Source organism: Lotus japonicus, chromosome 3, assembly GCF_012489685.1.
Source record: "Lotus japonicus ecotype B-129 chromosome 3, LjGifu_v1.2".
In the NCBI taxonomy this organism is placed as follows: domain Eukaryota; kingdom Viridiplantae; phylum Streptophyta; class Magnoliopsida; order Fabales; family Fabaceae; genus Lotus; species Lotus japonicus.
Window position 1 is genome coordinate 5455497 of NC_080043.1, and position 125961 is coordinate 5581457.

The following is a 125961-nucleotide window of genomic DNA, read 5'->3' on the forward strand; positions in this document are numbered from 1 at the left end:
GATGTGTACATTAAAAGTAATAAATTCCTTTTTTACACTTGAAGCTCTTATTTGAAGAGAAAATGATCAACCCATTGTATATGAATACTTCGTCAAATATCACCAAAACATTGACAAAAAGAAACATAAATCCAAATACATATAATAGCATGGCAAAGCAGACAACCAGCCCTGTCCACACGTAGCCCACCTAAAACCAGGCCGGTGCAGGCTAGCTCGCATGAAACGCGGTTTGGAAAAGTCTAACCCGCCCCGCACAATGGCATCTCCTCCTTCAATCACTTCCACCTTCTCCTTCAATGACATCCATTCATCCAAGAGCAGCAGCGCAGTCTCTATTGAAGAAGAGGGGAGTGAAAAAATGAGACTGTGTAAAGAAGAAACAATACGACTAACTCAAGTCACCCTAACTCTCTTTGAGACTTTGACATTGGGTTAGTATTTCTTTGTGCTGGGAAATTTTTGGAGTAGGAAATTCTTTTTTATTGTTCTGAAGCCTGCGTTTTTGGACCACTGGAGTGGCAGCCTTAACTACATGTTTCTTTTTTAAATGGAAAGCGGCGAGTTGGCCCGCCATGTTTGCAGACGGGCAGGGCAGGTTGGTGGCCCGCCCCGCTTGCAGGTTGGCGGGTTGAACCTGCCGCTTTGACACTATAACTATTCAAACTCACTTCCATGGAACTTTTGTACCTGGTTCTTTATCTAATTTTAACACTAACTGAAATCACAACATCAGCCTCCAAACTTTTCACAGTAACGTGGGGACGTGGTAGTGCTGTTAGAACTAAATCCACCAATTACCATGACCCAAATTAGAATTTTGCAAAACAGCAAGAAGACAATTTTTATATTACAAACAAAACTCGTTTTAATCACAGACATCAATTTGACAATTGAATGCAAAATATTCATTTGAAACATCATACATTTATTTACAGGAAGAATACCAATGACAAAGTCACAGGAAAATACATAGAATACACCCCCCCACCCCCCCACCCCCCATGGATTGTGAAGAGAGAAGAGAAGATCATTGAACAGGACAAAAACAATAATCACTATTGAGAGTGCAGAACTGAATAAGAAACTGAAGCAATCTTCTTCTCCAGCTCTGGCTTGTTGGCTCCTATTAATTTGTCAATCTCTTGTCCATCTCTAAGAAAGAAGAACGTTGGTGTAGCTTTGATGTTCCAGGAAGTGCTGAAGTCCTGCAATAGATAAAACCATGTTTAATTGTGTTATAGGACAGTTTTCATTTGAAGTACAATCAATAGATAGACAGTTGGAGTAGCTCCTATTTTTTAAAAATAAGGTAAAGTCTTTTCTTAGATGGTTTGAATTTGTGCAGAGAGAACTCTTGGAAACACGGTTAACGAGGGATTCCCAGATGGAGATGGACAATAACAAAAAGGCTTGGAGATTGAGGAATTCTAAGGAAAATTATAAGCCAAACCATTAGAAGAGATATAAAGGTAACTGGTCAATCTTTAAAATTAAAACATTACAAAGCATTATGGCGTCGTATGATCCATTTAGTCGACCCTACCCAACGGGAAAAAAGCTTGGTTGTTGTTCGTAGTTAAGGGAAACACTAGATTAATTAAATTAATATATTTTGACTAAGCTTTATTACAAAAAAAATGAAGCAAAACAACAATAATAATAATATCTGTAGCTTCACTACTTACAGTTAATTCGTCCACATCCACTACTAAGAACATAATAGATGGGTATTTCTCTGATAACTCGCAATAACAAGGTGCAATCGTCTTGCAAGGACCACACCATGTTGCACTGAAATTTGCAACAACCTGTTGAAATGAAGCTTTATAATTAATATTGCATCTAAGAAGAAGATGTATATTCATCAAAAGAAAAAAAGAAATGTAACAAGGGATACAGTGGAAAATCTACAAGCAATTAAATAATCATATATTTATCAGAAAGAATGGAAAAGGCCAACGTCAAAAGTGTCTCCATATGCATTTGCTCATTAGGTTTTTAGGAGGCATATGATGACATAGAATCCATGGGTTCAGACATCAAAACCATGCCCTTGAGTGGACTACACTAAGAAAATATCTTCACAAATTATACACCACTACTAGATTAGTCATAGGACAATCAAGTTTAAAAATAGATGAACCATAAGTTCTACACATGCCAATTTTGAGAATGTCCGGTTATTTCCTTTAACAAAGTCGAGACTAAACAATAGGATCTTACCAATTTTGAGAATATCAGGCCAATTCCTTTAACAAAGTTTAAAAAGTATATCAAAGGATTTATGCATGTCAACTATGAAAATATCAGGTTACAGCATAAGCCTTCCTATTAACATGAAATGTCCTTCGAAATATTTTGTCAAACTGAATAGTTGGAAGTCAATAATAACACCTGATTCTGAACCACAGCACGCATATTGTTAATCATCTATAACCATCATGGATTGAAGAGAAACTAGGTTGAAGCTACAGTTTGTCTATTTAATATGGACTCTTGAATGTAGATTTCTTTCTAAAGTTATATGCAGGAAATTCCTAATAGCATTTGTGAGCTTTGTTGTCATTTGTCAAGGACTGGGAATACAGATTTATTCATCCTACTAATAACAGATGCATGGTAAAAACATAGCAACTTAATAAGGGTTCAGTCAACCAGCAGAACAAAATGGTAATAGGCCTTCAGCGAGCATTTAATAATTTTGTGCTACAAATTTTTCTTTGTGCTACAAATTATAAAAGAAAACTTACAACTTTTCCATCTCTCCTTGCTTGTTCCAACTTTTGGTCCCAAGATTCTTTGGTAGTAATAACTTCCACATTCGCAGAAGCAAACTCCACTTCTTGATCAGAATCATCATCATCTTTAGTCATAGGGTGCTAGAAATATTAGAGACATGAAACTTCTCAGTCATTTGACTTTATTGAATTTTTTAACAGAAGATGTGAACTGATAAATTACAACTTTGTTTCAATAATTCCATTCAAAATAAATTTTGACAGGCACTAATCCAAACATGCACTAAGATAAAAGGTTTCTCACAACCACTGTGACAACACAGAAAAATAGAGTGGGCAAGGAAAAAGGAAAAAAAAAAATATAAGCATTCACAAATATAGTAAGTCAAAAGATGACCCCTTGTGCACCTCTAAAAACTTAAGGAATTTAAGGAAAAAAAAAGATAATACTGAGAGGAAAAAGAGGAATAAAAGAAAGAGAGAAGAGGAAAATAGAGAAAGAAAAAAGTCAAAATTCAATGGATAAGTTATCAATATAAACAACTAAATGGACCAAGACTGGAGTAATTGGAAAATTGCTGTAAGCTTGAAATGATTGATGATCTTCCATTACTAGTAAACTATAGATTGTGTTAGAACTACAAAACCATTCAAGAGCTTCTACCTAAAAGACGTAACAGCTTAAGCTCTAACCAAGGTTGGTCTTTGACATAGTATCATAGCTTCATTAACCAAGTGGCAAAAACTTTGAACCTTGCCACCCCCGCTGAATTCCAAAGGGTTCTTATATAAAAATGTGTGCTAGAAATCTGAAACATTTACAGATTTCGACCTAATAGTTTACATTAGGAGAGTTGATGTTGGTCTAAGACAGAATGTAACAAAAAATCATCTCTTAATCTGGAAAATTATACTTAATCTAGTCGTTACCTTCTGTTAATGTGGTTTTTTACTCTTGCATTTATCCGTATTCACAAGTTATGACCAATTTTACATAGAATGTACAAATAAATCATAGGTTCACCATGAGGAGCTTCGGTCAAATTACACCCTATACAGGAGTTGCATTTTAATTTTTGTGATAACAATGCACATCTCGCTGATATAGTTTCAGATAGCATCAAATTACTTATGACTTCTAGTTCTTATATGTTTGCCTCTCTACCAATAACATCATCTGCCAGGCCTGACTTACGACTAGATTAGTTGCTCGCGTCTATGGGGAAGAATTTGAAATACAGATCACTCGTCACTGTTTGATAATAAGATATTTTATTACAGTTGAGCATGCTTAAATAGTTACCATTTCTAATTCCTTCACATTTAATCAGTTCTCCACTCTAGTTTTCGTGCTATTCCTTCCCAATCTATCTGTTATGTTCAAGTGTAGATGTGGCTAGCAAATAATTTCATTTTGCCAGAAAGGAAAAGGCATGTTAGAACACTATCAATTCAAGTTAAAATAGCATGGCTTCCTTACACTATCATCGCAACCTCTATTATGCTATAACATACATAGACCCGCGCACACAGTAATGTAATCTGTTGAATATAAAAGCTCATCAAGTGTGCAGGATAAGTACCTTAATCTTTGAGTTTTTTGGCCTCAATAAGCATCCCAGTAACCTCACCTTTACCACACAATTCCCCATGTAATTATTTTGAAGCCACAAAAAATTGTAAACTTCAATCAGAAGGCCTGCAAGCAGAACAACCAATATCAGCACTACACATTTCTCAGTCCATGAAAATCAATGAGAAAGAGCAGCAAACAACAGGTAAGTAAGTCACAGATTAAACAAAAGAAACAACACCCTTCATTCATAAGCTATTGGCAAGCATGAAAGAAGAGATAGATGTGGTTGGTGGAAGTGAAAATGGAACAAGTGAAGGGAGACAATATGAAAATCAAAATGCATATTCTCAAAACTGCTCCAAGTATTTCCAAAATGCAAAGTAAGCAAATTAAATGGCCAATGATGATGATGATAATAACAATGCAGAAAAAAAAAATACAAAATGCTTGTCTCTAATAACACAATTTCTAAATCCTGAGATTTAAAGTTGCAAACTCTCCATCATTAACATGCAAGAAAAAGAAACCCATGAAAAACTAAAGTTGCCAACTTTCCATCAATTAACATGAAAGAAAACAAACCCATTAAAAATTAAACAAATTGAAAGGATAATTATTGGAATTAGATTAGAACAGGTAACAAATTGAAAGAAATGTGAGAAAAATTAAACCCACCGTTGAGAAAACAGTTAACCCTAATTTGGTGATTTGGGGGTGAAATGAACGATGGTTGTTGGTTGTTGCAATTGGTGAAATGGGAAAACTAAGGTGTACTCTGTAACCAGGAAGATGAAGAGTTCTTTTGATTGAAAACACACAACAATTTCCAGACAATGCTGCTATGAACAATGTTGTAAATTTTCCAGACATGTTTGTTTATTTATAGTAATTGAATGACAATGATGATTATTTAGTGAAATAAAAAAAATTGTTATTTAGTTATTAAAAATTGTTTTGAAAATAAGGTGAAAACCTTAAACTTAAAGCGTAGGTCATGCGTGTGAACAAGGAAACAAACATAGTATGAACGCCAACATTGAATTTGACCATGTCACATGTGGGGTTGTACACAGTTGACGGTTCAGAAGTAACAGCTTTGATTAATATTGTCTTTTAAATTTGTTTTCAAAAGGAAAATTGTTTTGTAATATAACTCATTTCTCATCAAATTTGTTTTGAATAGGAGAATGTTTATCCAAGGTCGTAGTAGTTAAAAATAATTGTTAGAAACCATGGTAGTCCATTTCATTCGGAGCTTATGACCATGGAATTGGGGTTAAATTATGATGTCGAGCTTGGGCATAGGAGCCATGTGTGCCAATCCGATTGCCTCCAACTTATTCAGCTCCTGCGGGGCCATATATGGATGCTTCTCACTATTGGGATGGGGATATAATTGATCGTTGGCGCTTTGTATCAAGGCTCTTCAGAGCTGTCATCTGATTCATATCAACCGAGATAGAAATAGGACGACGGACCAACTGGCCTAAGAAGCGGGTAGAACTCGTTCTCAGCTTCAAACTTGGAGGAACCCCCTTCATTTGTGTATGCATCCTTGTATTTGGATGTCATTAGTTAGTATTTTCTACGTTTGTTGTTAAACTTCCTACTATAACCAAAAAAAAGAAAAATTGAGGGTTCGATTTTTATGAGTGAAGGCTGTGAAGAGCAAACTTGTATAATAAAAAACTAAGTGTTATGCGTAACATAAATTAATTTTTTCAATTTTGTGAATGTAAAAATAACGAATATTTTATTTACTTATTTTTTTTGGAAAATATAAATTTGCTAATAAAAAATATTACAACTAATAACTACCAAAAGTTGCATTTCTTTCTCACATTACATTTCCTATGTTGCCATTAATATTACCTAATTTTTCATTGTTTTATTAGCTCTTTTAAGTCTCAGTAGTATATCTTAAACTTACTAACTTTTTTGGGGCCTAAATATTTTTGGAGGCCTAGGCATGTATACGACTCTATCCTTACATTGAGATTCTTATGGCCTGTTTGATTGCAGTTTTAGTTTTCAGTTTTTAAAACAATTTTTAAAAATAATTTTTAGAAGAAGAAAACAGTTTGAATGACATGTTTTCTAACATTTAATTAAGAGACTCAAGTCATTTCTAGTCGGACCAACACTTTGTTGGTATAGCAAATTCTCTCAATTTTTTATTAGCAAACTAGCATGAGTTGCGCCTTGTGGAAGAGACAAACCACCAACTTAATAAAAACATTTTTTTTGGTACATCAGAAAGATAAACAGCACCTTTCAGAGTTTGATCCCTGGATCTCCCACACCCCACTCCTTGACTTTTTTTTTTCTACACTTATTGGTTGTATGTTTACCATTGAGTATTTGACAAAGCAAGCTCCAATATTCGTAGTGAAGGAAAAACAGTTTGATGAAAATCACACATCATCTCTTCCCTTTCAAAAGCAAACAATTTCAACAGAAATTCAACGTTTTAATTACCTGTCAAAGAAAACAAAAAATATATTTGACATTTTTATTACCTGATATATATAATTCTCTGTTATTTTGTTAAGCAGTCAATTAGCTACAATTTGTTCGAGGGGTCATTATCTGTTAGTTACTGATAGTTGCAGGGACCATGTATTATACAAGTCATGTATCTGATTATTTTAGTTGTATGGTTTCTTACATTTTTTCATTCCCTCAAATATGTTTTCTCTCAAATTCTCGTTTTAGGGTATCAGAACAATGTTTTGCTTTGCATGCCCAATCATTTTTCATTTCTATGAAGAAAAATCATCTTATTTCTTTATTTGATCTCTTGCAACAATAGAAAATACTTCCTCTTTGCTGATTAGAAGTAATTTTACGTAGATTTTCTTTTTTTTTTTTAGTTTGGCCCTCCAAAAAATTTGTAGATTATTTATAATTTTATTTTGGCCCTCAAACGAAGACTTAAGCGTTGAAGCAAATGTTTGTTGAAGAAACAACCAATGGTTCTTGCAACCATTGTACAAAATCTTGCAAACAAAACAATAAAACAACCAATGCTTGTGATCTGATTAGTGTTAGGTACCCATGTGCTGATTTTGTCAAGGATATTTCTGAATTGGCTCGCCTAGATTGGCAAGTTTCATTTTCTTTTAGCCCATGTGTTTCAAGAGGCAAATAAGTGTGTTGACCAAGAGCTCTCTTTTGATTAATTGTAGACATTTGCCTCCTTCTCTTGTTTCCTTTGTGAGGGAGAACGTTGTAGGAGTTTCTTTCCCTAGACTTTCTTTCTTCGTGTGATTGTAAGGCGACCAAAAAAAGAAGTTGAAACATATATAACTATTTTTTGCGTATATTTTCTTGTGAAATATTGAATTCATGTAGTTTTAATTAGGGTTGTCCAACTGGCGGATTTCAGCCCAAAAATTAGTTTTGGTCGGGTGGAAAAACACCAAACAGCTAGGTCTGCCACCGTACGCCATTGGGCAATGGGTTGCTCGGATTCGAATTGAACAGATCGCGATTATCTCGGAGAGGATAAGTGATGGTGGTGGCGGTGGCTCGTGGGGTCTGTCGAGGATAAGAGAGGAGAAGTGGTGGTGATGGTGGCTTCGGCTCGTTCCGTCAAGGAGAAGAAAGAGAAGTGGTGGTGGTGGCTTCAGATCGCTCGTCGACGACAAGTAAGGAGAAGTGGTGGTGCTGGTGGATCGTGATGTGTCGAGGAGAAGTGGTGGTGGTGGTGGATCGTGATCTCTCGAGGAGAAGTGGTGGATTGGTGATGTGGGGCGGCGACTAGGGTTTAGGTTTAAGAGGGTGACGACTGAAAGCTAGGGTTAAAGGATAGTGAGAGTATATATATTGCTACTGGGCTAGGGTTGGATTGGACCTGGGCTGATGCTTTTTTTTTTCTAAGAGCTAGTTCGATCGAGCTAGAGCCCACACCGAAACCGATCGGTCTAAACCACAAAAAACAGATTTCTTCACCTGGATGAACCGTAGTCCGAACTTGCCCAGCCGGTTCAACATAAAAAAGTCCTGATTTTGGTGGGTTCCTGTCGGACCAAATTTTTTTGGACAGCCCTAGTTTTAATCCTTTCACATGAGTTTTACTTTATATTTTAGAAATATAAAATGAAATTTAGACATGAACTAAAATTAAAATATATCAATTTTGATCACATTATGTGGGTATGCCTCTTCAAACAATGAAACAAATGCTTCTCGTCAAGCACCGCATAGGAATTGAGTCGGACTAGATAATTAAGGAGTCTAACTATCAACATGTTGTACTACACCTTATTGGTAAAAATATATCAAATTTACATAGACGTAAACACATGTTTAACCTAATAAATAACATATTATCTTTCCGAAACATAAAAAAATAAAATACATATTACAAAGAGTAATTAGGTGACCCCTAATGTGGACCACTTTCAAAGTGGTTTAATTTTAGACCACTTTTTTTAACATGCTATAACAGGTCAACACATTTTTTTTAAATAAATTTAATATATGATAAATTTTTAATGATATTTTTTCTTAAAAAAAATAATGTATTGACCTGCTATACCCAGTCAAAGTAGGTGGTGCAAAATTACACCACCTAAAAAGTGGTGCATATTAGGTTCTCCCGAGTAATTAATGATAGACCCACATACAAAATCGGGCAAAATACTTTCGCGCTTCAACATATCATTTAGCGGTTAACACCATTAGATGAAATATCGAAAATATGTCCATGATTTTGTAAGTACATCAATCATTTCCTTATTACAAATTTGTCTAGGACAAGGAGCATCCCAGGAATTATGCTATGAGAGGGCAAAAGGCTCAAGCACTGACTCAAATCCCTTATCAAATATGTGCCCTTGATCACACTTCTCATCACCACTATGCAGCCAGTTTGTGTTGCTCCAGTCTTCTTTACGCAATAGTGCATCATAATGATGAGAACTCTAGTACACATCCACTTCCCTTAGTTTTGCAAAGTGTTGTCTTTCATGATCTATCTCTCTTCCTCTTCCAATAATCCTATTGATTCTGGTTTGCAGGCTCCTCAAGGCCTTGGGAGTTGAAGTTCGAATACTCTGAGGAAACAGTGTGGGACTTGGAAGTGAACGAACAGTTCCTGAGCTGTTCCTTGTATCCTAAATTGATTAATAAATAAAAGGTTAGGTAAATTTGACAGAACCAACTAGCTTCAACCTTCTTATTCAATAGCAGCCAAGTATAAACCAAGAGATATTTTGGTTGCCACCTTGTTTCCCAGCTTTAAAGGTTGTCACATTGTTTTCAAGTTTGTATCCTGATTTTAAAATTGGAAAATTTTGGGTATGCACCTAATGGGTGTAAACACTCACGGGGCGAAAGGAGAAAGGAAAAAAAGAAAGAGAAGTAATGAATGTAATATGACGTGATGAGATAAGAAGTGAGTGTTAGAGAAAAAAAATGAGGTGTGTGTGCAGTGTCACTCATAAAATTTTGTACAAGAAACAGTCCACTTTTATTTATTTTCATTATATCCTATAAAAAAAATTGAAAATTGAAAAGAAAGTGAAGATAAAGTGATAGTTTTGTGACTAAATTAAAAGGGAATATAAATATTATGGTCTTTGTTCTCTTGCTAAGAATGTTATGCTACAAGACAGGCAGGTATCATGAAATGATCAAAATATGATGATAGAGGTATAATTCAGATTATACAGGATCATTAAGAGAATGATAAATCAAAACATAACTTTTAGTCCATGCATTATTTTTAATTCAAAGTACTAGATAATAACTTGATGTTGTGGCATAGTATAACTGTGAACATTGAATTCTGAACTTTGATTGCTAGTTATACAGTAGTGGAGAAGTATATAATTCTCACTAACCATTTGTCTAGGAGCCATATCCAATGATTTCTTTGAGATTGCCCTCCCAAATCCATTGTTGTCTGTGACAGAAATTGGAGCCTGAACAGATTTCCGTGTAACTACCTCAGTGCCTTGTGGGACTCTTCCATTTCTCCTTGACATAGATGTAACTGAGGCTTGTGTATCAGGATTTGGCTTCAAAGTAGCAGAATTAGCACCGGGACGAGACCTCCCTGCAGAGACAGGTCTATTAGGCAATGTTGTTCTGAGGTTTGGTGGTGTTTCAAGGGGAAAATCAGGTGGAACAACAAGTAGCTGGGGTCGCGAATTGCGCCCATTTAATGGTCCAGTTGATAAGGAAGCTGTTGTGGGAGATGGAGATGGCAATAAATGGCGGCGAGTGGGAGTAGAAGGCCAAGAAGGTGACCGAGAAGATGAGGGATGTGAGTTTGCAGGCCTGCAAGTAGGATTGGATTGTCTGCTTTTGTCAGCAGGAGAGGGTGCTCTGGAGGGTATGGAGGGTCGCAATGGAGTGGAAGATCTTATTGCAGACGGAGAGCCGATTATGGGGGAAGATGGCCTATTCTTGAGGATGGATGAGGATCTGTTTGAAGAATTGGTGTTGCGCATTGAACTAGAGATGGTAGGCCGGCTCACTGAACTGCTTCTTGTTGCTGGTCTAGATTGATTGTTTGAGGCTGAAACCTGAAAGATATGTGATTATCAATTAAGACAGCATCTAGCTCACATTTTCCAACAAGTCCTCTTTCAGGTTCACTAATTCTAGACAATATTTTCTCCTGGTACATGATTCTTTTTGGTTTCATATTGATTTCCCCCATGCAGGTAATCTGAGGAATTACAACAAATGTTGCACCATTTTGTTCTTTTGAGTATAGTATGCTTAGTTTAATATCTGAGAGTTGTAAACAGATATTCTTAGAACTCGGGTTAGGTCTAACTCTCCCTAAAAAATTTAGCGTAGGGGTGAGGGTTGTTATACTCTTTATAAGTACTCTTTTGGTCATATCTGTAATCAATGTGAGACTTCTCAACACACCCCATCATGCCCAGAGTCGAACATTTGAAGGGTGGAATCTGCATCTGCGAGTGGCTTATATGCAGGTGGTTTCGAATAAACAGATTTAGGATAGACTCTGATACCATCTTAATTAGAAGTTGTGTTATGCCTAGTTCTAAGAATATTAGAATTCGGACTAGTCCTAACTCTACTCCAAAAGCTAGCTTAGAGGTTAGGGTTGCTAAGACTTCTCAACAGATATTTAAAACTGCAGTTGAATTTGTCAAAATTACTGGTGGATTGTCATATACAGAAGTGGCTTGACTCCCCAAACTGTTAATTCTTCCGCACTCAGAACTGATAACTAATAGCTCATCAAACAAATCACTAGTAAACATTCAGTAGAGGTTGAAGATCATATTAATTCAAGCATTAAAAAAGTGTGGGCAACAGTACTAGGCTTATAACTTGAACTTGTATGAGGGAAATGAGAAATTGTTAGATGAACATACCTTAGAAATATTTGTGTTCGAAGTTGATCTACCCAAACTGCTTCTTGGAGTTGGAGGTACCAAAGTTTGCTGGGATTTACCTTTTGATGATGGGAAATCAAGGGTCCTCGGGGGAGTGAGAAGCCTATGACACAGGGTAGCAATATTTACAAATAGAGTAGAGATGATAGTTTATTCATGTGACAAAATTTGTCATCTGGGACCATATTTTATTTTCTGGTGATAATTTATAAGTAAAACAATTAGAAGTTGTACTATATCACTTCAAAAGGCGAGGAAATATGAAGCCAACCACTAAGAGTGTATTTGTATTTCTGTCAGCGCATATGCCAAATGAAGTTTGAATTTGTTTTTTGCCAATTCATGTGTCTTGTGTCATTGGAGTGAATGTGTTTTTTATCAACTTAGTAAACACACTAAAACGATGTAATCTAAAATAGTTCATATGAATCTTTAGTGAAGCGTCTGTTTTCAATTAGTTTCATTTACTTATACATGATGGAATCAAGCATTGTGGAAAATGAGATTAAAAATTCTGCATTTGGTAGAATAAACAGTACAAGAATATGATTCTACCCCCTCCAAGCAACTAAGAATGCACACCCTTCCCAATTTCTCTAATAGGTGTAATACTAGTCTTCTTAATATGTTATTCTTTATTTTTCAGGGCAAATTTAAGAAAGAGATTCAACTCAACCGTATTGGTACAACAATTGCCCAATTAAACCTTCTTAACTGATACACAAATGAACATTATCTAGTGGAGTAATAACTAATAACATCAAAAGATATGATAAACTAGAAGTGAGTGAGAATTATACCAATCATAATCATGTTTTCCTCCTTCCGTGGATAACAATAGATCATCAATCCCAAAGGTCAGTTTTGCTGATTCTGCATCCATAAAAACACACTAGTGAAGCTAAATTACACATTGAAAACACATCACTGATTTGATCACCTCCAAAACAAAACAGAAAGTTGCAGATTCCATGGCCTAATTTAATTAATAAAGGGCAGATATGACTGAAACTAAAAATTTCAAGGGTACACTTGGGTAACAGCTAATAAGTGCTTATTTATAAACTAAATTGAAAAGCCTATTGAAATAAGCTTGAAATAGTTTGTACGTAATGAAAAAACTCAAATAAGCCCTTCCATACGCGATTCAAAACCCATAACCATAACTTAATGACAATGCAATAAGGTATTGAAGGGAGTGATCATAAGAAAATGTTAGAAGTTAGGAGCATATAGAAGGTGTGACCTTGGCGGTGATAGTGCTCATTCACATTCCTTCTGTTCATGATGCCAATTCACACACCAATTCACACACACGTATTGTATTGTATTATAGTGAAGGATACTGCAAATTATGCTGCAGCTTGGAATGGATTGGGAGAATGAGAGTACAGTACAGTAGATGGAAAGCTAAGCAAAATCATTCTATTATTTGTACTTCAATCACAAAACACGACCCGAGTGTGTCGGGGGATTCAACTGTAACTTAACTCCTGCATTCATGCCATTCCTACTTCTTGTCTCTATATTCCTTCCTTTCTATTGTGATATGCTCAATTATGGCAGCTAACAAGTGTTTTATGTTCACTGGATACGGAAATAGATATAAAAAGTGTTTGATGTTTGCAAAAAGAAAAATATATACGACATACACATACACAAAATTACTCACGACACTCACTTTTGTAGATTTTTTTTACCACTATAAAGTGAAAAGTTAATATTTTTTACTCACTTAATGAAGTAAAAAACCGCGACAAAAGTAGATATCAAGATTGGTTATCGCTCAAATTGGTTCCCCCACAACATGATTTGTCTACATTTTCCTTTACTTCCCCATATTTTCCCTTCATTTTCCTTTACTCCCCCATCCCACAAGGGAAAAGTATTGGTATAATTGGGTTTAGCCTATGTGGTAATTGATTTGTGAAGAAGAAACATCTTCAACTGTCCCTTCCTTCCCTGCCAATGCAATTTTACAATCCTTGTTGTGACCTCATTGTACATGATTTCCGCTGGCACCTGTGATCATAGTCATGGATTACATTCTTTTCCCACGAAACTTGGGGAACGGACTCTTGAAGCCTAGTCTTCGGTTATGTAAAGGTAAATCAAGTATCAAGTATGGGGTGAGGATACTTCTAAGTTTTAACCATTTGCAATGGGCCCTACTTCCAATATTACTATTATTTAGGGTTAAAACAATTGGCTATTAGTAGTAATGATTTTATGATCTTTAACTCTATAAACCACACAATTTTTTTCTTTGGGGATGTCACATTCGCATAAATTATAAGAGAAAAAAAAAAATCAATAGGACTAAAGATTAATTGACTGAATGTGTTTTTACACTTTTCCAACGGAAATCTAAACACTCATTCTAAAATTTTATTATATGTATTTTGAAAAAGATATAAGAGGTAGAAAAGTTGAGAATAGAAGAGACAAAAATTACATTGATATACATTTCATTAATTTCTAATTCTTATAACAATTACATAGAAGGGTTATTTATGAACCAAGGAGGGGTGAATTAATAACAAATACAAATTTTCTTTATTTATCTAAGAACCTAAGTGCCTTGCATGTACACAGTTACGAGAACTGTTGACATTTCTTATTATCCTAAATTAAGTGACATTAATCATAATTAATTATTATAATTATGAATTTGTGATGAGCCTCTCTTTTTAGGTCGTGATTCGGCAGAGTGCCTTCCAAATTCCCGACTGGTGAAGGAGACAACTAGGATGAAGTCATGAAAGAGAAGAAGTCAAAAGTCAAAATTAACATTCAGGTTCAATATTTTATACACGAACTTCCCACGCACTAACAACGAGATGGATGGTTCACCCTCACTCTCATTTTCTTAGGTTTTTCGACTCAGCCTCCGTATCAAACCCGAATCGGCGGCGAACTCACCAACCCAGGTAATAATACCGCATCTTCCATTCGTTGAGAGTTGAGGTAGCAAAATGATCCACATTTTTTGTTTTCCCACTGTAAGCTTTCATGAAGTCAGATTTTGTAGTTTTTATTTTGTATCAGTTTTTGTAATTTGTAGTGAAAAGGGGTCAAGCTTGATTACCTTTGCAATTTGCAATGCTAAGCTAGATAGTGATATACTGCTAGTGTAGAAGAATGAGTATAGAAAAATCAAACTCAAAACTTTAAAAGCTTTTATTATCAAAACATTGGGATTGCCCCGATTATTGGCAACTCGGCTTGTCTTGTTTTCCTGGAAAAAGTTGAATTTTTGGACATGAACCATCTTAGGGTGAGACAGTGGGATTGGTTGGTCACAGGGTGAAGCTGATGAGAGAGTTTTAATCAGGTCATAGAAATGAATTGTAAAGAAAAGGATTAGTATGACGTACCGCCACTGAATTATTTGCCGGTAAATTGACCTACGGTTAACATTACAAGTCCACTTATTGTTGTTCCCAGAGATTTTAGGCTAGACAAATACTCACGAGCTATTGTCGACTGTTGCTGTGCTACCCCCTAAAATACTCCCGGATCACATATTCTGCTCCTACCTCATTTTGGTAAAACCTTGGAGATAGAGTTGTCTCCCCCTTACCCAGTTAATCTGGAAAGTCCACTTACTGGCTATCATAAGCAAATCCAGCATCTGCTCTATTGAATATGACTTCCTTCTTTACATAAGGAAGGTCTCCCAAATCTCTGTATCCGGCTTCTAATGGCACACTACCATGATATGTCCTATTTTCCTGCCATAGGTTCATTGTTTATGACTGAAATTATCTCTACATCTGCCATATGATCTTCTTCCCTCAGCTGCATTAATCACTGCTTGAAGATCTCTTTTATGCACGAGTCCATATTGTTTTTCATGTTGTAGATTATAGAAAAGGAATATTCAAGGAGGGCAAGGGATCCAGTCGTAATACTTGAGATCTAACAACACCAAATTGGTCATTTAATTCCTTTAAGAACCAAAGGTACATAATAGTGGAGGGCAAGGAATGCCTAGATTCTGTTTTCCACATGATGAAGGAGAAAGAAGCTGATCCTGAAGTTCACCCCCTCATGTTCACGACCAAGCAGCCACACCCCATAACATGTAGGAGTTGTCTAACTAACCATCAAGCTCCATAATGCACGTCGCTTTTTCCTATTTGTGTGTGTCGTAGGCTGTCACGAATTCCTCGATCCTTAGGGTTTTCCTTGTTTTGCTTGTTAGAGTTTCAAATGTGATTTGCCTGTCTTGAGAGTTTTAGTTATTCGGCTCTGAAACAACACTTGCCAAAAGCTCTTACTGCAAATTTAGGTCAAGCTATCAAGTATAAGTTCTGATTTTATTTCAGGTTTTGGATGCATGTAATGTGTTGCCTGCTTGAGAAACTATTCTTATTCTCCTACTGAACTGATTTTGGGTAGTCGGGGTTTATGAGGGATTATGAAATTCTAGTTTAATTTCTGATTTCTGGATTAAAAAGTGTTGGTTGATTGTGATTGAAATATTGGGTACTTTAGGAAAAGAAGAGATTCATGCTTTCAAGAGGATAATTCATGCTTGCAGGACTATGGTGATGCTGTACTGTTTCTTCTAACTAAATCACTGTGGTTCAAGGGTTTCCTCACTTATGGACTATGCGACTTAGAATAGGTTTATCCGTTTAGGCCTTAGGGTCTCATGGTTTACTGTTGTTTTCGTTATAGAATTTTGTTTGTAAATATATTTCTTCACACCCCTTCTTCCCTGTGTTTGTCTCTGGTTTTTATGATTTAAAATGAGTTGTATGTTAGGATGTACTCTTTCTGTCTTTTGTTGCTCTGGTTTAGGACTGTTGGCAGCGAACTTTAAGCTTAAAAAGTTTTGAGATTCTTCTGGAACTAATGGTTATATGATTGTTTAATTGGTTATTTAATTTGATAAGCAAAAATGATGTTTTGACCATGATAAAGTGGAGGTGTCGATTATAATATTGATGGTTCTTCTAGGATTTTCTTGATGATTTCTGTATTGAAATAATAATGTAACTGTAGCTGCATATGATCTTTGGTTAACAATTTGGGATGTTAGTTAATGCGCTATGAACTGATATCGTTAGTTTTTGTTGAATTTGACAGAAGAGTATGTTGGAATATATAAGCACGTGGGTATCCTTTATTGCATTACATTTGATGTAAGCTTCATTTATGTTATTGAGAAAAGTATTTACACTTTCAGTTTTTAAAATTTGTCGCTGGTTAGCCCATGCTTCTAAAAGGTGTCAAACAAAATTAAGTTAATAGGTACAATAACATGCTGGGATAAACTGAAAAGGGTGTGACTGTGAACTTTGGAAACTTTGATCAATTATGTTAAGGAATTCCTTGTTGGATCCATGCTAAAGGTCAATTCCCCAGTCGTGGAGATGTAGATGGTGTTGCTATTATTGTTAATACCCTCTGTAGATTTAAAGTCATCTTCGAAGATGGCCCGCCCTGTATTCCGCTAAACCCTTGTGACTTGTAAATACATGCTACTAATGAGTGTATCTGTATTTGAATATATGGTTTGGTATGGCATTTAATCCTGTGACTAATTTTGGAAGCTCTTCTGATGAGTTAAAAAATTTATGTTCTGAAGATTTTTTTCTTTACTTTCGTCAAGAAGAAAAGATAAGATTACATAAATAGAAATATGTTTATTTGTAGTGGGTATTGCACTGGGTGCTGAATTTTGGCTATGTTGTGCACATATATGTTGCCTATTATATTTGTATGCTCAAATAATGATTGCAATCTGCATTGCTTTGAATCTTGCTTTCTTGTAATCCTAGTTTCCAATGAATAGATTACATTTGAAATATTTATACAAAATTTTCCTCAGAGGAAATTCTACATTGGTGCCTTAAGGCGAGCTGTGCATGAGAAATGATATTTTCTAATTAGTGCAGAGAGAAATGGGATTCATAGGAGCCCTGAGGAACATTATTCGCCCTTTGTCTCTCTCAACATCTAGAACCTTAACTTCACAAATCTCCACCAATCCTACGATTGCATTGTTTTCTACTTCTTTGGCATCTCCTTGCAAACAGCCCCAATGGCTTTTCCCCCTTCGGAATCACTTCCATAGCTTGACGGACACACGCTTCCCTAAGAGACGACCCTCTGATAAACCCCGTCGAAAGAGGGCTAGCTTGAGACCCCCTGGTGAGTTGGATTTTCATTTTTCATGCTTCTGTTTTCAAATTTGATCACAAACTTCTAACTTTTTATGTTGTTCAGGGCCTTATGCTTGGGTTCAATACACACCTGGTGAACCCATACTTCCAAATAAACCAAACGAAGGGAGTGTCAAGAGAAGGAATGAGAAGAAACGCATGAGGCAGCACCGTGCCTTTATATTGGTGAGCTCTAGCCCTTTACCTGTTAGGCAATGAGTATTGGAGGGTTTATGAGTATTAAGAGTGTTTTTTGCTGGTGATTAAACAAAATAATAACCATTTTTTTAAATGTAATGCTTCTGTTGGAAATTTCGTTGTGCTTGTTGATCTTGTGAGAAATGGATGGCGGTTTCCAAAGGAATATTCATTCTTAAATAGTTTCATGTTATGAGAGTCATGTTATTTAATATTGGAGAAGACCATTTGATTGGAAAAACCATGCCATGATTTAGTCTTAATGATTCAATAACATGGTGGGTGGGATATCTGATGATGTAATACGGGAGTGTTAGGAGTTTTTGAATATTGTCCATTAGGGAACTGTATCATCTATCTGGTTGTTTAATAAGGCGAATGGGTTTGGAAGAATAGTGTTATCTTTTGGTTTTTAGAGTGGTTTATAATGAAAGATCACATGCTGTATTATCATTCACTTGTTTAGCATTTGCACTTTTGCTTTTTTAGATTGATAATAATAATATTAGAGCATGAACTAAACTGGGTCTCGAGATGCTTTCCCTGGAGTTAACTTACATGAATTTTGCCTCATGTTTGCTTTGAGTGACTTGTAGCATAAATGAAAGAAAATAATTACGAATGATAGATGGGTCTAATAGTCATTCACAAAGACTTGTAGCATCAATGAAGTGAATAATTATGAATGATAGGGTCTAATGATCCTTCACAAAAGCTCTAGTCTAGGAGTGAATGCATGGACTCTTACCCTTGAAAGCATCAACCTCTGTTTGTTTTTCATTGACAGAACATTTTATAACTACATCTCTGCTTCTTTTGACTGCATTTGTCTTGTACTTCCATAACATTCATAACATCACTTCTAAAAAATGCAACTAACTCCATTTAGCCAGACCAGGTGGTGCAAGCTTCAAATGCAACTATTTTACTTCAGTGGCAAGTTAATTTCCTATTGTATGTCAAAACTCAAAATTATTCCATGTTCATGCCTATAGCCAGAATGACCACAGCTTAGAAATTTGAATTCAATAACTGGTGGAGTTTATCGATATGTATTTTTTTACGGTATCATATCATCATGTGGTCAATATATTGGCATTATTTGACAAGTAATTGACTGTCAAGTGAAAATTAATTAAAATGGTTTGTTTTATACAACTTCACAATTTGCTGAGGCTAAATGGTGTTGGTTATGTCCATTTTTTATGAATTGGGAGCTGCTTATGAATTAGGGTGGGGTAGTTTTCTGAAAACTTATCAAGATACCTGTGCTATTTTAAATTGTGACTTTTTTAGTTAAGTTTCTCTCTAGTATTGGTTCAAAATTGGTAGAACTTGGTGGACCTTAGTTTCATATCGATCATATAGGCTTTGGACAGAAATTATGTTTATTAGTTTCACTCCTAAGATAAACATATGTTCAATGTGGACTCTTTTTTGCGTACAGGCTGAAAGGAAGAAAAGGAAAGCTCAGATGCAAGAGGCTAACCGGAAGAAAAGCATTAAGAGAGTAGAGCGTAAAATGGCTGCAGTTGCAAGGGAAAGAGCGTGGGCAGAGAGGCTGGCTGAATTGCAGCGACTTGAGAAAGAGAAGAAAAATTCTATGGCTTAATTTTGCTTATGACCTCTTCTACAATTGATAATAATGGTCAACTTGTTAGTACTTTGAACTCTCTTCACACTTCTCATATTTTCAATATGTTCAATGATGTCTGCTATTTGGGCAACTCTACTTATTTTAAGCAGTTTTTCCTTCTGACAAATGGACGTGTGAAGCTCCTCCTTACTTTCTCAATCCTTTCCTGTCCCTAGAGATATATAAATATATATATATATATACATATATATATATATATATATTATATGCTCACTCATTTTTGTGGAAAATTATTTATAAAAAAACATTTGTCTCTGCTGCTAGCTACATATTACAAAATCTTGCAGTTCAAATTGACGGGTGTGAGACGTTTGTAGTCTCACTTATCGTGGGTTTTGATCTATACATATGTATGGTGATTGGTGAGCTTGTATCTTTCCTTTTCATTACCCAAGGTATAGTTAGTATCAACTATCAACCATCAATTCGACAAACATGTTTTTAAGAATGTTTTTAACTACCACAAACTATCGTTTAAAAAAGAGACAAAAACAAAACAATGTTTAACGAGGGTTTTAAACCTTCGTAAAACAAATTCTTTTTCACTCAAATTTTATTGTGAAAATATTTTTCCCTGTGGTAAACTTTGAAAGAAAATTTACAGGTAAAATTTGTTAGTAAATTCGCAGAAATTTTTGATGCTAAATTTGCAAGCAACCATTTGTCGCTTGTAAGTTCTATGGCACATATATTTGAATATTGGAACCGTAATTAAAATACTTTAAAAATGAGGGGCCAAAATAAATCATTTTATTAATGAGGATTAAAAACCAATTTTTATAAATATTTTTCCCCGCAGCATTAGATAAAGGGGTTATTTAGATTACCCAAGAGCCAAGATTAAGGTCAAGTTACTCTTGCTTATACAAAAAAATAGTAAAATTACTATCGGTGACCCAATAATATTTGAACATAGGCTATCTAAACTAGAATGATTTTATCCAATATTTTTTTTAGGTAAGACTGGCAAGTCGATCCTTACAAATTTAAAAGCCAAACAAGTTCTAGAAATAAAATTAATAACCCATTGCAACCAAATTAAAAAAACTAAAAAAAAATCAAAATGAAATGTCAATCATGTAAAACAAGAGTCTTATATTTTTTTACAAATTCTAAAATTTGTGCTCATCATATAATAATTTTCAAAGTTTATGAAGATGGGGAGAGAGGCGTGAGGAAAAGAAAAGTTATTTTCCTTTAAATTTCTATGAAGTTTCCAACATGGGCCCCAAAAGTGCAAGAGAGATTATAAGTGACTCTGTCCCTCGTCATTCTCTTCCATCATCCCAATTATGCCAACCAACCACCATACACATTTTCTTGTTCATCTTCCATATTCTCTCATCATTATTAATTCTCTTTAATGCTCCAAATTAAAAGATGATGCTGAAAATAAAGATGGTGCAAAAAGTAGTGCAGGGTTTAACTTTTTTTTTGGAGTTATTGAGCAATTTTCTGCAGAAGAAGCAGCCTGGCCTGCAGAATAATAAGCAGCAGGTTATGGCGAAGGCGGTGGCGGTGGCGGAGGAGGCTGATGATGAGAGGTATGGGCTGAGCTGGAGGTTGGCGGTGGAGATGAACAATGTGCGGCCGTGGCGGACGGTCCCAGACCGGTGCTACAACCATGTGAAAAACTACATGACTGGTGGGCAGTATGAGAGGGACCTTCAACTTGTTACAGAACAGATTTTGCTGTATGCATCTGAGATAACACGCGCTGGTGATGGCTTTGATGCTTGGATTTTGGACGTTGATGACACTTGCATCTCTAACATGACTTACTACAGAGCAAGGAAATTTGGGTATGTTTGTTCCTGTCTCTCCATGAAAATATGTTGTTAGTTTTTCTTATCACAAAAACAGGTTTCCGGCCCCTGCATCCTGTTTGAGTCAGGCAGAATCATAATGAGCTCATCACTGTATTCACAGGACTCGAACCCAAAAGTTCTGTTTAAACTAAAATAATCTAGACTAGATATCTCAGAGTTTAATCTCCAACAATGTGTTGGTGTTCGTATAGGTCTCAGATCTCTTAAGTATGTGTGACATATATTTATGTATATGAAAAAAATATGGTTGGAAGGGTCTCAATTTTTGTGTCTGATAGTAACTTGGGAAATTTAATCTACTCTCACCTGACCTGTATGTGGGATGTGGGAGAATAGTTATTCTTTTTATAAACATCCGGTATCAGTCACCCTTTGGATGCTGAAAGATTTGAGATTTAGTCACAATTAAGGCTCGTCATCCCTCCCTCAGAATGTATTGTGTGGGTATCGAACTCGAAAGCTCTTCCAACACACTTATAGCTTGCGTTGCCAACTGAGCTACCCCTTTTAAGTATGTGGAAGAATAGTTTGAATTTGGGAAAAGGTAAATTCAAGTAAAACAAGAACATTATTGTAAAAAATATTACATTATTACATCACTATTTCATTAATTAAAATAAAATAAAGCATTAAGTAACTGAAACATATATATTTAGTTTTATGTTTAAACCTTTAGTTAATGGCTTTTCTCCCTGCTCACAAGAATACCCTAAAATATCTATGGGGGCGTTTGTTTCAAGGTTTGAGATCACATTCCCGGGAATGTTATTCCCAGGAATATGATTACCGGGTATGTTATTCCTGGGTAAATTTTATAAATGTGTTTGGTAAGTATTTTGTATTCCTGTGAACATTTTAAATTTTTCTTAATTTAAAAATTAAAAAAAACTTAAAAATAGAGGTAATAATGATAAATTGTGGGAGAAGTGGGAAGTTACATTCATCTTTCCCATGGGAATGTAAGATTCCCAACCTTTTTCATGGGAATCAATATGAAGGAAATCATGGGAATTGTGGAAGTTATTTTATTCCCGGGAATGATTGATACCCAGGAATCATAGTTTCTAATCTTGTAACAAACACAGGAATGTTCATTCCCAACCTTCATATTCCCGGGAATCTCTTTCCAAATCTTGAAACAAACGCCTCCTATTTGAATAGGAAAAAGATGTTTGAACCACGTATTTCTTATGGCATTAATGACATCTACAATTTGTTATGGTTTTAAACCACCACAAAATATTGTACTCCCTCCGGTCCTATTTATAAGCAACAAAAAAAAAATTCACATAGTTTAAGAAATGTAGTTAAAGTAGATAAAATGCATTAAATTTGTCTTAAATCAAAATAAACTTCCAAAATTACCCTTTGCTATTAGTGTTGGAAAGTGGGAAAGAGAGAGAATAATTAATGAAACACATTTTACAAGTTAGAATTAATAAGGGTATCATTGGAAAAAATTAATTAATATAGCTCAAACTTTCATTTGGTTCTTATAAAAAGGACCAAGGTTTTTCTTCTCTTTCATGCTTATAAATAGGACCGGAGGGAGTATCAATTTAAACTATCATAAAGTGTTGGTGTCGGCATGAATGAGCACTAATTTGAATACATTGGGCATGCAGGTGTAAGCCATTTGATTCAGCGATATTCAAGGCATGGATCATGAAGGGAATCTGCCCAGCAAATCAGGCCATATTAGGATTGTTTAAGACATTGAAAGAGAGAGGATTCAAAGTGTTCTTGCTAACTGGTAGATACGAAGCAACACTCGGAAAAATCACCACTGACAACTTGCATAACCAAGGATTCATCGGCTATGAACGTCTTATTTTGAGGTAATTACTTAATACTGATATATAATATAACAATTGACCAATTAACAAGCTTTAATTTTACATACATATATTTTCATTCATGCTATTATTATGCTTATTTGATAGCTTTTTTTATTTGATAGCTAGCGACCTATATATTTATAGTACATTTTAATTTGCCACACCAAACCTGCTTGATAGGGAGTCCCTACATTTGAAATTATAAATAAAAGCCTAGCTAAGACAAAAATTATAGCATCATTGGAAATGCATAGAAACAACTCAAATAAGTTCAAATTTCTCGGCGCCAACATATATACAGGAAAAATGAACTAGAAAACTGTTCTATATATGACATAAAATTTACTTTATTAGAAGATTTTTTTGTGCACATGATGTGTACCAAATTATAAATACCTATCACATGTATTTGATGAAGTTTTAAGTTTTTATAATTGAAAAGGTTGCACTATAAGTTACCGACCAATATTGTGAGTTGTGACGTTGGGTAATCACTTAAGACATAGGACAAAACTGGTGGCGTAATTGATGGTGTGAAGTGGATTCCAAATTTCTGTTGACCTCACGGAATTTCCTAGAAGCACTGCTCCAATGGTCTCTATCCCCTCATTATTAACTATAAAGATCGTTGGACATGTACCATAGATATGCCAATCAATATATATATACGCACTTTGTGGCAGTGGCGATGGTGATGGGGTGTTAGATAGTCACAAACTACTTTTTTTTTTTTTCGATACAAGTCACAAACTTCTAGTACAAAGTTTTAAAGATATGGATATTAATGGTTTAAAATTACCAAAAAATGGATGTAGAAAAATTAATCTGTTAATTTTGTGACGACTTCACACGGTTAATATCAAATCGTCACAAAGTACTTATGTCAATTGGGCAACCGAAATTCTTAGTTTCTATCTACCTGGATTCCATTATTAAATTAAACATATCCATTAGTCAATCCTTCAACAAGTAGATAGACAACATAACATGCATGGCATATTGGCATTCCTAATTAAGAACACAAGTCAAAGAAAAAAAAAGTCCAAAATGATAAAGAGAAAAGATATAGTAGTAAAAATATAACGGAATATTGTAAATTTTTAAGTTATTTACTATAAGAAAAATAATATCAAAATGTGAAAAAAAGAAAGAAACTACTTTTTCTTTCATTTATGCTTTATTTGTGGAGTAGAGAAAGATGTGATATTAAGTAGATTTTTTAATTTCTTATAAATAAAAAATTGTAAGTTGTTTGCTATGATTAGAAATATAAGAAAAGAGAAGAGAAAGAATAAAATGAAATTTCTTTCATTATGTTTTGGTTGAATAAATAGTGAAAATAGCTCTTTTCTCTCCAACCTCTTGCCAAAATAGAAAGAGCTTAAAAAACTAATGAATTATGCATCTTTCTCTTCGGTATTTCATCTATAACAAATAGAGTGCTTGTTTGTTTTAGAATTGAATTTCGTGTGTAATTATTTCAAAAAATCAGTACGAATTTACTTATTTTTTATTTCAATTATATTAAAATATTTCGTAATATTAATTTTAATAATATTTATAAATAAACACATCTATATTATTATTAACTTAAAACAAAACTCAATTTAGTCACCAAAAGATATTAAGACTCAACTTAGAATATTTTTTTGTTGTTGATATTTTAGAGGGTTACAGCCCACAATTTAGAATATTTTTTTTTGGTGCTTCGAAAAGCTTAGAATATTTTTTTTGAAAGTCAATTTAGAATAATTTTTTCTAAAAGGAAAAAGGGTTCATGTAATTGAATGCACGCATATTAGTTAATTAATTACTTTAAGAAAAGAATATGTATGCTTATATGATAAGTACCGAAATTCATTTCACAGCATGACAAGGATTAGAGACTTGCCTTGTTGTAAGTTGACACCATATAGGATCGCATTACAAGGTAGGACAAAAAACGTCGTCCAAATTAAAGCCTTGCATTTTCGTGCCGGCATTTTCTATATATTTAAACAGTTAGTGGATCCAGGAAAGTTCCTCCAATAATGCTATATTCTCATAGAAAGATAGACGACATGGAAAATATGTGTAGATTTGCATTTGCCTGTGCAACTTTTCTACTGAGATCCTTCCTATATTGGATTACTTGAATGTGACTAGCTGGCCTAGTCATTCATTTTAATTGGTATTGCCAAGAAAAATCTAGTTGATAAGTTAATAGTTCAAGCATGATTATCCCTAAATTCAATGTCAATTTTTAATTTTAATATCGTGGTGAAATGAGAATTGATAATAAATAAAGGCTTGTGGGATTGATCGGAGGCGGGGGGGAAGGGTTATATTTCTTTCTCTGTAAATGAATGTAATCACACAAGAAGCATATTTAGGACTGATAATTTCTATCTGAGCCTGACCTTAGGGAGTATTTTCTTGTGAGGATGGAGACGAGATGAAAATCTCCGATAAAAATTTGGGGACGGAAAAGATGATCATTTCCTTGTCTTGTAAGGTCATATATAAGTAAATATACAATAATATTCTTATAAATATTAAATTGATTTTATATTTTAGATGGTTAAATTCTTAAGTGAATATTTTAAGTGTTAGACTTCACATTTTAATTAAGTTGAATATTTATTTTACACTTCACCCATCTGCGAGTGCCACCCCTAAACATATCATAAATAATATATACTGAATATTAATATAAAAACATGGTTTATGGTGTACCAAATTTTAACATGTGAACTTTCCTTATAGTTAATCCAAATAAAACATAAGTATATAGTGAATTGCAAAATCATATTATATTACCTTAGACTTGGTCAAGGAGGACCAAAATTAGTTCCCCCCATGAATGAAAAAGCAACAGACTTGGTCAACTATCAATCTTTTTGTTCTACCTCTTTAAACAAAGCGAAAATGCCAAAATTGGCAATTTTCCGCATGTTGTCCAAGTCAGCGTGCATGCAAGTAAAATCCAATAAGGTAAGATTTGGAATGCTTCCTCTATATCTTAATCTACTTTTCGTCTTGGTGTCTCGTGGCAGACAACCTAAGAGAGATAACAAAGACTAACTAAAAGGACAATTATCACTTCTGGAAAAGTCTCATTTAAACAGCTCTTAATATTTAATCATAAATGTGTTTAATTAGTTAGTCAAGTCTACTAATAAAAAATTCATAATGTATGCTTGATTCCTATTGAATAAAGTTTCGAGTTTTCATTTTGTGTATAAAACATAACCCGATCCAACCCCACTAGAATGTGTGTTTCAATTCTAACATGATTATCTACCCTGACTTGAGTTAATGCTAATTCCTTTGTTTTGGTAGGACTGAGCAGTATATAGGGCAAAGGGCAGTGAGATACAAGTCAGCGATTCGGAAGGAGATAGAAGGACAAGGATACAGGATATGGGGAAATGTGGGAGACCAATGGAGTGATCTTCAAGGAGAGTGTTTGGGTAATCGCACTTTCAAGATCCCCAATCCCATGTATCACATTTCTTGAACTAGTTTTAAGATCAATGATCCATCCATTTTCCTTCAGCTAGCTTGCTACTACTCCTAACTTCAATGGTTGAGTAGGTTAATTAGCAAGTGAAGCTAGATTTGTCTTCGACTTTTGCTCAACAAATTAAACCAAATGCTTTGGACATGAATTTATCTCGCGTGATTTGAATTTTTGGCTATTTATAGAGTCAATCAATGAATTATTTCAAATATTTGACTTTTATAATTAAAAGGTATTTATATTGTACATGGGCTGCTGGGCCAAACACGCGGCCCATATAACACAAACTCACCCACACATCACGAAGGTCAATCGTCTGATTAAAGCTTCATGGATTTGAATTTGGGAGCTCTCTCTCTCTCTCTCTCTCTCTCTCTCTCTCTCTCTGTACGCGGTGGTGTGAAACTGTAATGGTGGTGTGACTCGGCGGAGCAGTGAAGGCACAACATGGTGAGTACCTGCAGAAGACACCCCGACACTCAAGTCAGTTACAGAGCAAAGAGATGACCGCACAGTCTTAGAAGAACTCAAATTGTTTGAACTAATAGCGTGTTAAGTAAAAGAATGATCACACTGCATTTATAGGCTTGGAATATGTCATTGTTTGTTACCCGTGATGGTCTGGAGGAAGCCTTTATGAAGGGTCTTCCGAGCGCAATATTAATTGTAGGCAATCTTGCTTTTAGGTTATAGTTTTCGACGTTGCATGCCCGCTCAGCCTTTAGCTGGGACAGATTGTTCCTTTGCTAAGTCACTAAATCCGTTGTTATGATATTTTCTTCGTTGCAGGTCCTTTGGATCGGCTTAGATGTTATCGAGTCTTTTGGCTATATGAGCCGATCGGAACAAAAGTGATCAAACATTGGGGGAAAGCACTCAAACTTCAACAAGATAAGTGATAGCGACGAAGCCTCTAACAACCTTAAAGATATGTCAAAATATCTTGGTTTTCACCTAGGATCTTGTATCTATAACAACCATAACAACATGGTTCTATCACTCACAACTTTTTGGTCATTACTAACTATAAATAAAAGGACGCCCTTCACCAAAATGGTATTCATGTACAGACTCTCTACTTGGTCATCTAGTGACTCGAGCGTTGAAGTCCCTTTCAAAGGGAACCACTACGTCATTCCAGCTATTAGAGAACGAAGACCCCCAACCTCAATCGTGGTTCGAAGCTCTTAACCAGATCGACCCAAACAATAACAGAGCATGCTAGAACATTGGTGTTGTATGTGGAGAACGTCAAACTGTTATTCTCACCATTAAGTTCACCACCGTGGTTAGCTCAGTCGTCGTGGCCATCAACTAAAAGAGTACAACTTGCACCTTTAAAAGACACTAGAAATTGTCGTCAAGCATCACCAATCTGGAAATCCCCAAGGAGATTGCCAACAACCTCACGTCGTTCAACCCCCTCCGAGGGACCCGAAGGACGTTGCCAAAAGCACAAACGATGAACTACCTAGTTAGATGGACAACTAGCTTTAAATGAGAAACTCTTGGAATGAGAATCCCTAACAAGTTGAGATGGGAAAGTAGAAATCTTATCGTCTTCCTATATTATATTATATTATATTATGTTATACTATATTAAAGTATATTATATAATATTATCATACTATATTATTATATTCAGGGACGGATGCATGTTAATACTCATGGGGTCAAATGCCCCCACATGATTTTGACAAAAATATACAAATGGTATAGTAGAGTTTCAAGATAATAAGTATTATGTTGCCTACACATAGAAAATGCCCCCACAGAGTAGAAAATGTATTCATACAATGATGTAATTTCAAATTTGTAATAGTAATATATTACTTATTTTATGTTACAAATTTATATGTGAATATTGCCCCCACAACAATAAGTTTCTGGATTCGTCACTGATTATATTAGTTGGTGTTTTATACTTTTGAACTTTTGGTGAAGTTCTCTTCTTTATCTTAATCTTATTTGAGATAGATGACAAATTCCACCGGTGATAGAGATCCCAGTGGGGATTGCACCATTTAGAGCCTCCTTGAGAAGTTTCGCTTGATCGTGAGATAAGATAAGATAACATACGATAAGATATGATAAGCTGGATAAAATAAGATAATATTATAGTAGAAAAGATAAGATAATATATGATAATGATTAATTTGTTTTGTTCATTTTTTCTCACTTTTTACTCCAATTTACAATTTGTATGAAAAAAATATCATATTTATCAATCATATTAAACATGAAGTTTAATTTCTTCAATATGTGGGCCAACCAGAAATATCAATGAGACCATATGACTTTTTGGATAATTACACAAAACACATTAGACATGGACCTTTGAGATCAACATTAAGCCTCATTGGGTCCAATATACCTCTTAGATCAGTATCAAGTCTTATTAGACCTGATAAGTCTTTGAGAATAACATGAAACCTTAGTGGGACCAGATGAGTTTTTGAGATCAATCTGAAATCTCACTAGGAGCCTATCAGCCTCTACCTGAACAAAAAGTATTATGCGGACCAAATGGGTCTCTAAGATCAACATGAAATCTAATTCGACCCGATGAGAATCTGAAATCCAAATCAAAGCTAATTCGGTCTGATTCGCCTTTGAGATCAACATGAAACCTCACAAGGACCATATGAGCATGTGATATGAGGAGCCCATAGCACCTATGAGCCTCTATGACCAACATAAAACCTTATTAGACTTGATTGATTGTAGGGATCAACATGAATCTTATATGGCCTAGCAAGGCTCTGAAACAAACATGAAGCCTAATTAAGCCTATTGTGCCTCTTTTTTTGTCCAAAATCCGATGTATCTTGGAGATCAACATCAAGGCTTATTGGGCCTCATAGACTTGTGAAATTGACATGAAGTTCATTGGGCATAATGAGCCTTTGAATTTGAAATCAACATGAACTCGGAATGGGTCCTATGAGCTTCTAAAATCAACATGAAGAATAATTGAGCTTCATGCGTCTTTGACAAATATAACTACTATACACATATTCATATGAAAATATTTATTTAAAATTTATGATAATATTTAAAATATATGAAAACAATTAAAAAGATAACAAAGAAAGTTTGAGGATTTGCACATAAATAGGTTACACCAATATTATCAGAAAACTTTTGAGTATGGTGTGCTAGTTCATTAAGAAGTTGATGAAGCCTTTGAGGTTCAATCTCAGTTATAGTAGGCCGTGACATAATATTCTGCTTCAGTAGAGGAATGAGGCTCGTTTACTATTTTCTAGCATGCCCAAGAAATAGTTTTGGAGTTCAAATACTCTGCTTCAACAGTTTTGAAGAATTGCCCTTCTGAACTTTGCGGTGAATCTTTGTTTACCATCAGCACGTTGTTGAAAGCCTCAACATTGTCTTCTGTAACTGAGAATTGCGATACAATACAACATGTTAACAGTTACATTGGAGTATCTTTAAGGGCAGCTCTTGGCTTATGTATATTTAGGTGACTTTAGCCTGATGCAAGTGAGGTATAATATGTTATGTGATTTCGACATTTGGTTCTATGTTTATTAACTTTGTAGAAACTTATTCCTTTTGCATTGATAAACAACACTAACTTTTAGTTGAGTGATGATTGTTTGACTGGTTCCTAGCTTCATCCTATCTGAAAGACTAATCTGTTCTAGAATTATCAGTTAAGCCATATGAAATATTTGCTAGGAAATATCTTGAAATTCCCAATGTTCTTGTGTGTTATGAAATCACATCCTTTATAAAATTGTTATGTCATGCAGTCAAGTTACTTTATGCTTGATAGTTGATATTCATTAAGTTGGTTTGCTTGCATACACCTTACTGCAATTCTGCACCAGATGCTGTCAGATAAGACGATTGGGCTGCATTTCTGCATCCTCCATTGTTATGTGCTCACAACTAAAGTATGCATTTCTATGGTTTGACCTCCCAAAACATGCTGCACAAATCTGTTATCCGTGGATAGTGGCTGCTATCTTAAATAATATTTCAACTTTGACGTCCTCCAAGACTAGCTTGTGAAAAATGCAGGTCCATATCAGGATAAGTCCCACAAACATTTATTGCAGAAAGAGTTTCGGACAGTCTAAGAAGTTGGTAATCTCACACAAACAAAATGATTTAGTAATGGAGGAGGGAGTAATGTGGTAATCTCACACAAATAAATCATTAGTTGCATCTCAGGAACATTGCTCATCTAAAGACTTAACTCACTTTAAGGAGTGAAGTAAGTCATCGCAGTCGTTGATTGAAAAATCGGTTGTGAATGTGATCATATACTTGAACATATATTACACATTACAGTGTTCTTTAAATCTACCCATTGATTTCTTACTAATCATAACAATTCAAAACCAAAAACAAAAGCATATGATAAAGTAGGCATGTTATTTCTCTCTTCAGTATAATTTCCAAAACTGAACATGCATATGGAAAATTTTGGTCAGCATTCAAGCTATGAACAATAGGAAAACCAAACCTAGAAAACCAAAAGAGCCTCTGTCCTCTACAACAAACCAAATTGAAGATCAAAAAAGGATCCTCTAATCTATCACCTCACTTGAGAAAATCCTCTTTGGTATCCTTCTCCCTAGGATCCTCATCCCCATCCCCAACACTCTTTTGTGACCCTGTAAACTTAGCCAACATGACAAAAGTCATCCCTCCAAGCACATTGTTCAAAAGCCTAATACCAAAAACAGAGGACTTAAACACCAAAGGAGAAAGACTCTTCTCCAACACAAACTCAGCACCATTCAGAGTCTGATACCTAAGATTGCTACTAACACCCATATGAGCAGCCCAAGTAAGCGCATTCAGCAGCGGCGGTGGCGGCTTATTCGGTGTCTCAAACCCAGGATCCATCTTCTTCCTCAACAAAATCAACCCATTGGAAATTGCAGTTCCAACAAGACCAGTAGCAAAACCAACACCAGCAAACACAGCACCCTTATACACAAACGTTCCAAATCGTTCCACAATGGAGTAAGCACCCGGTTCAAACATGTGGCTATTGGGGCAAGATGAGAAAATCGCAGGCATGGTTGAAGCAGAGGAAATGGTTGGTGCCAAGAGATACATGAGAGTGAAATTGAGAATTGACCCAACAACCAGAGTTGAGAAAACGAAATCCAGCTCGTTGAGACCGAAATTGGGCCGTGTCGCCATGTCGCCGACGACGCAGGCGGTGACTCCGACGAGCTCCTCCATCAAAAGCTTGAATGGGAATTGGGGATCTGCAGAAACCCTAGATCTCCAACCGTTCACCAAAACCCCTAAAACCCCAAATCCAGCTCCACCATCATGATTACCATCACTGAATTTTCCATCCCCGGAATCTCCTCTGCCTCCGCCTCCGCCTCCGATTCCGGGTCCTTCTCCGCCGCCTCCGCCGGCGGAGAAGCAAAGGTGAGATGGTTTGGGTTTGATGAGGGAGAGAGGGTGAGGTGGCTTCGCCGCAACGTGGGAATGGCAGTGGCCGGAGAGAGGAGAGAAAGGGAGATGAAGGTGAGGCAGAGGCAGAGCCATGCAATGTGATGCCATTGCCATTGACATTGCCATTGTTGTAAACAGAGTACTCTGTTTCTGTGTATGAATGTGAACTCTAAAACCCTGTTTTTAGAGACAATGGACACACATGTTAGTGTTCATTGAGGGAAATTAAATTAGGGTTGAAATTGAGACAAAATATCTTATTTTTGTTTTGGTTTGCTAGGGGATTTGGAGAAATGAGGAAAATGATTTACATGGAAGATAATACAAGAGGAAATAAGTGGTTGGTGAGTGATGTTGGATGGAAAAGAGGGAGTAGGAAGAAGAAGCTAAAACCTCAAGAAGTTTGAGAGTGAGTGTTGAGGGTATTCATCAGCTGACACGTGGACTAAGCAAACTTTGACTACATGAGTGAGATCCACCTCAAAGAGAAATATTCCTTTTTTATTTTTCCTTTTTTATTGATGTAGAATATGCCATATGGATTGAAAGATGCATGGGACTTGGGACATTAAGGCTATGCTTGGCATGTTTAGCTCATAAGCTAGCTGAAAGCTTATAAGCTAGCTGATAGCTGAAAGCTGATAAGCTAGCTCAAAAGCTACATGATTAAAACAAAAGTGTTTGGAAAAACTAGCTGTTAAACAAGCTGAAATTGTAAAATGACATAAAATGACATACTTGTATAATTATTTTTATATTTAACATTACTTTATTTTCACATTAATATCTATATGATATTAATATTAAAATTAATATCACTTTGAGCACGGGTCATTAACTCAAGTTATTTATCATCTTAATATAATATTTTTAATACTTGTGGTGCGCAGCGGTGTGGCGGGAACTGCATACGTAAGTGTGATGAAAAATAGGTTTAGTGTTTTTATAAATATATAAGGGTAATAGTAGAATTTTAATAAATTAATAAGGATAAAAATGAGAATAAATTTAATAAGCTATAAACTTTAAGCTATAAGCTACCTGAGATAGCTTATAGAGGTAGCTTATAGCTTAAAGCTTTAAGCTACTGAAATAAGCTCCTTCACCAAACACTTTTGAAGAGCTTTTAAGCTAGTTAAATAAGTTATAAGCTAGCTGAAATGACATGTCAAACATAGCCTAAGATGTGGATCGTTATTCAGATTGTATAGATATTGTTAATCTTTGTCCGTGATGGATGTCTAGAATGGTGAAGTGATTATTTGGATTAGAGCAATGATAAATTGGGATTTGAGACTTTGTTTGATGCACATCTTGAGAGAGAAGAACTTGGCAGCGGATGCATTGGCGAGAGCAACGCATGAAGGCTCTTCTATTTGGATTTAGAGGTTGCTTCTAGTTGATGTCGTTGCATTCCTGTATCAAGAAGCTTTTGAGTAGTTTGTTCTTTTGTTTCTTTTGATATTTATCATTCCAAGTGTAATAAAAAAAACAAACCAAATTGCATTACTTGAAAAGAACAAACATGCTTAGAGGCTAATACATCTTGTTCGATAAGAGGCTCGAGTTCCAAAGGGACCTCCTCAATCCAAAGCATGTTTTGAAAAGAAAATGTTTTTTTAGCCAAAAAAATCAGCATGAGGGTCAACAAACACTAAACAATGATTTTGAACTTCCAATCATCAAACAATTGAAAAAATTTAATTTTGAAAATGATCAAGAACCTTAAACCCTAAATCGAGTCACACAACCCAACCCAGTTTGTTCACAACAAGATACTCGCATAAACATAAACGATTCCTTAATTTGATGAATCGGGGTAGAGAGTGTAAGTCATAAAACTCAAAATAAATCCTAGAAACACCATTTTGACAACAATATATGTAAGATGCATAAAAATGAGAAAGAACTCAACATTGGGCTTATAATAACCACACTATTGATATGGGCATTGCACTTTTCACCTAAAATATTAAGACAAAAGGTGTATGGATCTTTTTCAATATATTGCTCGACACTTTCTTTTCCATCCATTGTGAAACTTATTTATCACATTTGATATACCGACAATTTCCCCCTCAAATTTAGGTGCATCTCTAGAAGCCTTTCATCCACATGTTTGTACACATCATCTATGATACTATGAATTTGAATTAGACATAACTCTACCCTAGCACAATAATGATAAGGGTTGCTCTGCCTTTTAAAATGACTATTCTGAAATTCATTAGTAGTTTGTACTTTACCCGCCAAACCCCATGGCTTAGCAATCAAGTAGGTTCAATACTTAAAATGCCTTATTCATGGGATTGATCACTAAAGTTGCACCAGGTAGACGTTTTACAATACGGCCATAACCTTGATTCCAAAAAAAATCAACATAAACAAATAGGAGTCTAACCTATATCCATTTGGTATGGCATCAATCTAAACTTTTTTCTCTACTGATGTATGGTAGGATATCTTTATGACATTCATTGTTCCCACCGCAGCATATAGCTGTGAGAAAATGAATACCAATGCCTGTGACAACAACTAAAAGAATTCAGCATATGCTAACTTTAAAATATTTCAATACCAATTAAAATGCCAAGGCCCACAAAACTTGATCTGACTTAGACCTAAAACTCCATCCATCACCTTGTATATACCACAATTCTCATAAGTTACAGACACAAGAATAAATCCAATAAATGTATTAAGTTTACATGAAAAAGACTGATCTCAATAATCCTATTCTCAATACCAAACTTTATATATATTTTTTCGATCACTTTTTTTTTCTAAAACTTTTTCTACCATTACCTGCTGCTGTTTAAGAAGAAAGATGTAGGACTATAGAGGGAGCAAAAACCACCAAAACACTAGCCTTCAATAATTGTTAGCCTAATCTTTTCATAACTGCATTGATTGAGATGTACGGGAAGATATTTCCAGCAACGGATTGCTGGAAAACGATAATAGGGATCTACAACAAGTAAAACTTTCATCTGCCAGTTTTTGCTCTTTTCATTCCACCAGAATTAAATGGAGATACACTACCACTTGGCCCAGGACTCTCTTCTCTTAAATTTGAATTCAGCAATGCTAATTCCCGCAACTGCTGCTTCTTGACATAGTCCTGTGACTCATCCTGCATATCAGAAGTTGGCATCCATGAGAAAGCAAATATAAAAATAATCATTTCACAACTAAGATGAACCCACAAAATAATTACAATGAGGAAGTGTCAGATTATATAACAAAATGTCATAAATTATCATTATCTTATCCTAGAGTATCTTACATTATATCTTAGGATTGCAATAACAACCAAGCCTGTCAGTTATTTCTTTATATCTTATGATTTGTTTCTTTATTTAATTAGGATTAGTAGTCTAGCAATTATCATAATTACATTCCATTCTTTATTTAATTAGTATTAGTATAGATAAATATTGGTGCTTTGCCTTTTGTATCACATCATATATCATCATATCATAACAAGCCTTTGTTCTTCCCCTCCTCTCTTTCTCTAAAACCTTGTGTCTTCAACATAGTATCAAAACCCATCTTTGATCCAATATCAAGCCACGCACAAATGGGTCAGAATCAGTCAGGCCCTGTAGTTATCCCAATGAAAGCAGCTTAACACTCCTGAAAAATTAGTCTCACAAACATATGTACACACCAGTCCAATCTCCTAGGCGTGAGTGGGTGTTTTAAGATCCCACATATATAAAGGTTTAGAAAATCTACATCTCTTAAGTTAGTTTGAAGTGGTACCATCCCCCCTGTGAGGTCTCAGAGACAGTAACCTGGCCCCACTAGTCTACTGTCTCAAACTAAATTGATTATAGCTTGAGAGGAAGTGTTATTGGATTATATCAAAAATATCTCCAAACAGAATGTGACACTTCCTCATGATCTTAGGATTAGTTTCTATTCTTTATATTTTATGATCTTTTTCCTTATCTAATTGGGATTAGAAGTCTAATAATTATCATAATTAGTCTCCTCACTTAATTAGGATCAGGAATCCAGTATCAGTATACGAAAGGGTTAGTGGTGTCTTTACTATCACATTATATATCATATCAAGATAAAGCCTTTTTTATTTCTCTCATATCCTTCTTTATCTAAAACCCTATAACTCCAATAATAAGTTTACATATTCTTGGCTTGCAATGGCAGTGTCAAGGATGATAGAGCTCGAACAAACTGCTTGAACTGCAAAAGGTTTCAAATTGCACCATATTTGAAGATATTCTCCACCAATTTAATCTGCTAGTTTAACGTGATCCCAACAGAATATTTCTAGAAAAAGGGATAGGCAAAAGGTATATTATCTATTCTCCAACTGAATATTAAGAAGTCAACTTTGACTTCTTTGAAGTTCAGGAAAACTTTAGAGAGTTAAATGTAAAGTGGAAAACCTTAGAGCTATCAAGTCATTTAAAATCTAAACTGGAAACTTTTTTTCTTTTTGACTTCAAAGAATCAAATGATATCACTCATCCACGAAATTAATTATTCAACTTGAAAACCTAAGAACATTGAAAATAAGTGATTTCATTACATTTACTTGGGAGTTATAAAGTTTTCAATGTGTGTACACTTTCCAGGATCACTACCTCAACATTGGTCTTAGACAATAGTGAAGCAGAATAGCATCCAGCTCTTCCAGAAGAACACAGAGAATATTAAGACAAAGTGAAGGAACTTACGACAGGTTTGAGCAGTTCTTCTATGATTTCCTGAGCCTGCCTAAGCCTGATGTCAACAATATTAGCAGGTAAATCAGCCTCGATCAATATGTGGAGCGGCTCATAGAGATGCTCATAGCCTGGTTTTCCTCTTAACTTCTCTTCCTTAAGATTGAAAGGATAAAAATGATTATTAAACAAAAACATACACATACAGATTAATAAAATGAAGCATAAATTGCTTTACACATTTTGCAATATTAAACCTGAAAAATCATATATATCTGCATTACCTTGTCTGGATCCTTTATAGATCCTGTTCCTCTAATAAACACCCTGCAACCTGTTGTTGCTTCTACCCGTTTCAGAGAATTGCCTCTAGGTCCCAGAAGTCTTCCAACAAAATTGAACTAATGCAATAAAGACCAATATATTTAAATTAGTTCTAGATGATAGAACCTTTAATTTCAGTGAAGATAATGATAGTGGTTAGATTCAGTGATTAATTTTCCATTATTAAACTGTAATTCATATAACAGCTTACATTGGGGAATGTATCAACAGGAATTTCCAAGCGTAATATCCTTCTAACAGTGTATGAAGTAGGACTTGCAGGGGCAACTTGCCAGTCCATTGTCATTCCAGGAGTTCCACATAATCTCTGCTTTGCAAAAAAAAAAAAAGAATGTCATCTTATATACAAAAACTTATACATTGAAGAAAAAGGACACGGAAAAGAATAGAACAAATGATAAAGCCTTTTGCTATAGAAAAAGAAAGACAAGAACTAGCATTCTCCATCCAGGTAACCAACAAACCAGGAATGCTTACGGCCACCAGTTCAATATTGAACAATGTCTTCTGCATTGTATGGATAGTAAAATGATCAGTCAGAATTTCTATTAGATATATCCACCAATGCATTTACAGTCCACACCACCTGATTATTCAAAGAGCAGTTTCTACTTTCTCCACGCCTCTTACATTTCTTGGAATTATGATTTTTCTCAAATTGAACGATTGGGTGAAGCTTTTCAATGGAATCTCTTCTAGGTTTTCTTGAGTCTTATTTCTCCTCCTCTTCAGCAGACAGAGAGTCAGACTCCAAATTCCACAAGGGGTTTTAAGTGAATCCTACTTATAATGTCTCGCATCGCATTTTTCTTGATAACTTCCTTGGGAAGCCCAAGGTCCCCTATAAGGTGAAACTTTTGATGGCAATGCCGTATAGGATAAGTAGAAATGATTTGCCATAAATTCACATAGAACAGAACCTCCTCTCTCCTATGGTTAGCAGTATACAATTCCCTGATTAAGGACAAGAGATCATTTAATCTTTATTAGAATTTGGGAGGCCTAACTCTACCCCAATAGCTAGCTCAAGAGGTGAGGATTTTCTTCCTATATGTAAGGGCCACCACCCCTCACGCCCAGGAATGAACATCTGCATACCATATACAGGTGGCAATGCTCTATGGTATCAAAGCCAATCCTATATCCTCGTGCAATGCAGGAATAAACATCTACGGATGGCCCATATACGGGTGGTCTCCACTAAATGGATCTAAGATGGGCTTTGATACCATATTAGAATTTGGGAGGCTTTTCAGAAATCTTAAATGCTTTTTTTTCTCTTTTCTAGACTCTAGAGTACTAACCTTTTTCTCTAATCAAGGATAGGCTCCACTGCCATTATGCTATCCCAAATATTTATATTTTAATAATTACTTTCTTTGTGCTGTGTTATTTGATCAAGCTACACCATCAACAGCATCCTGGTCATATACTAATTCTTTCATTATTATTAGAGAATGAATGAAAGAAAGAAATTAGCACACTAAATAATGAGTTGAAACTTTTATATCATTATCCAGACCATTGAGTCAACTGTAGGTGACACACTCTTTAACATTGTCATGAACATAAAGTAGAAAAAATAAGTTTTGTCTGCATGAACAAATGATACTCAAACTATGATAGTGAGACAATCATAAGTTGAGGGTATCAAATTAAGATGTAAAGATAAATAATTTGAGCAGCAGTCACCTCCTGCTGAAGACCATTCCATCCACCCAATCCTGTCCCAGGGACATTAGACATGAGGTTCGAAGGAGCCATAGGACTAGGGCTTCTATGCCGCAGTCTATCAAAGTCACCAAAACCTTGATTGGACAACATTCCAGAGACTCTTAATATTTCTGCACATAGAGAACAATAGAAATGAGAAACATATATGTGTGATTTAAAAAATGAACATAGCTCGTGAAATGAACAAGATGAGATCATATATTATTTACATGAGGACATCATTTGAAACGATTTGTCAAAGACCTTCTCTTCTAAAAGTATAAGTTACTAGGTGAAGGCACTTGGTTTTACATCTCTGACGAAACTATATCAGCCAAAGTCAAATACTGACAGAAACAGTACAGGATAGCCTAATTCAAGGCCTAAATTCCGCATGCAATGTCTACTACAGTCAACTGTCCCTAAATTGAAGGTACTGGTCCAACAGATAACATCGACTCTTTATTAAAGCAATTTTTGGGAACTTTTGCATGGATGAGAAGGAAATACATTATGCCCCTAATTTGGGGGTTGAAGCAGAGGAGCCAGGAATCTTAGCTCAATTGACACAAGGGGCCTCTAAGAACTGATTGATCAAAGGATCAAATCCCACTGAAGCCACCTTAGTCTGCCCATCCTCTCCCTGTAACAAGTATCACATTTTCTTCCCCATACGAATTTTCCCACTTTCCCCCAATTTGAGGGGCAAGAATCTTGCTGCTTGTAGAAAAAAACAAAAAGTGGGACAGGGAGTAAGGAACACATCAACCCCCTTGCCCCATAAGGTTCGGGTCATTTTTCTCCTCCCTCTGTACCACTCATTGAAGCACATTGCAAGGCCCAAACCGCAAGTAAGAAGTTATTTTGCCAACTTCATAGACGAAAAAATCAAGTGAAATTCTCCACCCCTAACATTTTCAATCAGAATATGACCGAGGTCCCAGTCTAAGGATTTTCTTTTAGTGGTCAAAAGATAATGCAGGATATCTGCTTCAAGTTCAAACAAACCCCAGGAACACATACAACTCAAATTTTAAAACTCATCAAGGAAGAGCAAGATTATCAACAGTAAAAATTTCCATTGCTTGCTTTCCATTTGATTTAACCAATGAATTTCAAAATGACCCCAAAACATAGAACAGAAGCTCTGCAAAATGGACTTAGTTTACAAAGACACAACAATGAAGGTACATTCTGCAAAAGGCACAGATGCCATTGAACACACACACATGGTAATTCAGGGTTTTAACCCACCACTCAATACAGTCAACTGAAGTAAGAACAAAATGATGCCACCACAATGAAAACTCAACAAAATTATGACAACAAAGGCGATCTGGGCACAATCAAGCATGCAACTTTGGAGAAACACACTAAGAAATACAGAAAAAAACAGATCCAAAATCAAGAAAGTTGGCAACTTTGAAGTAAAAGAAGAAGAACCCTAAACCTTGATTCAAGAGGCGATTGCATGTAGGAAGCACTTGCATGAAAGGTCCAAGCTTTTGACGCTCTGCCAGCAACTCTGACAGATACTGACTGCAAAACACCAAAAAACAACAAAAAAAAGTTAAAAATCAAAACTTTAACATCCTCCATAACTATTCATGAATCAAAGAAGATGCTGATGATGATAAAAACAGATGTAAAACACAAACCTATCCATTTCTGAAGATGGGGTGCCTCTAATCTGAGCAGAAGCTGCAGCAGCTCTCACAGGTGAAGGTGAGAAGTTGGGATTGTACAAACCTGACATGGCTTGAAAAGAGCCACCAGACCAGACTAGGTAAAAAGAAATAAAAAAAGAAAAGCAAAAAGAGAGAAATCAAAAAGAGGTTTTAGGTTTTAATTGGTGTGGTCTACCAGGAGTAGAAAGAAAAAGAAACAAGAAACGTTGCAGTCTGCACCATCAAGAAAAGGGGAAGCAATAAATTCTTATATATTTTCTTACTCTTTTCTTCATGTTTTCCTTTTTTTTTCTACACAAAAAATATTTATATAATTATAAGTTTTGTGAAATTCAGATCTCCAAGATTTTTGTAAGGATAGTATCTTTGAAAAACAGGAAGATTCAATGCCTTTCAATTCATTGTTTTTAGATTATAAAGAATTGAGTAACAAATTAAAAAAAATTATTTTAAAAGAAATTATGATAAATTAAAGCAAAACGTGCATGAAACTCTTCCGTTTTGAATGAGTACGAAAGAAATTATTTAGATTCCTAAGGTATTTCACAACCGACATTCATCATACTAAATCCAGAGACTCTAAATTAAATGTTTAACGAGTTCAAGTATCTATCATATGTTACACGTGTTGGTAGCGAAAAAGAAATTATTTAGTTCTTTAAATTTTACTTTTAAATCGATTTACACTCGCATTAATAAATAATAATATTATACCATCAAATAATACATACATATTATACATCCATATTTTGCCTTCTATCGATCTTCGGATCTATCACATATTAAATTTATCATTTATTTTCTTTCTTTTCATATCTGTTCGGCAGTCGGCTTTCATTAGGCATACTTTTTTTTGAAAGTGGGAAATGTCATTAATAAAATCATAGCGCCACAGAAGCTAATCCGTCAGCAGTTACCAACAAGTCTAACTTCGGCGGAACCTCTTCAGTCCGAAAAACGTTGGAAAAATCATCAGCATATATTAATCTTTATTCAATTGAGAAAAAATGTTTTTATCACTACCTTTAGTACTTTATCCACACAAAAATTGAAAGAATATACAACTATCAGATTTGAATTTTAATTGGTAAATGATGGATTTATTTTGTGGTAGGAAAAAAATATGACAGTGTAGAAGAAGATTTGACCAAAGCAGTGGGTAGAAAGGCAAAGATTTTTATTTATTTACAGTTGTATGGTGAGCGGTGTGACTGTTAGTGAAGTCAGAGAGACTGTGGAAGAAAGTGAAGACACGTGTCGAGCATGCAGACAATCAGAGGTTTTGAGCTAACTAATGATTAAGAAGGTAAAGGGTTTTGTGTCTTAAGAATCAAGAGAGAGAAACAGAAACGGGGTTGATGAGACAAAGCAAGGAGGGGCCCATGTTGAAACGTTATGATGTTTGCCAACACTCACTTAGCTGGACCCACGCTCTTCTTGCTGTTTTTTTTTTAACTTTTTTATAACAAATATATGAATGGTGTTTTTTGGAATATATGATGAGGAGATTCAACTTCAATGAGAGGTGGGTGTCATGGGTGATGGGCTGTTTGAAGTCTTCTTATGTATCTGTGCTTGTGAATGGTAGCCCCACAGGCAAATTCAAAATGGAAAAAGGGATTAGACAAGGAGATCCATTAGCTCCTTTCCTATTTCTAATGGTAGCAGAAGGGCTTAATGGGATCATGAGGAGGGCGATGTTCACAGATCACTTTGCTCCCCTGAAGGTGGGCTCTAGAGATAAGGTGGATGTTGCTCTATTACAATTCGCAGACGATGCTCTATTTTTTGGAGAGGCAACTTTGCAGAATATTTTAACATTGAAATGCATACTGAGGTGTTTTGAGTTGACTTCCGGGTTAAAGGTTAATTTTGCAAAGAGTAAATTGGCAGGAGTTTCGATTACAGCTACGGAGACCAATCGTTTTGCTGCTCTATTACATTGTAGGGTCATGGAATTGCCGTTTGTTTATTTGGGTCTCCCAATTGGTGGGAGTTCTAGGCGGCTTACCTTCTGGGAGCCTGTCATTCAAAAGTTAAGGAAAAGACTCTCCTCTTGGAAAAGCAAGAATTTATCTTTTGGAGGGAGAGTGTGCCTGGTGAAGAGTGTGCTATCTGCCTTACCATTATACTTTATCTCTTGTTACAGGATGCCCAAAGGGGTGATCAAGAAGTGCAACCAAATAATGATGCGATTTCTCTGGGGAGGTTCGGAGGAAGATAGGAAGATAGCTTGGGTTAGTTGGGCACAATTGTGTAAATCAAAGGCGGAAGGTGGCCTTGGCATTAAGGACCTTGACAGCTTTAATATTGCACTGCTTGGAAAATGGCGATGGAGATTACTGCAGAACCAGAACCTTCTCTGGTGTCGGGTTTTACTCGCTAAGTATGGGCCAGGATCGAAGTCAAAGAAATCTAGCTGGTGGGTGGATTTATATGCTTGCTGTGGAGAAAATTCTTTGGGAAACTGGTTTGATAATGGCATCTGCAGGAGAATAGGGGAAGGGGATGACACTTCCTTCTGGGAAGATAATTGGCATGGAACTGGAAAATTTCAGGAACAATTTGTGGATCTGTACGGAGTGTCATGTCAACAGAACAAGAAAATAGCTGAGATGGGGCAATGGATTAATGGAAGCTGGACCTGGTCTTTTCAATGGAATGGATCTGTGGATGGGGAACTGCAGGTACAATTGAATGAAGTTATGAGAATTGTTTCTTCATTCTCTCTAATCCAAGGTAAGAAAGATTGCTGGTTCTGGACTCGGGAAAGAGAAGGTATATTCACAGTAAAATCTGCCTATGAAGCGATTTTCTTTAAAGAAATTGGAGACACAGAAGAGTGCTTTTCTCTTCTTTGGAAACTGTTGGCTCCGTCTAATTGTTTAGCCTTTGGCTGGAGGGTTCTTCTGAACAGAGTACAGACGAAAGACAACTTGATTCGCAGACATGTTCAACTTAGTGACTGTTTATGCCCCCTTTGCAGTTCACACGAAGAAACGGTGATGCATCTACTTTTCTTTTGTCAGCATGCTTGGCTGGTTTGGTCCCATATGTTTAAGTGGCTGGGAATCAATTTTGTTCAACCCAGTTCTTGCAAGGAGCATTTTGTACAATTTGGTGGCTTGCTCGTAGGTATCAAGAAGGTGGGAATTATGTCTATTTGGGTATCTGTGATCTGGCATATTTGGCAGAGTAGGAATGAAGCAGTTTTCAGAGGGGGGTCGCTCACTCCAGAAGAAATATTTGACAACTGCAGAATGAGGTCGTGGGAATGGCTGAGGGCGAAGTGTAAAACGTTCTCCTATTCTATTTATGAATGGTTTAACGAGCCTGTATCTTGCCTTAGCTCTTTCTGAGGAATTCTGTTTTATATCCAATTGTATTTTTTGTAATTAACAACCTGAGTTTGTTATCTGGTTGTGCTATCTTTTAGTTTTCAAACTTTGTATCGGTTATGGGTTTGTGGTACCCCTTGTACCCCTTTAATACAACATTGCTTATCGAAAAAAAATGAAAAAAAATGAATTTGATACATTTGAAAAAACAAAATAGTTAATTTAATGGTTAATGATGAAATTAGTCACAATTTTGTAAGCGAGTTGGATTATCTTTTGTTCTTTAACAGAAAAATGACGTGTGGTGACGGTAAAAAACAGCCAGTAATTGTAAAAATGACTGTCACTAAACGTCATTTATCTACCAAGAGATTAAAATTGTTCCGGTAATGAATACTAAAGTGGGGTATAAGCCTCAAACCCTAGCAGAGCAAGGGAATGATAATAGTCTAATCCTCTTATGATAATTGCGCAAAAAGCCCTTTACAATGAACATTAAGTCCCCTTTTATAGAGGTTACATGAACCCTTAATTTCGCTACTAATGGGGCTTGTTGGTTCGTACTTCGCTCAACCCAACTCTCTTACACTTGTTGACTACTCCTGACGTTTGCCCTAAAGGGGATCCCTACTTTCCTAAGTCTTTTCTCTCGCCGCTAGCGAGCTTCATTCTCCAGGGCTTTATCCGTCCATGGGCGAGTCCTTATAGGGTTGGAGGGCTCGCCCAGTCCACAAGTCCACAAGACGTCGAGCTTGAAGCATGAAAGTGCATTGTGTCTTTAAAATGCCTCAATCACCAATTCCTAGTCGCTCACCATTGGGTGAACACCATTCACTCAATCAACAAGACACCAAGCTTGAAGCATGAAAGCGCGGTATGTCTTAGAAAAACTTGTCCGCCACAATTTTCTCTTCCACAACCCTCTTAGCAAATCACCCTTTGCTACTTTCAACCTAGTGCAACGTCCCTCGGTTTGTGGTTTCGACCAACGCGCAAGAACTATACCCAAGTCTAAAATTACAATAGCTTCTCTGCCAAAAGAGTTTTGTGACGCCCATTGAGCGAGCTTGCTCGCCTTTGTTGTTCGCTTACTTCACCCATCATTTTCATCTTTGTCTTTTATGTCACACAACAATTCATGTATAAAATATGGGCCAGATTTTATGCAAACTTTGGTTTACCAAATTAGACATTCACTAATTAGTTTTTTTTTCAAGTCTTCAAGTAAAAAACCAAAATAAAAAAGGGTGAGACAGGCCCATTAAGAAAAGAACATGTTGGGCTTCAATGGAAGAGTAAGACTCAGTTTGTGATGATGATATGATATAACCACATTACCATCATCCTATGCAGAATGAAAGTTCATGCTTGAAAATTGAAAGAGCAAAGAAGAGCACAGAAGAGCAAGAAGAACACGATGGGTTTGATGGTGTTGGAAGCTATGCTCCCTCTGGGAATCATTGCAGGAATGCTCTGTGTCGCGGGAAACGTTCAGTATTACATTCACAAAGCTGCTCATGGCCGAGTCTGTATTCACAAAGATTCAATTTTTCCCAATTTTTCGTTGCAAGATTCGATTTTGATTTGTGGGTATTTTTTGTTTCTATTATTTGTTCTGAAAAATTGGATCTTTTTTCAGCCTAAGCACATCGGGAATGATATGTGGGATGTCGCCATGGAACGAAGGGACAAGAAGATCGTGGACCAAGCTTTTGCTCCTTCTCCTTCGAATTAACAAGGTACCCACTTTCCTCAGATTTACCTTTTTTGATGCTCAATTGCTCTAACAGATTTACTCATAGATCTCTTTGTTACAAGTATTTTGTTTTGTTTTTGACAATTGCATTTTTTTTCTGGTGAGTTTGTTGGAAATTGATTCTGTGAATTTTTAGATTCATAACTTGGATGATTATATGAGCTACAATCACTAGTACCTAGAAGTAAGGCACCATACTAGTTAGATATTGCTCTCTTGAAATAAGGCACTATATATTTTGTGGTTCGAGTATTTTACATTCTTTAATTTATCTAGGACTCTTGTATATAGATGATGTATATGAGCTACAAAGTAAAATTCTTAGAATTATCCTCAAGCTCCTATGATCTTATAAGTCATATGTCATACCTGTTTCACCTAGTCTTTTAGAATCTGTTATTTTCGAACAGCGCTATCCGGAGCTGGTTATTTCATCCACTTTTGTTTTGAACCCTATGGCTTCACCATTTAATCTCAATACCCTCTTTCAATATTTCCCAAGCCAGTTCCCATCTTTGATGGTGAATACACACTGACTTCTTCACAAAGCCTATATCTCAAGACAAGCTTTTTCAGTTTTCACTTTCCAGATAAACGGAGTTCAAGAATTTTTAAAATTAGGTGGTAGTGTTGAAATTAGTTCTAAAAATTTCCAGAGTTACAGTGATGTTCCCGAACTAGATCATAGAAAACAAGCCCTATACTATTTAGATATTACTTCCTTCAAATAAGGCACTATGTATTTATGGTTCAAGCATGGTGCTCTTGAATATTTCTTAGATTCCTATAAGGTGATGATGTATGAGTTTTTAAGTATGACAAGAAAAGAAATCGAAGAATTTTCATCTCATCCCACCTTTTTGTTTTAGAATACAATATTTTCTAACAGAATCATATATGAACATGAAAATTGCTTGTTTTGTCTGTTCCATAAAGATTATGGATCATATGCGCCCTTGATGCTCTACATCATCAGTTGACTGGCAAATCTACTCTTTTTATTATTATTGACTATGGCACTACTTGTGTGTTTGGATGAGCATTTGCAAATTGCAATTTGTTGAATTAGATTTTGCAAAATTGTTCTAGTTCAAAGTGATTAATTGAGTTTGAAGTGAATTGATTTTATATGTGGAAACTTTTGTCTCAAAAGTCAATCTGTAGTAAAATTTAATATGAAATTTTCAACTTAACTCAAAAGTAAACATAATGTTTGGTTGAGGGGATCAGGGGAATGGAGGGGAGGGGAGAGTATGGAATTTTTTTTAAGTTCTCTTGTTTGGTTCAAACTTTTGGAGAGGAGGGAAATGGAGGAGACCAAAATCCCTCCTGACTCAATTTTGGTCCCCTCCAAAATTGGGGGTTTGGAGGGGAGGGATTTTTTTAAAGATGTCTTGTTTGGTTCAAACCTTTGGAGCGGAGGGGAATGGAGGGGACCGAAATCTCTCGAGACTTAATTTAAGTACCCTTCAATTTCAAAAAAAAAAAAAAACTACCCTTCAAAGTTGGGGGATATGGAGGGGGATAAATCATGTGACTAAAATATCCTTATATTTTGTAAAACCCTAACATGATAAGAAGAGGGTTATTTCCCATCCCCCGCCCTTAATGAAACATGGTAAGAATTAAAATCAATCCTGTCCCATCCTTTCATATGAACCAAACACAACCTAAATGTTTCCACTTGTAGTCTAACATGTGTTTGGATACTTGGAAGTGAACCAAAATCACATTTTGTCAGAAGTACCCTTACAAAATCACAGTTGAGAGCCGCAAATAGAGGATAGGAGCTTGCAAAAGTCAATCCAAACTTACCCTAAATCACAATAAAAAATTCATAGCACGTCCACTGTGTACAGCTAAGCTTCTAAAGAATAGTAAAGTTGAAAATTTTCTAGATTTTGTGACGATTATTGATGGAAGCTAGACCAATAGTATTGTGGAGTGTGTTCATTTTTGTGCTAGTGTTGTCCCTATCCTGCTGATGGGGCTTAAAAAATGCACTATTCGTTTAGTATTCAGCTGTCAAATTGAGAAATTACTTTCTATAGAAAAACGCAGGAAAGGAAATCAAGAAATAAGACGAGAACTAAAAGAGGAAAAGGAATGCAAGGGATTAAAATGAGAAATTACTTTTCAGGAAATTGAACTCTAAGATTGGTTATTGTAATGTTTGTGCATGTGTTTTTCTAAGGACTAGTGGTCGTTTATTGTTACAGTATCCTGGAGTTAGATGATTGCGTTAAAGACTTGTCAATTGTCATTATCTTTGGGGGGAAACTGGATTTGTCTTCTGAGAGTCTGAGGTTGGATAAATTTCTCATGTGCCAATTTATTGGTTCTTGGAAAGGAGTAAAGAAGGCAATGTCCTTTGGTTGTGTGCAATTTAAGCAGTGATCTGGAGCCTATGGTTACAAAAATTGTAGAATTAAGAATGATTTCTTGCCATTGCCCATTCTATCAGATAAGGTGGTCTTGTTAGCTTCTTTATGGTGCAGGGTGCTTGATTAGTGGCTTTCAGAGGGTTTTCTTTATTGGATATTCAGAGTGTTTGGCCATTATTCTCTTGGTTATCGTTTTCTTTTAGTTTCTTTCTTTTGGTTGGTGATTTCCTTAAGAGGATATCCTTTCCTTTTCTCCTGCCTAGTCTTTCTTTAATGTGATTTAATTTTATTGGGAAAAAAGGGGAACTTGTCTGAGATAACTACGACATTGTTAACAGAAATTGTGCTCATGGAAACACGTTTATGAGCTTAATTTTGAGGATTTGAGCTAGAAGAGTTTTGATTTTTCTGTGAGTATATATTAGAAATGATAATTTTATGTTGCAAAATGCAGGTTGTTTTATCAATGTGCTTGTGAAGGGAATAAATTGCTTATCCGGTGCTCTTCAGCTGTTCCAAGGAAGCAGAGTGGATCACTACAATTAAATTTGCACTCTTGTATGAAATTTAACATAATATACATATCAATTGCCTTCTCTTAGTTGAGCATGGTGAAATAGATTTGTGATTACTTTGTGGGGCTTTGAAATATTTGTTGCCTTTTAAGTGGAGCATTTTCTTAGTTCAATATAAATCTTGATGTTGCTGGTTGATGATATAAAACAGCTCACGCTCCCAGTTCACATCTCTACAAGGCACTGAAATTAGATCAAAGGGATTGTCATATCATGGCAATTAATAGTATATATGTAGGCTTGGGGTCATTAGGAAGTTGAAGTAAAAGTACACAACAAGAGTTAGGCTTGTGCGTTAATAGATTTTCTGGTTCATCTTTAAGGGGACACTAAACAGGGATAGAAGATTTCAATTCCTTTAGGGGCGGGATAGTGAGTTGGTAAGTTTTTATCAGTGATAGTAATTGATCAAGTGAGGTTTCTCAGAAATGATTTTGGTTCTTGATTTTCTTCTCTTGGTTCTTGGTTTCTTGTTGTTATCAACTAAAAGTCTAAAACAATGTAGATGAAAGAAAGTATTATTGTTTGTGTCAGCATGATCGACCAGGCTGTCCCTTTAAACATAGGGGCAGTAACGGATACTGATTTAAGTTATAGCTTACAAAATATTCATTCAAACTGATGATTGAATATGATGATAATTGCAAGGATGATAATAATAATTCACCACACTTTGGACTCTTTCTAAATATCTTTTCAACAAATCCTTGCTGCTACTCGGTTGTTTGTACTTGTGGAAAGAAAAGTAAACCTCTTCTGTATATTCCAGCTTCTCAAACTCTTGTCCTAGTAAGCATGATTTGTTTGCTTCGATATTAGGAAAAGTTATGCAATATAATGACTATTTTGTTTGTGACTTGAAGTTAGCTTTGGTAGGCAAGTTAAATATCGTAAGATTGGGGTCACAACATTAAACCATGAGAAAGTCATTTATTGGGAGAGATCGCAATTGTATTTTGAATAGGTGAACACTTGTCAAAGACCAAAAAGAAGTTAGCTTGGTTATTTTAGCGGAAAAGCTTATCAACCAATTGGTTCACAAGCAATGCCAAAATAGATAGTGCTCCCTGCAGTGAAAGGATCAAATTAAAGCAATGCATACATATGCAAAGAATTCAGGTTTGCTTGATGCTCAATCACCGGTACTACATCCTATAGTGACTATCACATTGTGTGAGAAAAAGAAATGAGTGTTCAAAACTATCTCAGTACTAAAGTTTTGTTTGATTTTTGTGTGTGTTTTGCTCTCACAATCCTAACTCGAGTGTGGTGAAGACTAAATGTCTCATCATGAGCGCCGCGTTTAAGAATTGAACTCTCGACCTAGGAATTTAAATAATCACTTTTTACCATACTACGAGCTTCCATTGGGTGTATATACTAAAGTTTAGTTTGAAGTCAACATATATTAAATGTTTGAAAATCTTTGTATTATTAATTCTATAATTAAAATCAATTTAAGTTAACAAGCTTTTGTGAGTATTTTATGAAACTTAGAATTGATTATGATGAAAAAATAATTTGATCTGAGTATGCAAATATGCCACCACTTCCACCAAATAAATAATTGCATAGAAAAATAGGAGAAAGAATATAATTAGGTAGAAAGAAACAATGCATGAGATAAGCAGAGTTCTAAAACTATCAAAGCTTTGGTACACAATAGTTTCAAAATTAATACCTAGCTTGTTGGAAGTGTTATCGGTATCTGTAGCACACATTTTAAAGCGAAAAAGCTTACCTTCCTTTACATTCTTAATAATAAGTTTAATTGTCTTCAGAACAATAATAATAATAATAATACAGTGGTGGTGATTGGGGAGATGCATGTGACATTTGTGGCATGTGATTGTTTCTTATCGCTACAAGCGGCAGAGTTTAGGTGGTCAAAACCATATATAAATTGTAAGTGTTCTTAAAATATTGTGTTTAGCAATATTTTATAATAATAATAATAATAATAATAATAATATATCTAGATTGTGAAATTTTATTATTTCATTAGAAGGATAAAACGAGATAAGTTATTTTAATCCTCAAATAAAATATATCTTAATAAAATTAGGAGTATTCTTCATGTGACTAATATAATGCCCCTTAAATATAAAAATGAGAAAAAAAGATGAGAGATATTTCTTCTGTGTTGTTCCATCAAATGCTTTGGAGAACAGTCAACTCTTCAATTTGAGTAGCTGTGTTGCTTAAAAAACACCAACAAATCTAAATAAGGAGAGAATATTGGAATAGCAAGTATGCATGCCAAATCCCTAGGGGTAGTTGGCTTAGCGCACGAAGACAGAAATTAAAAAATAATAATTGAGTAAAGGCTTGAACTGATTGTTTGGTGCTGAGCTGTGGATGTGATCCCTAGCTTCCTAGTTTCTACACCACTCCCCAATCTCATATTCTCATAGAATAATGTTGTGTAGACATCTCATTTTTACCTCCACATTATACAAATAGGAAGAGAAAACAGAGAAATGAGTGATATGATTTGTGATTTGACAAGAACTACAGAGAGATATGAAGAAAAATAAAAAATGTGTGAAAATGAAATAAGAGAAGAAGTAAGATGTGAATATATCATTGCTCTAATATGATATCATCTCATTATTGCATCTATATATTGGCATTGAGTTATGATCCGTAGAACACTGATTAGTGGCTAATATCGACACTCATATAAACCCTCATTTTTCTCTCTAGAGTTTACACCTTTTGAGTGTACACCAAACATTTTGATAAGCCTTTCTCATCTTTATTTCCTTTGGTTCTTTTTTATAGAGATTGAGACATTGAGTTATTGACGGGAACACAAAATTAACATGTAATATTGGTGTTGTTTTAAATTTTAAAATAGTTTACAATTTTTTTATATAGCTATTGATGAATATATCTTTTTGAAAAACCTTAAGTTATGCAATATTATAAATAATTTTAAATTTTAAATTTTTTTTAGGTTTTTTAAAAAATAAAATGTAGGAGTTGTGAACCCACGAGAAATAACTCAGTTGACAATGCAAATTGAGTGTGTATGAAGAATTATCGCTTCCAATCTCCACATAATACACCCAAGAATGAGATGAAAAAATTAATTGATTAACTTTGATTAGATCTCGAACCCGAAATAGCCAACATTTAAATGGTGACAGGATACCCGGGTGGTTTGTAAGTAAAAGAATGTTGGAGTCAAGACGGCTTCTAAGCTTAAAGTCATAGCAAATTAGTTGGATCGTTGGCTTGAAGTGATCTTTACATTTCTAAGCAGTTTTTTTTCTTTTTCTTTTCATACACATAATTAAATCCTTGAGATTGATCTAGTTTGACATGTGTAGGTTTGACATATGATCTTGAAAATTAAAATCCAGCCCGTGATATATTCAAACATTCACACATTAGGGACCAAGGAAGGGAGATCACTGTTATAGATGAATTATTTGACTTTCATTCAGTGTATTATTAATTTATAGTTTCTTTTTGAAAGTATTAATTTATTATAATTAATACAACATACAAATGAAAGGATTAGGAAAAAAATAAGGAAAAATGTGGACGGCAAATATTTTATTTATTACACGAATATTAATGTTATCTGAATGATTGGATAGGAAAAATTATAGTGGTATAATTTATAATTTAGCAGGACGTTGTTTCAGTACCTATTGAAAGTAGAAGGATGTACAATGTGCTACCCTTTAATTTATTTTTTAACATTCAAAGGATAAGATTGTAAATTTTAAAAAGTTAATTATGAAGAAAACATGATGGCTTAATTGCAACTTTGGTCCCCGACGTTTACCAATGCCACGATTTTGGTCCCCCACCTAATTTAATTACATGGATGGTCCTCGACGTTGTAGGCCGTGTGCAACGTTAGTCCTACCGTTTATTTCTTAATGGAGGAGGCTTACATGGACGTCCAGTTGGAGAGAGAAAGGAGGTATGAGGAGAGAGGGAAACACGTGAGTATCACGTGACCCTTATCTGAACCCATTATACCCAAACCCCTGACCTCCCTGGAACGAAGAAGGTAACGCGATTTAGATCCCTAGGGTTTCAGATTTGGGTATAATGGGTTCATATAAGGTTCACGTGATACTCACGTGCTCCCCTCTCTCCTCAGATCTCCTTTTTCTCTCCAACTAGACGTCCACGTAAGCCTCCTCCATTAAGAAATAAACGGTAGGACTAACGTTGCACGCAGCCTACAACGTCGGGGACCATCTATGTAATTAAATTAGGTGGGGGAGCAAAATCGTGGCATTGGTAAACGTCGGGGACCAAAGTTGTAATTAAGCCAAACATGATTAAAGCCAACATGTACGAAATTCCTTCACTTCTAGAGGGTATCAAGGAAATTATTTTTAAGGGCTCAGAAGTTAATCTTGATATATTAAATATATGCGGTCAATTAATAAGAACGTTGTTGTTGCTCCGGTACCCTTTTAAAATAGAAGAGTTCAGAACCCTCAATTTAAATTATTTAGAATGTAAAGGATTAAATTGCAAATTATGAAAATTGTTATGGAAAAAATCATGGTAAATTAAGCTTATATGGTATGAAACTCCTTATTTTTAGAAATTATTATTAAATCTTTATTGAATATTCTAAATTGGACTTGCCGTTTAGATACGTGAATTAATTATGGATGGTTACAGTTAATCAATTGACTTTTGACTTTTTATAAGGGCAATCAGATCATAACATTCAATGGCCACAATAAAATTAATCCAATTGCAAATAAAACCACCATAGCCCTGTTTGTGATGTAACTATCCAATGCCAATAAAACCAAAATTCACAAAAACTTTCAGAAATAAGAGTCAGAAGGATAAAACTTTGTAAAATGGCAGAAATGAAATTAAACTAAGCTATTTGCCATCCTCATGATCAATTTCTAAGCTTCCATTTCACTTTTCCTACCTAAAATCTATAAACAAGACAATGCCAACAAACGCCAGGCATAAAGTACACACTGAATTTCCAAGATGGCTTTTTTCAGGAGCAATATTATATAATCAAAATCTTGGGTCACATAAAAGAATGCACATGGTGATAAGTACTGGTGGTGACGAAGGGAAGAAGCATTGGTGTGCCCACAAACATTCTTTACAGGTTATGAAAACTTTCAAGTTTCAACTACATCAAAGGTGTCACATTTTTATTCCTTGTCAATGAGAAAAACCTGAATTCATCACATATAGAATCACTTTTGGCTGCAACATTCACACCACAACGAATCATAGTAAAGGAGATAAACAGATTTACACAAAAAAATTATATTACCACAGGTATAAACTAACCAAGAGCCTAAGCAAATAAGGAGAAGCAGCGAGTCGGCGACACCAAAAAAAGGTGTGTTTTGGAAGAGTTTTTCTGAACACGGTTATTGAGCTTTGCATATGACTGGATTGAGGAAGGACAGCAACTGGAAGATTATACACAAAGAATATGTCAGGGTGCATATTCATGTTCAAGGGTAGGTTGTGTTCGAGTAACTGTTGCGGCCGGTGCTTTTGTATCCCCGACAGAGGCCATGTGAAGAGCTTCACCCATATCTGCAGATCTTTCCATCTGCTGTATTTTCTTGTTTCTCATGTACTTGACCACCCACACAATTAGTAAATACAATAGCACCAGCAATAGCAATCCACCAAGGACAGAGCCTACAATAATCCAAACTTTCTTGTTACTCTTGCTCTCCTTTTTAGCACTCGGTACCGGAGTCGGAGCAGGAACCGGAGAGGGAGCAGTGGACTCAACCACTATAGAGTAATGACCCTGTCTTGAGGTAGAGCATGTGTCGCCTCCTGTTACATTGCTGAAATTGGAAGAACCCTGTAAATCAAACCAGACACATTTCGCAACGGCACCGTGAGGAGCAGCTTTCACATCCTGGAACTTGACTTTTACAGGGTCACGGGAAGCAGTTATATGCAGTTCCGGTAAACCGGTAGCTGACAAATCCGAAGCATCATATGCGAGCAATCCCAGGACAGGAGCCAGGTAAGTATAATTAGGCAAAGGGTAGTACCTAGTGGACAATTTACCCAAATTCTGGTAGACCAAAACAATCCTTTTCACATAAGGACTCACAATGATTCCCTCGGGAATTTGAAACTCATTGTACACTGCAACACCATATCTCCTTAAACTGCCACTCCTTAACCTCAATGCAGCAACCTTAACACCAGTCAAATTCGAAGGAAGAAGCTGAGTTCCATCATAAACAGTACCGGTTTTCGGCTTGCCCAAACCTCTGTAGGCATATTCTTGAAGAATTACATCAAGGGACTTGGCTTGGCTGCTAGACTGAGCCCTAACATGGGGGAATGAATGACACCATAGAAGAACAAGAACAAGCACCGCGAGACTCCGAACGAGAAGCCCCATCGATGCTTGTTAGAGATATATATTTTACTCAACAACAACCCCTCAATCAAAAGGAACAATGGCTGATGAAATTCAGAGTGGATGATTAAAAAATTGAAATCACCTGAAAAGGGGTTTAAGTAGTAGCAGCCACGTTTCTAGGTCTTGTTTGCAAAATCAACGGGTAGGGTACTATATATAAAGAACAATATTCCTTCTTTCTTTCTTTCCCAAAGGGTGTGTTGATTGAAAAAGCAGCAAACTTTGAAGGTTTTAACCGTTGCAACGATTCCCCTCACTCACAGAAAAGGCAACAATTTAGGAATCTTAATTGGTTCTAATTGTGGGCATTTAATTTGCATTTCACTACCCTAATTCTTCTCAATTATGATGAACTAGCACAATGACAAAGGGAATTGCATTTGGGTTTTGATTGGCAATTTGGCAGCTAAAACACTTGAAAGCTGAAAGCCCTAAAATATACACACATGTTCATGGATTTCAGAACCAGAAATTTCTAGAAGATGGAGCTGAATTGAAGAACAAAACAGCATTAAATTAACAGTTAACACTCACTGTGAGCTTCAAACTTCACTTCACTCACAATCTAGGTTCCTGGTAGCTGAAGATGAATCTGCAGAGTCATACCCCATTACATGAATGAATCAATGAATGATGATGCTCAGCTGGATTCCATTGATTTCTTCTTCTTCTTCTTCTTCTTCTTCTTCAACTTGTTGTTCTTGTTTTGCAATTTGGCTCCACACAGTGCAGAAGAGGAATGCAAGAACCAATCAAGAGAGTGGAAGATAAGGTGGAAGAAGGAACAACCTCAAACTCTCTCTCTCTCTCTCTCTGGTGAGATGAGAATGAGAAGCAGAAGAAAACACAAACACAACACACAAAAAGCAGAAAGCAGTGTATGTCACTGTTGGTTGTGGCCCTGGGCAAAAACACTCACCCAGATTGTAAATAGTGCTGTAATAATACAATTAAATAAACCACCGACATTTATGAGACTAATCTCTCGATAATCTAAGATTACATTTAGCGAATAGGTATTTCCCAACGAATATTTTCATGCGCGTCACTCATGAATCAAACCCCAAACTAAATGTTTAAAGAACTCAACTATCTACCAGTTGTGTTGTAACATTTTTCTCTTTCTGTTCTTAAATAAGAATATATACGATAGGTTGGTACCAAGAAATATATAAAATAACAACTTTGCTTATTTTGTACGAGATGAGTGATACACAGTAGTATTAATGTGTTTTTCCCATTTTAAAATTTGAATGATATTTTTTTTTCATATCAAGACTTTCTATTTATATCATTTTGTAAATATCAATGATTTACATAATGTTCCACCAATTTAACGCTTCCAAACAAACAATGAATTCTCCTATTTTTGTTTAAAAAAAAGAATTCTATTATTTTCAAAATTTCAAATGATTTTTCCAAAACAAGTCTTTCTATTTTCTTAGTGCATAAATATCAACAAATTGCATAATGATCCACCGATTTAATACATACAAACAAAAAGAGGGATATGGTTAATTTTAATATGAAAAAGTTGATGCTCGTCACTACAAATATGTTAGTTGAAAGAATATACACGATGAACATTAGTTGATACGAGTGGTATATGTTTGATATTTTTTTAAAAAGTCTTAAGTTTAAATTTTATAAATGAATAAAACTCATTAACAGGGCTAGTTCAACTATGATGTAAATATGCTAAATTCAAACAACATTGCATCACATGTAAAAGTTATACAAATTACTTAAATTTGAAGGATTTGGAGTACTAGTTGGGTTCTTGGATTCTCATCATATGTATGTTTAGTGTGTCGTCTCTCACCGGTTGGGTTTGTGTTCTCGGCAAGCCTTTGTGTAGAATATTTTTATTTCAGAGCATTATTTAATAAATTTTAATGTATTATAGATATAATTTTTTTTTAATCTAAGTTTAAACTTTTTTATTAATATTATTCGAATATTCTTTTATCCTCAATTCTGATAAATAGCAAATAAAAATATTGATATTTGTTTTATATAGTTTCTGTCTTATCCTATAATCTCTTTACAGAAGGTCTCCCTTAATTATTATAGGCTTAGAAAGCATTAGAAAGAAGAAGGGAGGATGGAGACTGAAATAAACATGTGTGAAAATCAAATCATAATGCTCTGATTACATGCTTCTAAGTTCTAACTAGTAATTAACTATTTGTTTTGGACAGCTAAAATTGTAAAAGCCTCACATGACTCATTGCCAAAAGAGTTTCTAGTAATGATATGTTCACATTCCGATTCTTTTACATATCATTTCAACTTAATATTTTTTCCTATCTCTTTCTTATGTTTTAATCACATCACTTATTATATTATTCATATCTCTTTTATTTCTATCTCGGTCTTAGGTGTAAATGCGTTAACCTAAAATTATTTTGTCAAAATAGAAGCCCACATGGCTCTCGAGTCTTTTTACAACGATGACCCTACTTGTTTTGCATATCTTCCAAGTTGTCCTATCCTGAGCGTAAGTCACGTGGCTCCAAATTGTATGACTTGGTGGTGGGTCTATTTAGGAGTGCAGGGCAGAGGAACTTGTGAAACAATAATGGGGATGAATCAATATCAACCTGCCAAAAATAGAAGCTAATAATTTCATCATTGATCAATTTTCTTGCAGAATAATTTCTAACATGCAACAATGATGAAAAGATAATGTGCTGTATCCATTTAGGATTGAATACATGAGACAAATTTAAAGCTGCCCATTAAAGTCCATTAAAATAAGGTTTTTAACCTCAGTTAGTTTGAAAATATCCCAATACCTAAAGAAACACTTCTACATGAACAACCGCTTCCAAGCACGAATGTGGGTAGTTTAGCATAATCAATGAATGATAATGAAGAAGTTGTAAAATAATAATTAACCGTAGCAAACTAAACATGATTGTATCATAGGAATGATACATAACACGGAAACATGTTATGCGAAACTACTCACAAAAGCTAATCGATAAAACCGTGCTTGGAAGCGGTCATGTCATATAGGCTATAGCATGATTGTTATTTTACAACCCCTTTTTATTCCACTTTTTAATCAAGCGTTTTCAATTTTGATATTGGAACCAAAATCAATCAACTCCTAAGTTGTATATATAAAGTTCGAAAAGTGGGGACTAGGCCTAATAAATAATCCTTACATTAAAGGGAAAGTAATTTTACCCAAAGCATTAGCAACAGTATTACCAGAGGTACAAATAAAGGCAAAATAAATAAAACATCAAAATTAGAAAGTAAAATACAAATATACAATAATTTCGGACCTTAGAAGCAAGGTAAAAAGTTCTATTCACAATGACGTTTCCAAGCTTCAAATAAGACTAGACAATCATATTCAAAACAAGTCTGACGAAAACAAATTAAGTTTAGGTGCTATGGATAGAGCTCATCGGAAGCAAAAAGCCTACACAACTACATGAGAAAGAATTGCAAAACACGTTGTTGTTACAACAACAAGAACCTCACCATTGTTGTCCTTAACAATGGAGCCGAAACCAGCAAGGCTCACACATGTAACAAAGGCGCCAAAGTTAATCTTAATAACACCTGTTCTAGGATGCAGCCATACAACAGGGAAGTCTCATAACTGGTTGAGACAGACGCTACTAGAGTTAGATGCGTGAGCATCGCACGACACAAAACATGCTCTAGCGGGGAGGGGTGGAACAGAACTTCAACTCATTCATGTCTGCACGGGATAGTGATACCGCGTTAATCAACACTTCTCTTTCTTCACAGGATAATGATTTCTCATTTCAACCTTTAGTTTTTTCAGCACCCTCTCCTTAACAAAATTGAAAATTGGGTCTTTGACTTACCATTCATAGTTGAAAGTCTCTAGTACTTGTCATACCTCTCTATTGCATTCACATTCAATAACTATTTCAGCTCATCAAATTGTTGGTTAGGTATATTTCGGCTGCAAGTGAGCATAGACTTATCAAGATTGATAATTTTACCCGACACATGCTCATAAGAGTGAAGTATCTCTCTTATACTTCTAACTTCCAGAACAATTGCTCTTGAATAAAAAAATATTGTTGTGTGCAAACAAAAGATGAGAGATAACAAGAGAAAAGCAAACAAATTTGATACCATGAATATTAAGGAAACAAGATAACAAAACTTCCCAACATAATATAAATGAATAGGGAGAGAAAGGATCACCTTGCGGTAAGTCTTTTTGAGGTGAAAAATATTGTGTGGGGTTACCATTTAGCATTAGAGAAAAGCTCATAGTTAAAACACAATTCATAATGAGTGAAGCCCAATCAGGGGAAACTCATATGTACCAGCGCACTTTGTAAAAAGGGTATTGGATGTGGATCATATACTTTTAACATGTCCAAACCAGACACTTTCGTTAGCTGCATCAGAAAGAGTATCTCATCCTCCTTAAAAACGGAGATGATAAAATCTCTTAAGTGACGAGGAGAAATTCAGCCAACAACTAAAGAAGTAATAACATCAATATCAACCGGGCAAGAGGAAGAGAAGAGCGACATAAAATATCTATGCAAAACAGATTGAATCGAATTAAAGCAGAATAAATCTCATCATATATATATAGTCCTTAAATTATCTGCCGCTATCTTCAGTAATGATTTCAATTAAATTTCACTTCCATCCCTGAGAAGCCTTAGTAAAAAACTTGTATTTTTATCTCTATACTTGAGCCAAATGGCCCTAGAAGGCTAGAACACTGACTCAACAAAATAATCTTCTCGTGTTTAAGGAAAGAGTCAAACTCCCTCTCCACACATAAATTACTAGTATAATATAATTGCTGTGTGTTTATGTAATGCTACCAAGCAATAACCTCGTAAGAAAAAAAGGAAAAAATAAATAGAGTTACCTTATTTAATTAGTTCCAGCTCATGGAAACTGACTAGTTTTTGGACTGCAATGGCATACGCCACACAGTAGTATGAAATTAATACTTATTAACTACTATGTTGGTAACAAGAGCAAACGAGGTGTGGTCCACATTTCAGCATAGCAGATGGTAATGTATGAATGAGATGATGCACATGACTTTGACAATTGCAAATTTGCAATAGCATTCATGGCATGTGAGCCTGTCTCTTAGGTTTGTTTCTGTACGTTTCTTTCAACCTTTACTCCTTCCCTCCTTCCTTCTCAAAATTAGCAGACCATGAAACCAACATCCTTCTGCGTGTCCACACTCAACAGTACTCTGTGATACGTACCTCAGCTTAATTTGCTTGCCCCAGTTCAACATTACTCACTCTGAAGTTACTATTTAGATTGAAATTTACTTTTGGTCCCCATTCATTGACCACTATTAATAACGATATTTCCCATACACCCACATTTTGCTTCATATCTCTATATATCTTATTATTACATAAAATCATTTATCAATATCTCTATACATATCTTATTATCACATTCATTTTCATTCACTTTAGAAGCTTTATTGCTAATAGCTTCTATAAACCTCCTTCGTTATTAGTGCAAATACACTTTAACATTTTACCTAGCATGAAATTATTTGAATACTACAGACATATATCCTTTAGTTTTGGTCTAAGTCCAAACCAATATGGAGGGGTCATGCTAGCACCACTATGAGTACTAGTGGTCATTTGATCCCAAAAATCAGAATGCACCAAATCTAAAACATTTGGTGTTCTATGCGACCTTGTAGTTAAATAAAGTTGTGGTTCGAACATCATTATCTCAGTAAATGATACTTGAAATAAAAAAAAAATTGTGTGCAATTCAAAACTCACTTATATAAAACATTATTTGTCCACCTGGTTAAATAATACCATAGACAACCCCCGCATTTAAAAGACTAATTTCCAAATGAACCCAAAACCTAACCAACCAAGGTCATCTTCGTACATAATCAAACAATGCTAAGCCCCCTTCTTTACATTTTTCCCTTTGGTAATAAAGAGAAAGCGTGAATATAAATGTTAGAATTACTTCTCTATATGTGCACATGCATGTAGCTTTCATGAATTAATCGAGAGACAGCCACAAACCCCATCCAAAAGGCTAATCTATAATTCTATATATAAACGGATCATTTTGCATGCTCATCTTTGGGAGCTGAGACTGAGATACTAGAACTAGAAGTACGAGGAGCTTCATCTTCGGATGTATTCTTATCATCATTATCTTCTTCTTCTTCATCATCTTCTTGTGGCACTGGAAATAAATCTTTTGTCTGAACTGTTCCATTTCCTAATGACGAGCGTCTGGACGACATGGACAAGCGGGGAGAAGGTGTGGTACCTGTTGTGGTATGATCTATGGGATAAAGTTCTTTCATATCTTCCATGCCTTCTTCATCATCATCTTCTTCTAGATACACCACATCCTGCATAGTCAGCTGATGGTACTCTACTATTTCCCGCAAGAATCTGTTTTCGCGAGAATATGTCTCATTCTCATTAGCCAATCGAGCCTTCTCAGCAAGAAGTGTTTCTAGTTGAAGTCGGATCTGACAACACATATATCATAAGAATAACTATGTGAGTCGAAATTATTTTTACTTCCGGAAGTTGAAATTTTGAAAGTAAAAATGTAACAGCTCCCGAAACTTGAACTTTCGAAAATGTAAACTATGTTTTTTTAATGTATACAATAATGCATACCAGATCATCGTCCGCACGGCTTTGCCCCTTCTCGCGACCCTCCCGGTCTCGGAGTAATTTGTTTTCTTCTTCTAGTTGAGAAGACCGTGCTTTCGCGAAAGCCAAATCTGCTTTTACGGTTTTTAGTTCCCGCAGAAGTAATTTTGCTTTCGCAGCTGTTGCCATTGCCACCTGAAAAACCAAACCAAACAAACAAACAATGTGCTTGTCATGTAATATGAGAAATCAAAACAATTATTAAGTATTTCAAACTTAATAAACAACCATCACATTCACATCACACTAAATGATCTTATATATCCATGTTTATGATATGTATAAGAAGCAGTGAGGCAACCACACATGATTATGTGTGTTTGTTTATCTATTAGATTTGATGTAAATGTGTTTTTTCTCAATTCAACCATTTTACTCGGTTGGAAAATCTATCTTAAAAAACCGAATATTTGAGTTAAATTTGCTTTCAGCTGAAAACCAAACACACTCTACATGGTTGCCACCTTACGTCGCGAGATGCCTTGAGTTGTGTTTCATGGGTAGTTTGAGAATTTGGGCTCAGTGCGGATTGCTGCCATGGATTCCACATCCCTGGAGCTTGATTTATGTCCTCGGGAAAAGGTCCCTTTAGCTTGAGTTGAGGTCTGAGATCTGATGGCTTACTCTCCAAAATTGCTCGACCTTCCTGAAGAAAGTAAGACAATTAAGTAGCAGCATTTAAAGGGATCAAAAACTTCTGTCTCCTTTTGGTGTCATCTTCTGTGTATCAGTAATGAAATTGTGTCTTGTCATTTAAAAATTACTCATTAAAGTTACAATTGTCACATACATGCCATTTACTAATTTACATGATACAATTTGATCAGTAGGACACGAAACAGGGACAAAAGTTATTTACTTGTTCTCCTGCTAAAAATATGAATCTCATGATACATTGTGTGACCCCTTTAAAAATGTAGGATTGTCTGCTTTGGTAGGAAAGTCAAGGATTGATATAATGGCTTGGAAGGGGGTAAGAAAGACAAAGCATGCTTAGAGGGGGCAGAAGCTTGGAGTATGAACAATGTATATGCCCACATGCAAATTCTAGACCACTGGTCATAGAAGCTCTGATACTATATCATATTTCAACTATTCTAAAAGCCTAAGAGCTAAATGATACATTACTGTTTTTATATTATATTTCTAATATATACACACATAGATATTGACACAATTTAAGTTTTGATTAATTCCAATCCATGGTTTTTGATCAATGGTTTGCTTATGGTATCAAAATCCCTTTCACATGTGTTTATCTGAAAATCAAGGGTTTCAATTGATGCAACATCACATCTCATCATAATAAGAATAATTACAAATATATAAAATCACCTGAGCACGACCCGCAGGAGTGAAGGTATTAAAGGAGTGTGATCTGAGTTTTGAGGGCACTGTGTCATTTTGTGGCACTGCATTATTGTCATCCAGAATTTCCTTGGCTTTCTGTGCAAGAACACCCCAGAAACCAGACTTTGAAACGTCATTGTAAGCATCCATGCTCTGCATGATGCAGAATTATGGTATTATAACATGATAACAGGCGTAAATCTAATATAAAATCATTCATGTGTCGCCTGACATAATGAAAATTGAAGCCAATTATGAAGATAAGAAAAAGAACAAACCTTTGATCTATGATGTTCATTATGTTGAAGGGCTAAAGAAGATTTATCAAAAGAAAAGGAAAAAGAGGGGTCGCGACGAGCGGCGGAGGCTTTAATGGCCTGAGCAGCGAGGGAGGATGAAGAAGATGTTGATGGAGTGAAGGAATAGGAACGCGGAGCGGCGGAGGCGGCATGAGAAGTGTTTTCATCCAAATCTGATGATGGTTGCTCACAAATCTCTTCCTTGAAGGTGGAAGCTCTTGATATTCCTTGCCTTCTCCTATATGCCATTGTTAATTACTACATCCACCACCAAGTACTGCCACCACCACCTTGATGAGAAAACAAACAGGCAAAGTGCAACCCTGATCTCTCTCCCATTAATTCAAGTTTCAACTCTTTTTTCCCTTTTTGTCATCATCAAATAACAAAACACACAAGTGGGTGGTTAATACCACCTTGAACGTAGGATCCGTAGAACTATTATTAACTACATTTTTTTAGTTTTATTTTGACTTCCATCACTCTCACTTCTATCCCTGACTACACTTATATATATAGATGATATAAAAATGCTCATTCTTTTTCTGTTTTTTTAACAACCTCTGCATACCTTATGATCATTGATTTGATTCACTACTAGCTTCTCCCATTTTATCTAAAATCAAATAATTCTCTAAGCATGAAATGCAATAAGAGCCACATGTCTCTGTTGTTAATGTCTCACATTGATTAGAGATATTGTCAAAATAGCTTTTATGTAGGGTTAAGCAATCCACAACTCTAAGCTAGGTTTTGGGGAAGAATTAGGCCTACCTCATATTCATGGATTTCGTTCATATGCTTTTCATATCAAAAAGCATTTTCCATTGAACTAGTTCTTAATGTCATGTTTTTGCTCTTAAGTACAATCATATGAAGTTATAAACTGATAAATACAAGTTATGCATAAAGAGCAATGAAAGACTTCAATTTATTGATAGATATACCTTCACTATTAATTACAGCAAAGGATATAATAACATTATACTTTACCTTATGATATAAATATAATAACTCAACTATGCAAGACAAAAATGGTCTTGCTCCTTAAAAATGGTGGCAATTGGCAAAGCCAAGCAACCAATTTTAACATAGAGCATGACTTTAATTTAGCCATTAAACCTTGAAATACAACTTAAAAATTAGTGCAAAATTGCTAAATCTATGTATGCTGATGATTCAAAACTTCTGTAGATTGTGACTGTAAAGAGTAGTTTGCATATCACTTGAAGGATCACGGATCAAGAATCCCTGATGATACCTCATTGGAGCAGAAAAGGGCCTGTTCTTGCCGCCACTCAAATCCTGCTGTGAGAACCTAGGCTGTTCTGAGGAGTTTATCTGATCAAGTCTTGTCTTCAAATAAGGAAGATTGAAAACAAAATTGGAAGCCAGTGGCACAGATTGTTCTGATTTTGAACTTCTTACGGCTTGAAATGAGCAACCAACCTCATTTGTTGGACAATGTGCTTCTATATTTTGACCAACACCAGGTCCACACATTGAACTTGATTTCTGCATCAATTGGCTTCTATCTTGAACCAAACATGAAACACCACCACTTTCTAAGTGCCAAGGTCTTGAACTTGATTGAAAGTTGTAATTGTTTTCCAACCTTGATTCTAACCCTTTTGTTTGAGAGTTCTCTAAAATTGACCCTGACAAGTTTTCTTGATTAACAGTCTTCGATTTCTCCAATAACATCATCATCCCAACCTTATTGTCATAACCTGGATAGTGTAAATCAGGACAAAATCTCTGATTTGGGAATACTTTATTGCACCCAAAAGACCACCTTTGATTTCCTTGAGCATTACTCTCTAAGGGACTAAAACCTTTCTCTCTTTCAGCATTAAATGTCCCTTGCACTTTTTCCCCTCCACTTGCAATCTTTATATCAATCTTTTCACTATGGGCTCTCATCTCATTAGGATATTGAGACATCAAGGTAGAAGTAGTACCTATGCTAAAAGGATTTGGTTTCTTCAGTGGAGAATCAGTAGATGCCGTATGAATTTCACATCCAAGTAGTTTCCTTTTAGCTATATTTTGTGCAGTGGGTCCTAAACCTTTAACAAACATCATCAAGCTATCTTTGTAACCAATATCTTGCTGATTAACCTGTATAAAGGATAGGATAAACAATAAACAATAAGGTATGCATTATGATCAATCCAAAGTCCAAACCAGTATTTGAACATTTTGTAATTTTTCCATATGACAATGGAAGCATAAAAGACTCACATGCTCAAGCCGTTTCAATTTATCATAAACTGTTGTTGAAAATATTGATTCATCCTCATCAAGGGACAAAGGTTTATAAGTACAGCGCCTATCAACCTCCAAAGTTCTACAGCTATTGTCCTTAGTACCTGAAGTTCTACATCTGCTATTGTCTTTAGTACCTGATAAATAAACTTTAATTAACCACACAATGTAGCTTTTCCAAAGTTCAATATTTTTCTAATAAGATCATTGGTTCTGTTTTTCAGACTACACTATCCTTGTTACCTGTGGAAACCTTAACATCTCTAGCATCAAAACGCTTAGTACTATCAGAAGATCCATGATTTGCCTTAACACTTTTCCGGTTCGATGTACCACGGGAAGAACACGGCGCATTTTTCGAGGGCTCATCAACAACTCTTTCATTGGATTTCATGCCTGTTGAATCTCTAAAGTCTCCTTGGTTTCGTCGAGCTACTTTTCGCCTTGTTTCTGAGTTCTCCATTTCAAACTTTTCAGGATTGGTTTTTAATTCATCAAAAACCTTCTTTGCTGCTTCACTAATATAACGAGCCTACAAAATGAAAAGTTTGATAAACCATTACATGAAAGGGGAACTAGAGATTTTATAATTAAAGTTAGTGCCAAAAATTTCACCAGCATTATGTGTCATACCTGCCTGAAGTATATGGTACCGGCAGAATTAAAATTCATAGCATTGTTGAATATTAGAAACATGTCATGCTGTATAATGGTTCAAATATCATGTGTTAGATGGTTCAAATATTATGCATGCATGTCTGCTAATTGATACTGACAGATAACATGAGCATGTGAAATAAAATGAAAGATGCACACCTCAAATTGTTCTAGAGTCTTATACATCCCTTCGTGTAGTTTAGCCCTCATGGTTGCAAAATCCATAGGCTCTTTAATGACTGTATAATAATCCTCAACCTTTAAGCACAAAAATTCATCAAGAAAGTGAATTAGAAGGAGAATATGCCAAGTTATATCCGCAAGATGATATGACAAATTTGATCACACACCTCATTTGGATCAACTGGTTCAGCAAATATTTCATAGGCGTCTTTCCTGTATAGTATTAACAATATAGATGAGATAAATATGGTTTTCAAATTGTGGTAAAACAATGATAAAATCTAATCAACACCTTTGTAAAGTGTCCAGGACATGTTCAAGCATTCGCTTCTCGGGCAAAAGAGTTGAAGATGGTAGCTGTGACGGTTGATCTGATACACACAAACGCAGTAAATTAAGTGCATGTTCGAAAATTCTTCTACAATTGATTTTAAAGACTATATTAGAAGCTTCTGTGTGCCAGGATTGATTTTGAGAAAAGATAAATTGATCCGACCATGCTATAAATGCATTAGGAGAGTGATAGCAATTAATAATTTGAATAAAGCCCAAAGCCACCCTGGTTAAGAGGATCTCACTCACCAATAGCACTTCTCTTTTGAACATTTTGATGAGAAGAATGTTTTGCACCCTGCACATTGTATTAATGGCTTGTCAAGTGTCAACTAAACATATTGGACTAATGTAAGAAAGGAATGATTCATATAAATAATGTAAACTGCACTTGGTTTGGTGAAGCTGAAGTTGAAGGCGATGCTGATGCAGAGACATGTTGAAGTGGCCTCAGTCTTTTCTTCTTGGTTCCTCTAGTACGGGATGCCGGTCCTTGACCATTATTATCCAAGTTAGGCCTCATGCAAGGAGCCTCCAATGCACATACTCTTGGACTCCTCCTTTGCCCTTCCTCTTTTTGCAATTTTCTGCCACACAAATCCAATTCAAAATGAAAATGAAAATGGAAACTCAAGACTGAAGAACTTGAACTTGAACCTACCCCAACCTGGTCATTGTACATTAGCAAGCAATGAGAGAGAGGGGAGAAAAGCTTTTTAAAACTAAAGAGAGATCAAGTTTGAAAGGTAAGGTACGATGTTTACCACATTTGGGAGATATCAAAATGCCAAACCAAGTATGAGTTATTATTAGTATTAGTATTATAACTACAGAGATATGTGAATTAATAATTATAATTATATGATCATGATCTTGTGGTAATGTTTGTGGGCACAATCTTCTTTTTCTTTCTTACCTCTTACTCAGCCGAAAATTAAAGCAATATACAAAACCAAAAGAAGAAAGAATGGGACCAATTTGCCACACTTGTTAAGACCAACACCATAGGGCTAACACAACACAAACCATTCCCCCCATCCTCACTCACACCATTTCTTCTTTTATCCATTTTTTAATTTATCTCATATTCACTGATTTCTAAACTCCTTTTGTTGTCATACTCATTTCTAAACTCAACTCCTCCACACCATTTCTCCCCTCCGAGCCGGTGTAAATTTTGTAAAATGGCTAAACATTAATGATTAGTCCTATAGTTTTTATTATTTTATTTTGCTTTTTATATCTGTTTCATGAGTTCTTACACTTTTATACCATTATCAACTTAGTCTTTATCCCCTATGTGGGTTGACATAGTAGTTCAACACTGCATTTTTAAGCAAGTGATTAGGGGTTCGTCTCTCAACTGTTGTGAATGAAAAAAAAAACTCTTCGATCAATTCTTTACCGCTTAGTCGTGGGGGTGAATGATTAGTCTCACGGCTATGGCCGTGGGATATCTTGCTAAAAGCAAAAACTTAGTCTCTATCCTTATTTGGCTATGAGATAAAGTGTCAAAGTGAGTATTTTACAATGAAATTAGAATTTATAATTTGTAATATTTGAAAACAATGACTTTCTTTTTAATGAATGAATAAACAAATAACAACATATTATAAAAAAGTAAATTACTAAAACAATAATTTTCTTCTCTTTTTATCATAACAAACAACCTACAAAATCTACATTTTTTGTCACATTTTTCTGAGTAATGATATATACACACCTCATTTTTTAAACACTTCATTTCCACATCTTTTTATTTCTATCTCTCTCATCTTATCATCTATCACATCTCATATTTTCTCTCTCTTACTTTTTCTTTTCTTCCTATCTCTCTCACCATTCCACCTCTCCATCTCAAAAGAGAGGTGTGGATGAAACATTACTCCATTTTTCTCTCTACTTATCTTCTATTTTCTATTTTTCTCTCTTCTCTATTTCTCTCCTAAACCAAACAAAAGCATAGTAGATTTATATCACCATTCTCATAAAACTTTGTGATTTAATACCACATGTAAACTATCATGTTTTATTCATCAACCAAGATTTTAAAATGTCATAGGCTTCACTTAATAAAAATAGATATAGAATAATAGCCTCTATTCAAATCTTGAGATTAATCCATTCGAAGTTCTAGTGGAATGTGCTTCAACAATAGAGCAACTTCTACATATCCTTTCATTATATGAAAATTTAGAGACACATTTTATAGGTAGTGATATGAACAAGGTTTTAAATCCTAATCATTATCATACTGCTGAAATATAACATACCCATTCATCAGGATTCTTAAATATAAAAAACACAGCAATGAAGTTGAATTGTGTTTAAAACTTTTCGCAAAATAATAAACTTTCTTTTGGAAACCATTTTCTTAAATCCCTTGTTAGTTGCTGCAGAAATATAAAGAATAAACAAACAACAAAGAAATAAATTTCTGAATTATATATCTCTAGATTTGATCTTGTTTAAACTATGCCACGAGTTAGGGACAATATCGTTGTCGTAGTTTAACTTGCAAATATAAATATACAAACGCGGGAATGAAACATCAAGCACCAGTGGTCTAGTGGTAGAATAGTACCCTGCCACGGTACAGACCCGGGTTCGATTCCCGGCTGGTGCATGTTGTGTGTGGGTAGCTATGATGATATTCTCTGTGATGGTGGGTCCATCACCACATATCCCTTGTGGATTAAATGTAAATGGGTCTGAGCTCCTACTATTTTTTTTAATTTTCTTTTCCCTTGGCCCACTAATTAGAATACCAAAAAAAAAATCCTTAAAATCTTTATTCATCTAAATCCAATTTTCTTTAGAAAATACCTAGAGAATGTTTTAATCCGATTGATAGCACATTCCATTCATATTTCTCTTAAGGACAAACAAATGCTATAATACCTTTGATTCCTTTGTAAGTCTAGTTTGGTAAAATCCTGATTTACAATCAAAAGTACTAAACTGAATCATACCTATAATCCTTTCAATAATTAAATCTTTTATTGGGAGATAATATGCATATCCTTCCATTGCATCATTCATGTTTGATTGTATAAATGACAATAATCAATAATATTTTTGGGATTCACATATAAACTTATCTATTTCACACATATTGCAAAATTGTATTTGATTAAGGTGAGCAATTTTTTGTTTGTGTGTAGAAGCTCATTTTATTTTTCTATATGCGCTGTACCGCTATAGTAAATGTGGGGTCGACTACTACATAACACTATCTGAGATTGATTACACTACTTCTAATGTATCAATTATAATGGTGTTAATGAGAAATGTAAAACAATACTAATTTTATAATATATTGTCCAATCTTCAGTATTCCCTTTCTCGTCTGTAGATTACTCTCATCTTGGCTAAAGAGGTGATAGCCTTGTAATTATTTTCGTTTTTTTTTTTCATTTTCCGATGTAGAAAAAAAAAAACAAGTTTACGTGTATATATGTCCAATCACATATTTTTTATATTTTATGGAGATGGGTTTGGACTTTGGACTTATTATCGGATCCGCACGCATGAACCCGACCCGAAACCTAAATGCCCGTTTCGTCTTCGTTTTTAGGTATTTCACAGACACAGTTGAAGCATTGAGGGTTTAAGCTTCAACCTTCAACCTCCTTGCAATTTCATCACAGAGCAATATGACTCGTGAAGCGACCATGAAGAAGAAGAAGAACAACGCTAAGAAATCATGTGGATTCGAAACAATGAATCTGTGTCCCAACGTGTTCAGAGGAATCAAGCGCAAAGGCTACCAAGTTCCAACTCCAATTCAGCGGAAAACCATGCCCCTCATCCTCTCCGGCGCCGACGTTGTTGCCATGGCTCGTACTGGTTCCGGCAAAACGGCGGCGTTTCTGCTTCCTATGCTTCACCGGCTCAACCAGCATCTTCCTCAGGGTGGTGTTAGAGGACTCATTTTGTCGCCTACTAGGGATTTGGCGCTTCAAACTCTCAAGTTTACTCAGGAGCTTGGACGGTTCACTGGTTCGTTCTGCTTTTGATTCGATGTTTGGTTTTTGCTAAATGGGCACCTTTGGTTTTTTTTTTTTTTTTTTTTTTTTACTGTTTCATGTTTGATTTTAGGAAACAAATGTTCATATCAATTTTAGCTTTACACAATAGAGGATATAGTAATAGAAGAAAGAGAAGTGTGAGATACGACGAGTGATGTGATAGGAAAATAAGAGACGGATAAGAAGAGTAAGTGAGTGGAAGATACGACGAGCATTGAACAAAATCACTTTTAGGTGGTTATATAGACGCTCGACAATCGACTTTGAGAATAAATTTTAGTTGCTAGAGAGAGTAGCTTCTGTGGTGGACTTTAGAATAATTTTTTTGGCGATAAAATAGCTTTCATTAAGAAATCAAATCAGATGAGAGAAGCTCCGTCAGTATAGGAGGATAATCCTCAACCCAAACACCAAACAACGCAAAAGCTCGACAGTGCAAAGTTGGCAAGGCAATTGACTTAGAGAATAAGGCCCCGTTTGGAAGGGCTTATTTGAGCTTATCTGATAGCATAAACGCTTATGCCAGTGTTTGGGAGAGCTTATGCAAACAGCTTATGACCTACCATAAGCGGTTTTGAGCTTATTTTCATAAGCTACTTATGATAGCTTATGAAAAAGATCTTATGCTTATATATAGCTTATTTTCAATTTAATTCAATACATTTTTTAAAATAGCTTATGAATAAGCGCTTATGACCATAAGCGCTTAATTAAGCTGTTTTTCCATACGGGACCTAAACTTTAGTTGCTAGAGAGAGTAGCTTCTGCGGTGGACATAATCAATTGTGGGAATTTCATAATAGATTTCACACAATTATCACTTTTCTCATAAACGTATCCCGATATAAATCATTTCATTTTAGCTTTTATTTGATGCTGCCCTCCTTGTCTATACACGTGCATCTTTTGATTTTGTTTTTGATTATTTTATTGATTGGGTTTTTATTTTTTTGTGTTGCTACCCTTTCTAGTTACATGAGCAACTTTTGATTCTGTTTCTGTTTGTTTGTGTGCCAGACCTTCGTGTAAGTTTGTTAGTTGGAGGTGATAGTATGGAAGCTCAGTTTGAGGAGTTAGCTCAGAGTCCGGATATTATAATTGCCACTCCTGGTAGGCTTATGCACCATTTGTCTGAGGTGGATGATATGAGCTTGCGTACCGTGGAGTATGTTGTTTTTGACGAGGCTGATTGTTTATTTGGAATGGGTTTTGCGGAGCAGTTGCACAAGATTCTTGCTCAGCTTGGTGAGAACCGTCAGACCTTGCTTTTCAGTGCTACATTACCCAGTGCACTTGCTGAATTTGCCAAGGCTGGTTTGCGAGACCCTCAGCTTGTCAGGCTGGACTTGGAGACTAGAATTAGCCCTGACTTGAAGCTTGCCTTCTTCACTTTGAGGCAGGAAGAGAAGAATGCTGTGTTGCTCTATTTGATCAGGGAGCATATTCGTTCTGATGAGCAGACATTGATTTTTGTGTCCACGAAACACCATGTGGAGTTTCTCAACATGTTGTTCCGGGCAGAGGGTATTGAGCCCTCTGTATGTTATGGCGACATGGATCAAGATGCTCGCAAAATCCATGTATCAAGGTTTAGGTCAAGAAAGACAATGTTGTTGATTGTGACAGATATTGCAGCTCGAGGCATTGATATTCCACTCCTTGATAATGTTATCAATTGGGACTTTCCTCCAAAGCCTAAAATATTTGTCCATCGAGTTGGAAGGGCTGCAAGGGCTGGTCGTACTGGTACAGCGTATTCTTTTGTGACTACAGAGGATATGGCCTACCTTTTGGATCTTCATTTGTTCCTCTCAAAACCAGTCAAAGCTGCTCCCACCGAAGAAGAGTTCTTTCAGGATATGGATGGAGTAAGGTCAAGAAATGATCAGGCACTGGCTAATGGAGTAACCATTTATGGTCGTTTGCCCCAAAAGATCATTGACCTTGTTTCAGACAGAGTTAGGGAAGTGATTGATAATTCTGCAGAACTGGAACTACTGCAGAGAACCTGTAAAAATGCATTTCGTTTATATACAAAGACAAAACCCTTACCCTCGAAGGAGTCCATTAGAAGAGTGAAGGATTTGCCCTGTGAGGGATTGCATCCAATTTTCTATAATGTGTTGGAAACAGGGGAGTTAATGGCTCTTGCATTTTCTGAGAATTTGAAAAAGTTTAGGTGAGTGCAGAATTATGCTCATATGCTAGAGTCATTTCTGTATATTCTTTAGTAGACTAGATTGTATGAAACATAGCCTTAACAATTCAATATCAGGGGAAAGCAAACCATTTTGGAAACTGAAGGGGAAGCAGCTAAATCAAAGCATCGAAAGGTGGGTTTTGACTTTGAATATGTTATGCATATTTTGTTTGATTAAGAATTCCACACTTTCATATCATTAAATATTTTTATTTGTTTGATTTGATATTAGGAATAAAACTTTCTAGTTCCCCCCTCCAGTGATTAAATTTCGTGCTTCTCTTGAGCAACTCAACATTTTCCATTTTAATATATTTGCATACATGAAAATTGGATAATCATGGTGTCTGGATGATATATCTATCCATGATTCTTCTAGATTCAAGTTCATTTTATGCTTGTTATTAAATCTAAAATAGCTTCACTTGTTTAACAGATTTAAATTTATTATGAAATATTAGTGGAGAAATTGTATGGAATTCACTTGTTGAAGTGTTTCTCCTTTCACTCAAGCTCATTTTTTTTCACCACATAATAAATGATGATAGAAAGAAGACTTGTTTGTCTTTCACTCAAAATACAATGTCCTATTAGATTAATCCGCAGGTTTGATGCAACTTTTGTTGATATGTAGTGCTCTGGAGTATAGAGGGTGATATAAATTGTTATAGTGATCAATTCAACAAATTAACTTGTAGTTTATTGCCTTTATATCCAATGTATTGTTTGTGAAAAACTGCACTCTTGATGTCTTTCTTCAAACAACACTTAAATATGCGCATGCCATACTTGCATTTTACGTTTCGCATAAGCATGAATTGAAGAAGTTTTTCTCAGTCGGATATGAAATCTGTAATTGTTTTGTTTACAGCATATACATCTTATTATGTCTTTGACATTAGATCTTATGATGCTATTACTTCAACTCTTCTTATGTAAAATATCCATCTCCTCATGGTTTGAATTTTGGCGTGTTCTACTCACAAATACATCGTGTCATGGTATATATATTGAATGTCCCTGTCGATCTTCCATTCATGTTCCATGCTATATCATGCTGGAGTTTACACCGCATGCACCTGAACCCACTACTATCTGTTATGTTGCGCATTTCTATATTGTTTCCTTTCTGCTTTACCTTTACATTAATAATGATAATGATACTTATTAATTGCAGGGGCCTTCTGGCCAATGGGTTGATGTGATGAAAAGGAAAAGAGCCATTCATGAGAATATTATAAATTTGGTTCGTGAACAGAATTCTAAGAAAAATATGGAGAAGGTATGGGGCTATTGCTCTAATTCAGATTTGGAAATTCAACCTTCTTTTTTCATTAACTTGCTTTGTTCTGATGACTAATAGGAATCAATCTATTTAGCTTACTTGTGCATTTCCTTTTCCATATGCTCATATCTTGAGGATATAAGTTTATTTTCTCCTTGCAGGAGGAGGAGGAAGTTGAATCAGAAATCACTCCTTTGGGGAAAGGAAGAAAAGGTTTTGTGCCATTTTGTTTTTGTCATCAGACTTCCTTTGATTGTTGTATTTTTTATTTTGTGACGTGGATTGTCCTTATTATAGTACCTTTTTTCTTTAGTTGTTTTATTTTAGGCATTAAGATATGGTTTTATGACATTTGCTAATCTAGGCCTAGTTCCTAGTTCAACCTAGGGTGTACAAATGTGTTTAAGATGATTTCTATTAAAATCAACATCAAGAACTTGTCATAGGCTTATCATGAGAAAAGCATTAAAGGAAAGGAAAAAGGTTACTGACTAGTGGGAATAAAATTAATTAATCACAACAAGGAACTAGAAAATGTTTATAACATGGCAACAGATTTGTTTGAAGGTTGTCTAGATTACTTGCTTTGACCTATATTGAATTGACCTTGTACCCACCGAGATTAGTCACTAAAAATTACTACCTATAAAATGGATGAGTGGGCATACTAGATAAGATGGATTAGGAATGAAATCATGATAGAAAAATTTGTAGCAGGACATATTGTGGGAAAGATAGTAGAGTTTCACTTTAAGTGATTTATTTGGGCATTGTAGAGAAAACCCATGGAAGCCCTGGCAAGGAGGGCACAATGGAAGATATTGCAATAGTTGGAAGTAGAGGGAGACCAAGGAAACTGAGTCAAGCTGCTAAAGTGAATTTAGATTTAAGGGGTTCCTAATTAAACATGATTTATCGTTCAATCCATGAAACTGACCTCACCTAGTGGAAAAATACTTATGTTTTGCTGTTCCTTAGTGATTCTTTTTCCTCTTATTCTCTTGTAATTTTATTCTCTTTCATCTTAATAAATTTCTGCTTTTGCCAAAATAACAGTGGGATTTTAGCTTTTCCTTCATCTTTCAATGATAGGACTTTGTCCTTTGAAAAACTCGGAGATAGAAGCAACTAGGACCATAATGCTTATTATTTCAGTTTTTTGTATGCTGCCATCTTTATTTTCCTTGGCATGGATGTTACTATGTTAGTGCTGCCTCACTCATTATGGCTGAGTATTGAATTTTCTTGTTTACCAGTTTTTTTATCTAAATCATAGGACAGGCCAATTGCGAATACTTTTTCTTGTCCAAATCCCCTCCCCCAGGATTTTTAAATCTCCTTATCAAGCAAGTGCCTTTCTAATGCCTTGTACTTGTAAACACTAACACTATGTTTGTTAGGGTGGAGATACAAGAGAGAGAGATTGAAGAGAGATAGCTTAAGTTCCTTTGTTTGGTTGGAGAGAGAGAGATGAGGGAGGGTGCTATATGTGGTGGGCCATCATGCTTTTCTTGGTCTTCAAAATTTGAAGAGATTGAGAGGAGAGAAGGGGAGAGGATAACTCTTATACCCACTTTCCTATTTTATCCCTCTATCATTATCATACTAATTTATAAATATATATTTTTATGGTAAAATTGTCATTTCACATAAAAACAATCTTATCTCTCTTCTCACTCTCTATTCAACCAAACTAGAGGAGAGAGATTCCACCTCATCATTTCTCATCTCTCTCTCATTTATCTCTATCATACCAAACAACCTCTTAAATCCACTCTATTTCTCACATATTTCTCTCTACTCAACTTCTCTCTTCTCTACTCTCTCTTCTCTATCTCTCTCTACCCTACCAAACAAAGTGTAAAGAATCTAGCCCCTCAATATTATGTTCTCTTCTTCTTGGCAGTTAAGGTTGGGTTATCTTAAGAATTGTAGGTTAAAATTTGATAGAAAATTCAGGGTTTTCTTTTACTTGTGTATGCTTTTAGGATTTGAGTAAAAAAAAACTACATAAGGAAGGCAATAGTCATGATGAATTTCTGATTCTGTTTACTTTGGTTTCAGCAACAAGTGGTCTTAAGAGAAAGGCCGAAAGTTTCAAGGATGATGAAAACTATATAAGTTCAATACCTAAAAATCAAGTGAGTCCATGTGTTTGACTGTTCTTCATAGTTTATCTGTGGATCGGAAATAAATATACTCTGAAATGTAATGGTTGTACTTTGGAAACTGAAAACTTGTCCACCCATTTAACTTGTTTCTGCTATTATTCTCAGCACATGGAGGCAGGCCTTTCGGTAAAAGCTAATGAAGACTTTGGTTCAAATAGGTAAATATTTACTTGTGTAGTTATTAATCAGACCTTGATATTTGCTACTTTAAACTGGCTGCTGGAGGGGGGGGGGGGCAGGGGTTTTTAGTGACTGCCATGATATCCTGCTGGCCCATTCTGAATCAATACTCAATAGTATAGAAGCAAAAAGATGGAACAATAACTTATGGCTGATTGTTTTTGTCCTTTGGTGTTTAATGTGTTTGCTTTGTATTATATTGTGATTGTGATATTCAGCCTGGATGATTCAGTTTTACATAAACCCTCATACATTCTCTTTATATTTTTTTAGCTTTTGTTTTTTAGTTGAGGTCCTAATGATATGTTGTCATTGTGCAATATTTAAGATTGGAAGCAGCTGTCCTAGATCTGGTTGCAGATGATGGTTCTGGCATTCAGAAACAAAGATCTCAATATCACTGGGATAAGGTAATGCATTGCGAAATGCTTGTGGTTGAATTGTTAATAAATGAGTAAAAAAGCCAGACAAAAAGTTATGTTTGAAGATTTTAGATTTTGATCAAATTTGTCACTTATCTCATATAATCCTTTTTGCTGTCAGAGGGGTAAAAAGTACATCAAGTTAAACAATAATGACCGTGTTGCTGCAAATGGAAAGGTATAGTATTTATAAGGCTTCATCTTTTACGTTGGTATTTACCATGTAAGATGGGATTCTTTTATTTACCCACCTGTAGGATTTAGGACATAACATTTATATTTTCTATTTGAGCACAGATAAAGACAGAGAGTGGTGCAAAAACGAATGCCACCAAGACTGGTATATATAAAAAGTGGAAAGAACGCTCACACAATAAGGTATCTCTTAGAGGGACCAATACTGATGGTGAAGCTCATGGGTCCTCAAGTTTCTCAGGTAATGTACTTAATTTGTTTCTCCTTTTAACTTGTGTGTTTGATGAATGCTGTTAATTGGTAAGTAGTATTTATCATCTAAGAAACAATATTTCTGGGGACTACATGGGTTCCTCTTGTCTCATTTCCCTAGTAAGAATTATTGTGGCTTTTAATGTAAAATGCCCTTTTGTGTTTTATTTTCTTTAAAATATGGTAGAAGTTTACTAGACTCCATGAAATATACAAATCCAATAAACTTGGTACAAGGATGAAGGATCTAGAGCTGTCAAAACTCAAAAGTCAAAACAGCACAACCCAGTCCACTCAGCCCTGGCCCAGATGGGTTAGGACAAAAAAGCTCACACGTGAGGAAAAACCCTCAAAGTCCTACGGGTTAAGGCTCACACGTGGGCCTTATATTTGACAAAAACTTAATCTTAATTAAACATGTTGACCTTGACAAAAAAATAAATATGTTGACCTAGCGCACTGTATGGACCTGCCCACCCATGGGGATTTAATGGTTTAATTAGTTATTATTTACATAGTTTGTTTAGCTTTTCAATTACCGTATGATTTCTGCCTTAGTAAGCATTTGAACTGGTCTCATTATATGATAGTTGTGAGCAGAGCAGTGACTAGATTTAGATTGGAAATAACTCTCTATCGCCAGTATTTGGATTATTACCTCTGAAAAAAGCATTTGAAAAAGAAACAAAAACAGTAGAGTTGCTGTAATATAGCTTAGTCTCTCAGCTTCACTGAGCACCTATTTCTAAATAGCATTTGAAATTTGGATATGTTTTTGAGGTAAGTGTTGAATTATCTCTAGGCTGCACAGTCTTCATTGATCTTCGTTGTAATTTTGCATGTAGCTAGTAGCAACTGATGGTTGGTAATGTCAGAGAATGGTGTATGGCTGTAAATGTAACATTATTTTTTGTTTAATGTTAAAGCTTGAATAATGGAACTTCCAAATTTCATGTTATGCAGGATCTTTCCGGGGAGGTCGCAGAAATCTTAGAGGCGACGGCAAGAGGCCGCATTCTATGCCTAATGCTAATGTGCGTTCAGAAATCAAAGATATGGATCAAATTCGAAAGGAGAGGCAGAACAAGGCTAGCAGAATTGCTCATATGAAGACCAAATCACCCAAGGGTAGGGGTAAGGGTAAGGATAAGGGGGGTAAGGGTATGGGGGGTAAGGGTAAGGGTATGGGGGGTAAGGGTAAAAACCCTGGCAGAAATGGAAAGAGAAAAGCCAAATAGAGGTTGTTTGAGGCTCCAGGAACATTTAGTCAAGGAAAGTAAAAAGGGGTTTCCATCAAAATTATGGTGTAAACCTTGTGTCTTAAAAGGGAAGTAAACTCAGTAAATTCCATCTAGATCTTTCCACTGTGAAACTCCCCTTTTTGTTTTTGATATTTTGCTTTTGATGGTGAGGGAGGGTTTTTGGTGTACTCATGGTGCAGTTTTGTTCAGTTTTGTTATCATGAAAAAATACAGAAAATTGTAATATGCTATTAGTTGATTCTATTTCTAGCTCATGCAAATTTACTCATTTGTTCAGTTTTCATTCGTAATGTGTTTAGGATTGAAGAATCAATAATGATTCATAGACATAACTACATTAAAAACACCCCAAACACCCCTTTTTCCTACGGATTTGGCCAAATAATACACTGAACTAACCACCTAAATACACATGACTAACTATAAAGCACATAACCTTGTAAAGTTGAAATTCCTAAATTAGGGATTTGGCCAAATAATACACTGAACTAACCACCTAAATACACATGACTAACCATGAAGCATAGAACCGTGTAAAGTTGAAATTCCTAAATTAGGGATTTGGCCAAATAATACACTGAACTAACCACCTAAATACACATGACTAACCATAAAGCACAAAACCGTGTAAACTTGAAATTCCTAAATTAGGGATTTGGCCAAATAATACACTGAACTAACCACCTAAATACACATGACTAACCATAAAGAACAGAACCGTGTTCTGTGCTTTATGGTTAGTCATGTGTATTTAGGTGGTTAGTTCAGTGTATTATTTGGCCAAATCCGCGGGAAAAAGGGGTGTTTGGGGTGTTTTTACTATTTATATGTCTATCAATCTTTTTCCTTGAAGAATTATATGGTATTATTTCATTTGAAAGATCATTACTGCAAATTGTACATGGTCATTATTTCAATGTTTTTCTTTTTTGGTGCAATTAAAATTTTTTCGACAAAAATTAAATTTTTATTTTACTAGCTGAAAATTTAATTTGATAGCGCAAATATTTAACTTCTCATCGTACAAGCAACTGTTTCTATGAACTTTTTTATCCATTTTTACTGAAGGTGCCATAGAAATCCAGCACAGCCTAGGGGTTCTCACCCTCATACTGTAAGAACATATGACTATGAGGGATTAAGATCCCCTTTTTCAACCACATAAATTTTCGCCTATAAAAATATTTTTTAGTGGAATAAAATATTGACAAAGGGAATGAGTGAGTGAGATCTAATGGTGGAAATGTTACAGCACCTCCTGTAGTTGTTTTTCCAAAGGTAGAGTAACCATATCAATAGAGAAGAGACAATATGAACAGAAAAAAAAATATGAGAAATAAAGTAAATTTTGATGTTTTATATGATAGAAAGAAGCGATAAAAAACAAAAACAACGATGTAGAGAATGAAAAGAAAAGATGTTACTTTTGTATGAAATGACATTTTTACCTTAAATATATTCATATTTATAAATAAGTATGATAATGCCATTGTGTAATATTGTCTTAGGACCAATCTTAGTTGACTTTGTATCGTCCTTCATCGTGCGGTTTTTGCTTTTAAAATTGCGGGATGACTGTCAGGGCTTGTCCTTTAAGTGTTTCTCTATGGCATGTACGTTGGGCTTATTTCCTTGAATTTTGAGTATGAAGTTGAATTTCTCTTCACCAAAGAAACGACAAGTGGCAATGTCTTTTGTAGTCCCTTATTGACAATTACAACAAAGTTTGTAGATGAAGATCCTGAATCAAGAAAACCTTGTGATAGAAGTGATCCAAGAATGACTTCAATGACTCGTCCTCTCTTTCCCCGACCTCTTTTAAGGAGTGGGTAGTCCTTTAGGAGGTCTATATTTTCCATGAAGTGATTGGCGAATTGGCTTGACAGATCGTGCCAACTTTGTATGGAGCCTGACTGTAGCGCATGAACCATGTGAGAGCTGATTTCCTAAATGTGCACTGAATTGGCTTGATAACTCATATAGTTTTCATAAGCCTCATAGTGATCCCTGGAGTTGAACTCTCTTGCATAGTTTTCATAAACCTATAGAAGGCCCCGGTGATGCGCACGCGTCAATTTTTGTGCTGAACGGAGTGGAAGTTAGTAAAACTTTGTGATACGACTCACGAAAAGCACAACGCTTGCGTTCACATCGATGATAGAATCAGTAGTGATGGTTAGCCTCTGGCTGCGAGTGACAACCTTTTGAATTAAAGAATTGAAGTTCTCGAAATTGTCACTCTGTGTTGTGAAGCCTTGGTTCCTTGCAAGACGGACTGAGAAGTGAAATCGTCGGGTGTTCTTTGATGTTAGTGGTTACTTGGTTGTTGTCTTGCTGAGGGCAACTGCCATTGTGGTTGACCATGACGATGACAAAATTAACCATCCTAGCGGTAGTGGTTGTGGGAATTGAAATTTATCTTTTCTCATTCCGACGCTAATGAACTGACCTGAACTTCTTGATGGGCTTGATAAGGGAGGAAGCTCCTGAGTCAGGCATGATTGATGATGTCTTGAACCGGCGTGCGCGGATAGAAGCATGTTGGATGTTCTCCTTGCTCCGATGATTGGATTGAAAAAGATCACCTTCAAAAATGATTCCAATGCTCAAGTCAATAGATGAATGAGTAGTGAGTCAAATTTATACATCCGTTTCTTGACATGTGGCGACATTCGTAAGAGAAAAAACCCTTTAAATTCTCTTCATCCAAATAAATTTAAGACCATCTCCCTTCCCTACTATTATTTTTTTGTCTTTTCTTTTCTATATTTCACCTTTTTTGAACAAAGTTCTATGTGTTAGGCTTTTTGTTGTCTCCATGGGTAACTTCATGTACCAAAGTAAAAGCTGCTCTTCTTTTATGAGTACTTCGAACGATTGCATTATCTTTCTAAAGTAACTTTCTTCATTACTCAATTAACTAATTGGTAGTTTACAATCAAATAAGTAAAAAGTGTACAATCAATTCTTTATGCACTTAATTAATGAAAAACTTTTGGAAAATAAAACACTTTTAATCCCAAAGTTACTCATGAATCATGCATGACAACTACTTTGGTTTATGAAGTCAATTTCTAGAACATGAATTTATAAACAAGATATATACTACTTCCCTTTTTTAATCCAAGTTTCAAAATAAATCTGAAGAAATGTTAGTAATTCTTAAATTCTTATTCATCAAATATTATTAATTATTCCCATGTGTTGAGATAAAATCATAAAACCAAGTGATAAGAAGACAAGACAACTAGACACGTAGACACCAACCAAGAACATAGTAAAAGAGTTTGACTGTGACGTGAGGGGGTGAAGTAAAAAGTACAAAAAGGGTTCAATGATTCAGCGAATAGAAACGTGACACGTGTGATCAAAACAGAGTATAAATAGATCGAGGTCTCTTTCGCGCTATTTGGTACTCAGAAACAGAGACAGAAGCATCAGCATAGCTTTCTCCGCGGCGGCGCCACCTGCTTCCTCCGTCGTTCCACCTCCGCTTCCTGCTCAAACCCTAAGGTACTCTTCCATTCCACACTCACACTCTTCTGTTTTGCTTAGTTTCAACAAATCAAATCATGTTCTGCTTAATTTTATATAATCCAATTAATCAACATGCTTCTAGTTTTTATCTTTCATTGATTTGGATCTCTGTTTGTAGTGATCTTACAATAATCTAGTCATTTTCAAGTGATTGTGCTATAGGGAGATGAATTAGGGTTTTTTTTGCTTGTGTTAATTTATGATTTAGGGTGGAAATTGGAGGGTTTTAGATGTGTTTTGTGAAATAATTAATAAAATTAATTTGATTAAATCTGCAGCTGAAAATGCATATGGATCTGTCTGGCAAAGAATCTGGTGATGAGAGAATGGGAACAGTGTTGGAAGCCAACAATGGTGTTGATGTTGTTGTTCCTGTAAAGGCTGAGAAACCAGAAGCTGCTGCTGCTACTGATTGTTCTGTTCCTGTGACTCCTGAGGCTGTGAGAGAGAATGGGGATCTTCATTCCCCTCTCACTCTCACTGTGGTGAGGAATCAGCTGAAACGAGCCTGCATTGATCCCGATCGCGGAAATGCTGGTAGGGATGGTGGCAGCCCAAGAACACCAAAAGATGGTGTTTTTGACCCCTTTGCACCTGGTCCTGATAGCATGCAAAATGCACCCCAGTGTAAGAAGTATGCTGAAGAGTTCAGGAACAGCGTTGCGAGGAGGCTGAGTTTTATCCCTTGCTTTGTTGATGATGATGGTGGTGATGTTCTGCACCAGAAGAGGACTTCTCTTCTTCCAGATGCAGGGCCTCTTTCGGATGAGGAAATGGTGGAGTCGGTGTACTGGAATCTCTTGCGGGTTATTGTTTCAATGCAGCGGACTGAGGGGGTTCTTGCTCAGGTGTCAAGTGTGGAAGGGCGTGATTCTGATGATGGTGGTTGCAAAACTCCTCCTTCGCCGTTCCGGTTCACTGGAATTGCTGATACCTGTCCTGGTGCACCTATGAAGCCAGCTGCTATGCCGAGGAACATTGAAGTGGGGTTATGCAAGAAGCTTGAATTCTGACTCAAACCCTGGTAGACCAGTTAGTTACACATCAGATTCACTCGTAATTGCTAATTTGACATTCTCCATGTTCTTTTTGTACTGTAACTTGTAGCTTAGCTTGTTCAGGGCTAGTGTAGTTTCACAGGGAATAACTGCAATCTGACCAAGCTGATAGATGTTTGCAATTACCAGCTACATTGTATAGTATAGAATTGATGTTAATTTATTTTGCAAATGAATAATTATCCTGTGGTACTCAAATTAAATAATTACTTTACATTTCGAGCATGTTTTTAAATTATGTAGGTGAATAACATTTTAATATCATATATATGTTGGCAAATTTAACAGGTTTGTTTGTTTCATTCAAGGGTCTTCCATATCAATTGATCTATTATTACAGATGTGGGTTTCTTTATCATAGTTATTGACATGTATACTATGATTATGAATGCTGAACTAGTTGATAATGTTGAAATATTGTTCTGGAATCTCAGCTGCTAGTTGGCATGATGCTTGACGTCTCTTGCTTTTTCTCCCTTCCTTCATCTGATGCATGTGTGCTCTGTTACATATAATAGGGAGGTTTTGCTCCAATTTGGATCCCCTGCAGCCACTCTGTACAACCTCCCCTCTGCAGAAAAATCCCAACCACTAATTTATAACTTTAATGGTAAAGATTGGCTCAAGTAGAAAAGTGATAAATTTTTACAAGTCTTCACTTATTTATAGCTGCTGTACGGTGTACCCGCTGCTCAGAGGATCCAAATTGGTGTTGCGCTCTCTCTCAAGAGAGGATTATTATTCTGATATTTTTCTTTGCAAATAGTTTACCTTTTTTTTATTACGAAAATCAGAAGATTATCACTCAAGATTTTTGTGTGTGTAAGACATGTATCATTTATGAGAGGTAATTCAGTTCGAATCGGAAATATCTCATCCTAGTGGGGTTAGCTCTTCAGTAAGGATCTTTTTTACTCACAAGACTCAAACCCGAGACCTAAATGAGAATCAAACATGTATCACTTGAACCTATTACCTGTTGTAAATTATCGTTTAAGATAAAACAAAGTAGAAGAGTTATGGAGAATAAAAATCCAAAGTAGAACGGTTATCATTTAAGGTGAACTAAGTTTCTTTTGTTTTTGGATGTTCCTAACAAACTTTAATATTTCAAAATAAACACATTTTTAATGTGAGAGAAATATGTTGACTATCTTGTAAATAGACCAACCACATTGAATTATGTTAAGAGTGTTTAAAAAAATGTGTTGCTAGTACTTCTCATTTTTTATTTGTTACGCTCATAACATACGACTATGCTGAACATTATCCTATCTTTGTGCAAAATTTATGTGAGAGGTAGGTTGAGTTTGAACTTTGAACTCACCAAGATAACAACTTTTTCCAATCCCACTCCAAATTATCTATTGTTAGCTATTGTTTAAAAGAGTTTATTTGAGTTTGTCTTGTAACATTAACGCTTTATGCAATTTTATGTAGAGCTTATGTAAATAAAATATGACCTACCTATAAATTGTATTGAACTTGTGTTATTGGAGAAAACCACTTAACTTTTCCAGCAGTGATTTTTTTATATCCACAAGACTTGAACCTGAGACTTTGCTTAAGGGGAATCAAACATGTACCACTTGAACCAACCACCCGTTGGTAGAGAACTATTTGATAAAAAGATTTAAGCAAAATATATAGAGATGAATCAATTAACTAAGTAAATGAAAAATAAATTAAACAGCCTAATTTTATAAATAATATTTATATTTATTTTTTAAAAAGTATATATAATCTACGTTTGTGTGCGACACTGGTTATTGTCTTCTACCCTCTAATTTCTCCCAATTTCACCTTCTAATCCCCCAAATTCAGAATTGGAACCCTAATTCCACCCAATCTCACTCAATCTCTCACCTTCTCTACTCCCATAGCTGCTGTCCACACCACCGACGATAACATTTTCAATCTAAAATAGGTACCGCGCTTCTGCTCCGATCAAGCTCTCAGGTACCGTTGTCTCCGCAATTAATAACATTTTCAATCTAGGTTTTTTTGATTGGTTCTGTGTTTTAGTGCTCTTGGAAGTGTTCACAAATTACAACCCTGTTGAATGCACATAAGGTTCCAGTTTAATTTGTATGGTTTCATTGATTATTAACAAGTCTTGCTCCTTTTGATGCTACTGCTGTTTTCTACCCATTGATGTTTTTGGAATCAGAGTTTCCATGTATGGGTTCTTTTGGATCCATCATCACTTGTTGTTGTTGGGTGTCATTTACTTGATGGATTTTTTGTTGTTATTATCATTGTGAATAGGCCATCTCTTTTGGCAAAGAGGAATGCTATTAGGTACCATACGAATAAATAGGCCAACGAAATGTAAGAATGGACTAAATGACACTGTAATATCAGATGTTTTCCCCGGAAATCAAGTGAATCAAAATGTTTAATACCTAGTCGTAACTTTCGTCTCGTACTTATTAGGATTTCTCTTTGGCAAAAACAACAGGAATGTCTTCTCTCCATTCGAGCTTCTTTTCTCTAGTCTTTTGGTTTTGTTAATCTCTTGACTCAGCTCCTTTCACTTTTAATTTCAGTTATTTTTCACCAACAAAGATCAGCTTCCTCTTTTTTGCTTTCTTTGTTTTATTTTTTTGAAATTTCACGAGTCCTTTTCACGTTTTTGTCAGGGTTAAAGGATAAAAAGGATGATCTACACAGCAATTGACACATTCTACCTCACGGACGAGCAGCTTACGAATTCACCCTCTAGAAAAGATGGCATAGATGAAACCACTGAGACCACCCTTAGAATTTATGGCTGTGATCTCATTCAAGAAAGTGGCATTTTGCTTCGACTGTATCCTTTTCTTTCTTCTTGATATTGTTTTCATTTACATTTTAACTCTCGTGCTCAGTTCAGTTTGTTACCTTAATTGTGTGGCAGACCACAAGCTGTCATGGCCACTGGGCAGGTTCTATTTCATCGTTTCTATTGTAAGAAGTCATTTGCGCGGTTCAATGTCAAGGTTATCTTGTGCTATATATTATTTGCTCGTCTTCCTCTCTCTGTGCTTTAATGAATAAACATGCTCACGGCATATCTTTTTGCAGAAAGTTGCTGCGAGCTGTGTGTGGCTGGCTTCAAAACTGGAGGAAAATCCTAAAAAAGCCAGACAAGTAATCATTGTTTTTCATAGGATGGAATGTAGGAGAGAGAACTTGCCCATGGAATATTTAGACTTGTATTCCAAGGTCAGAAGCTTCTTATTCTCCCCTTCTCACCCTTTTAGTACAGACATGTGGTGAATTTGTTATTTCAATAAATTTGTTATCTTTGTTGTGAACAGAAATATGTTGATTTGAAAATGGAGTTGAGCAGAACAGAGAGACATATTTTGAAAGAAATGGGATTCATTTGCCATGTTGAGCATCCTCATAAGTTTATTTCAAATTACCTTGCTACCCTTGAAACACCTCCAGAATTGACGCAAGAAGCTTGGAATCTAGCTAATGATAGGTACATTAATTATACATATTATCATTATAATTATTGTTGTTGTTTTTATTACTTTTTAATATTATTATTTTAATTTTTTATTATTCCAGTATATTCATTTGTTCCCCTCCACAATGTACGCCACGATTTATAATTTATTACTCCCACAAGATCCCTGAATTAGATTGTCTTTTCTATGCTGTTAAATTTTGGAATGTCTGCTATGCAAGTATAACTTCAGTTTGAATATTTTGTCAAGATGATTGTACTTTGGTGCAACATACAATGTCAACACTTGATGCTTTTTGTAATCTTGTGTGACAGACATTTGATCCAAGCACAATTTGTAGAGGAGTAAAATTTTGTTTACTCATTTTGTTGCCTGACTGACTACATTGTGCTAGGATTTTTTGTTATGGCTCAAATTCAACATGTTTTCATAGAGCCTTATATCTTGCTGTTCTATAGTTATATGCTTCCCTAACTCTGTTTTTGATCCAGTTTGCGCACTACATTGTGTGTTCGATTTAAGAGTGAGGTTGTGGCTTGTGGAGTTATATATGCTGCTGCACGTAGATTCCAAGTTCCCCTTCCTGAGAACTCACCTTGGTGGAAGGCATTTGACGCAGACAAGTCTGGAATTGATGAAGTCTGCAGGGTTCTGGCACACCTTTATAGCCTTCCCAAGGCAGAATATATGTCAGTCTGCAAGGACGGGGACTTCACATTCTCCAACAAACCATTGGAATCAAAGTCTCAGCCAACAGCAAAGGTGACGACGTTTTCTATATTAATTTTGAGATTTTGTTCCTTTGAAGTGAGGGATATATGCTTTAGAAAGTAAGGTGAAAAGCTAAACCATTATTTTTTCTATTAATGGTTAAACTACATACTTCATTCTAAATCCTTAATTTTTAACTTTCTTTAATGATGCAATATTAGCATTAGTCGACTATTATGGGACAAATGTTTGCTTTTGTAAACCTTTATTATTTTCAATCAACTTCTGGTTTTAATCTGACATATTTTAAATCACTGCCAATTGTAGGATGTGCCTCAAAGCAGTTCCCCAGCTAATACTGACACCTCAGAGCCAAAGGGAGCCTCTGGAGAAGCTAATGTTGAATCAATTGGTGGCAAGGATGGATTGGCAAAGCTAGCTATTGATAAGCTAAAAGATTCTAAGAAGTCTGATGATGAATCCAAAGGCACTGAGGGAGAGACAAGAAATGAACCCACGCTGAAGTCCAAGTTTGACCGTAAATTGGAGACCAGTGGTGACATACGCAGAGAGAGGGAAAGGGATAGGGATAGTAGGGATAGAGACAGGGATAGGGACAGGGAGAGGGACAGAAGAAGATCCAGGGATCGCGATCGGGGAAGGGATTCTGATAAAGAGCGTGAACGAGAGGAAGGCGAGAGGGACAAACTCAAGGATCATGGTCACCGTTCTAGGGAGAGAGCAAAGGATTCAGGTACTTCTAAAATCGCTAGCATTTTTCATTATTTTTTGTTGTGTATTTTGTTTATAGTTAAGTCTTTTTATTGGATGCAGGGCATTCAGAGAAGTCTAAACGCCATTCATCACGCGGTATGAATTCTTTTGTCTTCATGAGTTTGGCATTTGTTTTCATTTTGGCATGTCATCATCTTCTAACATGTTTTCATTTCAGATCATGACTACTACAGTTCCTCTTACTCGTCAAGAGAGAAAGATAGGCATAGACACCATTGAGAAGAGCTTTCAGGATGTGCCGGCATTATTATTGTCTATGACTCCTTGCAAAGTCAGTCAATTGATCAAGCACTACACACAGTCTTTGATTTATAATCAGTAACTACTAACTGTCAGGGAAGAGTTGTTACATATGTATACAATTAGTATTGTCTTTTTTGTTTGTTGTAGCAACCATGATGTCCAAGCTTGTCTTTCAGATTTCAATGAAGACAATTTTCCTTGACTCCATCTCTTTTGCTAAGATAATATACAAAGGTTAAAGACAACTTCAGCATGTTAGCTAGTTTGATTTGTGATATGTTCTTTATTAATATTTGGATTTAGGAACAATTTATAAGTGCTTTAGTCTGAGCAAATTTTGTTCTGTTCCATAAAACTCCATTTTGTTAGCTAAATGTAAAGAGCATTGAGAAAGGTGAAAGATTGGCTGAAAGAATCAAAAAAATGGAAGTGTATTATTGACCATGAACAAGAAATGGATTATGAGAATAGAAAAATACTTGTTTAATTATCTTCTCAATTTTCTGAATTATTTTTTTTAGAAATAATTTTGAAGATTTGTATTTCGAAAGTAGAAAAAATATTTTATTTAAACGAGATGTTTAACAAAGCTTAAAAATCTGACTTGAACCCTTAGGCTGAAAGTTAGATTTTTAGGACTCGTACTTTTGGGGAAATTTTTAACCTCCATCCTCAATTGTTTCCTCTTTCTTGAACGATTTCTCCTTTCACTCTCAATTGAACAAATGCTCTATAATTTGATTTTCATGTCTATGTAATCAGTTAGTTATGGAAAATGAGTGATAAACATATGTTTTTCAGCGACATTCAATCGACACGCTTTACTGGCATTAAACAGTCAGGCGTTAAAGTGTATATCAATTGAATATCGATTGAAAACCGTATGTTCACGTATCGGTGCTCGTTCGTTCTATCTCCTTCAGACTAACTCACTCTCTTAAAACAATTTGTTACCCTAACTAATGGACTACCTTATTAACAAAAGACTTGCCCTTATTAATATGTGATTGGCATGCTGAAGATGATGTCAAGAAGTACAAGTTGGGACTTATGCAAAAAATGTTGGAAGAGTTCGAGAGGATTTATGATGAGCTTTGTGAACTCAAATGGTCTTGGTCTTATCAGAAGACGAATATGTGGGAAGATGGATTTTTGGAGTTGGGGATTGCCATGAGCAAGGTTGTTAGACTCGCGAGTTAACTCGCTGACTCGGTAGACTCGCGAGTCTACATAGGAAAAACGAGTCGACTCGCTGCCAGACTCGTTTTCTGGCCTGACTCGGTCTGACTCGGTCTGACTCGGCCTGACTCGGTGACCGAGTCACCGAGTCAAGTTTTTTTTTTTTTTTTTTTTTTTTAAGTTAAAAAATCCCAAATTTATTAAAAATCCCTAAAACTAAACCTATTTTCAACCTCTATCGCGTTCCTCTTCCTTCTTTGCTTCAAAAAATCTTGGATGCTCTTATAATTAGATTATATGTTTGTATTTATTCTTCATGTGACAAGGTTATACTTAGTAAATTTTCATTTCTGGTAGACTCGAGTCTCGTCGAGTCTACGCGTCGAGTCTACGAGTCGAGTCTACGAGTCGAGTCTACCTACCCAAAACGAGTCTGCTTAGACTCACGAGTCTGACAACCTTGGCCATGAGCGTGCAGCAACTGAGTGGAGCAATGAAAGTGAAGGTAAAGAATCTAGTTCCAGAGAGCAATTGTTTTGACAAAAACAAATAACTAAGAATTACTTCGCTTATTGTGCCAAAATGCAACAACGTAATGTCAATTATTCCTTTATCTAAATTATATTTCTAAGAATAAAAAATAAGAACTCAAAAAACTAAAAAAGTTTCCGTTGCCGGGACTTGAACCCGGGTCTCTCGGGTGAGAGCCGAGTATCCTGACCAACTAGACTACAACGGATTTGTGTTAGTTCTTTTCAAAAACATCAATATCACTCTACATGATTGTTTTTTTACTTTTTATTAATATCGGTCTAACAAGCCAATTCCCTTGTAAAGAATAGTTTTCTACGCAAAAAGATCTTCTAAAAAGCAACACCTTTGCTTCCAAATGTTCAAAGCAACGACTAAGGTGCGAACAACCTAAGAGCGAGGAACAACCTGCAGCCACTCACTGAAGCTCACGAGAAGGAAGAACTCAACATCGTAGAACAAAAATGCATACCCTACTGAGCAAAGCTATAATTACACATGTAGTCCATCTGTGTTTTGACATGGTGCCACACATCCAACATAAGCCATACCTGGGATACCTCTACTAACTAGAACACCCATCATTAGAAGCGCATTTAAGCAAGCTTGCTAGGGAAAGAACCACATATTCTCAGGAAGGGGAGTGTAAAATCCAATGTTCTGAAAACCGGACCGGACCGGCCGGTTCGACCGGGAACCGGACCTGGCACCGGTCCGGAACACTGTAGGAACCGCTGGAAAGCAAACCGGAATCAAACCGCTCAAACCGGTCTAGAACCGGTCAAAATCGGAAAAACCGGTAGACCAACGGTCAAACCGAATACACTTTAATATTTTTTTTTCTCTCTCTCTTTTTAACTTTCCTTTCAAACGTTTCGATTTCCGTGTGGCACCAGCTTTTCATAAATTTCCGGTCAATCTTTCCACTATCATTATCAATCTAAACATGAAAATGGAGAAATATTAAATATGGTTATTAATTTCCACTTTCCAATATATACACATATATATTACCAAGGCCAAGGATCTGATTTTTTTGAACGTATATAAGGATGGATCCGATATTCCGATTTGAAGTTTTGGACCTACTACCACTGTATCAAAAAAAAAAAGAATTGGATGATATTATAAAACTTTAAATATTTCATGATAGTATATTTAATTAACAAGTCTTGGCCAATGAAAAAATAAACACGTTCTAAGTGCATTCGTTTTATTTACTATTTTGTCAGCTTGATATTCACCTATTGTAATATTATATGTAATTAAACTCAAATTTGGGTAACAATATAAGGGTAACATAATAAGTATCAGTATTAAATGATATTTAGTATATTCTAAATATTTTAAATATTAATTTATTATTAACGGTTTGACCTCGGTCTAACCCCGGTTGGACCTTTAAACCTTAAACCAGTACCTTTACCGGTTTAATAACCGGTCCGGTTTTCAGAACATTGGTAAAATCTAACATCACCACTAGAAGACAACCTATGATAACCATTAAGGTAGAATTCACTCCATCCAAACTATCACACCACACTGTCTCATCCTGAACATCTACGACCAAAACCACTTGAGCATGAAGCAAAGAGTTATGCACATTGGTAGGCAGTCAAGTCTAGACATGATCCAAATTACAGCTCTCGTCATCACCACAAATGTGTCGAAGACGTGATTGAAAATCATTAATATAAACAAACGAAACAACACTGCAAAGCGGCCCAAACCCTAACCAATTATCATACCAAAGCGAGATATTACTCTTACAAGTCCTCCCTCCCCCCGCCAACAATTTGTTCACAAACTTTGCAAATTGAACGCCAAACATAAGACCCTCTCCGACATTGAACTGATGGGTATGATAATCTACTGTGAAATGAGAGCAACCAAGCCTATATTGTAATTATATTTTTGTTTTCCTCGTGCTCTATTGTATTTTTTCTTTTCAGGGCCTGATGATTCCCTTGCTTGTAGGTGTTGTTTGGCTTGGGCGTAGCCCTTAATTGAATCTCCTTTAACAAAACAATGTTTCTTTCTCCAGCGGTGTTTGAATTTATCCATGAAATTATAAACACCCAACAATTATGCATAATGACTTGAATTCAACAATGAGATTATGAGCCAATCAACGATAACTTAATACAAGAATTGAAAAATCATGGACTGAAAAGGATCAGCTGCAATTACGTAACACACAAACAGCGGTAGATGCAAGTTAACTTAAAGAGATAAGCTTCATGACTACGAAATGAAGATATACACGAACATAGCAAATAAATTCCCAGAAACAGCCTGAGAGATAAAGGAGAGAGGAGAAAGCAAAATATGAACAGATTAATTAAAAATTAAATAATACTTGTATAGCCTACTAAAGTTCACTCATAAACTGAAAATGAATAATCAAAGTTTTGTCTTGTAATGGCACTCTTGGTTCCCAACTGTTCTATTGGAAATATTAACTGCAATATCACAAGATGTATAGGAAACCACATGCACTTTGATAAAGCCCATGATGCTGACTTTGCCAGAAATTCTGGAGAAAGTGTTCAGGGGCAATGTACCAGATGTGACATCAGAGAAAAGCTGGGAATTGGAGAGCAAACGGTCTGCCATAATGGTGAGGGTGAGGTTGAATCCCTTGGTCTGATCAGAAGAAATCTCTCCAGCAGGTATAGGGACTTCACCTATCTGCTGTCCTCTATAGTTGAGTTGAGCAGTGCTGTCTGAGTACTTGAATCCCACCTTATTCGGGTTCTTCACCGAGAGATTCACGTCCAAGGTCACGTTCAAATCTACCCTTAGTTTTGCTATATCCAACTTCACGTCAACATCCTCTAGCTTCATCGAGTCTACTGTGGTAACGGGATGTTTAGCTTTGAACACTGTCAAAGCTAGAATCACTATTAGCAATACAATTGCAATCAGGATACCTGTCACAATCAGACACACTTTTCCCCCTTTACTAGATCCTACTTTCATCCTGCTTTTTCCTTCTTAACAATCCTGTATTGTCAAGCAAATGTGCATTTTCAGTAAAACAACAAATACACTTCAATACATTATATACCTAGTATTGACATCATATCAAGTATCTTTGAGTCACAAACTTTTTAATTATGGCCTTTTCGATGTATGTAATATAAGCTTAGAAGAAAATGGAAGTTACAGGGTTGTCCTCTCCAGGTATATGCCTAATTTTTCTTACCTTTATATTGACATTTCTCTTAGACATGTAAAAGCTATAATTACATAGACATCATTGATGAACTGCCCAACGAGGGAACTCCAAAGTTGATTGGGCAGTCCGGTATTTTGCCTGGATCTTCATTAACTCTAGTTTCCAGGCAATAGGCATGTCTCACTCAGATTATCAGTCTGGTGCTCTGAATTAGCATTTTTACAACTCAACCACACCCTTAAAAATGACACACAGTGGTGTATATCTTTAAGGATTGCACAATAGAATTGAGTTTCTAATTCCATGCCTTTTACGGCAGTTGAAAAGGAAGAAGATAAGAACTTTTGAAGAATAAGAGATAAATTATTATTTAAAAAACAAAAAGTGTATAATCTAATAGCTAACCACTAGATACATCAGAAAAGTGGCTATAGGAAATATAAGCACACTGTAATGAGTAAAATAATGAGATGAGCAATTACTCAAGTAAGTTTAATGGTAAAAAGCTCCCTCTGACACCATGTCCCCCATCTTCTGACCCAGTTGTATTTGAAATAAACGTTAACAGTTTATCGCTTACAGTTTTTATATACTTAAGGGCAACCCTGGTGCTGTGTTATAATACTCTCACTATGCGCGAGGGGCACGGAGGGGCCGGATCCACTTTGTGAATCTTATGTAGACAGTCTTACCTTGCATTTTTGCAAGAGGCTTATTCCACGGCTCGCCCCATGACCGCAAAATCACATGGCAGCAACCCGACTGTTGCACCGAGGCTCGCCCTCTTATGTTTTTTATTAACTAAAGAACTTGATTTAGGATAGCTTTCTGCTTGAGGACTTGTGTGTGTAAGAAGCATATCAAGTGAAAAATTAGAACATGGAATAGTTAATAATACTGACTAATCCATGTATGATCTATCCTCACTAGATAGATCCCCTGTGTTTCTAAGTAAAAACAAAAAAGACAGAAAGTAAATGTTGCCTCTTATGATTTCATTCTATAACAACTTTGCAGAGTGCATAGTCCCATGAGCATGAATGATTTACAAATTAATTAAAGGCAAAATTAGAAACATCAAACATGGATGAATAATTTGTAGGATTGAACAACTAAGTGCATGTTTGGTTTCCAGTTCAAAAAGGTCCAAAACCTCTTTCACGTTCGGGGCATTGGAATGTGTGATCTCGAATTCCGATGCCCTAAACAGACTTTCGAACTGAAAACCAAACACAGTCTAACCAAATGAATCAAAATATGAGAAACAGTAAAATAATACGGCATTGGTGGTGACATACCTGGGAATAATTGAAGAAGGAAATTGAAGGGTTGAATTCTCACTTGTCAGCATACATACACAAACTGCAACAAATTGAATAAAGCTTCTAAACGGTGAAATTGCAATACAAATTATCAAGACTTGAATATTTGAAAACCCCTAAACGCACCTTGAGAGGTTCAGTTATGAAATGCTTCCGAAGTCGACGGTTTCGTGGGCCTGTGCGTGTGAAAGAGGGAAGAAAAAACACGAATGAAAGCGATACAAAAACAAATAGACAAATATTGCGTGTTAATCAACATTAATTAAATGAGATATCCAAAGATACAGGAACGAGGGCGTTTGGTAGAAGGGATCTTTAATGATTCCCGGGTAAGTTAGGTTGGGAATGTAACATTTCCATGTTTGGTACAAATTTTATATTTTTAAATATTTTAATTAAATAAATTTTAAAAACATACCTGAGAATTGAATTTATCAACAAAACACTTTTTTAAAAGATGTCTGGAAATAACATTCACATCATAGAATCCACTTACCCGGGGATGATTTTTGATAACTTGTAACAAACACCCCCTTAACCTCAGGATAACACTTCAAACTGTTTTAAAACATTGATTAAAAAATTAAGAAACATAAAATTATAGTTAATTGAATAATTAGTTAAAGTAAAGATAATACTAGTTTGTTATATTTGTTTTTGGTGAATATACTAATTTTTTATATAAACTCCAAATATTTTTTTTTTGTATTGTTAAATTTGTGATTTGCTCAAACAAGGAAAATGATTGTCAACCTTTATCTAGTAAAATATGCAAAATTCAATGAGTCACCAGATTTAAACTATCTGCTTTAAAATAATCATAATAATAAGAAAAGAAGATGATTAAAACATAACAGTTAAGAGAAATGAGATTACTTTTTAACAAAATGATTTTTTATGACTATGAAGAGATTTTAATCCCTGAGAGGAGACTTAGAAGAAAGTGATCGGTCCCTAGATGATAACTCAAGTGGTAAGAGTTAGGGGACATATGAGTTGAGTGGAGGAGATCCAGGGATTAATCCCTGAAAGTGCAATTTATATTTTTGATGTACCAAAAAAAAATGACCAAAGAAATGAATAGTCATGTGATCATCTTTATTACGCTATCTTTTTTATTTATTCTTAATTGAATGGGTTGATTGTTGAAGATTTTTTATTGGTTGTGATGTGGTAGATTTGTGTGTGGAGAAGAATTACTCTATGAAACATGCCTAAATTTAATTAGCTGATACCTTTCTTCTAAATTAGACTTTTTTTAAAAGTTCACTTTTTTAAAACCAAAAGTCAATTTTAATAAATGCTGCATAGTGTTTGACTTTAGATATTTAAACTAGTTGAGGTGCATGCAATGCATATGACTAAGCAGAGCTTACTTGTCGCTGTTGCTAAACTTGTTGTCCTTGATTTGTGCTGGAAAACAAGTGCATGTGCTTCAACAATGCCCCATTAAAGCTTTCTGCAACAAAGAAGGTTGTACTTGACATATTCAAGTTAAGATTTGAAAGTTGTAGGGTAGATCAGTTTTTTAAGTTGTCGATCAGTGATCCGCATTTTATAGTCATTGATATAACAATTTTTTAATTGACGATTTTGAATCAACAGCTATTAACCGTGGATCACCAGTGCACCACTTAAAAAAAATGTCTTCCATGCAACTTGTCGTTAAGGTTTTGTACCCCACCATTCTCCTCTACATCTCATATATCAACGTTTGAATGAGACTCACCAATATTGAGGACTTAATTCATACCCCAGAGATTGACTTCATTGGTTTGACTAGTGATCATATGACCCCTTTGGGCTACCTACAAACATGGCTCACCATCGAAGATGGTTGAAACTCAAAGGCAGCTAATGCTAAATTCCTACAACACTATACTAACCTTCACTTAAATGTGCTAGGTGCTATTATTTCAACCCCGCACCAGCTGGTGAAGTTCCCTACCAGAGACTTCAAGATTTATGTATCTTGTAGATTAAGAACTAGCTAGAAACGATTACAATCTCAAGTCTCAACATCCTTTGGAATCGAGGGGTACAAAATAAATCAGAAAAAACAAGAAATACAAAGCCCCTTAGTCTCACAATGTCATGCTCACTGAACTCATGTATCCACACTTCAAACTGAAGAAAGTTAATCGTCTACAGAGAAATTATCATTTGTTACTCCTGTCTCAATAATAATTGTCCAATTTACAAACACTGACTTTTGGATGACAGGTTTAGAAAAGCTATAATAATGAAACCAGAAACAAGATCAAAGTGATCAAATATCACACCTGAACCAAATCAAATGCATTAAAAAACAACATACATTTTCTTCAATCCTCTCTTTCTGAATTGCTAGAGAAGGGAATATTATGTAATGGTGCAGAAAGATGAATATTTTCACCTACCCTTCTTATGTCAATCAATCAATCTTCTGAATCTTTCATTTTCTGGTGTGTCAGAGTCTCAGAGACAAACAACATAGAAAAATAATCTGCAAGTGAACTTCAAAAAGAAAACATAAATGTTCAGGCAAGGGCAATTTCTGGTGTTTCTATCCCTTAGGTGCACAGCTCCTCTTCTTCTGCATCCTATTATTAATTTTTCAATAGATGAAGAGAATACACAAAGCAGATGTTAAGCAGTCAGTCTCAACTCTCAACCTTTAACCTCATCCAGAAAAAATATAATCGGTTCACTCGCACCCATCAATCCCTAATATAGTGTTTTTAGTTTTTATGCAACTCAACAAATGTAATTTAGTTTAATACATAATAGACTCAACATTTATATTTTCTCGAAACAGAAATGTTAGATACGGACTGGACTGTAAAATAAATATAGTATGACTGTGAACTACACTAAAATTCAATGGTTCCAGTGAAATGCTGATCTTGCTATTTGTGCCCATGAGAAAGGCAGCAGATGGTGTAAATAACACAACCCTTCTTACTAACTAAAAAAGTTTATTTCACCAGTAATTTGTTCATATTACTAATTATCTAACCCCTTTTTAAATTGTGCCCAAAAGGGTCTTCAACCAACCTTCAATGAAGTCTAACTAACCCCATTTGGAAGTTTTTATTTGAGTTTATCTTATAACCTAAACGCTTATGCAAGTGTTTGAGAGAGCTTATAGCTTACAACCTACCTATAAGCTATTTTCAGCCTATTTTGAAAAGCTACTCAGATTAGATTTAAGAGTTATGAATAAGCGCTTATACCAATCTATTTTGAGCTTATTTCAATAAACTTTTCAATTTAGCTTATGAATAAGCGCATGCACTAAGCGCTTAATTATTTACCCGAACGCACCCAATATTAAATATGAAGCATAACCTCAAATATTCTAGATCCAAATTAAGATTGCCAGTGAGAGGCCCCAACAGCAATCAACCAGCCAGTCCCCAACACAAGATTACCATTCAAATTCAAATAACTTAAGACTTCACTAATCGATGCTCAATATTGTTGGCACTTATAATCCATCTCAACTATGGTTGAGCAACTTATTTACTTCGATATTCCATAATCTAGAATTTTATATCATACATATTTACTATTGCGCTGCACTGACAGAAACTATAAAAACTAGTAGACAGCTGCACAGTTTATTAATAAGGAAAGCAATTAACAAATGTGAGTAGCATACAAGGCCATCCATGTCATGGAAGTTACATGTTGGAACATATTACCAGTTGCAAATTAACATACTTGTTTCACAGGTAACTTTAAAGCTCTTGTGTACTGTGTAGCACCAAAATCAAAGCTTAACTAAACATAAAACAAACTTACAGAGTAAATAAAACAATCTTCAAAGAATGTTCATTTAATAAATCCTATCATGCTATTCGCACCAGCACCTTATTCTTTTTTCCTGCAGATAAAAGAAGAACCTTCCCATCCACTATATCTGCTACCTCAATCTTCTTATTTTCACTATTTACTCTGCTGTTATTCAAGTAAAGTCCTCCTTGTTTTAACAAACGCCGCGCAGCAGATTTGCTGTCAAATAAACCAGAAGAAACTGAAAGATCAACCAATGATTGGTTCAAAACCTCATCATAAGCTAAAGAACAAGAGGGTACATCCTCAGCAATCCCCTCAATGGTTTTCCAGTCCAGCTTTGTCTCAGATCCAGGCCTCAATGCTTCAGTTGCCCTAAGAGCCTCCCTTAAACCATCTTCTCCATGAACAAATCGGGTAACTTCTTCTGCAAGCCTCCGCTGCGCAGTATTAGGCGCATACCCAGGTTTCACCATCTCTTCCTCCAACTTAACTATCTCTTCAATATCCAAAAATGTAAGAATCTTCAAGAACCTAACCACATCAGCATCCGGAACGGAGAAAAAATACTGGTAAAACTTGTATGGAGATAACAAGACTGGAGACAACCAAATAGCACCATCCTCAGACTTACCAAATTTTGTGCCATCACTTTTCAATAAAAGAGGAAATGTCAAGCCATAGACAGCACTCTCAACCTGCAATATCTTTCTAACTAACTCAGTGCCAGCAGTTATATTCCCCCATTGATCACTACCCCCAATTTGAACACTAACACCCTCATTCTGAAACAAGTGCAAGAAATCATAGCCCTGTAACAACTGGTAAGTAAACTCAGTATAACTCATCCCTTGTTCAGACTCCAACCTCTTCCTCACACTCTCCTTAGCCATCATTGAACCCACCCTAGCATATTTACCAACCCTTTTCAAAAAATCCAACAAACTAAACTCCTTCCACCAATCATAATTGTTCAAAACCACAACAGAAGAATCAAACAAGTTACCATCATCATCATCATCATCATCCACACTCAACTCCTCCAAGTTGAGATTTTGAGCACGACCCAAGATTGTTCTGATGGTGTTTCCAATACCCAGAGTGTTCCTCTCCAATGTTTCAACATCAAGCTCAGGCCTCTCGATGCTCTTCCCAGATGGGTCGCCGACGCGAGCGGTGGCGCCGCCGATCAAGGCAACGACATTATGGCCGCAGCGGCGGAACCAGGAGAGTACAATGATGCCCAGAAGGTTGCCCAAGTGCAAGCTCTCGGCGGTAGGGTCGAATCCGCAGTAGACCCTGAGGGGTGCAGTTGAAGAAGCGCTTCTGAGAGCATCGCTGGTAATGGATTCAAGAAGCCCCCGTTCTTCGAGGATTCCGATGACACTGCGACCATTTTGAGGTTGTTGTCGCTGCTGTTGTTGTTGCTGGGAATGTAGAGTGCAGGTGGCTCTGGTGAAACGGAGAGGGAAATGGGAAGAGGGAGGTTTGAAAGGAAGGATGAAGAGCTTGGTTGGATGGGAAGAGAGAATGGTCCTTGAAGCAAAAGTGGTGGTCATGGTGAATTGGTGAATGCTAGTTTGAGGTTTTGGGATGTGGAGTGAGAGTGTGAGACTGTGTGAGAGTTCAAGATCATTTGATTTTGGCTTTAATATGTTTTTGGTCCCTCTAAATTCAGGATTCTTTGGTTTAGGGCCCTCTAAATATTTAAGCCTTCAATTTTCTGTAACTATTCTCTTGCTACCTCGACCGTTGGATTCATCCAATGGTTCAGATAAATTCTGCATTTGTTTTATTTTCTGCAGAAAAAAAAACATAGTTGCTACTTGTAGTTCTGTTTTGTGCAGGAAATGGGACATTAGTTCCTGTTGCTGGTTCATTTGGTAGATCATTTGTGCATATTGCATGACATTTGCTAGGCTATTTGTGCATATCACATTACAATTTCATTTGCTAGTTTATCCACAAGGATGATGAACAAGAGAAAAAAATTATAGTCCTCTAGTGGTAACAAAAACAAGTTAGCTGTTGTCATTTGTTTTATGATAGTATTAGTGACTTCTAGCATCCAACTCAAGCATGTTTTCAAAAGGCGAAAATGGCACTAAATAATGGTAGGGATATCCACTTTGTACTACTGCATGAAGACAAGAGACATTTTTAATTGGCAACATAGAAAGGCAGCATCTTTGAGCTTGACTAGTGCTAGAAACTAGTAAGCAAGACATTATAGTGAGAATATAAGTTTAGAGATTGGTGAGAAAAAAAGAGAGAATGTTTTGCACTGTTTGTTTATCTTTGGTTATGTTTTGTGCAGAAGAAGAAGACTGGTTGGTCTATTTACTAGTACACTTTTGCATATCACCATATATTTGATGGTTCATTTATGTACATCACATTACCTTTGCTGGTTCACATGGGTCTTTGTCTAGTTCATAACTTAGCAATTAGCATCACTGTTTGGGGTTATATTTGCTGCATTTGTTTACTTCTTCTCTTTTGTGCGGGAAAAAGGAGAGACATATAAGAAAACAAATTCTTAACTATTGTAACTGCTCTAAAACTTAATTTATGCTGCTATTATAAATTGCATATTCGATTTGCTGCTGCTGTCTTAAAGTGTAATTGCTTCTGAGATTGGATTCATTGTTGCAAGCTTTGAATAGTGCAGCATGTTCATCGAGATGGAATTAAATTGCAGCTATCTTTGAACTGAAAACTTTATCAAGACCAAATTCATGTACATGGAAGAGATGTTGCAGCTGTCTTAGGAGAGCATTAGAGTAGGAATTGTGTAATCTGTTGAATATGTACAGTACAATTTTACTTGTTATACAATGATGTAAAAGTATACATAAACTTTGTGCCTTTTTTAATGGATCTCTTATATGTCTACCCTCTTCTAATCTCAGGTTCATTACATGGATAATTTACAACTGAAGAAAATGGAGGTGGGTGCCAAATATTTCTCACTTAACTCCTCTCTCTAGAAAGAAATCTACTCTAAGACAATGTGAAGAACAAGTTTTTGAATTTGGGGAAAGAGCTTTGAGCTCCAACACCTTCATCAAACAACTTAATTGTTTGGAGCAAAATTTCAGCCCCGGTGTTCTCTGCTTGCAAAAACCATTCAGGTTTTTCCTCTCAAGGGTTTGATAATCTGAAATGAACAGAGTAAAGTTTCATCCACACACATTAGTGCCCCTGCATTGTTGAACTCCCCACAATAGTTTGGTGCTGAAAATATGGTCACTAGCTGTCTGTCTGCGAAGAATAGGTAGCCATCTTCAACAACCTGAGGAACAAGTTCCATGTCAATGGTTGAATTCAACATGTTGAAGAATGAATGAATATTTGAGGGGGAAAATGGTTCTGAATGTTAGTAAGAAATAAGACAGCATTGTGAGTAAAACACATCTGATTATAATCATATTCAAGATGATAAAATATAATCAAATATTGTAATCATGTGCGTATACATGTCTATAAACTGTTTTGAACTTATTTTTATAAGCTACTCAAGTTAGATGAATAAACACTTATACTTACCTATAACCTATTTTAATCTTGTTTCAATAAGTTTCTCAAATTAGCTTATGAATAAGCACATAATTAAGATCTTTCTAACCTGATGAACACGGCATATACGATGACTAATAAGATATTTGTGTTGAACTTATTTACACAATGTTTATATAATTATTAAACTCATGCTTCTTCTTCTCGATTATGTGTATGTTTGATCTCAAAAGTATGGCGAAGACCAAATCACTATGGACAGCCACCACAAAAGGTAAGAAAGTTGTATGTGTATTTTTTTTTTTGTCAATCTCAAAGTGTATTCAAATGCAGTATGTCTTATTGTTGTTAGAGAAAGACCAACCTGATGAGCCCGACATATAAGATCAAGATCATGTTTCTTCAAGAACTCAGCAACGATATCTGGTCCAAAAGTGTAGGAAACACCCCTATCATTCTCACCCCACCCTTTTATTTCCACATCAGGATCAGACCAAAGAATGTCACACAAGAGACCTTGATCCGGCACGTCCAATGGCCTCTCAATAGCTTTTATCTGATCCAAGCTTTCCATTTCAGGTGAAAGCCCACCGTGCATGCAGATGATCTTGTCGTCGACCACCGCAACCACCGGCAAACAATTGAAGCAGTCTGTGAATAGCTTCCATAGACGAACACTGAACCTTCTCTTGCACTCGTCGTAGAATCCATAGATTCTGTTGATGGAGGCACATTCATGGTTCCCTCGAAGAAGGAAAAAGTTTTCTGGGTATTTGATTTTGTAGGCGAGGAGGAGACATATTGTCTCTATGCTCTGTTTTCCTCTGTCTACGTAGTCCCCAAGGAATAGGTAATTGGAAGCTGGAGGGAACCCACCATACTCAAACACTCGTAACAGGTCAGGGTATTGGCCGTGTATGTCACCTAAAGAAGAACACCACAAAAATAAAAATCATATGATTTCATCACCTACCATTAGTCCATTACATGCATATGCATGCAAGCAATAGAAACCGTTTTCTTTATAAAATGTTTGAGTGTGCAGTTAGGACATGCCTACAATGGTTTCTAGAGCTTACACACATATGTATCACATGTAAGAAAATAAAATTGAAACGCTTGAGAGGTCATGGCAGCAGCATGCCCCCTCCCTCAGCCACCGGCTCTGATAACCACCATGGACCAAGACATGTCTCTAGGACCATAAGTTCTTATAGTTATTCACCAACCGATTCGTTACATTAACAACAAGAATCAAGCACACAATATTTTGTGGGGAAGTGATTTGTTCTTAACAAATAAGCATGTGTTGCCAATAGAAACCTTTTAATTAATGCACAATCAGCATGCCCCCTCCCTCGGCCATCGACTCTGATAATCACCATGGGCCAAGACATGTCTTTGAAACCGTAGGTTCTTATAGATCATTTACCAAGAGAGATGAGAGTCGTTACATTAACAATAAGTTTTGATACGCAACCTTCTAAGGGAGAGTGATTCAACAAATAAGCATGTATTGGCAATAGAAACCTTTTATTTTGATTCCTTACCCAACGCTTTTTTTAGTGCCTATGTTAACTATTACACAAGAGGGGGGAAAAGGAAGACATTACATTATTATACATTGTTTGATAGTATGAGTTAGGGAAATTGGAAATACCACAAATGTTAATGGGAGCTTCCAATTCAAGTAGGACTGGCTGGCCGAGAAAGATATCTTTCGCGGTGGTGCAAAGGTTGCGAATTTCTGACTCCGCCAGATGAATTCGCTTGCTCCTGTTCTTCCTTGCTTCTAAAAGCCTCTCTATGAACTCATCCAATCCTTCCATCCCCCTATTCCTCTACTTTTAGGTCCAGTTTTTCTCATATGGCTTTATCTCTAATGTGTGTAAAACAATATTTTGTTTTATGTTCTGATTTCTCTCATGGGATGAAGCAAGTTGATGATAGAATGCCAAGGCAGGGGAAGGGCCAAAAAGGATGGTATGTTATGGGTTCAACTTGATATAGGAGAAGAATGAAATGTTCCAAAAAAGTAGCAAAGTTTAGGATAAATTTGGAGATGTTGGATTTTGTTTGATCAATTTGACTTTTTTTTCCTATGGTTGAGAAGCTGAGGATCTTATAGTTGCTAACGAATGGAAGGTAGTAAAAGCACCCAACCGTTGTTACTAAGATTAGGAGGGTGGGTTTATGTGCTTCTAAGTTTTAACTTATCCAAATATATGAAGGTGTTGAGCCTATTGACTATTGAGCTATGAAAAGGTTTAGTAAGTAGTGGGATATAGAAAGAGAAGAAATATATGGTGTATGAGAATGTTGTTACTATTTTTGTATATACACGAATCAGATTTATTGAGTTATGAAGTGTTGCTTATGATTGACGGACCACTCTTAGGTGTTTGGATATTTTTGTGGCAGTTTTAAACGGCCACAAAGTGAAAACTCTAAAACAACGCGTTTTATGATGGTAAAAAACAATCATCATAAAACCGCGGCGTTGAGGTGTCTCATTAGTGTAGTGTGGTTCATGGTTTTTTTTTTATGACAGTTGACATCACATGAGTTGGTTTTCCAATAAGGAAGTAAATAATATTTCTACATGCAATACTTCCCCATTTGAAAATTATTTGTTTCTCAATATCTGAGTTGGAAAGAAGATGGATTTTGTCTAACATGGTTCACATAAAAAACCTTAACCACTATAGTACAATTAATATTTACCGTTGTATATATCAATAAAAATCAATAGTTTAAATTTAATAAAATTTAAAAATATTTATAGCAATACATTTCTCTCACTTCCCTCAATCTTCTTCCTCTTTTCCACGGCCAATATGTGGCCTGCAACCATGTCTATATTCCTTGAGTGTCCGGGAACAAGCACCAGCAATGAACCACACATGAAAACCATAATACTTAAATCGTAATAACACATCATCTTAAACTCAAATTTGTTAGAACTTAAACAAGATGTTTGCACATTTGCAAGGTTTCCATTGCAACAAAGAAGTTAAAAGTGATACCAATGTCCCTCATTCATGAAACACAAATCAACCAAGCAAAGTATTGAAGCGTGACAACATCAAACATCACAAACATGATTTAGAGATGACCTTGTAAATTGGTACACCAATCACAAATTGTAGATTCAGGAGAATTTAAATAAAGAGAAAAAGAAACTTCATTAAAAACCTCATTAATATAGTTTATCCAGCTCTGTCAACAGCAGCAAATGCTAAAAAATTCAAAAGTACAAAACCCACCATAGAGGTGGAGGATGAAAGTTCTCAATTATTTGGAGGGTGACAACACATTCCCCGAATTTGCACAAAATTATAATTCAACTATGCTGTCCTATTTATCAACTACTTCTATCAGAGTTGTCTCGTAGTCGCTGGGAGCCTCAAATCCATGGAGATTTATCACAGTAGCTGCGACATTGGCCAGGCCTCCGGTGGGAACATCACTGCGGAACCTGACACCAGCTGACAGTCCAGGGCCTCCAATCGCAAGTGGCACCTTCACAAGCCAGGGCAAATTAAAGATTAGAACTCAAGCAAAAATACACATCTGGGCTATTTTTAACTGCTTGGTAAGGCCACCAATTTTGAAATAAGAGGTCAATGCTTAGGCACTTTAGTCCAAGTTAGTTAACAAAACCTCTAAAATAACAGCTAAACAATGGTTTAGCAAGAGCTACCACAGGTCATCCATAACTCGCTAAAGGCAGAGAAGCATGTTATTGTATTTTAAGTAAAGTTCTTATCAATGAACAACTAAAATTTCTCAAACTTACTGGCTCAAGAGTGTGAGAAGTGAGAATCTGGATTTTTCCATTCTTGTCAAGTTGAGGATTTCCAGATTTGTCCCTCTTCACCATGTCCTCTGCATTTCCGTGGTCAGCAGTTACAACATAAATTCCACCCACTTGCTCAATTGCATCAAGGATCATCTGCAATTGCACGAACATTCATAAATACATTGTGTAACGATCTAGCTTTCACCTCTCTTTTTCTTTTAAATATAAATCTTTTTCTTACAGTAATCAGCAACAGGACATAAACTACATGCAAGAACTATTGACTTACAAATAGTTTGGCATTCAAAAGACTTATGTTCTCTTCCCCTCCATGAGAAGAAAAGAAATTTACTATAAATCTAATTCTTAGAATATGCCAAATCAAACAAAAAGTGATTGAAAAAAGTTAAACCTAAACAAACTAATTATTTACATAAATGGCAACAATACTCTTGGACCCATGTGAATTTTAATTATATAAGTGGCAACAAGACCCTTGGACCTACATTCGCTGCACATATTTTCACATTCTAGGGTCTAAATGAGATGATCCAAGATCCAACAAGTGTCCAATGGGGGTGCACCACTGGATTGTAAGGAATATGCAATGGGAATATTGAATCTTGGATCATCTATAGGTTTCATCAATATTCCCATTGCGGGGTGCAACACGGAATCCAAATATGGGAAGCTCAATAGATGAAAGTAAATGTTGACCATAGAACTCCTCACGGTCTCACATAACATGCTCCGTATATATAACCAAAAACCACTTGCATACACATGCTTAATTAAAAATTTAAGCTGTTTCAAAATCTTGCACTTTATTCTTGTATTCAGCCACCATTATAATACTTCAATTTATTAAATAGAAACCTAAATAATGACAAAAAAATGTTCCAACATATTTGAGAAATAGAAGTTCATACCTTTACAGCCTCATCAGCAGCCTTGCAAGCCACAACTGTTGCTTCAATGTCACCTGTATGCCCCACCATATCACTATTTGGGAGGTTAACACGTACCTAAGCAACAGATAAAGTATAATAAGGATGAGGGAATGTTCATTTGACCTTAGCCATGATTCTCAACATCAACAAATGCCCCAGTTAATTACCTGATCAAATTTCTTGCTAAGAATTGCATCTCTTGCCTTTTCAGCAATCTCCACTGCCTTCATCTTTGGTTTGACGTTGAATGTAATCCCACTATCACTAGGAATTTCCACATATTCCTCCATTGCCGGGTTAAAATACCCAGAGCGGTTTCCATTCCAGAAGAATGTGACGTGACCAAATTTAACAGTCTCACTGTTGAAGAAGAAATTCATACATGTAAGTATTTTTCTATCATTCAAGAGAAAAAAAGTTCTACGCTTGAAGAGAACATAACACAGATATTGCCACACGAACCCTAACTCCAAGAGTTAGAATAATAGTTAGATTTATCAGGTATTATTTTCTATTGGTCCATTACACTCCTATCCATCTATTTTCACTTCACTCACTGCATAGTAAATTACAAAGGCTAGTAAATTTAGAAAATCTTATGACATGCTTACAGGCTTCTAATTATCCGAATCAGTCCTTCCTCTAAGGTATGTTTTTTTTCATTTGCTTTACCTCTAAAAGCCATTTAGGCTACACAACAACAGTGGACAATAAGAAGGTGATAATATGCATGTGGCTAAAATCTTATAAATAGCTTAGAGGATCGAGGTTGAGTTAAATTCATATATTCACATCATTTCTTCCTCAGACATATATATTGAATTTTTAGTTTCCTAATTCTGACCAGATCTAGCTTGCAACAAGATGACTATGATAAGATGAAACAAAAAATACCATGAAAGCAAGGAGTTTAGAAACATAAAAAAGTTGTTAGTTTGAAAGCTAACTTGTCAACAAGGGTAGTTAGTAATAAGAAATTTGCTTAGAACTAGCATTGGGAAATAAAAGATATTCTAGGAAAATCAAATTCATAATTAGTGAAGATTGGCAAACAATTTCTATGTTCCGCTTGCCAATCAGATAGAGCAAATTTCATGCATATAGGAGTTACAAGGCATTCACCGACAGAAGTAGAGTGACAATTAGGAAGACTGAGGGTTTGTATGGGTGTATCATAACAATCCAAGTAGTGATACCTGCAAGCGAAAATCCGAATACCATTATTCACTAAATATTCTCCAGATGTTCTTTCAATCAATGGTGGAGAAACAAGGTAATGCCTTGGAAGCTTCAATTCACCATCATATTCAAGCATTCCAGCATAGTGAATCTTAGGGACACGAACTCTGTCAAATTTGTCAAAATTTTCATATTCAAGAGCTTTAGCAATCATAACCATACGATCTGCTCGGAAGTTCAATGTAACAACAGCATCTCCATCAACTATTGGGCCAACAGGCTTCCCACTCTCATCAATGATAACAAAAGGAGGAAGATACTGGTCATTGGCTTTTGGTTCTGCCCTCAGTGTCTTGACAGCTTCAAGAGCACTAGTAAACTTATGAGAGGCTTCACCAAGAACTTGAGCATCCCACCCTCGTTTAACAACGCTCCAGTCATTCTGCAGTTAGATTTGGAATAATTTTATCATCACATATACCAGTAAAAAATACACAATACACAATTTTCAAGTAAAAACACATAAAATTTAATATCTAAAAAAATTGAAATTATGAAGTTACCAACAAAGACAATTTCTGTAAACAAATGGTATTTTATCACAACAAATACTAGTACAAAAAGCTGTTGTCATTATTGTATAATTTCTATTAAACCATTCATCCCATCTTATATGCAAACAAGGAGGTAAAAATGGAACACAAATTATTTCTTTTTCGAAACAATTTCTTCAAAAAAAGGAGAGATGGTGGAAAGGCTGTAGATGTACTAGCGCGTCCAAATTCAAACTAAAATCCCATAATGGGAGCAGTGAAAAATGCATGACTTGTACAAATTGCAGACGACAAATAAGTAGTACCTCATAACGGTCCATAGTGACATTCATTCGACCTCCACCTGATGCTATCCTTGCATCAATGCCTTTTTCACGCAATTTCGCTAGATCATCTTCAAGAGTTTCAACAAATGCGACACTTGAGCCATCTAAAACATCACGGCCATCCGTAAGAATATGACAACGAATTCTTTTAACACCTCGCTCACTAACACCTTTAAGGAGCAACTGCACAAAAGCGTTTAATTAGAAATTAACCAATTTTTAAAGCATAGAAGGTACAAAAGTTCCAAACCTAAATGCTCACCTGCAACTGGTCAAGTCTGGAGTGGACTCCACCGTCACTTAGTAACCCAAGGAGATGCAATGTGCCAGTTTCAAAACATTCCTTTATGTACTTGAAACCTTCTCCTTCATAAATGCTCCCAGATTCAAGAGCAATGTCAACAAGCTTAGCACTGAAATCACAAACCATGATATCTCAATCCTCAGACATGCCGGGAATTTATTTAAAACAAGAAAATAAAAATAAAAAACAAGAGGCCAAACAAAGTACAAACAGGGAAAGTATTTCAAGATAAACTAGCGTGCACAGTATAACGGTAGATTTAGCCTCCAGTATAGAAATTTCTTAAATCTAACACAGAACACATTGTATACTCAGAAATAAGACTACAAAGTGATAAGGAAAAGTGAAACAATGTATGACAAGCAAAGGCACTGTTGAAGTGTTGATTATTACATTGGATCCAAGAATTAAAACCACACTAGACATCAGTGAATCCAATAACAAACCTCTTGGATAATTCAAAAAACAATAAAGATCAAGCCATTACAGCAACAACAATAACAAGAGACAACATCAGTTGACAACTAACATGAAATTGTGTCAAACCTACATGGCATACGCAGACCAATACATTAGATTCAATTTTAACAAAACCAACTGCGAAGCACTTTGATTGCATCAAAACCGGACAAAATCTAATGCAATGAAATCTAGAAGATAAATCAGCAATCAATAACCATATTATAGTCAAACCGAAAAAGACCAATTTAACAATACATACCCCTGAGCATATATACGGCCAGCACCAAGAGCATTGTGACCAACTTCACTGTTGCCCATATCATCATCAGTAGGAAGCCCCACAGCTTTCCCATGAGCCTTAACCAATCTCCACCTCTCAGGTGCACCCTGTACAACAAAAGATCCATCAAATCTAACAACGACCAATCAAAACAGCAGATCCATTCAAATCCAAAAAAGATGGGTACGTTTTTGAGAGAATCCATAGTAGGTGTCTCGGCAGTGTGGATGCAGTTGTACTCATTAGGTTTGGCCTCACCCCAACCATCCAAAACCACCATGGCAATCTGCTTCCCCTTTGGAAGCTTAGGGTGATCATTCAACTTCCACTGGCTTCCCATCTTCCTTGTTTTTCCTGCGTTTTGTTCAGATCAGAAATCAGTTGAACAACAACAACTTCATGGTTGAATCATGCTAGAAAGTAAAAAAAACAGAAACAGAAACACAGACATGTACATACCTGGTTATTGCAGAAGAACACAAACGAACGTTGAATCGAATTTGCGAGCGGCGATGATGCAATGGAACAAGAACAACGACCTAACTATGTGGTCTGTGTATTAATATAGTGGTGGACCAATAGTGTGTTGCGTATCTATATTTTATTTTATTTTATTTTATTTTATTTCCTTTTTTGTTTTTTGGTATATGCTGCTTTCGATGCCTTGCGCGAAAAGAAGCCATTGCCCACAGAAATCTGAAGGCGGTGTCATCGAAGTCCAAATAGATCGAACATCTTAGCCATAGGATTTTGACCGGAGTAGGGTGTTATCGTGTGCTTTAAGGTAGTGAATGAATAAAGCACTTTTTTTATTTTCCCTAATCAAATTAATGTTATTAACACAAATTGAGAAATAATGTTAATGCCTTTTTTAAGTCCATCAAACAATTGGGCTTTTAAGTCTATGGTCACCCAACTCTAAAAGGCGAAACGCGGATGTGAAGTTAGCGACATGGGTAAAATTATGTTTACCTTTCGCTTCTTTGCTAAGTCGGATGGTGAGGGGATCTTGACACCAAGCCCTTGGAATTTCGACTGAAGCCTCATTATCCTAACGAAACTCCTACCGGACGAGAACCCTAAGGAGGTTGCACTGAATCAAGCCTTGTTTTGGGTTAGGACATATGACCTTACTATGAACATGAGGAACGAACAAGTGATGAGAAAGATTGGGAACTTGCTGGGAACATTTTGAGGATGGGATGAGAAGGATGATCATTGCTTGATACTTCCAACACGATAGGCATTGATACTTTACCTTTTTTGTAGCTAATAGAAACTCCTTTGAGCACTTACAAATTTGATATGAACATTTTTCTAAGGAAGGGTGGAGGAGGCCATGTTTCATATGCATCCAACCAAAGCACTAGGATTGGATCGGTTGTCTTTTGGCATATTACTGGTGAGAAGGTGACTCGGTTTTACTTGCAGAGTTTGCATGGTCGCATTTCTACAAATTAGAATAGATCAACTTAACATCCTTTTTACATCATTCAAAATTGCCTATCTCCCCAGCACTTGTGGCTTGGGTTATCCCATGCTACAGGCACGTTGTGGGTTCAAACCTGGAATTCAACCTCAACAATCACTCAATTTTTGAAATAATTGTTCAGGGTGGTTGTGAGCTTTTGGTTTGCGGGTTTCAAATGTAAATTGGAAAACAAAACATGTTTGACAAAAATTTAGGTAAAATGATTTTTTACTCAATTTCAAAATAGTTTCAGGCTTTCAAAATGATTTTGTGATTATGGAGTTTAATTCCAATAACCACCACTTCCATCCTCCACCACTAACCCATTGTAAGACCCAGGATTTTAGAATTAAATAAATAATTAATTTCCAACTCACGCATAGGATTTTGTGTCATCGTGAGAGGAACTTGACTTGTGGTTGATGTTTGGATTAGTATTATGAAGGAGAAAGTTCAGGAAATGACTAAGAATAGTACTATAGTCACTATAGGTTATAGCACGAGCTTTATTCACTTCCGCCTTAGGGCGAAAGCGTTAGTAAAAGACTAATCCGCTCTTAAAGCACTGTAGAAGCGGAATTCAAAAATATTCAGAGGATTATAAGAATTTCTCTTATTCCTTTCCCTGACGAGTGTTTCAACACGAACCCTGGAATGTACGAATGATCGATTTCGTTTCTCGGAAGTTTGCCGAAACTGAATCCCTGATAGCTCAAAAACCTTAAAGTAAACTGTTGATGAAGACTTTTTCTATTCGGAGCTTCAAATGAAGATTCCACACGCGTACACCCATTTCTTTCGATGTTTCCAATCTTTCTTCAGAAGGAAGTTTCTGCATCCGACATTCGCTGCAAAAAGTAGTTTTTCGGGTTGAATTATTTCATACCGCTTTTTGGATCGTTCCATTTATTCCAAAACCTTGATTCAAGTTCTGGAAATTTGAAATCGGAAACCCGCTTAGAATTCACGGAGGATTGCACAGGAAAAATCGGAATCGGAAAATATTCGTTTTGCCGCGATTTCACCAATCTATAAATAGTTAAATTTCAAAATTTATTCATCCTCTGCACCCATTTGGCCGTGGCTTTGAGGGAGAAGGAGAGGAGGAGAGGAAAATTCCATTTCTTGCCTGATCGTCGTGTCGTTCGTTCCTACGCGTAGACCTCGAGGTACTGATGTTATTCCTTACCTCTGATCGTAAATTCTGTCGCTTTTCTCTATGTCTTTATGTGCTCAAAGTTTTGAGCTTTTTGTAAAGTATCCAAATAACTTGATTTCTCTGTCTAAACTTATTCCCTACGTGCCCAAGAGCATGAATATCCAGTTGCTTTTCGCTGAATCTCGCCGAATCGTCGCAGAGGTCCAATTTTCTGAAAATACCCATTTTTGGGTAAAAGCTTCTCTTTTTGGATCAAAAACTCTCGACTGAGCTTAGCGTCAGTAAGTTTAGTTGTTATAAATGTCGTTAGGATCAAGCTTATCAAATTTTTTTTAAAAAATTCCAATTTTGAGTTTCCGAGCTAAAAATCTTGACCAAAATACCCTTGTTCTTGTTTTCGATCCGATAATTTTTCTGAGAGTTTCCCTGGCCTAGATATCGCCTAAGAACACCTAGGAATTGATTTAGATCGAAGAAAAAGTTCGGAAACCCTATTTTCTAAAGTGGCCGAAACCTGTTTGTTAGGGTACCGTGTCTAAAAATAATTTTTTGGTCTGTATGACCTGAGCCATTGCGTAGCTCTTTCAATTGTCGAAATTTTGGCGTTGGTTTCGTGTCATTCCGAGTTCTGTAGCTCGAGTTATGCGTATTTTAGCGAAAACATGTCTTATTGTCCATTCGTGCCTAAATGTCGAACTCTAGAGCTTCGAAAGCTTCTTTTCGGGTTTTGATAGTGTTATTAGTTGTTTTGTTTCTTAGCGACTAAGCAATGATACTTTGCTTAAGGTTTGGAACGAGTTGAGCTGAGGAAAGAGACTTTGGAGCAATTGGTGAGGTTTCACAACTGAGGAGGACGCCCGAGGAACTTGCTGGGTTCGGGAGCTTTATTTTGGATTGGACTGGGATGTTGAGCTTGGATGGAGAAATTGGCTAAGGTAAGGGTAACTCAGTTTTAGAGTGTCCTTGAGTCTTGCATGTATTTATCGCACTGCTTGCGTTTGAGATGAAGATGTTTATATTGATTGGCAGATGATTATGATTATTATGTTGAACTGGGAAAATGTTTTCTGGAGGCTTCGGCCGAGTGAACTTATTGAAACGTGTGTCTCCGTTTTCTGAGAGGCTTCAACCGTTTACTGGTTTCTGTCATTGAACTGAGTTGGTATGTAATTGAATTGATTTATGTTGGTTGATAATATGAATAACATGTGGTTATCCTGTTTTGATTATTGAATTTGAGATTGTTGTTTGAGTGACTACTGAGTTGGATGAGATGTTTTGATTTGCTTTAAGTGGAGATGAGGTGGGGTGTGGTCCCGCGTGATTGTCCCGTCCTTCGAGACGTTATACAGTGGCGATGAGGTGGGGTGTCGTCATCTATCTTGAATTAGATTGCTAGCGTATGTGCCATGTTATGCACTTATATCTTAATAGCATGTTTTTCTCTTTCATACGTGGTAATGACATGGAGTTAACCCTTTCGATTTGCTATTTGTTGTTTGGGCGCTTAACGCTATTAGGCGATGGAGAATCTTCGATGGAGCTTGACCTTCGTACGAGTCGGAGAGGAGAACTTGAAGAACTATGGAAGACTTGAAGAATAGAGTCGGGTGTAGAGTTAGAGCCTTGAGTTAGAGAGCTAATCATTATTGGTTTAAGCTTGCATAACTGGTTTAGAAATTTATATTTGGGGTTTCGGGTACTCGCCTTGTTCAAGGCTTGATGTAAATCCCTTTGTAGTTGGGAGTATGCATGACATGTTTTGGAAATACATTTGAAAAGAAAAAAAAATATACTCGTGTTTATACATCCTTTTGGAAAACATTGCATATTTATTTTATCAGATTGTTACCGTAACCCCTTGAAATTCGGGGCGTTACACCCATCACCACCAACCTCAACCACTGTCACAAGCACCACCACCACTGTCGTCGCCATCATGCCACCATTTCCTCCACTGTTATCAGCTCAATCATTTTTGTCACCACCACCAGGGTTACCACCATAACCACTGACACCATTGAAATAGTCATTGCCCCACCCCCACAGCCATCGCCACCCCCACCGACCACCGCTGCCACCCCTAGTTACCACCACCACTGCTACCACTACCACCATTCTCCACCACTTGCACCGCTCGTCACCAATCTCCGCAACCACCAGCTTCCACCCCCATAGTCGTCATCGCCATCACCTTGTCATCAACCTCCACCACCCCACAACCACCCCTCACCCCGACTGTTGGCCTCATCCATTAGTTTATTAGCTATTAAACAAATTAAATTTAATCCAGTAATAATGTAATATAGGAACAAAATTATAGAATAAACATACTAACAAAAAAACCAAAGGAAACATAATGAAAAATAATATTCGGCCATGAGCGAATATGCCGAATATTCTTTACCGTTCTTTTCGCTTCAAGTTTTTATTTATTTTTTTATTTTTACGAATCCTTTCCAGTTCTTTCAACGCGAAACATGCTACCACAAAATCACACCTCACCAGATTTTCAAGACTTCAGTCTCAGTCCCCAACCAACCACGAGTCAACCACCCACTACCTACTCTGTTTAAAGTTCAAACGAAGTTTACACAAATAGCTTTTTAAAATATGTCGGCTAAAAAGCATTTTTGGTCCTAATGTTTTATGTTTGTGTAAATTCGGCCCCTACTTTATTTTTGTCGATGTTTTTACCTCTCATGTTTTCAAATAGTGCACCGTCTACCCCTCAGTCAGTCAGGCTATCTCAGGAGATGTTCATGAGTGAATTGGAGAGATGAAGAGGAGTATATGAAGTTGATGATGATCAAGGAAATGATATAAATTAAATTTGTTTGATGTATATATCAATTATGTATGTAATTAAACTAGTTAAATGCATGTTTTACTACTTACCGGTCTTGAGTTTGAATCTCTCATGCACATTTTTTCCAATTTCACCGCCAATATAGCTCTCAAATCAGTGGTGAGAATTAAACAAATAACATTATAATAGGAAGTGATAAAAAATATATTAAATAAAAAGTGAATGTATTTTTAACCGTTCTGATTTATTTACCTTATTTCTCTTCAATGATCTATCTCTTTTTTACTAATTTTTTCATCTTATCATTTTCTTCTTTTCTTATTTTTTCATCTTATCATTCTCATCTTTTCTTATTAATATACTTAACATGTAGGTGGATGAAGAATTAATATAATATTATAATTTATTTTTATAAAAAAAAAAGGATTTCAGGGGAGGTCCCTCGCACGCATGCGAAGCACAGCATGATAATAAACTTTCATTTAGTTAAAACATTTTTGACACATTATTTTTCTATTGAAAGAGACCGACCCCATGCCTTTTTTTTCTTCACCAAAACTGCAAAACAACATACAAATTCTACTTTTTTTTTTTCAGCTATTAAAAGTCTCCCGGCCCGTGGAAACAAATAACATTTGCTTTATTTTGCTTCATAATAACAATACTAAAATTTCAAAGTCTCTTTTACCCATTCAAATCTTCACAATTTGACGTGGTTCCATGGGCTTTATGGAGGGTTTTGTTGGCTTTGTTTTTGGACTTCACTTGTGTTTTTGGATATCTTGGACCTATGATTTTCTATTTAGGATTTTTGGTGTGGTTTTTCTTGTGTGGCGGGTTGTTTCTAGGAGGTTTAGTTTATGAGTTTCAGCACACTCTAGTGCAGAGAAGTGTTTGAAGCCACAGGGAAGCCCGATGAGTTCCCAACACTTGACCGATTTTCTAATTAAGGCTTTCTGAGAACAACGGTCTTTGAAGAAGGTTTGGCGTTTGGCATTACAATTAGCCGAAAATGAAGGTGTTCATGGCGCTTTTGAGCGCGCAACCAAAGTCTGGGCTCGAACTGGCACTCGAAGTGAAAAGGATCAAGAACCCATGATTTGAAGAATCTAGAGGTTTTGCACAGTATCCTTCCCCCACGTCCGCGACTAGAACGTGGGTATGTAGAGATCAAGTCAGGACTTCAAACCCATGTTGAAGGATCGAGTTAGATCAAGGCAGTTACTTTTTCATGTAGTTTTGATGTTGTGCATTCTTGATGACTAGAGCGTTCTTGATGTAGTTCTAGAAAAAGCAAAAATTGTCATATTTTTCTTCACATTGTGACACTTTGATTGGCCCTCGGGTTGTTCTTGACACTAAGATCTATCGTTTTATATTCTCTTAAGTACGCTAACTTAATACATTTTTATTTTATTTTTTGACATTTTGATTGGTAAATCCTTTTAATAATGATATTAGTGGAAGTATTTGGATAAATGTTTGGTACTTTAGTAGAGAATTTAATAGTCACGTCCTTGCATTTATTTGATAGTAATTATAAGTTTTTTGTTAAAACATTTTGTAGCGGCCTGAACCCGTCAAAAATTGATGTGGCACGTAAAGTCAGCAAGTCAGCGGTCGAATGAAATCCGCCACAAATACGGTTGTGGCATCTGGGAAGGTGGCGAACAGTAGGGGTGTACAAGGGACGGGTTGGGACGGGTTTTGGTTAACCCTAACCCGGCCCTAAATATTGATCGGGCCAATTCATAGACCCTAACCCGTCCCTAGACCCGAAGCAACCCAACATTATGCGGGTCCAATTTAAGACGGGTTTATGTAGGACGGGACCGGGTTGGCCCGATGGACAATAAGTTTAAGACTATTTGATACTAATTGTAAAATTTAAAGATAATAACATAGTAAAAGAGTTATAAGTTGGAACTATTTTTTGGAAGAAATAACTTGAAATGATCCAATTCTTTCATAATCTATTGCACTTGAGGTTTACATTTTGTTTGATCATTTATTCAGCTGTCTCACATATGCATAATGCACACACATGATTTTCTCTTGTTAGAACATGAAAGTGTGCATAGTTTGACAAACGTTTATTTAATTCATAAGGTAGATGTTAGACATTTTAATCTCATCTGCACGGTAAGATAAATTTGAGCACCGTGTATCACATTTTAATCATTATAACAAATTAAAATTTTATAAAATATATATGTGGGACGGGCCGGGTGACCCGAGTGTCAACCCAGACCCGACCCTACCCGAAGTCGGGTAACTCAAAGATCAACCCGACCCCGGTCTCTTTTAATGATCGGGTTGGCGGGTAGGGTCGGGTCTTGTACACCCCTAGCGAACAGGGTGACTGTCACGTAAACGGTTAGTGGCCGTTTAAGACCGACACAAAATGCAAAAAAGACCGCTAATAAAAAATGCTTTTATTTAGTGAATCGGGACTGATATACTCCCTCCGGTCCTTTTTATAAGAAACACTTTGGAGATTTTTCTTGGTCCTTTTTATAAGAAACACTCTTATAAAATTAAGTCAAATTATCAATACCAATGCAAAGGGACTTATTCCCAATACAAAAATATGGAGGGAAATTGCAACCACCCAATATGTATGATCAACATTTATGGTAATTAGCATGATTGTTCTTGTAAAAAGGAAAAAACATTATTGGAATTAAGCATAGTAGTTAATTTTATAAAAAATATTAATTTCCTTGGTTTGTGTGATTTTGTCCAAGTTTTTCTTATAAAAAGGACCGGGAGTATCAAGTTTGGATTCATGGATGTGCCATGAAATAAAATCCATGAGTTTGGATTCAAGGAAATTGCTGTAAAAAAAGGTTAAGAAAGGACAATTAACATGTTAATTTCATTACAGGAAGACATCAATAATCATCTTTTCTTTATTAATCTTCCATTCTTCATTCTAAAATGAAGAGAATGGATGTATGTACATCCTCAATTGGAGCTTGGAATTTTATATAAAATGAAAAAACCAAACTCGAGGATCTTAACTTCTATGATCACATGGGAGTTGGTAATACAGCTAAGGTGTGGCGGCAGCATATTGCATGTAATGGGAGAAGTGATGATAATAGAGATCATCATCCACACTCAATTTTTTCACACTGTCCCTATACTTTTCCATTTTGTCCAATTTTCTGTAAAAGGAAAAGTTGTAGAGATATACAGTGTAAAAAGTTCTGGTGTGAAAAAAGATCAAAACTTCATCCATATTTTTTTGCCAGCCAAAAACACACAAAAAAGTTGAAAATTTATCTAAAGAAAAAAAAAAAGTGATGATTATTAATTACTCAAGAAGAGGAGAATCTCATGATCCAAACATTTGATCAAGGAGGATGACAAAGGCCATGGCAAGAGTGGTGTCCATGTCAGGCCGCACAATCAGACGGAAGATGTCTGCACCAAAAGCAACTCCTCCAGCCACAGCCTCTTTCTTCTTTATCTCTGCAACCTTTCTCCTTTTGTTATCAAAAACTGCACAGCAACGCTGAGAATATGAACCCTCAACCTCATATGCGACTTCCTTCTTCTTATGGCCATCTTCACAGCGAAGAAGCTGTGTCAAACACCTTTTGTTTAGGATGTTGACATGCTTCTTCGCTGTGAAGAGAGGTTTTCCCGATGCCTCTCCTTCGTACACTAGCCAATTTTCTCCAAAACTTAGCCTCTGTAAATCAATAACATATTCTTTTATGAGGAGTCTAGTACATAAGGAGCGTAAATAACATTTACTAGATATTAAGAGTAAACATAATTCATGAGTGAACCAATTTTTAACGCACCTTATGGCGGATTGTGAGGAGGGGTCTGCCGGCACCATCCATGAGAAGAATCTCATCTTTATTTCTTGCTATGTAGTTATCTACTCTGAATAAAAGACTCCCTTGGCTATTGAAGACGGTGAATCCATTGCAATTTGGCAACAGAGACTTCTTCCACACCGTGAGGACCACCGCTGCGGCACTATGATTGCCGTCTGTGGATTCTTTTTGCCTCTCGGATGGCTCAGATACACGAGCTACCTTTGGGTACACCTTCGTCATTCCTCAACTTAATTAGTTCACCTAATCACAAAACAATGCTAATGGTGTTCTTGCAGGATGGTCTAGTGTTAGATTCACAATGGAAGATATATATTGATATTGGAGAAGGGTATACGGTCTCTTATTCCTTTTCCTCCAATATATAGTACTACCAACTTGTAATATTATTATTATTGGAATAGTAATAGTTGTTAGGGTCATGGTTAGTGAAGTACCAACAAAGTCTATCACATTCACATCTCATAGATAGATAGTTAGACTTCTTAAACATTTAATTTAAGGTCCAATTCCTAAGATGTGAGTATGGAGAATAATTTGTTCAAAGAAGCTTTCTTACTTAATATAATCTCCGAGTCTCGAGAGAATTAATCTCATAACGGCGGTATCAGACTACCTTAAGAAGCAAAAAAGAAAATTTTGAATGACCAATAGTGTAAACCATCAATAGTACACACACATTTTTAACTCTAACTCTCACTTTTGATAACCTCACACCATATATATCAAATAGTTAATGGTCAAATTGATCCATGAGTTTGCAAGCGGGTTGGATTTTAGTCCCTTTGAAGAAAAAATGATGTTTAGTGGCGGTCAAAAACTGTTAGTAATTGTAAAAATGACCGCCACTAAACGTCATTTTTCCTTAGAGAGACTAAAATCAAACTTACTTACAAACTCATAAACTAATTTAGCATTAGCCCTATATCAAATCATTACTTATCTCTCTTTTGTTTCTCTCTCTATGTTTGCACCTATTATCGTTGGTCAATAAACATAATCCTAATAGTTATATTAACTAATACTCCATTTGTTCCAAAAAGATTATTGTTTTATCCTTTTTTCATTTTTTCTAAAATATATGTTGTTTTATAAAATCAAGATATTTTTTCTATCTATACTCTGATTAAAAAAATTATCTTAATTATTACCTCTCATATTAACCAACCACAACTATTTCTATCAATTACATTTTTCCTTATTCAAAATAGAATTTAATAGTTACACGTGATACTAGTAAAATTAAATAAATATTATATTTTTATAAAATTGTACTATCAATAATTATCATCTTACTATTTATATCACAACTTTAATATATACTCTTTGTGGAATGGATAGAGACATGAAGTAGTATTTAATCGCATATGAGATGATTACAAGGAGGCATAATAATGGCTAGTGCTAGAAGTAGAAAGGAATAAAGACAAAGAAATTAAAATTTGTGATTAAGGACACCCACTCGCGCAACATACCAAATAGGACGAGTGCGCCACCTTTGCATTGTGGGTGGTGAGTGCTATTGACCTAATTTAATTGGACAAAAACCAGAGAAATAGAAGTTTGTTGATTGGTCTTAAAGAGTTATCTTCATTCATACGTGTGCATGACAATTAATATATTTAAGAGTCAAATATGTTGTTGTACTTATAATTTTTTTTTGGTAAACAATATGAATTATATTGAAGCGAAGCACAAGGGGTACTTCAACCCAATACAAATAGGAAGAAGAGAGGAGAAAAAATTAAAGTAGTAACTATACATAACATATTGAAGCGAATCAAATATGTTGTTGTACTTATAATACTATATCCTACATTTTTAGGCTAATTATATGGTACTCAGATTTTTTTCATATCCGCTTTATAAGTGATTCAGTAGATTATTGTCATACGGTATTTTAAGTTTTATTTTGTTATTTTGTTGAAAATAGGCGGAGGGATTTATTGTTGCAATTTTTAAAAGTTTAAGGACATAACAAATTAATAAAAACAAAACCTTGTAAAAAAAATAATGACAGCAAAACCACTTCATCTTGGCAAACCACCACCACTCCATAGCCTCTTCCACACCCTCGAACACCACCATGGTGGCCCTATCCATATCAAACTCTGCCACTGAAACACAAAGCACGCCATCGCGTATGTCACCATGGATTCGACCAACTCCTCCACTTAATCGTCGGAGCCAACATCCTTACGCCGCTCAAATTGTGTCACGATTACCGTTGCTGAAACTCCAACTAGTAAACCAAACCCAAATATACGCCACCATTGAGCCCAACCGATGATTCACATCGCTTTGTGCGGTACAGAGTTACCACGTTGAGACCCAGCGTGTCGTCAATGAAAGGATATAAAATAACGAAATTGAAGGGTAGAGAAAGAGAAAAAGAGAAGATAAAACCTTTCAATATGATGAAAAATATATGTCTTGAAATGTAACTCAACATCAACTGTACACTTACATGCCTAAAAATTTCCGATCTAACATAAATTTTGTATGCATAATCATAACAATTATATTACATAATTTAACAATTAAATTTATTAAATTCATATCTTATAAAAAGTTACTAAACATAGTAACAAACTCTTACAAAGTTGCTCATGGATTAAGGGGACATTTTATACACACACACATATATATATATATATATATATCGATACAGTTGAAAAATATTCCCTCTCAACAGGCTATAGTAACCAGGTTAACAAAGAGTTGACAAAAAACTAAGTCAATATAGCTAAAACCTTGTAAAAACTCCAGCTCATACAAGTATGCTTTATCGCCAAACTAGCAACTCCTACGGCCTACGTACACCACTAGGGGAGGTCACCATTTGAAATCGAAAGCAACGACATCGACAACTACAAGCAACTTCTATAACAGACCGTTGAGGTATTATCCGAAGCAAAAGCAACATAACAAAAACTAAGAGCGACTCAAAGACACAAATGTTATGCCCCAAACTCATACCATGCTTAGTCAGAGCATCTGCAACCGAATTCGCCTCATGAAAAACATGACTCGAACCACTTGAGAAAACTTTCGCAACACACCGCAAATCTGATTGATGAGGGAAGGACACAAATGGCATCCCTCACAACCCACACTTAGGAACCGAATACAACTTGCAAAATTTGATTCAACACAACAACTCGTTGGAAACCCCGATCCCGCAAGACACGCACACCACAAAAAATACCCCAAAGCTCTGAATGTAATGCCGAGCACGAGCCAAGACGCTTAGCAAACACCACAACAAATGCCCCAAAGTGATCTCACACCACCTCACCACATGCAGTCACACTCGCACCACATGCAGTCACACTCGAGCTGGTGGAGAAAGCACCTCAAAATTAAGCTTTAACACATGAAGAAGAAAATTAATAATTTAATTACAAAGACGAAAGAGAAAAATGAAAATCCATTTTAAAGTAAGATTAAAAAGGTGATGAAAGAAAAGATAATATATCTTTACCTCAAAGTCAGCTTTTAATAATACCATTAATAAGCATCATCTTAGAAAATAAAATAATCTGTTGAATGAAAGATAAGATATGCTTGAATATTTGTGTGGCTAGGAACCTTTTCGCGGTGCATGGGAAAGGACGGCTGTCACTTACCCGAAGATATTTCTTAGGCTCGTGATAACTTATTCTTTGTTTGTATACCACCAACCATCATATTTTTAAGCCTTTTTGTTTTTCTGAAAGTATATTTAGATCCGGCAATCAAACTAATATTCTCGATTTTATTTCTTGTCACAAAAAAAAACTAATATTCTCAAAACTCAGAGATTATATTAAGTATCTTCTATACGAATTATTTATGGATCAAATTTTGAACTAAATACTTAATAAGTCAAATTATATATCAATTATACTAGAACTTGTTTGTATATTTTAAGTCTTATAATATAAATGAGAATGACTGCAATATTTATTTATAGTTAATAATCCTTAGTTTAATACATATCGTAGTGCAAACGTCGACGATGTGGACCATTATGTATTTTAACGTAGATGGGCTAGGGCGGCTTGAACGACTCCTTCGAGTATCCAATGGGCGGTTTTCCTTTGGATGGTAGACCTATGCTAGTGCAATACTCATGATTTGTTTCACTATATTGAATTATAATAGTAGCCAAAATCAAAATTTATTGCTCAAGTAATAATGATGATATTTGAGAAAAGGATGAGTACACACTCGTGAGTCTTAACATATACGCGCTCGATGATGATGAGTTATGAATCATTCATATTTTAATTTCATTTGCACATCACATAATTTATCACATATTTTATTTTATTCACTATGTTTCCAACAAATTAAAACTTAATTTAATGATGATAATAATGATATTGTTGACACCATAAATCAACAATCAATAATGTTTTCTTCACATGTAATTATCACTTTCACCTTAATAAGAAAATAAATAAGAGAAATGAGTGATATGATATATTGATGAGATGAAAAATATAGAGATATGAAGAAAATTAAAATGAGTGAAAATGAGATAGAAGAAAAGTGAAATGTGTATGAATCATTACTCAATCGACAATCTTTAGAGTTGTGTAAGCGGGGTCAAGTCAGCAGGCTATAGCCCAAAAAATATAGGATCGCCTAACTGCAGGCCTACAGAGGTGGAAAAAGGATTAAGATAGGCCAAAGTATGTGAACTAGCGCGAGCTATAACCCGAATACTTAACACCGCTTAACTGCGGGCCAACCTGCGTACCCAACTCTAGCAATCTATCCATCTAAGGTGGCAAACACTGCTTAAAAAAGCAAACTAGTGACGAACAAATTTTGTCACAAATTATTGAAAGAGTTTAATATATTTTTTATCCATATATATCTTACACACCATAATCTAAAATTATATTTCTAAAACAACTTCACAATTTTTAGTCTTGGAAAATTTTGTTTGATTGAAAATAATCTTTAACGTCATAAAACATCTTTTAAAACCTAATCACCAGTTCACGTGACTATTTCAGCCAGATACAAGGAATCATACATAATTTTCACATTAGTTTTAATCATTCAATTTTCTCCTTCATCAAATTTAGTCATTTTCTATTTCCCTCTTTCTTCTCCTTCCACTCATAACTCATTCTCCCACCATTTTTTTTCTAGTAAACCACCGCACTTAAACTTTCTCCCCTCTCCCTCCTCACCTCCATCTTTCCTCCAATTTCTACTTAGCTCTGTCACGAATAGGTGATTCTACATATTGCTTAATTAATTATATTATATTTGTATTATGTAGCTTTTATGCTATTGTTTCTCTTTTGATTTGTGAATTATCCTTTGAATTTGTTTGAGTACGCTAGATTGCTTCTTCCATATTGTCCTTTGATTTTGATTTACACAAATCTTTGAATCGTTGGTTCTGATTCTAATGCACGAGCGATGCAATAAGCTAGGCGTTGGAGTTGATTCGTCTACGATGAACAAAACCATTATATATGGTCGGTTATGGTTTGAGCCCTGCATTGCTAAGAACAGCCTTTAGAAGAAAAAAAAAAACATTGCTAAGAACAATACAAAGAAAAATTAGTGCACCAGAGGGAAGATTGAGGAGGAGATGAGGGAGAAAGTTTGAGGGTTGTGGTTCATGTTAGAAGTTCACAGTAAACAGTGGGAGAAATGGTTATGGGTGAAAAGAGAATGAAGGAAGAAGATGAAAAATGGAGAATGACTAAATTTGATGAAAAATATTTTTATAAATTTAAAACCGATGTAAAAGTTGAATGTGGAACTTGTACATGACTATAATTGCCATGTGGACGGATGAATGAGCTATAATCGTGAGGACTATAATCAAACAAATATTCAAGGACTAAAAACTATTAAATATTTTTATAAGAATCATTTTAGATTGGGCCGTATATATAAGTCAGAAACTAAAAACATATTTAACCGTTATTGAAAAACCCATCTCAAAGTCAAGCAATGAGACAAAATTTATGATATAATATGTCGTCGCTAATGAAATTTATAGTTTTTAACAAACTAGTGATGACTTGTTATCCTTCTTTAAACTCTCTCTAACTTCCTTCGGTAGAAGTTTCTTTAATCAATACTGAAGGAGAATTAGATTGCTGATATGAAACTTTAGGAGCAATTAATCTTTTTGTAAAGGCATTAAGTTTGCTCTTCAGAAAAAGTGATGATTTCTGCCTCATGAGATTTTTTTGGCTTTAGCTCACAACTGTGATCATCTAATTCTTTGTAGTCATTTGAATTTATTTCCTCAATGATGACTAAGGCTTTAGATGGAGTTTCTTCTTTGTGGTCCCTCCGCAAACTGCATCAATAGTACTCACTTGCCGTCGGTAGACAAACCGCCATAAAAATATGTACCACGTGCCTTTTAGAATATTTATGATGTGGATACGTACTGGCCAAACATATTGCCGTGCTTTAAATAAGCAC

At 35.7% G+C, this 125961-nt stretch overlaps 17 protein-coding genes, 2 non-coding genes and 1 pseudogene across 23 annotated transcripts; 7 read left to right on the plus strand and 13 right to left on the minus strand.

The window, feature by feature from the left end:
• Nucleotides 1-975: 975 nt before the first annotated feature.
• LOC130749699 (thioredoxin H-type-like) lies at nt 976-5180 on the minus strand. The gene is made up of 5 exons (XM_057603081.1): nt 4993-5180; nt 4325-4440; nt 2754-2882; nt 1689-1811; nt 976-1208 (listed from the first exon to the last, which is right to left on the minus strand). Exons 2-5 carry the CDS (start codon nt 4391-4393, stop codon nt 1059-1061), a joined length of 471 nt encoding a protein of 156 aa, XP_057459064.1. The 5' UTR covers nt 4394-4440; nt 4993-5180; the 3' UTR covers nt 976-1058.
• Nucleotides 5181-9012: 3832 nt separating this feature from the next.
• Nucleotides 9013-13046, minus strand: LOC130749711 (endochitinase A-like; annotated as a pseudogene).
• A 1397-nt stretch (nt 13047-14443) lies between these two features.
• Nucleotides 14444-19871, plus strand: LOC130742636 (uncharacterized). Of its 4 annotated transcripts, none has more exons than XM_057594740.1 (5): nt 14444-14632; nt 16800-16855; nt 17607-17867; nt 17943-18064; nt 19524-19871. In XM_057594740.1, exons 3-5 carry the CDS (start codon nt 17618-17620, stop codon nt 19686-19688), a joined length of 537 nt encoding a protein of 178 aa, XP_057450723.1. In that variant the 5' UTR covers nt 14444-14632; nt 16800-16855; nt 17607-17617; the 3' UTR covers nt 19689-19871. The 4 variants fall into 4 exon arrangements, with proteins under 4 accessions (XP_057450723.1, XP_057450724.1, XP_057450721.1 ...); XM_057594741.1 differs by having other exon boundaries at nt 17612-17867; XM_057594738.1 differs by lacking the exon at nt 16800-16855.
• Nucleotides 19872-20962: 1091 nt separating this feature from the next.
• Nucleotides 20963-28384, plus strand: LOC130742635 (acid phosphatase 1-like). Of its 2 annotated transcripts, XM_057594736.1 has the most exons (4): nt 20963-21535; nt 23188-23400; nt 26722-26852; nt 27692-28384. In XM_057594736.1, exons 1-4 carry the CDS (start codon nt 21114-21116, stop codon nt 27799-27801), a joined length of 876 nt encoding a protein of 291 aa, XP_057450719.1. In that variant the 5' UTR covers nt 20963-21113; the 3' UTR covers nt 27802-28384. The 2 variants fall into 2 exon arrangements, with proteins under 2 accessions (XP_057450719.1, XP_057450720.1); XM_057594737.1 differs by lacking the exon at nt 27692-28384 and having other exon boundaries at nt 20971-21535; nt 26722-27111.
• A 2905-nt stretch (nt 28385-31289) lies between these two features.
• On the minus strand, nt 31290-32734 carry LOC130749278 (protein RETICULATA-RELATED 3, chloroplastic-like). Its single transcript, XM_057602608.1, has one exon. The coding sequence runs from the start codon at nt 32477-32479 to the stop codon at nt 31475-31477; it is 1005 nt and encodes a 334-aa protein (XP_057458591.1). The 5' UTR covers nt 32480-32734; the 3' UTR covers nt 31290-31474.
• Nucleotides 32735-34904: 2170 nt separating this feature from the next.
• LOC130748526 (KH domain-containing protein At3g08620-like) lies at nt 34905-41003 on the minus strand. The gene is made up of 7 exons (XM_057601755.1): nt 40764-41003; nt 40556-40644; nt 39085-39236; nt 37583-37699; nt 37332-37448; nt 37060-37203; nt 34905-35486 (listed from the first exon to the last, which is right to left on the minus strand). The coding sequence occupies exons 1-7, from the start codon at nt 40859-40861 to the stop codon at nt 35340-35342; spliced, it is 864 nt and encodes a 287-aa protein (XP_057457738.1). The 5' UTR covers nt 40862-41003; the 3' UTR covers nt 34905-35339.
• Nucleotides 41004-45477: 4474 nt separating this feature from the next.
• On the plus strand, nt 45478-48994 carry LOC130748555 (NADH dehydrogenase [ubiquinone] 1 alpha subcomplex subunit 1). Its single transcript, XM_057601780.1, has 3 exons — nt 45478-45656; nt 45771-45870; nt 48726-48994. The coding sequence occupies exons 1-2, from the start codon at nt 45549-45551 to the stop codon at nt 45864-45866; spliced, it is 204 nt and encodes a 67-aa protein (XP_057457763.1). The 5' UTR covers nt 45478-45548; the 3' UTR covers nt 45867-45870; nt 48726-48994.
• A 4993-nt stretch (nt 48995-53987) lies between these two features.
• LOC130748458 (uncharacterized) lies at nt 53988-56166 on the minus strand. Its single transcript, XM_057601676.1, has one exon. It carries the CDS (start codon nt 55238-55240, stop codon nt 54302-54304), a length of 939 nt encoding a protein of 312 aa, XP_057457659.1. The 5' UTR covers nt 55241-56166; the 3' UTR covers nt 53988-54301.
• Nucleotides 56167-61033: 4867 nt separating this feature from the next.
• Nucleotides 61034-63950, minus strand: LOC130742411 (uncharacterized). The gene is made up of 5 exons (XM_057594515.1): nt 63588-63950; nt 63295-63462; nt 62429-62605; nt 61924-62094; nt 61034-61769 (listed from the first exon to the last, which is right to left on the minus strand). The coding sequence occupies exons 1-5, from the start codon at nt 63855-63857 to the stop codon at nt 61350-61352; spliced, it is 1206 nt and encodes a 401-aa protein (XP_057450498.1). The 5' UTR covers nt 63858-63950; the 3' UTR covers nt 61034-61349.
• An 837-nt stretch (nt 63951-64787) lies between these two features.
• On the minus strand, nt 64788-67724 carry LOC130743469 (uncharacterized). The gene is made up of 10 exons (XM_057595721.1): nt 67717-67724; nt 67441-67636; nt 67299-67347; nt 67009-67087; nt 66884-66929; nt 66666-66791; nt 66510-66578; nt 66106-66408; nt 65853-65972; nt 64788-65729 (listed from the first exon to the last, which is right to left on the minus strand). Exons 1-10 carry the CDS (start codon nt 67722-67724, stop codon nt 64788-64790), a joined length of 1938 nt encoding a protein of 645 aa, XP_057451704.1.
• Nucleotides 67725-69604: 1880 nt separating this feature from the next.
• Nucleotides 69605-69675, plus strand: TRNAG-GCC (transfer RNA glycine (anticodon GCC)). Its single transcript has one exon. It is a non-coding gene; the product is annotated as a tRNA-Gly (tRNA).
• Nucleotides 69676-70636: 961 nt separating this feature from the next.
• LOC130745164 (putative DEAD-box ATP-dependent RNA helicase 29) lies at nt 70637-79315 on the plus strand. The gene is made up of 11 exons (XM_057597306.1): nt 70637-71051; nt 72098-73259; nt 73356-73413; nt 74458-74562; nt 74727-74778; nt 76630-76706; nt 76842-76894; nt 77245-77326; nt 77460-77516; nt 77636-77774; nt 78749-79315. The coding sequence occupies exons 1-11, from the start codon at nt 70706-70708 to the stop codon at nt 79021-79023; spliced, it is 2406 nt and encodes an 801-aa protein (XP_057453289.1). The 5' UTR covers nt 70637-70705; the 3' UTR covers nt 79024-79315.
• A 3099-nt stretch (nt 79316-82414) lies between these two features.
• LOC130749644 (uncharacterized) lies at nt 82415-83867 on the plus strand. Its single transcript, XM_057603015.1, has 2 exons — nt 82415-82560; nt 82863-83867. The coding sequence occupies exon 2, from the start codon at nt 82869-82871 to the stop codon at nt 83595-83597; it is 729 nt and encodes a 242-aa protein (XP_057458998.1). The 5' UTR covers nt 82415-82560; nt 82863-82868; the 3' UTR covers nt 83598-83867.
• A 1539-nt stretch (nt 83868-85406) lies between these two features.
• On the plus strand, nt 85407-89097 carry LOC130748878 (cyclin-L1-1). Its single transcript, XM_057602123.1, has 9 exons — nt 85407-85601; nt 86285-86454; nt 86542-86623; nt 86709-86849; nt 86945-87114; nt 87595-87865; nt 88142-88568; nt 88649-88684; nt 88767-89097. Exons 2-9 carry the CDS (start codon nt 86303-86305, stop codon nt 88826-88828), a joined length of 1341 nt encoding a protein of 446 aa, XP_057458106.1. The 5' UTR covers nt 85407-85601; nt 86285-86302; the 3' UTR covers nt 88829-89097.
• A 1600-nt stretch (nt 89098-90697) lies between these two features.
• TRNAE-CUC (transfer RNA glutamic acid (anticodon CUC)) lies at nt 90698-90770 on the minus strand. Its single transcript has one exon. It is a non-coding gene; the product is annotated as a tRNA-Glu (tRNA).
• A 2121-nt stretch (nt 90771-92891) lies between these two features.
• Nucleotides 92892-95346, minus strand: LOC130749588 (uncharacterized). Its single transcript, XM_057602967.1, has 3 exons — nt 95192-95346; nt 95042-95105; nt 92892-93568 (listed from the first exon to the last, which is right to left on the minus strand). The coding sequence occupies exon 3, from the start codon at nt 93542-93544 to the stop codon at nt 92966-92968; it is 579 nt and encodes a 192-aa protein (XP_057458950.1). The 5' UTR covers nt 93545-93568; nt 95042-95105; nt 95192-95346; the 3' UTR covers nt 92892-92965.
• A 3300-nt stretch (nt 95347-98646) lies between these two features.
• LOC130748611 (tyrosine--tRNA ligase, chloroplastic/mitochondrial-like) lies at nt 98647-100464 on the minus strand. Its single transcript, XM_057601843.1, has one exon. It carries the CDS (start codon nt 100399-100401, stop codon nt 98899-98901), a length of 1503 nt encoding a protein of 500 aa, XP_057457826.1. The 5' UTR covers nt 100402-100464; the 3' UTR covers nt 98647-98898.
• Nucleotides 100465-101562: 1098 nt separating this feature from the next.
• Nucleotides 101563-104201, minus strand: LOC130748612 (serine/threonine-protein phosphatase PP1-like). Its single transcript, XM_057601844.1, has 3 exons — nt 104022-104201; nt 102726-103285; nt 101563-102137 (listed from the first exon to the last, which is right to left on the minus strand). Exons 1-3 carry the CDS (start codon nt 104188-104190, stop codon nt 101973-101975), a joined length of 894 nt encoding a protein of 297 aa, XP_057457827.1. The 5' UTR covers nt 104191-104201; the 3' UTR covers nt 101563-101972.
• A 1326-nt stretch (nt 104202-105527) lies between these two features.
• Nucleotides 105528-110834, minus strand: LOC130745404 (2,3-bisphosphoglycerate-independent phosphoglycerate mutase). Its single transcript, XM_057597624.1, has 10 exons — nt 110678-110834; nt 110406-110572; nt 110198-110325; nt 109435-109585; nt 109152-109355; nt 108310-108734; nt 107281-107473; nt 107093-107188; nt 106161-106316; nt 105528-105883 (listed from the first exon to the last, which is right to left on the minus strand). Exons 2-10 carry the CDS (start codon nt 110556-110558, stop codon nt 105719-105721), a joined length of 1671 nt encoding a protein of 556 aa, XP_057453607.1. The 5' UTR covers nt 110559-110572; nt 110678-110834; the 3' UTR covers nt 105528-105718.
• A 7717-nt stretch (nt 110835-118551) lies between these two features.
• On the minus strand, nt 118552-119852 carry LOC130749539 (protein LURP-one-related 8-like). The gene is made up of 2 exons (XM_057602914.1): nt 119473-119852; nt 118552-119357 (listed from the first exon to the last, which is right to left on the minus strand). Exons 1-2 carry the CDS (start codon nt 119731-119733, stop codon nt 118998-119000), a joined length of 621 nt encoding a protein of 206 aa, XP_057458897.1. The 5' UTR covers nt 119734-119852; the 3' UTR covers nt 118552-118997.
• Nucleotides 119853-125961: the final 6109 nt, after the last annotated feature.

Coding starts and splice junctions, on each gene's coding strand:
- LOC130749699 (XM_057603081.1), bottom strand. CDS start 4,393: ATGGGGAATTGTGTGGTAAAGGTGAGGTTACTGGGATGCTTATTGAGG. Junction 2,883..4,324: donor CAAAAAACTCAAAGATTAAG/GTACTTATCCTG, acceptor TAATATTTCTAG/CACCCTATGACTAAAGATGA. Junction 1,209..1,688: donor TGGATGTGGACGAATTAACT/GTAAGTAGTGAA, acceptor TATCTATTGCAG/GACTTCAGCACTTCCTGGAA.
- LOC130742636 (XM_057594740.1), top strand. CDS start 17,618: ATGGGATTCATAGGAGCCCTGAGGAACATTATTCGCCCTTTGTCTCTC. Junction 17,868..17,942: donor GGCTAGCTTGAGACCCCCTG/GTGAGTTGGATT, acceptor TATGTTGTTCAG/GGCCTTATGCTTGGGTTCAA. Junction 18,065..19,523: donor AGCACCGTGCCTTTATATTG/GTGAGCTCTAGC, acceptor TTTTGCGTACAG/GCTGAAAGGAAGAAAAGGAA.
- LOC130742635 (XM_057594736.1), top strand. CDS start 21,114: ATGATGCTGAAAATAAAGATGGTGCAAAAAGTAGTGCAGGGTTTAACT. Junction 21,536..23,187: donor TACAGAGCAAGGAAATTTGG/GTATGTTTGTTC, acceptor TTGGGCATGCAG/GTGTAAGCCATTTGATTCAG. Junction 23,401..26,721: donor TATGAACGTCTTATTTTGAG/GTAATTACTTAA, acceptor TTGTTTTGGTAG/GACTGAGCAGTATATAGGGC.
- LOC130749278 (XM_057602608.1), bottom strand. CDS start 32,479: ATGGCAATGTCAATGGCAATGGCATCACATTGCATGGCTCTGCCTCTG.
- LOC130748526 (XM_057601755.1), bottom strand. CDS start 40,861: ATGTCAGGTTTGTACAATCCCAACTTCTCACCTTCACCTGTGAGAGCT. Junction 37,700..39,084: donor GGAATGGTCTTCAGCAGGAG/GTGACTGCTGCT, acceptor TTTGCAAAGCAG/AGATTATGTGGAACTCCTGG. Junction 37,449..37,582: donor CTGTTGATACATTCCCCAAT/GTAAGCTGTTAT, acceptor TTATTGCATTAG/TTCAATTTTGTTGGAAGACT.
- LOC130748555 (XM_057601780.1), top strand. CDS start 45,549: ATGGGTTTGATGGTGTTGGAAGCTATGCTCCCTCTGGGAATCATTGCA. Junction 45,657..45,770: donor ACAAAGCTGCTCATGGCCGA/GTCTGTATTCAC, acceptor ATCTTTTTTCAG/CCTAAGCACATCGGGAATGA.
- LOC130748458 (XM_057601676.1), bottom strand. CDS start 55,240: ATGGGGCTTCTCGTTCGGAGTCTCGCGGTGCTTGTTCTTGTTCTTCTA.
- LOC130742411 (XM_057594515.1), bottom strand. CDS start 63,857: ATGGCATATAGGAGAAGGCAAGGAATATCAAGAGCTTCCACCTTCAAG. Junction 63,463..63,587: donor ATGAACATCATAGATCAAAG/GTTTGTTCTTTT, acceptor TGCATCATGCAG/AGCATGGATGCTTACAATGA. Junction 61,770..61,923: donor GCCGTGCGGACGATGATCTG/GTATGCATTATT, acceptor ATGTGTTGTCAG/ATCCGACTTCAACTAGAAAC.
- LOC130743469 (XM_057595721.1), bottom strand. Junction 66,579..66,665: donor TCTTTCATTTTATTTCACAT/GCTCATGTTATC, acceptor ACCATTATACAG/CATGACATGTTTCTAATATT. Junction 65,730..65,852: donor AATTGAAACGGCTTGAGCAT/GTGAGTCTTTTA, acceptor TCCTTTATACAG/GTTAATCAGCAAGATATTGG.
- LOC130745164 (XM_057597306.1), top strand. CDS start 70,706: ATGACTCGTGAAGCGACCATGAAGAAGAAGAAGAACAACGCTAAGAAA. Junction 73,260..73,355: donor GAGAATTTGAAAAAGTTTAG/GTGAGTGCAGAA, acceptor ATTCAATATCAG/GGGAAAGCAAACCATTTTGG. Junction 76,895..77,244: donor GAAGACTTTGGTTCAAATAG/GTAAATATTTAC, acceptor GCAATATTTAAG/ATTGGAAGCAGCTGTCCTAG.
- LOC130749644 (XM_057603015.1), top strand. CDS start 82,869: ATGCATATGGATCTGTCTGGCAAAGAATCTGGTGATGAGAGAATGGGA.
- LOC130748878 (XM_057602123.1), top strand. CDS start 86,303: ATGATCTACACAGCAATTGACACATTCTACCTCACGGACGAGCAGCTT. Junction 86,624..86,708: donor TTGCGCGGTTCAATGTCAAG/GTTATCTTGTGC, acceptor ATCTTTTTGCAG/AAAGTTGCTGCGAGCTGTGT. Junction 88,685..88,766: donor TAAACGCCATTCATCACGCG/GTATGAATTCTT, acceptor TTTTCATTTCAG/ATCATGACTACTACAGTTCC.
- LOC130749588 (XM_057602967.1), bottom strand. CDS start 93,544: ATGAAAGTAGGATCTAGTAAAGGGGGAAAAGTGTGTCTGATTGTGACA.
- LOC130748611 (XM_057601843.1), bottom strand. CDS start 100,401: ATGACCACCACTTTTGCTTCAAGGACCATTCTCTCTTCCCATCCAACC.
- LOC130748612 (XM_057601844.1), bottom strand. CDS start 104,190: ATGGAAGGATTGGATGAGTTCATAGAGAGGCTTTTAGAAGCAAGGAAG. Junction 103,286..104,021: donor AGCTCCCATTAACATTTGTG/GTATTTCCAATT, acceptor GTTCTTCTTTAG/GTGACATACACGGCCAATAC. Junction 102,138..102,725: donor TTATATGTCGGGCTCATCAG/GTTGGTCTTTCT, acceptor CTTGTTCCTCAG/GTTGTTGAAGATGGCTACCT.
- LOC130745404 (XM_057597624.1), bottom strand. CDS start 110,558: ATGGGAAGCCAGTGGAAGTTGAATGATCACCCTAAGCTTCCAAAGGGG. Junction 110,326..110,405: donor CTATGGATTCTCTCAAAAAC/GTACCCATCTTT, acceptor TTTGTTGTACAG/GGTGCACCTGAGAGGTGGAG. Junction 109,586..110,197: donor GGCCGTATATATGCTCAGGG/GTATGTATTGTT, acceptor TTGTGATTTCAG/TGCTAAGCTTGTTGACATTG.
- LOC130749539 (XM_057602914.1), bottom strand. CDS start 119,733: ATGACGAAGGTGTACCCAAAGGTAGCTCGTGTATCTGAGCCATCCGAG. Junction 119,358..119,472: donor TCCTCACAATCCGCCATAAG/GTGCGTTAAAAA, acceptor ATTGATTTACAG/AGGCTAAGTTTTGGAGAAAA.